At 41.2% G+C, this 104,281-nt stretch overlaps 2 protein-coding genes across 7 annotated transcripts; both read left to right on the top strand.

Moving 5' to 3' along the window:
- Positions 1-13,918: 13,918 nt before the first annotated feature.
- LOC127569530 (uncharacterized) lies at positions 13,919-44,933 on the top strand. Of its 4 annotated transcripts, XM_052014255.1 has the most exons (12): positions 13,919-14,394; positions 16,931-17,161; positions 20,508-20,579; positions 22,806-22,871; positions 26,373-26,639; positions 28,273-28,376; positions 31,617-32,598; positions 33,761-34,030; positions 38,000-38,380; positions 39,420-39,581; positions 40,783-41,030; positions 43,655-44,933. In XM_052014255.1, exons 1-12 carry the CDS (start codon positions 14,340-14,342, stop codon positions 43,715-43,717), a joined length of 2,901 nt encoding a protein of 966 aa, XP_051870215.1. In that variant the 5' UTR covers positions 13,919-14,339; the 3' UTR covers positions 43,718-44,933. The 4 variants fall into 4 exon arrangements, 2 of the variants coding, with proteins under 2 accessions (XP_051870215.1, XP_051870216.1); XM_052014256.1 differs by lacking the exon at positions 38,000-38,380; XR_007956207.1 differs by lacking the exons at positions 40,783-41,030; positions 43,655-44,933 and having other exon boundaries at positions 38,000-38,494; positions 39,420-39,556.
- Positions 44,934-50,553: 5,620 nt separating this feature from the next.
- On the top strand, positions 50,554-104,058 carry si:rp71-68n21.9 (kelch-like protein 13). 3 transcript variants are annotated; one of them, XM_052014103.1, is made up of 8 exons: positions 79,298-79,365; positions 80,631-80,713; positions 87,295-87,439; positions 89,080-89,212; positions 90,805-91,001; positions 92,228-93,023; positions 100,763-100,876; positions 101,427-104,058. In XM_052014103.1, exons 3-8 carry the CDS (start codon positions 87,350-87,352, stop codon positions 101,942-101,944), a joined length of 1,848 nt encoding a protein of 615 aa, XP_051870063.1. In that variant the 5' UTR covers positions 79,298-79,365; positions 80,631-80,713; positions 87,295-87,349; the 3' UTR covers positions 101,945-104,058. The 3 variants fall into 3 exon arrangements, with proteins under 3 accessions (XP_051870062.1, XP_051870061.1, XP_051870063.1); XM_052014102.1 differs by lacking the exons at positions 79,298-79,365; positions 80,631-80,713 and adding an exon at positions 50,554-50,723; XM_052014101.1 differs by lacking the exon at positions 80,631-80,713 and having other exon boundaries at positions 79,129-79,365.
- The last annotated feature ends 223 nt before the right edge of the window (positions 104,059-104,281 follow it).

Below are 104,281 nucleotides of genomic sequence, written 5' to 3'. Positions count from 1 at the left end.
AGTGATCAGTGATTGTGACTGGGAAAAGTGTGATCATTTCACATGTTAAGATCGCTTTCACGAGAGAAACAAAGGACTGCAGATGCTGGAATAGCTAGATGAAAAACACGATGATACTGGAGGAACTCAGCAGGCCAGGCAGCATCTGTGGAGAAAAGCAGGCGGTCAAATGTTTTGGGTCAGGACCCTTCTTCAGGACTGAAGATAGGAAAGGGGGAAGCCCAATATATAGGAGGGAAAAGCAGAGCAGTGATAGGTGGACAAAAGAGGGGCGGGGTGGGCACAAGGTGATGATAGGCAGATGCAGGTAAGAGATAGTGATAGTGTAGGAGGTGGAGTTCAGGTGAGACAGAGATTCGCCTGCACTTCCCTTAATATCATCTACCGCATTCGGTGCTCTAAGTGTGGCCTCCTCTACACTGGTGAGACCAAACACAGGCTAGGTGACCATTTTGCAGAATACCTGAGCTCTGTCCGTAACCGTGATCTGCATCTTCCTGTTGCCAGTCACTTCAACTCCCCCTAACACACTTTCGCTGATATGTCAGTCCTCGGCCTCCTCCGATGCCAGGAGAATTCCAAGCGCAAACTGGAGGAACAGCACCTCATTTTCTGTCTTGCAGCCTAATGGCATGAATATAGGATTCTCCCACTTTAGGTAATCCCCACCCCACTTCCCCCACCCCCCCCCCCCATCCCCCCACCATGCTTCTTCTCTTCTTCCCTTTCCTAGCCTCTTTCTTTCTACTTTTTTTTCCTTTCTCTCCTCACCTTTGACCCATCCCCAGTGGATCTGCTCTTCCCTCCTCCCCACACCTGCCTATCACTATCTCTTACCTGCAGCTACCTATCACCACCTTGTGCCCACCCCTCCTCGCCTCTTTTGTCCACAGAAATAGCCTGGATGTTTATAGTATGAGATACCATTTCAACACCATTGATATTTATTAAAACAGGGTTCATTAGGATTTTTCTTTGAAATTAACACTCCTCGGACAACAATCCAGTCAAGTCATCGAGTTTATTGTCATCAGCACACAAGTACGGTGAGGTACAGGTACAAGGAAAAACTTGCTTGCAGCAGCATCACAGGCACGTAGATTCAGACAATACACAGAACATAAATTATACATAAATTATGCAAAGCAGTAAAGAAAAAAAGATTGCAAAACAATAATGCCAAAAAAAACACCATTTAGTACTTCCTCCATCTATTATATCCCAGCAGCAGTCAAGTAACAAAATGTGGAAACACATGGGCCCAATCAGAGTGTTTGAATAGTATTATTAATTGTAGTTTGGATTTAATATATTTGAGTATGTATGATTTCACTCTGCAATTTTAGTTCTGCTAGTTGTTTTAAGAGAAATTATACATCAGGTTTTGTTGAGAATTTAAGTTGCATTTATGCTGCACACTTTTGCACCTGTCAAGCTGTTGCATTCTAACTGGTGACTTCAAGTACAACTTGCATTTCATTTCAGAATTTGCATGTCAAGAACTTGCAAAATCACCGGTGTGCATTAAATTGGTGGAGGGGAGGAGGAGGGAGATCTGGAGGTAGTGGGAAATGGAGTCATGGTCACAAGTGAGTAACTTGAGAAGAGATTTGAAACCTGGGGAAAAGAGTCAAAGTGGGATTGTTTGGGGAAACAGTTCCAGACTAAAGGAATATTATAACTAAACCTGAAGTCCATGATGATAGTGAGTCTGAGGTATAAGGGAGGAAAGGTTAGTGGGTGGAGAGGACATATAATACAATGCAGGGCTCGAGGAGGTACATCAGTGAGAAGGGATGGATGGATTTGAAAGTAATCTCAGGGATTTTAAGGCTCATTGGTGTAGAGCAAATAGAGCTAGTGAAGTGAGGGCACAGATGATGATTGCAGGTTTTTGTGCAGTACAGCACTCTCAGCTCAGCTAAAGGGAAGAAACCCAATGTTAGCTACTGTCAACTACAAAATGATTTGTCATTTTAGGTATCAAATAAGCTGAAAAACATTATAATTTGTAGGTGCCAATTTCAAAACATTTTATATCAGATAAAGAATTACTCTGCTATTGAAATACGATTATCAGTAGGTTTATTTCAATCATTTCTACATACATCTGAAATTCACTTAGCGCGATCTCCAAATGACGATTACTACAACTGTGGATGCTGGTCAGCTGAAATGATGCATTTGGAATGAATCTTCCTTGCTGCTGGACTTTTTCTTTCACTTTGAAGCATCGTGTTGTTGCCCAAACATGAAAAGAAGCAGTTTAATGGTATTTTTGAGAGGAAGTCCTCTGTAGATCAAGTACTGTTTCAAAAGAGTATCAGTGCCACATGCTGGCCAAAATCATTACTGCATGGTCCAATGTGCAGACCAGTGCGGCTGTTCTACTGATTTTTTTTTGCTGTTTTGATAAGCAGACAACAGATTCATGAAATTTATAATCCGACATGAACAATAGCACATTAGGATACTCCACACTGGTGGGTTAAATGTTTACTTCATCATATATGGGGAAATGCAAATTTTTAAGGAAGCAGAGTAATGCTAATGTCAAAGATAGAGGGTCAACATTGGTGCGTTTTGTTTGTTTTGGATATTTTTAGGATTTATGACCTGGATTTTGTTGCCTGCAGTAAAAAATGCTTCACCATGCTGACAACTACCCCTTGACAATTTGTGATATTTTGTCAAAACAAACACTTTCTAAGAGATCTTTTCCTCCATGGTGTCCTGTATGGGATGTATGTTTGTGTGGCTCTTCACCAATTAGATTGAAGGATCCTCATTTATTTGTGCAGGGGGAGAAGTTGCTAGCAATGACTTCCCAAAACTGAATTATCCTTCAGTGGAACTGAATTTTTGCGGCCACTACAATATCAACCATTTAACACTGATTATTGGGATTAAATTCCAAGATAACAAAGTCTAAATGAAGAAGTACAAATTAAAATAGTTTATCCATTGTGAAATCACATACAGAAGGCAGATTAAACTCAGGAATCAAAGGCTATACTGAGAGCAGAAAACGTGAAAGAAATATTAGGATACAGTAAGTCTAGCTTTTTTAATCTCCAAGATTCTGTTCTGAAGTAATGAGACTCCACATGTGAAAAAATTACATTTAGGGCAAGAGATGTTATTTGGAGGCCATCATGATGTTAAGAGTTTATTTCCATCCAAATGCACTAACCTTAACTTTTACTGCTATAGTTATTAGGGATGTTGTGTTGTACCCTCATGGCCTCACATATACATCAACACCGAGTCTATCAGTGAGGTATTGGTCTGGTATGGCCAGTGGAGGCCAGATTTAGTTTAGTGAACAGGACACGTGCTGACCTGGGAAATTGCTGCTGAATGCAGTCCTGATGCAGAGTTTTGACCTGAAACATCAACAATTCCTTTCCTCCACAGATGCTGCTTGACCCGCTGAGTTCCTCCAGCAGATTGTTAGTTGCTGCTGAATCCTATGAGTCTCATCCTTATCAAGACATATCAAGGCCACTAAATTTAATGTTACCACTTGCCATACAACAATTATAAATCATAAATTTTGACTTGGCAGTTCAACATACCTACCAAGACAATGTTACACAGTGAGTTTTACACTTCTGCACTTCTCTCGGAAGCTGTGCACGTCACCTTCCCCATCCATGTCACTACCTCCTCACATCAAAACTTACTGAAAGTGTAAGATCTCAGTGGTACAGAATGTCCCCCAAATGGCGACACAAGGATTTGAAACAGTTCAACAAAATAACCTGTTCCTGATGCCTACTGATCCCCAATATTATGGAAAAGAGATTTCCTGGAATCATACAATAATACAGTATAGTCAAAGGCCACTAGTACGTGGATTTGATACTGACATTTCCAAAACGGAGGGGAGAGTTAAGATTGGATAAAGGTAGGAAATCTCTTCAGTCGGCAGTTTGTGAATCTTTGTGAATCAGCACGCTTCTCTGTGCTGGATTCTCAGTCATTGACTATGTTGAAGATTGGGAGATAGTTGCACCCTGAGAAAATCAAGTAACATAGGGGACAGGTGAGAAAGTGGGGTTGTGATTAAGGTTTTCCCACAATCTTGCTGAATGTGGAGCAGGATTATGGACCATTCCTCCTCCAATTTCTCATGTTTCCTTCTGGAGGCTTCTGTTGAATCTGTATCCACCACCCCATCAGTCAATGCATTCCAAATCCCAGCTGCTCATTATGGTAAAAAAGACACCACTGATTCTTTTGCTAATCATATTAGGTCTGTGTCCTCTGGTTAGTGACCCTCCATTTATAGTTCTCCTTGCCTACTCTACACCCATTAGCATACTTAAACACCAATATCAAATCCATTCTTGGCCTTCTTGGCTTGAGAGAGGACAACCACAGCTTCCCCAGTCTATCCTTCATTGAATCATTCTAATAAATCTCTTCTGCACCACCGCCAGAATCTTCATGAATTTCTGAAAGTATAGTGCCAATATTGATTGCAGTGCACCATATGGAGATGAGTCAGAGTTTAATAGAGGCTTAGAATAACCTCTGGCCTTCTGTAATCCAAAGGAGAGAAATTTGTCCCCTCTTGTAGGCATGAAATATGCAATGAAATAACATATATCTGTTAATCTCCTCCTCTAAAATTCAGACTGACTTATTTCAATGGAACAGAATTACAGCAACAGAGCTCAGTCATGTCTGATACTATATCACACTTTTAAAGACCAGGATCCGACAGACCTCATTAAATGCTTTACCAGCCCATCCTGCTACTCTCAGAGATTTGTGAACAAACACCCCAATGTCCCTCTATCCTTGAACCCCATGGAATAAAGAGGTAGAGGCAGCAGGAATGAAGGACAGGAAAAGAAAGTTAGATAAATAATTATTTTTCTGTTGAGCAGTTGATGGACAATAGTGTTCCTAGGGGGTCTGTGTTGGGACCATTGCTTTTTTGACATTGGGCATTGATGTGCAGGATAAAAATTCATAATCACCAGCAGAGCCTTCCTTCCCACCTCACCCTTGCCCCACGAACACCCAAGCTACTCCCTTCGATCTTCCCCAGGATTTGTTCTTGGCACATTCTCCCGCTACTACCTGGTGACACATCCAGAAACACAGCGTCAGTTTCCATTGATGTAATGGTGAGGTAGAGCTGATGGCATCAGTGGTAGGGAATTTATAATGAAGAATGTAATAACAGAACACCTTGAAAAGAATAGTAGGATTGAGCAAAGCCGACATGAAAGAAAAATCATGTTTGCCTAATGTGCTATCCTTTGAGGATGTATCTAATAAAACAGATATAAGACGGAGCCATGTAGATGTGTATTTGGATTTTTGGAAGGTGACAGGGATCTATAGAGGAAATTGGTGAATGAGGTTAGAGCATGTGGAATTGGGAGAAATATACCAATGTGGCTTGAGAATTGGTTATTGGATAGAAAGCAAAGTCTGGGAATAAATAAACTTCTCACATTGGAAGGCTGAGAGTGGTAAAGTACTACACAGATTAGTGCTTGGGCTCCAGCTATTCACAATCCACATCAACGATTAGGGCGAGGAGACCAAATGCCATATTTCCAAATTTGCTGATCATACTAAACTAGTTGACTCTGTGAGTACTGAAGAGGATGTAAAGAGGCTTCAAGGTTTATGGACAAATTGAGTGACTGGCTGAGAACATGGCAGGCGAATCAGAATCACTGACATATGTTGTGAAATGTGTTGTTTTGCAGCAGCAGTACAGTGCAAAAACATAAAATTACTATAAATTACAAAATAAATAAATAGTGCATAAAAAAGGAATAACAAGGTAGTGTTCATGGGTTCTTGGACCGTTCAGAAATCTGATGGCGGAGCGGAAAAAGCTGTTCTTAAATCATTGAGTGTGGAACTTCATGCTCCTGTACCTCCTCCCTGATGGTAGTAACGAGAAGAGGGCATGTCCTGGATGATGAGGGTCCTTAGTGATGGATGCCACCTTTTTGAGGCAACACCTCTTGAAGATGTCCTTGATGGTGGGGAGTGTTGCGCCCATGATGGAGCTGTTATATAATTTATATATAATAATATAAGATGATATAATAATATAAGATGACATATAATTTGGGAAAATGTGAAGTCATCTACTTTGATGCACATAACTGAAAAATAGAGGTTTTGTTAAATGGTTTTGTTGATGTTCAAGTGGACCGAGGTGTCCTTGAGGAGCGTGTAGAGCCCTGTAAAGATTTTGTACATTTCGATGAGATGAGATCGATGAAGGCCAACATTCAGGTGCAGTAAGAGATTATGAGGATATGTGAGCCTTTATTGTGAGAGAATTTGAACACAGGCACAGAAAATTTCATTGCAGTTGTACTGAGTCTGGTGAGACACTTGTGTACGATTTTGGGCTTCTTACCTAAGAAAGAGTGTACTTACTATAGAGGGAGTGCAGTAAAGGTTCATTGGACATTTCCAGGGATGGCAGGTTTGCCATATGAGGGGAAATTGAGCAGACTGTATTCTTCATTTAGAAGAATGACAGTAGATCTCATCGAAATATACAAAATTCTTACAGGGCTCTACAGGCTAGGAGCAGGGCACATTTCCAGAATAAGGAGAGACCATTTAGGACTGAGTTGAGGAGAAATTTCTTCACTCAGAGGGTGAGCTCTCTACCCCAGAGGCTGCAGAGACTCAGTCAATGTGTTCATATAAAATGCAGATCGATAGATTTCCAGACATTAAGGGAATCGAGGAATATGGGAAAGTGCTGGAAAATGGTGCTGAGGTAGAAGGCCAATCTAATTCGATCTTAATGGTGGGCCACTCCTGCTCCTGTTTCTTATGTTCCTCACCACCAGCACTATTGACCCCTTCACTATTTCTAAATTGTCTGACTAGTTGTCTGATATTTACTACTGGGTGAACAGCTTGTCCAAGTAAATATCCAGAAAACCAAAGCCTTGATCCTGGTCTATACCACAACCTCCTTCCCTTAGCACCAATGCTATCTCTCTCTCTCTCTGGCAACAGTCTGTAAATGAATCAGACTGTGCACAAACTTAGTGTTGTATTTGATCCCCGCAAGCACCCCAGACTCTACCTCATTTCATCTGCAGTTAAAACCCTCATCTATGCCCTTGTTCCCTCTGGGCTCGATTATTCCAACACAATTCCATCTGCTCCTCCCCCCCCCCCCCCCCCCCCCCATTCTACCCACTGAAAACTTGTGGTCGTACAAAACTTCATCTATTTCCCAACTCACACCAAAACCCATTCCCTCATCACCCCGAGTCTGCTGATCCATATTAGCTTCCAGCTAAGCAGAAGAACTCAAAAGATTGCAGATGCTGGAAATCTGAAACAAAAAAAATACTGGAAACAGAATCAGATTCAGATTTATTATCACTGACTTAAATGAGTGACATTTGTTGTTTCGTTGTAGCAGTACAGTGCAAGTACATCTGCACAGGTCAGGGAGCACCCGTGGTAAGAGAAGGGGCTTCATTCTGGAACATTAACTCTGTTTCTCTTTCCACAGCTGCTGCCTGGCATACATTTAAACCATTTTTGTTTTGTTTGTAATCACAGTTAAACAAAGCCTGCATTTTAAAATTCTCGCCCTTGTTATCAAATCGCTCGATAATCTCATCCATCCTTGTTTCCAATCGTCTCTGAATGTGATTGGCTCACACTGGCAGCCGTGCCTTCGACCGGCGCGGTCTGACCTCCGGAATTCCCTCCTAACCCTCCCAGCCTCACTTCTTTTAGAATGACCCCTGAAACCCATTTCTTTTGACCAAGCTTTTGGGTATCTGGCCTCATACCTCCTGATGTCACTTTGTCAAATTTACAATATAATTCCCGATAATCTGATCTCAGTGTCACTGAAGACCAAAAATACATAATGAAAACAAAAAAAAAACCAAGCTGCTAGGGGAACTCAGCGGGTCAGGCAGCATCTGTGAAGGCAAAGGGATAGTTGACGTTTTGGGTTGAGAGGCTTCATCGGGACTGAGAGTGTAGAGAGGAGGCAGCCAGAACAAAGAGGTGTGTTGGCTATCCCCTCTACATCTCGGTTCTGATACAGGGTCTTGAATATCTAATATTGAAACTTCGTGATTTACTGGCACACGAAATGAAAGATTTCTTGCTGAATTCTTCCTTAATCTGGTAAAAGAGACAATGCAGTAGTCATTCTGAAACTAGTTGCTCAGCAGCAGAAAATTGCATTAGCAGAGAGGCAGATGAACGGGTAAGTGGAGAGAAGGAGCCAGGGAGGCGGGGAAGCCTTGCATTCTGACTGCCTGTGATATCCCACATTTCGCAAGCTGTGAAATTCTGCTCTTGCACATTGCACGTTAATTACCGAGGCAGCGGCGCTATTGGCTGTGAGGAACGGAAATCTTAACAAGACAGCTGGAAGATTGGTCGAATTGGGATGGGAGGGGTAGTGGGAGTTTCAGCAGGATATAGTCGGGCTGCTTGCAGTCTCTGTCGTTCCTGGTTGTAATGGGGTTTGTGTCTGTCCACCTCTCGTGATTCTCTACCCACCGACCGTGAGTACCAGCTAGAGCCGTTCAGAATTAAAAGTCCGGATACTGGAGGCAGGGTCGGTCGGGGGGAGGGGTTGACTACGGCGGAAGGTGTTCGGAGAGGTAGCGGGAGGAAAGTTGTATGGATACAAGGAATAAAGGGGGCGGGGTGTAATACAGTGGGGAGGAGTGAGAAAGACTTGCCGGGGAAGAATATTACATGTCCTTAGTAGAAACTATTCTTTCAATTAGAGTACGAACTAGAGGGCTGGGGAGATTGGCTGAGGATTCCTCCCTTCACTGAAACTGAACAGGGAAAAAAGGGATAGATTCCCGGGAATGGGTCCAGAAATACAGTGAATTCTTTGAAAGCCGGGACGGAGGGCTCACCAAACCTGGATAGATTTTGAGGATGTGGATAGAGTATTTGGATTGGTAGAAGGTCTTTGATAAAGTGCCACAGAAGACACACAAGGTAAGAACATGTGGGTCTGAGGGTAGTATACTAGTGTGGATTATGGATTGGCTAACTGACAGAAAACAGAGGGAAAACTAAGGAGGTCGTTTTCCTGTTGAGAGGCTGACCGGTGGGACCCCAGCTAAGCAGTTTTACATTAATGACTTGGGTGAATAGACCAAGTGTAATGCAGCCAAAGCTGGATGAAAGTGTAGGTTGTGAGGAGGGTGCAGAGGGACATAGATGGAGCATTGTGGATGGAATATAATGTGGCAAAATCTTGGTAGAACAATATTAGAGATTGACAAGTTGTTTTGTTCAAAGCGACCTGGGTGTCCTTGTACAGAAATCACTGAAAGTTAACAGGCAGGTACAGCAAGCAGTTAGGAAGGCAAATAGCAGGTTGGCCTTTATTGCTAGGGGATTTCAATAAAGGCATTGTACTGGATGTGGTACTGTTGATGTTGTCCATATGAACTTTAGCAAGGCTTTTGTCAAGGTCCCACTTGGTAGTCTGGTCCCAAAGGTGAGATCACATGGGATTCAGGGTGAGCTAGCCAATTGGATACATAATTGTAAGGTGGTAGTGGAGGGCTGTTTTTTCACATTGGAGGCCTGTGACCAGCAGTGTGCCACAGGGATTGGTGCTGGGTCCACTGTTTGTCACGTATATTTTAATGATTTGGCTGAGAATATAGGTGACGTAATTAGTAGGCTTGCGGTTGATACTAAAATTAGTGGTGTGGTGTACGGTGAAGAAGATTGTCTAAGGTTGCAACAGGATCTAGACAACTGAGAAAATGTGCAAAGAAATGGCAGGTGGAATTTAGGCAAATGTAAAGTGATGCATTTTGAGAAGTTAAACCAGGGCAGGATATGCATAGTAAATGACAGGGTCCTGAGGAGTATCGTAGAACAGAAAGACCTAGGGGTGCAAGTACATGATTCCCTGAAAGTGATGATACAGGTAGACAAGGTGGTGACGAAGGCGCATTGAAATGGAGCATTGAGTACAAGAGTTGGGATGCCGTGTTACAGCTGTACAAGACGTTGGTGATGCCACACCTGGAATATTGTGTGCAGTTCTGGCCACCATTCAATAGGAAGGATGTGCTTAAGCTTGAGAGGGTGCAGAAAAGCTTCACAAGCATGTTGCCAGGACTGGAGGGCTTGATTTATAAGGAGAGACTTAATAGGCTGGGATTATTTTCCCTGGAGAGTAGGAAGCTGAGGGGTGACCTTGTAGAAGTTTGTAAAAATCATGAGGGCGTAGATAAGGTGGTTGGGTACTGTCCTTTTCCTAGGGTAGGGGAGTCTAAAACTAGAAGGTGCAGGTTTAAGATGAGAGGGGAAAGGTTTAAAGGGGACCTTAGGGGCAGGTGTTTTCCATACAGAGGGTGGTGGGTGTATGGGACAAGCTACCAGAAGAAGTGGTAGGGTACAATTATAATGTTTAAAAGACATTTGGGCAGGTTTGTAAATAGGGAATGTTAAGAGGGACATGGGCTAAATGGAGGCAAATGGGACTAGTTTAGGAAGGCACCTTGGTTAGCATGGATGAGTTGGGCCGATAGGGCTGGTGAAACCACATCTAGAATAATTAGTGCAGGTTTGCACTCCCTGCCTAACAAAGGTTGAAGGGGGTGCAACGTAAGTTCTCCAGAGTGATTCATAATGTGGTGAGTTGTGAGATGTAAAGAAAATTTAAGCAGGCTGAGCCCATGCTGTCCTGAGTTTAGAAGAATGAGAGGTGATCTCATTCTTGCATACAGAATTCTCGTGTTGCTTGACAAGGTTGTGATACTTTTTAATTACAGCCCAGGAGGCCATTCAGCTCACCAAATGCATGCCAGCTCCCCAATAGAACAACCCCATCAGCCCCATTCCCCTCTCTTTATTTCCCTGTAATCCTGCAACGTATTCACTCTTGCATGCCCTTCAACTTCCCTTTCGATGAGTACGTGGTGTTGCATTTTGCAAAGTCAAACCAAGGTATACTTATGCAGTGAATGGTAGTGCCCTGGGAGGGTTGCAGAACAGAGAGACCTAGGAGGACAGGTACATAGTTTGCTGAAAGTGGCGTCACAGGTAGACAGGGTGGTGAAAAAGGCATCTGGCATACTGGCCTTCATCAGTCAGGGCACTGAATATAAGAGTTGGGACACTATGTTGCCATTGTGCAAGATGTTGGTGTGGCTGCACCTGGAGTATTGTGTATGGTTTTGGTCATCCTGTTATAGGAAGGATTTCATTAAGCTAAAAAGAATGTAAAGAAGACTTATGAGAATGTTGTTATGACTCGGGGGCCTGAGTTATCGGGAGTGGTTGGACAGACTAGGACTTTATCCCTTGGAGTGTAGGAGACTGAGGGGTGACCTTATAGAGGTGTGTACAAACATGAGGGGTGTAGATAGGGTGAATGCACACAGTCGTTATCCCAGCAAAAGGAAGCATAAAATAGAGGGTATAGGCTTAAGGTGAGAGGGGAAAGAATTGAAAGGGACCTGAGGGGCAACTTCTTCACACACAGGGTGGTCTGTATATGGAATGAGCTGCCAGGGAAAGTAGTTGAGGCAGGTACAAAAACAACATTTAAGAGACATTTGGATAAGTATGTATAGGAAAGGTTTAGAGGGATATGGAAAAATGGGACTAGCTTAGGTGGGCACTTTAGTTAGCATAGACAAGTTGAGCTGAAGGGCCTGTTTCCCTGCTGTATTACTCTATGACTATGATTTTTCTTGCCTTTTGCCTACATTAAGGGTAATTTACAATAGCCATGTAACCTTCCAGCACATTGTTGAGATGTGGGAGGAAACTGGAGTACCTGATGGAAGCCCATACAATCCTAGCACCAAAATTGGTCAGGATTGAACCCACCTCCATGGGGCTGAGAGGCAGCAGCACTAACTGCAACACCATTGTGCTGTGCCTGAGGGATTTATGATGAAGGAAATGTTTCCTCCAAATGGGGTGTCCAGGAGTCACTGTCTCAAAATAAGGTATTGGCCATTTTGAACAGAAATAAAATATTTCTTTATCCAGAGAGTGTTAAATCTTTAGAATTTCCTGCCTAGGAGAAGGACAGAGATCGATAGATTTTTGAGTTTAAGTGCATCAAAGGAGAGTGTTGCTGAAGTAAAAGATCATATTCAATGGTGGGAGCAGGAAGAAGGGCTAAATGGCCCCCTAGTGCTTCTATCTCAAGTTATTTTGTTCATGCCTTTGTTAGAAATAAGATAGAAAATGCAGGCGATACTCAACAGCTAGGCCAATAGCTATGGGGGAGAAAACTGAACATGTCAGTGTCAGTCAGTGGGGAGAGGGGAGATGGAGGAGTCAATGGGAGGAGGGAGGGAAAGAGGCGTCGGTGTGCCATGCCACAGTCTTCGTTCACCTCCCATTGTAGGCTACAGTTCCAGACCAGTTAATTAATGTAACTAATGTGGGAAGAAGTCTCCCTGTTGCCTAACTGACAAGGCACAGCTTATCCTCAGCATCAAGAACTTAGTCATTGGAGAAGGTGGCATCAACCTTTTTTCCCCATGTAAGGCAAGTGAGCCTATGCAAGGTTCTAGGAATGCCCAGGAAACTTTAGATACAGTGATAGTTAGACAGAGCCTACCAGGCTACAATGGAAGTTCTACATATCTAGTCTACAGTACTTATTACAGTGTACAGTGACAAAGGTCATGGCTGTCATGTGACGGTGACAACACTGACCCCTCTGGTCGGATGACAGCATTGCTCATCAGGTTGGAAGTGACACCACTGTCAATCAAAGGTTTGGCTCCACCCCACCCATTAAGTGCACACCTAAGGATTGGCTTTTCTAACACACCTTTGTCCTTGACACCTAACAATTGGCTCATTTAAGCACTTTTGTCCTTGCTGGCACTGAGCCATTGGACACTTTGAATTATCTGGGCTGGACCACCTCCAGCACTATAAAAAGTGCTGCATGGTCCTGGCTCTCTTTCTCAACTGCCCTAGGTATCGTGGAACAACGCTGAGGAGACCATTGGCAAGAGTGTGCACTTCCACAAGGGTTAGGAGCATCCTAGTAGATTCCAGGGAGCATTAGAGCTGGTTCTCGCCCAGAATCAGGGGGTCAGACACCATATTGTTTATTCCTTGATCATTTGTAACCAGTTTGTTGTGTGTGTGCATCTCACCCCCCTTTGTGATTTTCCCTCATGTTTGTGATCTCCTGTGTGTGTGTGCGCGTGAGTGTGTATCCGTTACCATCCATTCTGTCCCCATGTTTGTCTTTGTAAATAAATTTTCCCTTTTTAAAATACAAAGGCTTGTGTCCGGAGCCCTCTGCCTTTAAGACCCAAAAGAACCTTTCCTCACAACATACAGTCAGATATGTGATAAAGTATAGAAAGAGTTAATGTATTAAATTTCTGTAATATCTTGTGACATAATCATTTTAGTGCTAGATGTATATTTGTAAAAGAAAATCTGCAGAGAAGTAGTGTTGAGATTTCCCAAATTCAAAGATTTCCTTTTATGATATCTTGAATCCTTGTATTGAAACGAGCAGAAATGCATTGTCCATCTTGTATAGAACTTGAATCACTGATTTCTACAACTTGTGTTGCCTGTGAACCTGTGTTCTATTTTGAAAAGCACACAAAGGCATGTCTTTTGGCAATGGCAAGTTGCCCTCAGAAACCTTGTGCAAATACAAAACCTTTTATTTTTTTCTGTCTTTTTCTCATACCGTATTAGATTTTCAGTTAACTTAATAAAGCTGTGTTGTTTACACATACTATATCCATAAGCCAAAGTTATCAATTATTACTCATTTGCAAATGCAATTAAATTTATAAAGCTCCTTAACATTTATTGCTGAAAATCGAGCACTGTCGTATTTATTGTTTCCTTGTCTGATGGGGTTTTTTCATCTTATTTCTTTTCCTTTGAGGTCAATCCATCTATTTCCCAAAACAGATAATAGATCACCTCGAATTAGTGCTGCAAACCAAAATTTATTTGGAAAAAATGGATAAGCTTTTAAAAAGAGCAGGAAAAAAAATCGAGAAAATTGGAAAAGAGAACCTGAATACCCTCCTAAATGCTGATGATTGCAGCAAAATTAGCAAGAAGCTAACAGAACACTTTGAAGGTGGATTAGAAACAATTGAAAAAGAAGTGATAGAGATCTTAAATAAGGATGGCGATGTGAAGGAACTTCCAGGGAATGTTGACAATGATGCTGACGAAAGCACAGGAAGAAAACTGGAGAAACTTGGAAAGCAAAAACTGGCAACATTACTCAAAGGTTTGAAGCAGTCAGAAGAGGACCAATCTTCCTGATGGGGTGAGTGAACAGGGTGGTGACATACCAAGCAATGCTACCTGCCAGCATATGCCAAGGTGAACCTACTTCAACTGACACACCTATTGGTGAGTATCTTTTTTGCCCTCATTGTTTGCGATGTAACTTGATTTGTGCAGTTGAGAGTACCTTTGGATCAAACTGTTTCCTGACAAAAACCATGAGGAAATCATTGTAAGTATTCAAAGTAAACTCCCCGAACAGATGAACAAATCCACAATAGTAACTGAAAAAATATTTGTTTACTGATTTAGAATTATTTTCAATGAGAAACCTTAATTCATTGGAACGTATGCTGTATAAAATATTAACTGTTAAACATGGATTTTATCGAAGAAGGTTGCATAGAGCCACAAGACATGATAAATGAGTGCTTTGTGAGGATGCGGCAGAGACTGGAGTGGGGGTTTCCCAGTTTTGCCCTAGTTTGTCGTGCACAAGGCCAAAGCCATCATGGATGGTAGAATGAGCTCTCAACGTGCAAAAACCACTCAATGACCTTTTTGGGTAAATTGTGGGTCCGTGAAGGTCGTTGTGGGTGGGGGTCCAGGGTCAGGATGTTGAGAGAGATTGTGAGGGTGTGTGATCGAGTTGGAATCTGGTGGTTGGGAGAGGAGTCAGTGAGGAAGCAATTGGGTCAGGGTCCAGTGACGGAAAACAGATGGAAAAGCAAGTAGGGTCTGGTGTAGGATTGTTGTCCATCCAGGGGACCTATGATGTAAGCAGCAAGAGGTGTGGGTGCAGGCTAGTGGATGATAAATCTTCCAGAAAGCAGGACCTACATGAGAAGGTTGAAATTTTGGTCCCAACACCCTGGGCCAGATAAAGCTGCTTCTCCTTCAGTGATGCAGCAGCTGATCTCCTCGTTGGTCAAATTATTGTTGTGCTTGAGATCAAAATGTGTGTTGCTCACCAATCGACAACATTCCTGCATAAGGGACTCTGTTTTGGAAACTATGCTACACAAAACATCTTTTTGTTTTGAACTGGAAACCCACAAGAACGCTAATTGGCAACACATCATAGCAACTGAATTTAGTTCATAAAACTCTTGTTTAAGATTGAGCTTAAAATATGATGCGATTACTGGGTGTTAAGACAGATTTGTTGTAGTATTCAATGCTTTTGATTGATCCTTGATTAGGGATTCCCATGAGTTGGTGAGGATGTTCCTTTTTTTACTTCAGAGGCTTTGAGACTATCACAACCATTGAGGCTGTGATTACATATTTATCCTGTGCTCAGCACCAGGCTCCCAAAATGGCGCACTATTTCGAGCTGCATATATCAAGAGATTCACAGAAGGACAGGTGAAATACTTAAGAGATGTTATCAAAGCCTCCCTGAAATAAATGTAACATACTCACTGGCTCATGGGAATACCTGGAGCACCACCTTCAAAATAGGGAAGGAACATCTGTAAAGGCACTGAGAAACTCGACTCTTTAGGAGCATGCAGAGAAGCCCAGCAATGACAGCAGAGGAGTTCACCACCTCCTGGACTTCCCATCCACCCACCCAGTTCAGCAGCAGCTGCCCTAATTGTGGTAGAGTCCATGCACCCCACATTGCCCTTGTCAGCTGCTTCAGAACCCACAGGACTGCAGTGGAAGCAAGTCACCTCAATCCTGAGGTACTGCCTGAGAAGGAGAAAAACACTCTTACTTCTTGCAAACCTTATGAGGGCTTTGTTTGGTGTGGGTGGTTGAAATCTTTGGAAGAACTTGGTGGGGGGGGCAGGGCTGATACCCCATTTTTCCAGGATTGCCCTTATAGTCCTGACAAGACATCAGAAAACTCTCCCTTGCCCCACTCCGAGGAAGCACCAACCATGGGCAGCTGATGTGAAAACTGTTCCATGGCCAAAAGTTCAATCACTTAACAACAGGTAATGATGGATATTTGTACTTTGGCTACCCGTGATCTCAATCCTAGATGGTGCTGCTGGTAATGTAAGGGATGTAGCAGGTTAATATAGCTCTAAAAATGTGCAGGACACAAGACAAGCCATCCTGGGAACTGTAGACATTAGCTATAACAACTGATTTGAATCACTAAGGCAGCTCTGTGCACTAAATGGCCATTTTGGGTATGCATAGGGTCTAAAAGGCCAGGAGTCTTATTTCTGAGAGGGGCTGCTTAGAAACCAAAAATGGTACCATGTCGAAAAATCATTTTTGGGAATCCCAAGTGTTGACTTGGCATCTTCAGGTGAATTTCATGCATGCTACTCCATGGGTCTGGTGTGCCTCCTAGCATACCACCATTCTGCCAAGCCACTTTAAAATAAGGACAAGGGGATTTTCCTATCCAGGCAACCCTGCCATCTGGGAGGTTGTACTTCTGTGTCGATGGAGTGTTGTCCCCAAACAGGGTCCCTGGAAACTAGCATCAGAGAATGTGCCAAGTGGTGGGGCTATGAAAGGTGTGTGTCGATGGTTAAGGCTGCTTTTCTTCGAATGATGATTGCAATCTAAATATTTGCTATTTCAGGTAAGACAAAAGACATTTCTGTAAAATCACATCTTTGGAGTATTAAATCACATCAATGTTGCCTGTGGTCCTGCTATTTATTTTGCCTAACATAACATTGTACTTTGGCAGAAATTCAAAATGAAGGAATGATGGATGAACTGAAAATGAAGCTTCAAAACGTATTTCAGCAGGGGAAAGTCCCGTTTTACGTCAGGACACTGACCGTTTGTGGCTACAGGAGTGCAGGAAAAACTACTCTGCTCCGCAGGTTACTGAATGAACCCTTCCGGGAGGATGAGCCCATAACAGATGGAATACAGATTGGACAGATTGATATTAAAAACTGGGAAGAAAAGATAGGTAAATCCATTAAGAGAGGGAGTTTGTGGTAGATTTGAATTCCACACCCCCCACCCCCCCCCCAAAAAAAAAAAAAAATTGAATGGGGAGCCTCGCTGGAGGAGTGCATTGCGTGTAGTGACTAATCCAGAAACTCTGGAGCACAGATGTGGGCCACAAACGGATGTACTTATTGGGCCATTCACAGCCTATACACACGTACTGTACACTACCCATCTACACGATGCTACAAGATCCGAGAAAATAATCTCGCCAATTCCTTTCAGGTGAATGCAACTATTCCTGAAGGTCACATTAACCCTTTATTAAGAGACCTGTTATTAGCAAGGCTACCCCCTCTTGTATAAAGTGTTACAGTTACCAGGTAGCATGGGTCTAGTTCCTTCTTGGTATTCATTGCATGGAATCACAACCTGATCCATTGACTGTGCCTCCCCCACCCCCCCTTCCCAATTTTGTATATGCAGATGAAATGTTAGGCCCTGATTATCATAATCTAGTTCCATAGCTCCAAAGACAGCCTGGCATCAGTGTAATGTTTGAGACTGTAAGGGTAAATTTGTTGCTAGTTCTGACCATTCTGAATCTGAGCTGTTGGAGCTTGGAAAGTGACGAGTGGCTGGATTAATTCCAATGCATTTGAACAGCCTTGTGTTTCAAAGACTAGAACTAGGGGACATGGCATCAAGATTTGGAGGAATAGATTTAGCACAGATGAAGAACAACTGCTTTTCCCAGAGTCGTGAATCTATGGAATTTTCTGCCCATTGAAGCAGTAGAGGCTACCTCGCTAAATATATTTAAGACACAGTTAGATAGACTTTCGCATAGTAGGGGAATTAAGGGTTATGGGGAAAAGGCAGGTAGTTGGATCTGAGTCCACGGCCAGATCAGCCATGATCCTATTGACTAGTGGAGCAGACTTAATGAACCAGATGGCCTACTCCTGCTCCTATTTCTTATGTTCTGGGACATATATTGCCACCATTAAACTATAGAAGTTATGTCTAATGATGTGGTTATTAGGTTTAGAAAAGTCAGAGCACTTATTGTACATTGTTCTCCTGTAGTGACTCCATGAGGTATTCTCACTTATACTTTTATGATCTAATGAACAAGGTTTTTTCTTTGGCATCAGTACCACTGAGAACATGGAGGAAAATGACTTTGTCCACCCAGCTTTTGTAGTAAGCTTGGTAAAGCTCCTGAGACATGATAACACAAAGGGAGTGAAGCAGACCCCTGAATTATTGAGAAGAATAATGTAAACAATAACACATATTTTGAACAAGTCTTAATTTCTACACATGTTAATCAAACTTTTGCAACTGTTCAACCCAGCAAAGTCTGCAAACCAATTCCTACATGCATTGGTTTGTGGACCAGAACTACTTGATGTACAGTTTTTTTCCAAAATAAGGAACAAATATTGGTAAAAATGAAAGCACTCCAACTAGTCTTCAAACATGAAAAAATAGAAAATGCTGAAGAACAAACTTGGTCATTTGTAACAAGAACTATTCATATTTGGGTGTTGGCTCTTCCTGATGGTTTTACACATGAAACATTTCTCATCTTTTTCTATGCAGTTGCTACTTTGACCTTCCAACATTTTCTCGATGAAAAACACTATGATGCTGGAGGAACTCAGCAGGCCAGGCAGCATCCGTGGAGAAAAGCAGGCAGTCAACGTTTCGGGTCAGGACCCTTCTTCAGGACTGAAGATAGGAAAAGGGGAAGCTCATTATATAGGAGGGAAAAGCAGAGCAGTGATAGGTGGACAAAAGAAGGGAGGTGGGGTGGGCGCAGGGTGGTGATAGGTAGGTGCAGGTAAGAGATAGTGATAGGCAGGAGGAGGGGAGAGCAGATTCATCAGGGGATGGGTCAAAGGTAAGGAGAGAAAGAAAAGTAGAAAAAAAGAGAGGCTAGGAAAAGGAAGAAGAGAAGAATGGTGGTGGGGGGGGTGGCGCAGATGTGAGGAAGGGGGGGGGGTGGGATTACTTAAAGTGGGAGAAGTCAATGTTCATGCCGTTAGGCTGCAAGGTTCCAAGACAGAAAATGAGGTGCTGTTCCTCCAGTTCGTGCTTGGAATTCTCCTGCAGTGGAAGAGGCTGAGGACTGACATATCGGTGATTAGTGTGGGAGGGCGAGTTGAAGTGACTGGCAATGGGGAGATGCAGGTCGCGGTTACGGACAGAGCGCAGGTGTTCTGCGGAATGGTCACCTAGTCTGTGCCACCTAATTCTACATCCCACCTCCACCACTCCCAGCCCCCCTTATCCCTTCACCCTACCCTGTTCTCCTCCTCCTCCCCCTCTTGTTCCCTCCCCTACATCCACTTCCTAGCTTACAATCTCTCTCTTCACCCCTTTACCACTCCCAACCCCTCTCACCCCTTTCCTCTCACCAGTCCAGCAACCCCCCCCCCCCCAACCCTTCCTCTTCGAGCCCCAACTCTAACCCCGCCGAGAAACGCAGACTAGGTGACCATTCCACAGAACACCTGCGCTCTGTCCGTAACCGTGATTTGCATCTTCCTGTCACCAGTCACTTCAACTCCCCCTCCCACGCTATCACTGATATGACAGCCCTCCACCTCCTCCACTGCCAGGAGAATTCCAAGCACGACCTGGAGGAACAGCAGCTCCTTTTCCGTCTTGGAACCTTGCAGCCTAATGGCATGAACATTGAATTCTCCCACTTTAATTAACCGACCTCCCCCTTCCCTACAAACCCAAACTCCCCCACCCATGCTTCTTTTCTTCCCTTTCCTAACATCTGTTTTTCTACCTTTTTTTCTAATATCCTTATCTTTGACCCATCCCCCAGTGGATCTGCCCTCCCCACACCTGCCTATCAATATTTCTTACCTGCATCTACCTATCACCACCCTGTGCCCACCCTGCCTCCCCCTTTTGTCCACCTATCACTGCTCTGCTTTTCCCTCCTATATATTGGGCTTCCCCTTTTCCTATCTTCAGTCCTGAAGAAGGGTCCTGACCAGAAACGTTGACTGCTTGCTTTTCTCCACAGATGCTGCCTGGCCTGCTGAGTTCCTCTGGCATCGTAGTGTTTTTCATCTAGATTCCAGCATCTGCAGTCCTTTTGCTTCTCCAGTATTTTCTATTCTAATCTCAAATTTCATACAGTTTTCCTATTTTGAAAATGACTAACTTCAAGTAATTTTGATCTATTTCACCCTGCATTTCATTTTCTGGCCCTCCGTTCATGCACTGTGGCTGAACTTTGGGATGTTTTGAACACAGATCTCAGTTTGTGTCAAAGGTTCTAACAGTATGATCTTTTAAACATTCAGAATTCACCACCTTTCTTCTCTTGTCAATAGATAATCCAAGTGATGATTTAACAACTGCAATTGCAACCTGTGTTTTAAATACCGACAAACATCCTCTTGAAGGTGAGTAAGTGACTGTGGATGTTTTAAATAGGGAGTCATTCCTTAAAATTTTTAGAAACCATTTAATCCCAGATGTATTTTAAATTGTTACATATCCTGATGTCCTATTTCCTTCATGATTCACAAGGATGTTGCTGGGACTGGAGAGCTGAGGTATAAGGGGAGATTGGATAGGCAGGAACTGTTTTCTCTGGAGCAAAGGAGGCTGAGGGGTGACCTTAGAGGTTTGTAAAATTATGAGCAGCATAGATAAGGTGGATGGTCACAGTCTTTTCTCAGAGTAGGAGAGTCTAAAACTAGAGGGCATAGATTTAAGGTGAGAGGGGAAAGATTTAAAGTGGACCTGAGGGGCAAGTTTTTCACTTGGAGGGTGGTGTGTATATGGAACAAACTGCCAGAGGAAGAGGTATCAATTACAGCACTTAAAAGGCATTTGGACAAGTGCATGGATAGGAAAGATTTAGTGGGATATGGGTCAAATGGGATCAGCTCAGTAGGTGGAAGATTTGGGCTGAAGGATCCGTTTTGTCTTGTATGACTGACTCTGATGTTGAATGTTCAGATCTTCCACTTTTTTCTGTTCTCCCCAGTGTTGCTGAGCAGGTTATTAGGATAGAAGTTACATTGTGAATTTCTTTTGGAAAAATGCCCATTATCTTCAGTTCAATGCATCCAAGTAACAATAAAACACGGTGGAGCATTTCCCCTTCCAATTAATTTTTTGAGGATGGACATAAATTTGATACATTCTGATCTTATAAGAGAACATACTCTGTATAAAATGAAGTTGCAGTATTAGTTGATCCTTAAGAACATGATTCAATTGCTTCAGCTTCTAAAGTCTGAAATCTTTGAGGAAGGTTGGTCTGCAAACAATGAAAGCAGTAATGTACCAAGATATTAGAAGACTAGAGATGTTATTTGCTTGGATTCTACAAAGCTGACAAAGCAATGTTTGGTATGTGTTGTGCTGATGTTTGTTGGGCGTTGGATCCATGTGATTCTGGACCCAGAGACTCCCACTGTGTACAATATACCTGGTGTACTATCTACGACAGAAGGAGCTGTTAGGCCCATCAATTTCATTCTAGTGCTCAGTTAGCAATCCCATCATCTCATTTTCCTCCTTACTTCTCTGTAGTCTTACAATTTCCTCTCTCTTGCCTGCCCATCAACTCATTGATCATTAGGGAAATTTCCAATAACCATTCAAGCTACTGGCATGCCTTGAGGATGTGGGAGTGAACTGCATCAGCCAGTGGCAGGGAGAATATGCAACACATAAAGATGGCACTCATGGTGCATACTGAACCTGGTCTGCAGCCATATCCAATGTGTGTTTATATCTCATTAATCCCTCAGAAATAACTTTAAATTTTCCCATCGAGGCACTGGGGCACTTGCATGGTACTACAAATGTTAACTGGTTCTCAGAAAAGGTTACATTAGTATGATGGTTATTTAGAGTTGAGCTTGAATCCTACAATGACAGCTGGGAAATTGAATTTCAAGTAACAGTACATCTTAAAGATTGAAAAAACAGCAAATTTCTGTAATGGTGATTACGAAACACATCGTAAAAATGCATCTGGTTCACTAATGAATTTTGGGGAAGGAAGGCTGCTGTCCTTGGCTGCCATGGTTGCCCTGTGTGTGACTCCAGACTAACAGTAATGTGATTGCCTCCGCTAAACCGTTCCAATGTTTCAACCATTTAAGAGACAATGAGTGATGGACTATAGTTGGTCCTGCCAACAATATATGCATGTGAACAAATTGAAAGTATCTGCCACTTTAACCTTTTGGTTCTCCTCAGATACCATCTTATAAACAAAAATTGCAGGAAAATCAGTGGATATGTATTATTTTTGGGTATAAAACTAGCACAGGCAACACAGAGCTGAGTTAAAGATTGCACATTGCTGCTAAATTGAATGCCAACATTCCCTGACACCTTGAGCTGATGCAGATGTACAAGATACAGATCATGTACATGCACAAGACAACAGTCAAGACTAACAATTCATCCTTTCTGTTCAGGGATTAAATCTTGCCTGAAATTAAAACTTAAATCTGCACTTTTATTAGACCACATCCAATTTCGAAAGGAACGTAGTTCTCTTTATTCAAGTTGCACAACAGTAACCACAATGAAGTTTGTGCAATAATTGGACAGAAACTTGTTGTAAGATACCTGTGGGTCACAAACTGTTTCTTAACTTCTAGGAACACTTACAGATCAAGACCAAAGCACCACTCACTCAAATGAAGAACCAAAATGCATCACCAAAGGTACAAATTTTGGCTTCTTTCTAAAAGATTTGCCTATGGCTCCCTAAATATTAAAAGCCAACTATTTGTCTTCAGCTGGAATGGTTGCAATGAACTTTAGAAGGCTTTATTCTAGACATCAATTTTTACGATTGTTAATTGCATCACTCTTGCCTGTTTCTTTTTAAAATAAGTGGATATCTTCTCTACTGGCCTGCAGAGGAGAGTGTACATGGAGTCCCGAAGTGCACTCAGCTACATGCTCCTTTGTGGAGATATTAATGTAAAATGGGTACAAGTTGTTGAACAGTTGTATTGCCTTTAAAGTGAGGGTTCAGCTTGTACTCTTCAGCAATAGACTGAGGACAAATTGGTAAGAGCTACAGACCTGGCTTGTTCTGTTTTGCTTTTCTCTCCAATCACTTCACCACATACCTTTGCACAGTGAAACACTGACAGTGGGGTATGGTGAGAAGCAAAGAATGCAGAACTCCCTGTTTTGGACCACACAGCCATCCTGGAGGAAGTTGAACAGGAAGCTCAAACTTCTGGGTGCAGGTGCCACCGAGCTTGGAAGTGTGGTTCTTGTTCACTGCAGGAACTGGCAATGTTTGGAATCAATAACCTTGGGAGAAGTGCATATGCATTATCCTGACCCAGGAACCATTCTCCCTGAAGGGATCAGGAAGCCACGATGACAACTTTGTGTTTCAAGTGATGAAGAGGAAGATGCTCAGATTATAGTCGTGCATTAGCTGAATATTGAGAGAGTGAGATCCTTCCTCTGTGAGCAAGCTCCCTGGACCGTGGGGAGCTAGCAACCATATAAAACTATGATCTAACTCCCTACTGCTCTTCTAAGATGGCAAGCCTTCATTATGGTGCTCTAATGTTGTAAAGGTCATCACTTACCAGTCAGATAATACTTTTTTACTGCTTTCTGGCTGATGTTGCAGAGATCTCCTGAGAGCCCCTATAGTTGAGAGCAGCATTCTTCTTCATGGGGGCACTCAGAGCAATGGAGGCAGAAGAGTAAGGCATCTCCAGAGAGCCATAGACCTATACTCTTGATTCTTTGATGGGGACAGTGGTATCATTCTTCCTTGGAAGGTGTTGACTCGTATATCCTGCACTACTGCACATCCAGCTTGGTGATGGTGGTATGGATTGGACGGCCAGACCACCCACTGAGATACTCTAACCCAAGGTGAAGGAGGTCTATCAATCTTCTGAGATGCTGACCCTAACCAGAGACATTCAGAAGACTGGGTAGGACATTGAGTGGTGAAGAGGGAAAGAACCCAAAAAACACAGAAGGAAATTATTTTAAATTGGATTAAAATTGTTAATAATGGAGTAAAGAAAAGGGCAAGTTTTAACTTTCCCAAACCTTCTATGTTCCAAAGTATGTTGCATCGGATGCACTACTTTTGGAAGGGCATGCCGTGCTCTACAGAGGGAAATTCTGTGCACAGAAGCCTCCAATAAGCAGCAATATGATGAACAGATAATTTGTGTCTGAGCCATTGGTTGAGCAAGAGAGAGGAGAAGTTGGGCAACATTAATTCTCCATCCCACTCCCACGTCATGCCACTGTCTTTGAACTCTTACTCTGTTGTAACGAAGGCCAGTGTTACAACACTGCATCTCTCGACTGGCATATTACAGCCATCTGGACTGCCATGACTTCAACAATTTTGGATAATCAGGCATGCGGCTGGGTTATTTTAAGTCTCTCACTTCTCCAGCTTGCATTACCCAAGCTACACCTTTTTGTCATTCACAAGCCTTTGCTGTCTTTGTACAGTCAGTGCCACTATTGGAATCATTCAGTCTGCTGTATCACAGACCATCACTTTCATTCCCTCTTCCAGAGGAGGCAACTGGAAGTGGGTGAAATGTTTTGGAAAAAGTGCAGCATTATGCTACTGACTAGCACAAAAACTTGCAGTACTGCCTGCAGATCTAACTGAACTCTAGGGTGGAAACCTCAAATAAGTGCCGACACTAAAGATAGATTCTCCCAGTGAGGAAGCCTGAAAGAGTAACTTTCATTATAGTTTGAGCTGGACTGTTGTCAAACACTCAGCAGTTTAAATGTATGGCAGATATTACACAGATGGAAGTTGAAACACATCAACCCCCAGCCACAACCAGAACTTCAAGTTCCTGGGAGTGAACATCACCAACAGCCTGTCCTGGTCAAATCACATAGATGCCATGGCCAAGAAAGCTCACCAGCACCTCTACTTCCTCAGGAGGCTAAAGAAATTCAGTTTGTCCCCTTTGACGCTCACCAACTTTTACAGATGCACCATAGAAAGCATCCTATCTGGATGCATCACGGCTTGGTACGGCAACTGCTCTGCCCAGGATGGCAAGAAGCTGCAGAGAGTTGTAGACACAGCCCAGTGCATCACGGACACCAGCCTCCCCTCCTTGGACTCTGTCTTTACCTCTCGCTGCCTTGGTGCAGCAGCCAGCATAATCAAAGACCCCACCCACCCACCTGGGACATTCTCTCTTCTCTCCTCTTCCATCGGGTAGAAGATACAGGAGCCTGAGGGCACGTACCACCAGACTTGAGGACAGCTGCTACCCCACTGTGATAAGACTATTGAACAGTTCCCTTATACGATGAGATGGACTATGATCTCACGATCTACCTTGTTGTGACTTTGCACCTTATTGCCCTGCACTTTCTCTGTAGCTGTGACACTTTACTCTGTACTGTCATTGTTTTAACCTGTACTACATCAATGCACTCTGTACTAACCCAATGTAACTGCACTGTGTAATGAATTGACCTGTACAATCGGTATGCAAGACAAGTTTTTCACTGTACCTTGGTACAAGTGACAATAATAAACCAATATCAATACTGACTTTACCCGTGGTTCCCCTTGCTAATTGTGATACTACAGTTCCAATTGACCTTGATTCTTCACTGCTGCAGCCATCCCATGAGATGGAGTGAGTTTCTTAGGCTCTTTATACACTTCTGAAGATAATGAGCCAAAGCACATTCCATTTAATCTTTTCAGTGTTTTATTTAAGGTCAGGTACTGTGGTCGTTAAATTTATGTTGTATTTGGAATCTGGACAGAAATTCTTATTAATCCTTTACCATTTTTTATTGTTTGCACACTTACTTTCCTTCAGTTGGAGATCTGCTTGTATCCTGTTGTACCTCACAATTACTTCCAGAAAATAATCAAATGGCAGTGACCAAGCCCAATATTCAACTGAGTTTTCAACCATATCGAGAAAGGAAATGTTGATTCTTATTCAAAAACCAACTTAATCCCATTTTTTAGCTTACAATCATCTGCTATTATCTTTAATAACGACATGTATTCCAAGTCTTCTGATGTCTGATTTGGGGGGCCTTCCAGCATGTTTATTTAATTTTAGATTTCCAGCTTCTGCATGATTTTGTTTCCCATTCAGCACCCTGTATAGGAACTGCAGTGCAGGACGTGATGTGTGCACAGAATAATTACACCTTTTTTTTTGTGGTAGATGCTGTAATGAATGAACCTTTTACCAATGAGATACTGATGAAGCTGAAGGAAACCAGTGAATGTTCTGATGGGTTCTCAGTATTTAGATACTATGACTTTGGAGGCCATGTTGAATATCAACAGATGCACATGCCTTTTTTACCTCAAAATGCTGTCTACCTCTTGGTTGTTAACCTAAACCTGGCATTGAATGACAAACTACCAGCAAAGGAAAGACCATTTCGAGGACAAAAAGTAATGGACACCTGCGGATACACTGTGAAAGGTAAGTTATAGAGACATACTTCCCAAAAATCTACTATATTGCTACTTTGAATTGTAATAAACTAAATTAAAACCAGTAGTAATTAATGTCTTCAACTAGTTACATTGCAGGTTTTATTGAAATGCCATCAAAATTAAATGAATGAACAAATTCACCACACCCCTTTGAATAATTTGTTATGATTTTTAACTATGGGGGTTTTGAATTTTTGCTGTGTTTGGGGGTAGTGTGTTTGGGGGTAGTGTGTTTGATAGTGAGGGATGAGGGCTGTGGTGGGAGATGCACATCTTGTGAGTGTAAATTGTTTCTTTTGATTTGTTAAAGATGTTCTAATGTATAGTTACCATTGCCAGGGGTTCCCTTGGACTCTGTCCATTTTATACTGATAATGATAGTGACAATCCCACTGTCTGCAAACAGCATTTTTGCCAGGTTTCTAACAAAATTACCCTGTGGAACAAGAGGCTGTGAAGTCCTGCCATGTGTTCCATTAAGTAAATACTGGGCTCTGCTTTGGATATTCAAATGATGAGAAACCTCAACATCTTTGCTGTAGCTGTAAATACATGATATTGTCAAAAACCCTTCCATTTTTCTTCTATTTCCCTGCATAAGATTGTTAGTACTTGTAAGGAATGGTATCAATGCAGAATTCAAGAAACCTCCATTCTGTAACATCAGAACGTGAAAGCAAAGCCTTTTCATCCTGCAGAAGTATTGTTGCTGTTATCACTTGGTCTATTTCAAGAGAAACAACTTGAGTGATAAACCTCTTCCTGCAGCCAGCTCTTAATGAGGTGGCAGGAGATAAATAGATTGATTTTATTTTATATATACATCTTTACTTGTGCCTAATTTTGTTTCTAGCAGATTTTATTATAAATATTATGTTTCTGAGATATGAAGCAAGCCCAGAATTCTCCAGATATTTAATTGAATATTGTACCTCAGTAACTTACAGGGAGCAGCAGCTATTGGTTGCATTACTTGCCAATTATCCAGGGGTTAAGCATACAGATCTGAGCTAAGAATTCAAATCTTGCCTTAAATTCAATTAATGAAGTAAAAAAAATACCTGGAACTAAAGATACATTGAGTGGTGACCATGAAACTATCAGTGTTGCAAAAAAAAAGTTAACTAGTGTCCTTTATCAGTTTGGCCTGTGTATGACACCAAAGCCACAACAATATGATTTGACACATGGCTGTTCTCTTAAATGGTCTTGGCTCAAGGACAGAGATGGGCTATGCAAGCAGGCCTCACCAATGATGTCTACATCTTGTGAATAAGGAAAATGCCATCTCAGTCTCCAAGCTCAGAACATTCTTCACAAGTTGAAAAAAATGATGGTTTTGTCTCCAAGCCTAAACCTAAATACAGTCTGTACATAAAGAAGGCAGCAAAACTCACTATCAACTAAGGCCATCTCATGGTATGTTCCAAAAATGCTGTTGGAATATCCAGACATCTACTGTTTGTCTAAAAACCTTTACAGACCATTTAAAAAAAAAAGTAGCATATCCTGAAGTCACAGGACAGCTCCACTGGAGTTATTTTTCTGTGGTAGTGATGTTCTCCATTGTATTAATAAAGGTTTTTATTAATTCAAATGTACAATATCCCTAATTTTAGATTATCTGGATTACTGGATCAGGTGCATTTCCTCACTCTGTAGAGACCATAAGACTACATACCATGTCATTCTGGTTGGGACTTTTGCCAAAAGCTGCAGCAATGTAAGTACTGTTTCTTAAACTTCATTTTTCACTTAAATTCCTCATCCCTTCAACTTGTTGTATGCTTTCTTAAAAACTGGAGGAGGGAGAAGGACAAAGAATTGTTTCCCAAAAGAAGTATCACTCAGTACATCTGTGCAATATAAACATGCGAGGACTTGAGTCAAAATTTATTAAGGGGGATTATGAACATTCTGATTTCACTGCCTTATTGTGGTGAAATCTTGTGAGAAGAAAATCAAGGAAAATTGGCCAGATAAACCACCACTTAGAGTAGATCTGCTTACAGGCTGCTGAAGAACTATTGCCCCTTGTACTTTGTGAAAGAGGAAAGAAAGTCTGGAAAGGGCCATGGAGATTTTCTGGCCCAGAGATTCCTTCAGACAATTTCCCTCCCTTCCACCACCAACCCCCCCCCCCCCCCACCCATCCCCCACCCCCAAAAAAACTAAATATGTGGGGGTTATTGCAGAATGCTGCTGTTATTTCTGCCACACCTCTGTTTATATCACACTGCTGCATTAGGAAGATCAGCTAGGCTTTGATCTGTGAGAGAAAACTTTCCTTCAGCCCTCCAGAACAGGTCTGAGCAGGCCTGGCAAGTTACTATTATTTGCAGGCTTCCCTGAGGTGCAAGCATTCATAGACGAACAATACACTAGTATAGCATTACTTAGAAAAGACTGTAAGCCCTGGACGATCTCTGTGGCCCTCCTGTACAAAAAAAAGCCTGGCTATTGCAGATACTATTCTTTTCAGCTGCCTGGCCACCAGATCCATCCAACCCCCGGAGCAATTACCAATGCAGCAGCCATTCATCAAGTAGAAATGCATTACTACAATTTGAAGAGCACTCTGTGTGTTGTGGTGTCTCTAAGAGCTGGCTGCAGAGATTACACCTGCAAGGTTATATTCTGGCCATTGCAAGAATTCAGTAGAATATGCTGTTATGACACTGACACAGTGCACTGTTAGACAGGGAAATCCAAAATGCTATTCTGTGAACCTTGCAGTTATCTTTATAGTTCCCCTACAGTTTAAGATGACCTGATATTGTTCCTTATCACCATTTTTAAAAAGTAATAAGGCAGTTGCTAGGTCTCTAGCCATAACAGAAAGGTATAGAAACTTAATTTAAAAATTCTGCACAAGGGTTTCTTAGCAAGATGAACACCTAATGAAGTTAGCTTCACCTGTCGAACCTCCCCTCCCCTCATTCCACTGTAATGACTACCAGCACCCACCCCCAGCAGACCCCCTCCCTACACCCCACACCTGATCTCCAGACTGCCTATCCTACTCAATTAGGGCCTCTGCTGACTACATTATTACTTGTCTTTGTCCATCTGCTATCTCTTTATCCACCATTGCATCCCATATCTGTCTGTCTAACCAACCACCAATTTCATTGAAACATATAGAAGTCTGAGGGGGATTGTAGGTGTCTAAACTGAGAGAAAAATAGTCTCAAGATGAAGGTGCAGCCACTGAACATTCACACTGTTACGGACTCTGAAAGTCCCTTTAAGATAGAGTGAGTGTGTGTGGGGCATGCTTTTGTCAATAGAAGATAAAGGACGTAATGACGTTGTTGAAGTTAGGAGAGAGAGAAGGGAGAGAGACACCAGCCTGCTTGTTTTCTCTATCGATGGATGAGAAACAGTAACTGTGTTTGCCACTGAAATCCATGTATGGAAGTTGGAAGTAATCCGGTGGAGTTCACTTTGTTGCTGACCTGTAGAAGGAAACAGGTATTTGTGTGTGGACGACCACGATTCGGATGCTTTTCGGGGTGAGGAAGTCACTACCGAGTAAACACTGAAGTGTCGTTTGGGTTCCATCGGGGAACATTTGGATTTCGTAATTACTCTCCCTATGTTCTCTACATCTACGTCTTATCTTCAGACAACGGTGGTTGTTGAAGAAGCCCTTGCTCATGTTTCACCTTATGGCTTGCGGAACTGAACCTTAAGAACCATTCTGGAACTGGGAGTTTGGGACTTTGTCACACACACAAAGAGTTTAGTTTTGGGGTTAACGTTCGAAGTTTAACATTTTTGAATTCTAACATACTAACATTTTTACTTCTATTTTTCATATTATCATAAGTAGTGATTAATAAAATAGTTTTTAACACTGAATCACACTCAGTGTGTTTTTTTGTTGCTGGTTCATGACAAAATGGATGAGCCCCCAATTTTGTCACGAACCAGCAACAAAAGAAACACACTGAGCGTGATTCAGTGTTAAAAACTATTTTATTAATCACTACTTATACGTAAAATAAAAGTAAAAATGTTAGAATTCAAAAATGTTAAACCTCGAACGTTAACCCCAAAACTAAACTCTTCGTGTGTGTGTGTGACAAAGTCCCAAACTCCCAGTTCCGGAATGGTTCTTAAGGTTCAGTTCCGCAAGCCATAAGGTGAAACATGAGCAAGGGCTTCAACAACCACCGTTGTCTGAAGATAAGACGTAGATGTAGAGAACATAGGGAGAGTAATTACGAAATCCAAATGTTCCCCGATGGAACCCCAGCGACACTTCAGTGTTTACTCGGTAGTGACTTCCTCACCCCGAAAAGCATCCGAATCGTGGTCGTCCACACACAAATACCTGTTTCCTTCTACAGGTCAGCAACAAAGTGAACTCCACCGGATTACTTCCAACTTCCATACATGGATTTCAGTGGCAAACACAGTTACTGTTTCTCATCCATCGATAGAGAAAACAAGCAGGCTGGTCCCTCCCCCTCCCCCTCCTTCAACAACGTCATTACATCCTTTATCTTCTATTGACGTAAGCACGCCACAAACACACACACTCTCTATCTTAAAGGGACTTTCACTGAGTCCGTAACAACCCGAGAAGGAAGAGTGCTCTAGATGCTTAGTAATATATTGAAGGATGCAAGATCTTTAGAGGAGTTGGGGGTTATGGAGATCAGGCAGAGAAATGGAATTGGGGCCAAAATTACATCAGCTACTGTCACATTGAATGCTAAAGTTGGCTAAAGAAGCTGTCTGACCTATTCCTGCTTTTGCTTTCTTATTCAATCCTACATAAATCTTGTCTTTTTATAAACAAAAATACTTCAGAACATTGAACAATACAGCACAATACAGGCCCTTCAGCCCACAATATTGTGCTGACATTGCAATTAATACAACACTCTGATTTGGTGTCATTCTTATTTTATGCAGTTTCAATGTTCTTGTTTTTCCAATCTTTTCTTCATAGGCTGAAGAGGCCTTGGGCATTATTTACAGTTATCTTCAAAAATACATCCCAGCTGCTACACTTTATGCTGAGAAATTTGCTGTTGACAACTCTGTCGACGGTGATCAGGGAGCAGGATACACAGAGCTACGTTCAGCCATTGACAGACTGTCCAGGCAAGTCTCATTTGAGGACGACATTGTTCTGAGTCATGCAAAACTGTATTATCACATCCTGCACTGTACTGAGAAATACCTGCTGTGTTCAGACAAGTACCTCTCATGGTACGAGACTATGGGCAGCCCCCAAGGTACAGAGTTGAGCACTGCTGACAAGAAGCTTCAAGTGCAGGCAGCACTGCAAGTTTTGAACTGTATGAAGTTTGCTTACTTTTCTGACCCAGTCTTGGTCTTGGATCCTCAGTGGCTTATTGACCTCATGGCTGCTTTGATTCCAATCAACTGTGCACCACCACTAAAGGTACAGACTGCACCATTTTCAATCCAACGTCAATGGATGAAACTTGTCAACACTGGAAAATTTTCAGAAAGCCTCTTGGAATATATTTGGCCGACTGAAACATTAAAGCTTAAGGATGAGTTGCTTGACATCTTGAAAAGCCTAAATTTAGTTGTGTTGGCAGATCCAGCATCCAAGTGTTACCATCTATGGTTCAAACGTAAACAAAGGGAGGTCTTTCTGTGTCTTTATGTGAACCAAGTTATGTCTGTCTTCCAGGAAGATATTTTTAATGAACTGATACCAATGTTTCAAAAGGAATGGCCCTATATTGGATCCCTGGATGCTACTTTTGTTCTACTTGAAAAGAAAAGGAATGCTGATTACAAAATACAACTGGAATTAAAAAATGATCGAGTGCTCCTTGTGAATAAAAATGAGTTTGAACATGATGATTTTGTATACAAAGTTGGTTCTATTGTGGAAAGTATGCAGAAGAAGTACCCTGCCCTGTGTCTGTTTGTGGATGGCAAACCCTACAAAGGTGAGAATGACTTGGGGAAAAGTAACATGATTACATTCAAATTATGCATTGCACATTTCTGTATTCTTAAACAAATACATGAGGCAAATTAGCATTTGAATGCCATGTTTTTCTTTTATTAATTCACAGGATGTGGGTGCTCTTGCAGTTTTCTCTGAACTCGGTGGCTTCCTGGGCCATGTCCTGAGTTGACCACTTTGCTGTGGGCCTGGAGTCACATAGGCCAGAGCAGATATGGACAACGCAACTCCTTCCTTCAGAGACACAAGTGAATCAGAGGTTTTAATGACAATCCAGTAGCTCTCCATTCCATATCATTGGTTTATTCAAGATTCAATCTAGATCATTAGCAGGCTGACTGCCCACTAGGCAGTGTACCCACTCAGCTGGGTACAAAGCAAAATGCATCATCAATCTATCTAACCAGAAAAGTGTGAATGGAGTTATTTCACATCTCATTTCTTTATAGTTGGAGGCTGTTTTTGACAAGATGTAGGAAGTGAGCACCGAAGAATGGAAAAATCTTTCTAACTTGGAGACATGAGAGACTGTAGATGCTAGAATCTGAAGCAACAAACAATCTGCTGAAGGAACTCAGCAGGTCAAGCAGCATCTGTTGGGAGGGGTTGGAGGAAATCTAATGTTTAAACTTTATTCATTGCCCTATTTAAATTAGTCTGTCATTTGTCTAGAGAATTGCAGGATATAATGATTTTATAAAAGCATTGGATTGTAAAAACCTGGTTCACCAATTTCATTTGAGGAAGGAAATGTGCCACTATTACTCAATCTGACCGACATGTTGCTCCAACCCATAGCAATGTGGTTAATTCTTGCCTGCTTCCTTGAAATGCTCGGGAAGCTACTTGGTTCATGAGCAGTTGCTAATGGGTAATAAATGTCCTTGTCAGAAGCATACATTGTGATATCAACAAATCTAAAACCTGTTAGTACCCCTGTCTACACTGGAGCAGTTATAAATGGGCAGGACTTTGGACAAATACATAAATAATGTAGAATAAATATATTCTGTTGCAAACTTCCTTTTTAAAGAAAGGAGATGGGGTGAGAGGAGCAACCTACAATTTGGCTTATGTGCTCCATGAATATTCAGTGATTTTTTTTCTGGTTTTTTTTTCTGGTCACTTATTTCCACTTGTAGCGGTTGAACTGTTCCTTCGAGTCAGAAAGAGCATAAAGCAAAACACAGAGGTGGTGAACATAGTCAGGATCTTTATGGAGGACCAGCCTGAAAAACAAAAGGACATCATCTTCAGAGACCAATCAATTGACACCAGATTTGATACAACCACAGAAGAGATGGTGCAAATGATTGAGGAAAGAATGCTGATAAAAACTCTGGCAGAACTCAACTGGTTCCACGAGCCCAATGCAGAGGAAATCTGTAGGAAAAAGCTTGAACTTCTACCTGGTAAACATTTTATTTATTTTTTTTTAATTTACATTTTCTAAGAGTATAGCTGCACCACCAAACCCCACTCCAGATGTGCAGCATTACTTGCTACAGGGAGATAGGGAGAGATTAAAGGAATCTTGGACTGGAATGATAGCTTGGACCTTTTTAGAATGAGTTGAAATCATCAAAACCCATATTCATGGACAGATCCTGTCTGTTTCTCCTTTTACTGAGGTCCATATTCTCCCACAGTGAAGTGTAAAACTACCATCCTGGTTCTCTGGCCTGGAGGGGGAAATCTTACAATGATATGGAAAGCAGCAAATGGTTTGGAGTGAGGTAATTCAGAATGCCATCTTAAATTGTGGGAGGAAAAATAAGGAGATCTGGGTTCAAATATAGCTGGGTAACTTCAGTGCTGAAAGGGTGTTGTTCCTCATCATCCTGAGAGATCAACACTTTCAGTAGACCTCCAGGTAGAATGGTGGAGGTAAAAATCCCTGGAATTATTTGAAGAGGTAATTATTAAATGCAGTATCATTGGGAGTGAGAAAATCCTGAGAAAGTATTACAAAGGGCCAGGTGGCTGTATTGAAGTGTGCCAGATGGTCTTCCTTATCTGTGAGGATCTGCATGTTTTAGATTCTAATTGGTTTATTATTGTCACATATACAGAGGTACAGTGGGAAAGCTTTGTTTTGCATGCCATCCATACAGATCATTTCATCACATCAGTACATTGAGGTAGTACAAGGGAAAAGCAGTAACAGAATCCAGAATATAGTGTTACAGAGAAAATGCAGTGCTGGCAGACAATAAGGGTCAATGGGGATATGCAGAGTTTCCTTAGCTTCCTGAGGCTGTGGGGGCAGGTGGTGTTATTCTAATCCCCCTTCTGTTCAAAATGTGTATAGAATGTGTTAAGCTCATCGGAGAGGGATGCACTGTTGTCAGCGATACTGCTTGACTTAATTTTGTAGCCCATTATAGCTTGCAAGCCCTGCCACAACTGATGGCTGGTCTGGAACTCAATTTTGGACTGGTGTTATCTCTCGGCATCCCTAATAGCTTTACGTAACCCGTACCTTGATTTCTTGTATAGGTCAGGGACACCTAATTTGAACACCGCAGACCTGGACTTCAGTAGGGAGTGGATCTCACGGTTCATCCATGGTTTCCAGTTTGGGAAACACACTTGCTAATAAAGTCCACGACAGTGGTGACATACTCATTTAGATGAGCTGCTGAGTCTTTGAATGTGGACCAGTTCACCAACTTGAAGCGGTTGTGTAGAAGCTCATCTGTTTCCTCAGACCAGCACTGCACAACTTTCTGTACTGGATCCTCCTGTTTCAGTTTCTGTTTGTATGCACTGAGAAGGAGCACAGCCTGGTGGTCTGTGGGTAGGGGATGAAACAGTAGGCATCTTTTAATGGTTGTGTAGCACTGGTCAAGGGTGTTTGGGCCCCTAGTGGGACAGGAGACATGCTGGTAGTATTTTGGTAACACTCTTGAAGTTGGCCTGGTTGAAATCACTAGCTATGATGAAGAGGGCCTCAGGATATTCTGTTTCAAGGCTGTTGCTTGCAGAGTATAATTCATTTGAGTGGAGGCTTTACTCCACCTGGGGTTGGATGTAAACTACCATCAGGATAGCTGATGCAAACTCTTGTGACAGGTAATACCGATGACAATTCACCGTCAGATATTCCAAATCTGGTGAGCAGGAACTTGCTAGAACTGTCCACATCTGAGCACCACGAGGAGTTGATTAGCAAGTAGATTTTGCCCAAGGATGCTGAACAGTCTACCTGGTGCATTGAGAAACCCTTGGGTTGTCTAGTGCAGTCAGGTGTAAGCCATGTTTTGGTGAGACAGAGCACACAGCAGTCCCTCAGTTCCCTTTTGATAGGCAAGTCTTGCTTTTAGTTCATCAACTTTATTTTCAATGGGTAAAGAAAATTTACAGTAAATAACATTAAAAATTCAAACCTAAAACTGTCAATTTTAAACATCCATTAAAAGATTTAGTAACTTTTTGTGATTTATCTTAAAACTTGTATGGTAGTTGCACTTCTAAAATGTGTGTTATCCAATTTTTAGTGAGCTAAATTAGTGGTCCTGCCAAACTAAGCCATTTTTAAAATAAGTTGCAAAATTGAACACAATCTAGTTTGAAATGGTGTGAGGCTGGTTTATACTAAGATGAGTACTAAAACAGGACTAGTGTAATATTAAGTGGATTTCGCCCTACTTTATTCATCTGAGACGTTTTGGATGGAATCTAGAGAAAAATGGCAGCCCTTAAAGGCATATCCTCCATGGCAGCCACAAAGCAATAACACACTTATTATATATGAATGTGTGCAATTAACAGCAATGAAAAATGAGTCTGGCATGGGGCACATCAGTGTCACACAGGGAACCCTTTAAATCATATCTCTTTGCCAATCAGCTGCAGGATTTGCTCCTTGTTTTCTTGAGCTTAATTATCAAAGGTAATTATTACACCTTGTGCACCAGTTTTGTTCAGTAATCACAGAACTGGTTGTTACATGTGTTATGACTGTAATAGTCAGACCACTACAGAAAGGAAATGGGCCCTTTAGCCCACCAAGTGCTCTATCAATCAACCACCCATTTAGGCTTTAATTCAATTTTGTTTTATATTCTCCCAACATTCTCATTAATGCCACTCATTCAACCACTCATCTATACATTAGGGGCAATTTTCAGTAGTCAATTAAATTATTAACCTGCATGTCTTTGGGTTGGGGGGAAAACCAGAGTACTAGAGGAAACCCATGTGGTCACAGGGAGAACATGCAAACTTTACACCAGTGCCAAGAAAACATCAGCAACGGCCGGGAGGATGTTCACGCACAGGTCGGATTCCTGATGGGCACTAATTCTCCTGGAAATGATTTTCAGGGCAATCTAACCCATGAGGAACCACCATGTGCAAGTTGCATATGAAAATAATGTGTAAATGTGCCCAATTTCCAGGCATGAATCAAACATTCAACTAGTTTGTTCAAAATCGAATTTATGGAGTAGGTCACTCGGCCCCTTGTATCCCTCCTGGCTGAAAGTCTACTCAGCCTGTTTTACCATGTAGTTTGAAGTTTATAAGACACTGGGAGAACGTACAAACTCCTTACAGACAGTAGCAGGAATTGAACCCAGGTCACTAGTTCTGTAATAGCATTATGCTAACCACTACACCACCGTGTGCTTTTTTCTCTCTCTCTCTCTCTCTTTCACGTACATCAAAACACAGTGAAATGCATTTTTTGTGTTACTGAGAATGTGCTGGGGGCAGCCCGCAAGTATTGCCACTCTTGCGCCAACATAGCATGCCCACAGCTCCTAACCCATGCATCTTTGGAATGTGGGAGGAAACCCACGCAGACACTGGGAGACCGTACAAACTCCTTACAGACAGTGGCAGGAATTGAACCCAGGTCGCTAGTTCTGTAATAGCATTACACTAACCGCGATTTTTGACCAACTCCAGCTGATGGACCAAGGTAAGGAAAAGGAGTTCAGGAGAGGGAGATGGCAGATGGGAGGAACAAAGGAAAAGATGGGGTAAGTCAAGATGGAGAGTAGAGCAAAGAGGGAGGCTGGGGGAAAAGGGAGCAACAAAGGGCCAATGGCAATGCATAGCACAGGACCAAGGGCCAGTTCTCCACATGGAGGGAAGGAATGGAGAAGCGGAGGCAAGGAGGATGGTAGCAATGCCAATTGTAACAGGACCATCTGTAAAAATAGCTTCTGATAATTGTGTACATTTTCTTTTAGCCTGACTAGGGATTTTCTTGGAAATCTGAAAATCAAACACAAAATTCCAGAAGAACTTAGCAGGTCAGGCAGCCCCTGTGGGGGTGGTGGTGGGGGTTGGGGGGGGTAGAAAAGTGTTTCAGGTCAGAGACACTTAATTCGAGTTGTTCTTTGTCAGAACTTCTCTCTCTTCTGTTCTAGTGGCTCACTGCTTTCCTAAAGGAACACAGCTGGTAAACAACCTGTGTGAACTGCTAAGAAAATTACACAGCAATTGCACTGATGCCAGGAGAAGCATCTGTGACGATGTCAGAGAAATCCTTCAGTGCTGTGTCATCCAGTGCATGTTGGACACGGCAAATCAACCTGTGGACCACAGTGAAATCCTGTCTCTGGACACTTATGAACTGTTCGAGAAAGCTCAGCCTGGAATTCCAGAAAGTGCCATAAGGGACATTCAGCATCTTCAAAATTTATCAATGTCAGATGAATGCACCATGTCTGAGGATTTTGTAGAGAAACTCACAATAAGTATACACAGTCTATTCTGGATCACGAAGCTGACCTTCGTCAAGTGTACCAGTGGGTCTTCTAATTGAAGCAATTCCAGTGTGTATGTGCAAGAGGTTAGCTCGGTGCAGAGTTGACAGAAGAAATGGGAATCCTATGTAGCCCTTGCACGAGGATCTAAATCATGTAGGGAGACAAAGTGATTATATGAGTGTGTTTCATCTTACTTCCATTAGTGTGCTTTGAGCCAGGAACATGCCAAATATTCGTTAAAGTGGCACTTTACTCAGTCTTGTAGTAAAGATCCAATTGGAGCTTAAGCAAGTTCAGTAAGTGGATCTAATTGGAGGAAGTGATGGGAGAGGGGGAGCTGATTATAAATGGGGGAGATGGAAGCGGGAGGAAGGGAGAAATGGAAGGAGTGGTGGTTAAAAGAGGAGAGTAGGAAGGTGGGATAAAGGACAAAGAACTATAGGAAATTCCTCAATATCATAGAGGCAAATCTGAACTAGTGGGGGGGGGGGGTTTATGGAAAAGCAGAAACAGGAAGAATAGTAAAGATGGGGTGAGGGGGGGAGGTAAAGTGGACTGGCAGAAAAAGTAATGAGCAAGCAGTTGAATGGAATGATGTAGAGCAGGGAGGTGAAGGAGATAGAAGATTGAATGAGAAAGGGTCAAAACTGGAGCAGTGCAGTTTTCTGCTGTGGAAGAAAGAACTGTTTTGGGGCAGGCTTTAACTGTACTTCCCTTAGGGGAATAGACAGCCTTTTTCTTTCTACCCCGGTCATCGGACTATTCCTAGCCCTCAGAAATGTGATGGAACATGTTGTCAATAGTGCTTTTAAGCAGGGCAGGGACAGAAGGCAAATGGGATCACTGCCACTGCAAATGGAAGTATGTCACCATAACTTTATCTTCACTGGGTCTAAACCCTAGAAGATCCTATCCAACAGCCCTAGTGATATTCGATCTAATATCAGGTCCCTAGGAATATTTACACTTGCTTAGTTCATCAATTTTACATAATCAGTTTAAGCTACAGCCTTCTAATTATATTAAATATTTGAAAAATCTTCATTGTCGCGTGCATTGTATTTTTTTTGTTTCACAGATGAAAAAAGCTCTCGAGAAAAATTCTTGGAGGAGAAAATTAGTAACCTGTACTTTAAAACTTATCAACAGTTGGTTGAACATGAAAAAGAGCTTGATGTGCTGAGAAACAAACTACACAACTTGACAACAAAATCAACCCCTAAAAACACATCCTGTAGAGGTAAGAAGCAGCCCACTGCTGTAACTCTCATTTGATGGCTTGATGTTTGGTAATTTGAGTGAAGTGTTTGGGAAGATATTGAGTGAATTGAGCCTTTCATTCTCCCTAGTAATAAAGCTTCATTGTGACAAAAATGAAGCATTGTTTTCTAGCTTTAGTTCTGTGAGTCAGCCACAAACACAGGAAACACTTTGGCCTGTCATGCCAGTGAGCTGTGGTATGGCAGCCCTGCTCTTGGTGTAAATATTCGCTGTATGCTCAGTGGAACTGTCAAGTCTATAGTCACTTCCATTTTCCAGGTGCCCCCAGTTGTGCTGAGATGTCTGTCTAGAGGGCTTATGGCTGAGATTGGTTGCTTTAGTCCTGGGACTCTGTGCAGTGTGGCACAGTTAGTGGGGCTCTGTGTTTAACTTGAATACTTTGGACAATTGGATCTATGCCTATGGAGTTAATCACACAGTATATCCCTTGGCAGCACTGCATGCCAGGAATCAATAGACATTTCATAGACAGATTCTACAGAACGTCAAGCCAAGATGTGATGGGTGCCTTCAAAACAAAAATGGAGCAGTTTAGTAAAAAAAAAATATGGAGCTGAAAATAAACTTTGACGTTTGTCAAACGTTGATCTTCTAGCATAACTCAGAATAAATCAGTAGATTGCTGTTTCATAACTATGGAGGTGATTGTGCTGAAGTGAGAAAAGTGTCACTATATCCATTATTCTACACGAGTGCTGACTCTTGTGTATATTTCTTTAGCCATGTAGTTAGTTTTTGTTTTAATGCATATCTATCTTAAAATCTGTGACTGAGTTGCAAGATAGAATCAAACAATGTCAATTGGAGGTCAACCGACTCTATTTTGGATTAAATTCACTCTATTATCTCACTCTATTATCTCACCCTATCTCTTTGTACAGTCTAAAGCTGTCCTCTGCCTTGTCATCCACTGTTTTGTTTACACATCATCTGCAAACTTCTTTATGATGCTCCCTACAATTAAGTCTAATAGAAAGGATGGGAGGGATCAGAGTGGGTATGGGTGTTAGAAAGGGGTGATCAGAAGGGCGGGGTGTTAAATGAGATGGCTCGGAAGCTGAAAAGGATCAAATTCTATAATTACTGACCCATAACCAATGAAGGAATGTTACTTACCTGCTCGATCCACCATTTAATTTGTCATGTTTGTTTCTTGTCAGAATGGTTACACAAAAATTTCAGTAAATTTGTTCAAACCATGGGGGAAGGCGTTCACAACCCTGTGGTGGATAAGCTTTATGAGAAACATCTGAATGAAGAAGAAGTAAATAACATATCATCCAAAAAAACTAGCCAAGAGAAGAACCGGGAATTGCTGAGGGTGATGCTCGACAAAGGTGAAGAGGCCTGCAAAATGTTCCTTTGCACCTTCTGCTCTAAGGATCCTTTTAATGAAATAACTGAAAAGGTGAGTGAAGAAACAGGCTAACTTTTATCTTAAATACAACTATCTTAGGTCTATCTTAAATACAACTATCAAACAAGTTATGATTGTTAATGTGACCCATAACTTTTGGACAATATAGTAAGTGCACTTAATTGTTCCAAGAGCAGATGAAGTAAATTTGAGACTCTTCACAGCCAACTCTAACAGACCTTGGATCAAAGAATAAAGTGCAGTGGTCAATATGGCTAAGCTGCAGTTAAGATTCACTTCCAGTGATTCCAATGAATTTCTAATTCTGAACTCGCACAAACAGAGTTAAATGATAAGGAATGATGGTTCATAAAAGCAGCAATGATTACTTCAATCTCTGTAGATGAAGATTTTGGGTCAAGGGACTCTTCCTCAGAGCCAACCCCTAAACAAATTGTTAACTGGTTTCTCTTTCCACTGATGCTGCTTGACTGGTTGAGTTCTTCCAGGATTTTCTGTTTCTGTTTGAGAATAACTAGACCTCCAGCCACACTAGCACAAAATTTCAATACTGTGGCCCATCATCTGCAGAGACTGAAGTAATCATTGCTGCTTTTATGAACCATCATTCCTTATCATTTAGCTCTGTTTGTGCGAGTCCAGAATTAGAATTTTTTGGTTTTGATTCCAGTTTCTACAGTTTTTATTTATTTTTCATCTAGCTATTCTGTTCTGGTTAGTCATAGGAGTTGTCCAACACAGAAATGGGTTCTTCGGCCCAACTCATCCATGCTGACCAAGTTGAGCCAGTCTCATTTCCCCATGTTTAGCCCATATCCTGCTAAACCTTTCCTATCCATGTATCTGTCTAAATGTCTTTTAAACATAATAATTGCACCAGCCTCTTCCACTTTCTCTGGCAACTTGTTCCATATACCCACCACCCTCTGTGTGGGGGGGAGAAAAGCTGTCCCTCAGATCCCTTCTAAATCTTACCCCTCTCACCTTGACCCGATACCCTCTGACTTTGGACTGCACTAGCCTGGGAAATAGATAAGGTGAATGGTCAGTATGTCCGTCATGATTTTATAAGCCTCTGAGGTCACCCCTCAGCCTCCTGTGTGCCAGGGAAAAAGGTCCCGGCCTATCCAGTCTCTCTTTAGCTCTGGCCCTCCAGTTCTGGTCACATCCTCCTGAACCTTTCTCTGTACCCTTTCCAGCTAAATGACATCCTTGTACTCAGGCAACCAGAACAGCAAAATGCAGTCTCAAGAACATCATGTAACAGAATTTTGACATTAATCATTTTTAAGATTCCATTCCCCTAGTAAGGCATAGTTATCCATCAGTTATTAAGACTTTTCTTCTATGAAGTAAAATAACAAAATAAACCGAGGCAATTCCCTCAGTTCCCTATTCACAATAACTAAACTGCCCATCTATTTCCACAGTTGCTGTGAAAATATTAATGTACACATCCAGCTACTCAAGGCAACAGACTCATCACATGTGGCACTGAAAAGCTCTTTAACATAACTGCCACAAACAATTGGAGTCAAAAAGAATAACCAAAACATTCTTGCCTAGACACTAGACCAATTTCTACACATCCTCTTCGCATGCAAAGCCCGAATAAAAATAATTTTCCATGGATTAGATCATGTAGCAAACATTTTTTAGGTCAATTAGCACCAATTGGGAAATTGGCCCTGCTGCCTCTAGCATGACAGTTGTCATGTGCCCAATGTCTGTCATGAAACTAATGTCATCAGTAGTCATTGCCAGGTATAAAGATTCTTTTAACATCTCCTGTCTTCTTCACACTCCCCTTCCCCCACCTTGCTCCATCTGTTATGTTTCCTTTTTCCTTTCTCTGCCTCGCCTATCATTTCACCTGCCACTGTCTTCCAACTCCACCCCTCACTCGCCTCCCCTACCTGCCCGTCATCTTACACCCCTCCGCAGTTCACCAATCACCTCTGAATCCCTTCTCGCCACTCCTCTTCTCTCTGTGTTGGCCTTCCTGCCTTGCCTCTCCAATCTGTCCTGATTGCATGGTTTTGACCCAAAAAGGTCGACAATTTCTTTCCTCCCACAGATGCTGCTCGGCCTCTGAGTTCCTCCTGCAGTTTGTTTGTTGTTTTAATGTATAACTGTCAGTTACCTCTTCCCAACAATCAATGTAACAATGATGTGATGACTACAAGCTATGCATAAAGATCCTGATGGAAACACACACATTCCATCTTAGAGTATGAACTGATATAGACAGAGTGCCATAGCACTCCTATTTGCATTTTTACCAAATCTTGTGAATCTTTTCATGAGGTTGGACTGGCATTAGGACCCACTTAACATGTCATAAGAGGGGGAACCCCCATTTTCTAGACATCTGTGAATGAATGGAAATTAGCAGTACTTTTTTTCAAAAAAATTTATAACTACATATCTATAATTACCTTCAGTGGGTAACAAAAATCAATAATACATGACTAGTTGCAAGGATATTGCTGGCAATGGGCTTAAAATCAAATCATTCAGTTAAAATGCACTGTGAAAGTGTCAAATCCGTGCTACATCTCCTCCAGTGTAAAACTCTTGATGCTTCTACTGTTCATTACAGACACTAATGCATGTGAACTAACAGGCTGTCAAATCTTTATTTTCTACCACAGATCCAAACTGAAGTGAATCTTGGGCTTCCTGTGGAAGAAGTGGATTATACTTCAAGTCTGTAGCATTTGGAACACAGACTTGGTAGTCTAGTTTTTATTAAGGACTTGATATAACCAATGAGTTAAATGTCAAATAGGAGCTAAACAGAATTCTGAAAACATTTCATACAATTACATTCATCTATGCATAAATGTTTATTTTAGACAAAATGGAAAAGAAATTATTTTTCTTACACTAAATAATACTTTGTTTTGTAATTTTTTATTGTACAAGTCTTTGTAAAGGCCAGGATGCATAATCTTATTGCATCAAATTTGTAGCAGTTGATGTGAGCTTGCACAATCTCTAAAATCAGTCTCGGGTATGTGGTCAAAATCCTGTATAGTTTTAATATTTTATTTCCAGAATTGTAATTAATTTTTTGCAATAGAAATTTCTCAATTTTAAAGACTTGCATTTCTATGGTGCTATTCACTAACTCCAGACATGCTGGTGTGATTTACAGCCAATGAAGTAATATCTTGCTAATACTCATTACTCAAAAGAGTGACTTACTAGAAACTCATTTCCTGGTACTAAATAGTTGCAAAATGAAGTGACATTTAGTTTAAATTAGATTTGGAAAAGCACTACAAATAGTATTATTGTAAAACAGATAATAGGACTGGATACTGTAATGAGTTCATACATTGCCTTTAATTTCTGATGGACAGCAGCCCCACACAACCAGAGGTCAACATAAATTGGATGTTTTGGGCAGTATGACAAAGGCATGATGAACCCAGAAGGCAAATTGACCAATCAATCAAAGTTGAATTCTATTCCTTTTAATGTTTGAAAGCATCCCATAATGCTGGATGAAAAATTCCCCCTCCTGCTTTTGGAAAACTATGAATTCAACTGCATTTTTTAAATTGCATAATATTTGTGCCTAAAAAAATTCTTAATGTCACCAAGTTCTAAAATGGAATATTCAGTAGTGTCCTTTGAAATCTATTTCTCACTACACTAAAACTCCATTAATCCAGCACTTTGGTGACACCAGACTCAGATTTTCTTAACTCTTCAATGTTATTTTCTACTTTTAAAAAAAAATAAAAGCAAATTAAAAGTGTGTTGGTTTAAGATGTTACCAGCAGTATAATAATGTTTTTTTCTCAGTGATGCTGATAAGTTTAAAGGGAATGTGGAAATGGGGCTCCTGTGTGTCAAAAGGAGTGCAGAATAAGGCCCTGGTGAGTTTAAGTGTAACAGGGGCACCAGCGCTGGTTGAGCCAGATGCCAAACCATTGGAACCCAAGTATCCAAGTAGATAATTGGAATTTTACTGGATTTTGCTTGCAGATTGTTGAGTCAGTAAATAACCTTTTGACTTTTTTTTTTTGAGTACTGTTTTCCTATAAATTCATTGCTGAGGCAGATACCAAAGTCCTGATTTGCTAGCGTTTGTCTGGCAGCACAGCCTTTGCTAGTGTTGAGTACGTATTAGAGAGTCAGGCACCCAGCTTCACATATCTCATTGCAGGCTGCCCAGATTTCCAATCAGCAGTGCAGGGCTATTGGCAAACTACAAGTCAAAGATATCATAGACATGTTCATCACAGAAACAGGCTCTTTCAGCCCACCTCATCCATGCCAGCTGTGATGCTAATCTACACTAATCCCACATTAGGCCTGTATCCTTCTGTGCTTTTGGTCAATCAAATCAATGCCCTATTGACCCTCACCAATTTTTAAAGATGCACCATAGAAAGCATTCTAGCTTGAGGCATTACAGCTTGGTATGGTATCTGCTCTGTCTAAGACAACAAGCAACTGCAGAGACTTGTGGGCACAGCTAAGTCCATCACAAAATATAGCCTTGCATCCATGGACTCTGTCTACACTTCTCACTGCCACGTAAAGCAGTCAGCATAATCAAAACCCCCCCTCCCATCCTAGACATTCTCTCTTCTCCCCCCTCATCAGACAGAAGATACAAAAGCCTAAAAGACATACCACCAGGCTCAAGGGCAGCTTTTATCCTGCTGTTACAAGACTATTGAATGGACCCTTGTATGTTAAGCTGGGCTCTTGACCTCACAATCTACCTCATCATGGTCTTGCACCTTATCATATGCCTGCACTGCACTTTCTCTGTAACCTATATTCTGCATTGTTATTGCTTTTCCCTTGTACTACCTCAACGTACTGACGTGACGAAATGATCTGTATGGTACATTTACCAATTTAACCAAGATTCTGTCCAAAAACCTTTAAATGCTGTAATTGTATCAGCCTCCATCAACTCCTCTGGCAGATTATTCCAGATAACCAGCACTAGCCTATCATTTTCAAGAGTTCATTTGTTCCCAGTTTTATACTTTGTCTCACTTCCCAGTTTAGTGTCTATTTTCTGCAGTCAGTCAAGTTTTGCAAAATTTCTCAAAACAAATTGCTTAAGTTTCATTTGATTGCTGCTATTTCATTTTGGCTAATGAAGATATTTCTTTATTTACACTGAATATTTTGCATACTTTTATCTCTGCATGTTTTTAGACTTTGAGTTTTGGTCGACTTTGCCGTATTATGTTGCCACTAACCCAAGTTTTGATGATGGGAATCCATCTGATTATTTCAATTGGAAAGCAACTAATGAACAGGGTGGGGATGATTACTCAAATGGGAGGGGAGAGTGGATTATCCACAAAGGATGGGCATTTACTAACTGTGACACTTAAACATAACAGTACAGCACAGAATAGGCCCTTTGGCCCACAATGTTGTGCCGACATAGCTAATCCCTCCTACCTACAGAATGCCCATATCCTTCTATTTGCCTCTCATTCATGTGCCCCTCCATGCCCCTCTTAAAAGCCCCCAATGAATTTGCCTCCACCACCCTATCAGGCAACGTATTCCAGGCATCCACCACTTGGAGTAAAAAAACATACCCCTCACATCTGTTCTGAAACTACCCCCTCTCACCTTGAATGCATGCCCTCTGGTATTGGATTGCTCAATAATGAGGAAACTGGATAATAGACTGGAAATTGATCTCTGAAGCAGTGATTGACCAACATTGCCTGTCGCAGCTGAATTTACTGATAACTTCATGGACTGGAATGGTTCTTGCATCAGCACTGAGGCATTAAACATCCGTACATCAAGAATCAGAAGGGATCTGATGGATAAACCAGTCTGTTTGAGTTAGTTCAGTCCTGCCTAAGTAACATCCAGGATTGCCAAGGGAAAGATGCCACCACATTCCAATCAAAAAGAACAACTCTCTGAAGCAGGCACTTGAGAGGGTTAAAAAGATAGCACAGGAAGATCAAACTGGGGTGGTAATGCATGATTAACCTGCTGCTGTTTGATCCATTTCAGGAGGCTGGCAAACTACAAGCTACTCACTCACTAACACGATTACTGCACCCAGCCAGAGCTGACCAGCCTTTCAATTGATTAGTGCAACAGCACCACTGGCAGTGAAGGTGTGAGTGGGTAGAATCAATTGAAGAGTATGGATGTAACCTTACATTTCCCCCAGTCTTCTGCCACCACTCCCGCATTCAAGAAGGATTGAAATATTCTGATCAGACAGTTTCTGCCCAGGTGTCCACTTTTGGTTTGACCTATCCGGGCTGAGGACTTGGCAACTTTGAGTGACACCAAACTATTGAGCACCTTGTTACTAATTTTTTTTCTTACCCAATATCTCTGTCACCCATTGCCAGGGGAGCTGGTGAACGCAGATACAGTAGTAACCTTTAAGAGGCATTTGAACAGGCCCATGAACAGATAGGGGATGGAGGGAGATTGACCATGTGGAAGCAGGTGGGATTCATTTCAATTGACATAATTGTCAGCACAGATGTTGTGGGCCATAGGGCCTGTTCCTGTGCTGCGCTGATCTATGTTCTATGTCCTCCTCCTTTTCTATGACATTAACATCCTCCACTGTAGACAGCTAGAAAGTAATCATTCAACACCACGGCAATGTCTTCTGCCTCCTTTGTATTTTTATACATAAATAAAGAATTTCGAGTTCAGTTTTATGTTACAATGACTACCGACCAGTGGCTCTGACATCCACCATCATGAAGTGCTTTGAGAGGTTGGTCATGGCACGCATCAACTCCAGCCTCCCAGACAATCTTGACCCATTGCAATTCGCCTATCACCGAAAAAGGTCTACAGCAGATGTCATCTCCCTGGCCCTACACTCAGCTCTGGAGCATCTGGACAGTAAAGACACCTACGTTAGACTATTGTTTATCGACTACAGCTCTGCCTTCAATACAATCCCAAGCAAACTTGTCACCAAACTCCGAGACCTAGGACTCAACACCTCCCTCTGTAACTGGATCCTTGACTTTCTAACCAACAAACCGCAATCAGTGAGGATAGGCAGCAATACCTCCAGCACGATTATTCTCAACATTGGTGCCCGACAAGACTGTGTCCTCAGCCCTCTTACTCTACTCTCTATACACTCATGACTGTGTGGACAGATTCTGCTCTAACTCCATCTACAAGTTTGCAGATGATACCACCATTGTAGGCCGGATCTCAAACAGTGATGAGTTGGAGTACAGGAAGGAGACAGAGAGCTTAGTGGAATGGTGTCATGACAACAACCTTTCCCTCAATGTCAACAAAACAAAAGAGCTAGTCATTGACTTCAGGAAAGGGGGTGGTGTACATGCACCTGTCTACATCAACGGTGCTGAGGTCGAGAGGGTTGAGAGCTTCAAGTTCCTGAGAGTGAACATCACCAACAGCCTGTCCTGGTCAAATCATGTAGATGCCATGGCCAAGAAAGCTCATCAGCACCTCTACTTCCTCAGGAGGCTAAAGAAATTCAGTTTGCCCCTTTGACTCTCACCAACTTTTACCGATGCACCATAGAAAGCATCTTATCTGGATATATCACGGCTTGGTACGGCAACTGCTCTGCCCAGGACCACAAGAAACTGCAGAGAGTTGTGGACACAGCCCAGTGCATCACGGACACCAGCCTGCCCTCCTTGGACTCTGTCTTTACCTCTCGCTGCCTTGGCAAAGCAGCTAGCATAATCAAAGACACCACCCACCTGGGTCATTCTCTCTTCTCTCCTCTTCCATCGGGTAGAAGATACAGGAGCCTGAAGGCATGTACCACCAGACTTAAGGACAGCTTCTACCCCACTGTGATAAGACTGTTGAACGGTTCCCTTATATGATGAGATGGACTATGACCTCACGATCTACCTTGTTGTGACTTTGCACCTTATTGCCCTGCACTTTCTCTGTAGCTGTGGCACTTTACTCTACTGTTATTGTTTTTACCTGTACTACATCAGTGCACTCTGGGCTAACCCAATGTAACTGCACTGTGTAATGAATTGACCTGTATGATCGGTATGCAAGACAGGTTTTTCACTGTACCTCGGTACAAGTGACAATAATAAACCAATACCACATTACTCTTTTCTCATTTGCTCTCTTTGCTCTTCATTGTCCCCAGACTCTCTGGATCCTTTACAGTATTGCTTTTATTCATTAGATGACATTTATCGTCTATGTGGTCTGCCAGACAGGTCCTAAAACTTTATCATTAACAACGCATTACACAAGGAGCTTAATGTGCTGGTAAATGCCCCCATTAAGCTATTTTGACTTGCCCTATCACAGACATTCAATTTGTTCTACACATCCCTTCCCCACCTTTTCTCCCACTGAAAACTTAATCCCTTCTGCCTGTATTATTTTAGTCTCGACAGAATGAACAGAGCTTCAGTGAGACTACAGTTGATGACCCCGAGTTGCAAATCCCACATTCGCCACTGATCTGTGAGGTGCGTCTATTGTCCAATCACGAAATGATTGCTGAGGTTCCCTTTCCCCTCGGGCAGCTCATGTTGATCGCTGCTCTCCAATCCATCGAAAATACTTGAACTTGTCTTCATCTATTGCAATGCTGCACAATTCATCTAGCAAAAAGTAGCAAGAAGCCAGAAAACAAGAATGCTGGAACAGGGCAGCATTGAGGATGCTGTGGAAAATCAAGAACTATCTGGACTGCACGCCTCCTGTCCACAAGAAGATTTGTTTCTTTCCCTAAATAATTCCCACACCTCATTGCCACAAGACCACATAAGACACACTCTTTACTCGGGCTCTATTTTTGTTTGCAACACATTCCAGAACTTATTACTTTTTCCCTAATCCGAATCAACCAACAATGCTCATGTTAAGGAGAAATAAATGATCAATATTTAGTTTGCGATTCAACAGCATTATTTTAAGGTGTATTCATAAACTGATCCAAAATGTATGTTATCCTATTTCCTGCTTTATCTTAAATTCTTGTCATGTTAATTTCATTTTCAATAAACCTTCTGCAAAGTTTTCTGTTTTTTTAAGAGAAATGGTTTCCTGCTTTAATTTTTACTACTTGATGTTTTTCTTCCCTTTTCATATAATGTCATAAGTTCATTTTTAATATAATCTTCTCCTCCTCTCTACAAAACAGGAACAACTTCTAAGAGGGCAGAACCTGTATTTTTTTGCTGACCACTCCACTGCTTTGGCCATGGCAACTGCTTAAGAATCCTGACTGAAACTGGCCTGACTGAGTCGAATGTTGCCCAGGGGGCCTAAGACGGGACATTGGACCCTTTGCATTTATAAGGGTTTAATGCCCATTTTAGATAGCTGCCAGAAACACCTGAAAAATGACCCAATGCAATATTGAGTCAGAGAACTTCCTGGCTTATTTTTAGGCACAGGATATTGTTCCCTTGTTGCGCCTACAGAACAGGTGCAACAAGGTCCAATTTCTACTCTGCAGCATCTACTGAGAGTTTGTGGCTTTTCCAAAGACTGTAAAAGCATGCTCTTTGCAGACGTCACAAGCCACAGCTTTGCAGCGGAACTTGGACTGTGCTGAAAAGTGCAGTACTCGGTAGATGCGCCTTTACTTCTCTGTACCTTTCGTTGCATGGATTTAATTGTGGAAGGAAAGTGTCCTATTAAATAAACCTGAAGATTTTTACCCTGCAAATCAACAAGAGTTTTTTCAAGCTTCCTTATTGTGCATCTCTGGTAAGTAATTCTCTGAATTTGTTATTGTCTGGAATACTATACATAAAATTTGAACATGAACGTTGCTCAATGTTGTTAGCCACTCTTGAAATATTTTTGACATATGGTTGATCTTGCATTAGACTAAATATTTTTTATGTAAATCAGAACTAAATGGTACTGTATTATTTATGCAAAAGATTTTTGAAGTATAAATACTTCCTTGGCCTTCAAGAATTGAAGATTTTTCAGTCTCTTCAAAACAAGGCAAAAACTAATACTAAACTTAAATGAGTCATTTAGAGAAACAAAGGACTGCAGATGCTGGAATCTAGATGAAAAACACGATGATGCTGGAGGAACTCAACAGGCCAGGCAGCATCCGTGAAGAAAAGCAGGCGGTCAAGAGTCCTGACCCAAAACGTTGACCGCCAGCTTTTCTCCATTGATGCTGCCCGGCCTGCTAAATGAGTCGTTTGTTTGACTCGATTCTGAACAGTTTTAGAAGCTTTACTTAAGGAAAACGTTGGGATATGCAGAAGATGTGAAAGAAGTCCACCAAGACGAGACCATAAGATTTATTTGTTTGGTGTGGAGGGCCTTAGTTATGAGATTAAAAACAAAGATTTTACTTCTAGAAGAGGGGAAACACAGAGAAGATATAACAAAGTTATTTACAAAATACGAACAACTTTGATCAAGCAAACACACAGAAAATAAATGTATACTGTTTGATCAGTTGATAACTCGAAGGATACTTCCATGATCTGTTGGCAAAAGAATGAAAGGAAAGGACAGTGGAAAAAGGTGTACAGAATGGAGTTTATAGCATTGAAAAATTATAGTATTGTCACTATAGGCTCCACATGCACTGCTGCCTCAGGTTCAGTCCTGACCTCATACTCTCTGTGTGGAGTTTGAACATTATTTCCATAACCACATGGGTTTCCTCCTACATCCCAAGGATGTGCTGGTAAGGTCAATAGACTACAGTAGATTATCCCTTGGTAGGAAAGTAGGAAAAGGATCAAAGTTGAGTTGATAAGCATGTGAGAGAGAATCAGTTTCAAGGCTACAGGAAAATAAGGGGTATAGGGCTGATGGGATTACTCCTTTGGGAGCTGGCATGAACTTGGTGGGCTGAATGGTCTCCTGTGTTGTATTCGGTAAGTAAAAATACACAATGGCATTTAAAGGAAATTGAATAAATGTTTGAAAGGGAATAAAGTATGAAAAAAGGGCAGAGAAATGGAACTAAATGAAGAGCTGTTTCAGAGAGCTGACTTGTAATTGTCGAATGGCACCTTGCTTGTGCTGTGGAAATCTAGGATTCTGTTCCAGCATCCTATGGCTTCTTTGTGAGTTGTCTTTTGTATTTCCAGTTCTAATGTGATTGGCGTTCTAATAACATAACACTCCCAAAGATTTGCCAATTTATGCCTTGAATTGGACCCCCTTCTAAATCATAACAGACAATGCAAATGCATATGGAGCACAATATTGAACTTAGTGACAATGGTGTACCCAACTACTTCTAGCACACTCCATTCACTTCAGTCAAGTTGCAAGGGCATGCATTCTCGAAGGTGCATCGGTCCAGTTGCCAAAAGTCCAATGGGAATGATTTTGTGATAACAATTCATCATCCCAACCTCTGATTCCAGTATTTTGACTGTAACTAATAAATTGTGTTTTTTTATCTCAATGTATCGTGGAATTGATTACGAAAAATGAAACATGCATATAAAATTACAGAGGACGTTTCCCCGAAGATCAACAGCATATATGTGACTGTTCCATTTTAAGTTGTTTTCTATAGTTTTAATTTTTGGATATTACTTTAACTGTCTTCTTTGAAACTTTTTAGAATTACAAATTCAAGGAAATGTTATGAAACTCAATCTTAGTCCCACCACTGGAATGTTATTTAAATGATTCTGAGATTATGAAGAAAAATGAGACATAAAACATTCACTGGGTGATCAGATCCATGCATCAAGGAAGCTATTGTTCACTTTTGTCTATTGTGCACAGACATGCACACAGCACGCTAATTCTCTCACTGTCTTCAGCTGCTGTGAAAGAAGCTTTCAGTATACAAAACTACAGGTACAAATGCTGGTTGGATTCTTCAGTGCACATTTTTGTTTTCACTTGATGTTTTGGAAATGAAATTTGTTTTCAATCATGGCCAAAGGGAAAAAAAAATTAATGACTGTTAGAAGGGCTGCCAACTCTATACTATTTATTACAACCATCCAAGACCAAATACTTTCCAACTAACTGCAGGGATAGAAATTGATCCTTTTGATGTACTGACGGAATATCCATCCATTTCCCTGCGGCTGTTGATTGACTAGACCAGAATGATTCCTGGGTCACAAACAATGTCACTAATTCTGACAGTATAAAGTTTTATACACTTCTTGCAATTCATTTACATATAATGTGCGAGTAGATGTGCACATGTACTGTAAGCTCGGAGTACAGAAACAGGCCCTTCACCCCACCGCACTGACCAACCACCCAGTTACACTAACTCCACATTAATCCCATTTTTTTATTCTCCCCACGTTCTCTCAACTCCCAACAGTTTCTACCACACACCTACTCTGGGGGCCAATTAACCTACCAACCCTCACACCTCTGGGATGTGGGAAGAAACCAGAGCACCTAGAAGTCCACACAGTCAGAGGGGGAACGTGCAAACTCCACACAGACAGCACCCGAGGTTGGGATTGAACCTGGGTCTCTGGCGCTGTGAGGCAGCAGCTCCACTAGCTACATCAGTGTCGCACACAGGCCCTTTAATGTTGCAGCTTTCTCACAGTGAACCACAGTGTCTGGTACAACAATGTAACAAATGTCACAAAGTTCTGATGAAGGGTCTCAGCCCAAAATGTCGACTGTTTATTTCCCTCCATGGATGCTGCCTGGCCTGCTGAGCTCCTCCAGCACTTTTTGTGTATTGCTCCAAATACATTCAGCATCTGCAGAATTTTGTGTGTCTCGGGACATTACGTAACACCGGTTGAATGGTGCCTCTTGTCCTGTGAGGATGGGTTGAGTGAGCTAGGGTTTTTCTCTTTGGAGCAAAGGAGGATAAGAGGTGATTTGATAGAGGTGTACAAGATGATAAGAGGCATAGATCGAATGGACAGTCAGAGACATTTTCCCCAGGGTGAAAATGGCTCGCACAATTTTAAGGTGATTGGAGGAAGATATAAGGGGGATGTCAGAGGCAAGTTTTTTTTTGTACACAGAGAGTGGTGGGTGTGTGGAACGCACTGCCGGCAGAGGTGGTGGAGGCAGATACATTAGGGACATTTAAGAGACTCTTAGATAGACACATGAATGATAGAGAAATGGAGGGCTATGTGGGAGGGAAGGGTTAGATAGATCTTCGAGCAGGATAAAATGTCAGCACAACATAGTGGGCCGAAGGGCCTGTACTGTGCTGTAGTGTTCTATGTTCAACAACATGATAAACTCTGTAGACCGTACTATAACTTGCTTCTTTAAAAAAAAGGCACATACCAATGCACCCCAGTGTAAAATGAGATTGTTTTGGATTGATACAAGAGACGGCAGATACTGGGATCTGGAGCAACAAACAATCTGCTGAAGGAACTCAACACGTCAGGCAGCATTTGTGGGGGGAAAGGAGTTGTTGGCGTTTTGAAATGTTGAAACATTGCTGCTCGACCCGCTGAGTTCCTCCAGCGGATTGTTTGTTGCTTTGGACTGAATTGGGTTTTGTAGCATCCAAGTTTTGGCTGAAACCTCCTCATGTTCTTCAAAGAATTTGTGATGCAGACCGATGTTTCAGATGGGTAAATAGGCATTTGCTGTTTTTGTGAAAATGATTGCACATGGGCATTTAATGACTACCAGCAATATGCAGAGCTAGTTTCATATTTTCCCATGGCATGGACAGAGCCTATTCTGCCCATTGAGTCTACGTTGACTCTCAGAGCAATTTCATTCCCCCCCACTTATTTAGCTGTAACCTTTTCTCTCTCACATGTCCATTAACTCCATCACACCACCTCCTGCACTAACCTCATATGGAACTTGCCGAAATTTGGTTCCCTTCATATCTAAAAATGTATTGATACCAGCCTTGAATATACTCAGCGAGAGAATCTCCACAGTCTTGGCTGGCGAATTCCAAACATTCACATGGTCGAAACTGTTTCTTTTCATCTTTGTCTTAAACAACTGATCCCCAATTTTGACACTATGACTCCCCCTGCCCTCCCACCCTACTAGTTCCAAACATCCCATTCAAGGGAAACATCAACTCCATATCTGCCATGTCAAGCTTCATAAGAATTCTATACGTTTCAATTAAATTGCCTCTTATTCTTCAAAGCTCATGAAAATATAGGCATAATTTGCTCAATCTGTCCTCCTGTGAAAATTCCCCCTCCTATCTTGGGAATCAATCTGGTGAACATTCACCACACTTCCTGAATTTCTGTATTCCATCTTCCCATGGCTCCCAATCTTAGTCCAACTCTGAAATCAGCACACTGTCAACAAAACAATAACTCACTGCATTGGAAATAACTGATCTGGAGAACACCGTGTCTTTGAGGCAGTCCCACATCCAGCTGAAATGCCGCTCTCATAATCAGAGAGGACAGAATACTCATTCATCCAGTCAACACCTAAACACAGGTAACATTCCTTTGTTGACTTTGTCCTCGTGTTAATTCCTATTTTCTCATAGAGTCATAGAGCAATACAGCACAGATACAGGCCCTTCGGCCCAACAAGTCCATGCTATGTTGTCCACCCAGCTCGTCCCAATTTCCTGCGTTCAGTCCATATCCATCCAAGCACCGCCCCTCCGTGTACCTATCCAAGTGCATCTTAAATGATACTATTGTACCTGCCTCAACCACTTCCTCTGGCAGCTCATTCCATATACTCACCACCTTCTGCATGAAAAAGTTGCCCCTTAGTTCCATTTTAAATCTTTCCCCTCTCACCTGAAACTTATGCCCCCTAGTTCTGGACTCCCCTACCCTGGGAAAAAGATTGTTACCATCCACCTTATCTATGCCTCTCATAATTTTAAACGCCTCTTGTAATTGTAAACACTTCTATAAGGTCATCCCTCATTCTCATACAGTCCAAGGAATAAAGACCTAGCCTGGCCAACCTCTCCCTAGAGCTCAGGCCCTCCAGTCCTGGCCACATCCTCTTAAATCTTTTCTGCACACTTTCCAGTTTAATCACATCTTTCCTACAACAGGGTGACCAAAACTGTACACAGTACTCCAAGTGCGACCTCACCAATGACTTATACAACTGCAGCATAATGTCCCAACTCCTATACTCAATGCCCTAACTGAAGGCCAGCATGCTAAATGCCTTTTTCACCACCCTGTCTACCAGTGATGCTGCTTTCAACGAACAATGCACTTGTACTCCTAGGTCCCTCTGTTCCATTATACTCCCTAGTGCCCTACCATTCATAGTATAAATCCTATGCTGGTCTGACTTTCCAGAATGCATCATCTCACACTTATCTGTATTGAGATCCATTTGCCACTCCTCGGCCTAATTTCATGTCATCCGCAAACTTACCTAACAAGCCTTGTGCATTCTCATCCAAATAATTTATGTAAATAACGAATAACAAAGGTCCCAACACCGACCCGTGGCACACCACTAGTTACCGACCTCCATTCCGAGAACCAACCTTCAACCACCACCCTCTGCTTCCTACCTCAGAGCCAACTTTGAATCCACCTAATTAGCTCTCTCTGGGTTCCATGGGGCCTTCCAGAGCAGCCTGTCATGTGGGACCTTGTCAAAGGCCTTGCTAAAGTCCAAATAGACAACATCCGTTCTCATGTTGAGAGGTCCAGCAAGTATGTGTGTTTTTTTTTGCTAAACTTGGCCTGAAATTAAGCCATGCTACACAGTCACAGCTATTTACCCAACAACCTTGTGCTTTAGCTCAGCCAACAGTGTCTCAGCTTCTATCCCTATTAGACTATTGAACGATTCCCTAGTATGATAAGATGGACGCTCGATCTCACAATCTACCTCATTATGACCTTGCAACTTAGTCTACCTGCACTGCACTTTCTCTGTAGCTGTTAACACTTCGTTCTGCATTCTGTTATTGTTTTTACCTTGTACTGCCTCAATGAACTGTATAATGAATTGATCTGTATGAACGGTATGCAAGACAAATTTTTCACTGCACCTCAGTACATGTGACAATAAACCAATTCCAATATTAACAGGAAAGGTGACACAGCATCAAACATATTTCTGCATTACAGATGGGAAAGATCCAATACAGTGATGGCAACTGATCTCACATCAGCTGTGTGTAAATTGCAGTAGCAATTGCCTACAAAACAATAGTGAACACCCTTCACAAGTAATTATTTGGTACTAAAGTGCTTTAGAACATGATTTTTAGAACAGCCAGTATTTATTATCCATCCTTGCTGGCATTTGAACCAAATGGCTTGCTCGGCCATTTGTGAGCAAACCACACTGCCGTGGGTCTGGAATCACATATGTGAGTAGGCAAGGCCAGCAGACTTACTTCTCTCATAATCAAGTAGCTTCAGCACTGTTGCTGATACCAGCTTTTTACTTGAGATCCATTTACTCCAATAAATACGGATTCCTTAGCAGTTGTGGTGGGATTTGAACTCATCTCAGTATTACTAATTTTGTGCTCAGGACCACTGGTCCAGTAACATATTCACTGTGCTACCTATAACGCCATTTTTTTTTAATATAACCTTAACTCATTGCATTTATTACATGTATATAATGATCCAATTATCTGGGTAAAAAAAATTATTTAACTTTGGCACATTTCTAAAAAACAATAAGCCCAATTAAAATTTTCTCCTACCCTGGATTCTTAGATTTACTAAGCCATTAATAACTTGTGTGCTTTATCTTGAAAGCTACAGGTGGGCTGGTAACATGATTGCTAGAGTCTTCGAGTCATATAGCATGGAAATAGGCCCTTCAGCCCACCAAGTCCATGTCGACCTATTTACAATAAGCCCACATTATCCTGTATTTTTAAAAATTCTCCCCACATTCCTACCATTTCCCTCAGATTCTACCACTCACCCAAATACACTAACCAATTAACCTACCAACTTGTATGAATTTGGTATGTGGGAGAAAACTGGGACACCCAGAGGAAATCCACAAGAGTTGCAGGGACAGATGGTGCCCAAGGTCAGAATTGAGCTGGCTCTCTGGCACTGGGAGGCAGCAACTCTGGTAGCTGCGCCACTGTTATGTTCAAAGAAGACAGTAAGGAACGATTATTAAAAATTTACTCGACATGCAAACACATGATAAAGATGAGAATGACCACAAAATGATAATGACAAAAAAAATTAGTGGAAACTTTGGAGGGAACTACAGAAACAAAATCAGGATATTCAAAAATCCTGAGCATATAGCATCTTGTGCGATACTTTTTCAAAAAATAAAACAATTTTTACAAATTACTTTATAGAAAACAAATTCTTGTTGTTGACTGCTGTGCAGTAGACTATAGCTAGAGTATTATGTGAAGCTGGAAAAGTTAGCTGAGAACACAGTGGACAAACTGAACCACATCCTCTTGTTTGTGCTTGATACTTACTGAAAGTAGCTCACTGCGGCCAGAAGATACTTATTTTGACAAATTAACTCTTTCGGCATCATTTCCATCAAGCACATGGTGTCATAATCAGCAACAAATACAGTCAAGGGATTTTAGGCCCTGCAGGTTCTAACGCTGCAGTCATGATTACAGTGATACTAATTCTATAGTGTTATTGGAACCTCCTTAAGTGGTTGTTTGGAGACTTACAAAAATGGTATGAACATTCTAAACTCAAAAAATGTGTGTAAATTCACATTTCAAATTCAAATCCATTGAAGAACCCAAAATGGATGATGCATTGTGAGTGTGTAATGTCAACAGGAGGCCTGAGGTACAGATTTGAACCTAGGGCTTAATAGGCGAGGGGTGAGCTTCCAGAGCCTGTCATGGTTCCATTGGTAGTTCACCCCATGACTGACAGGGTTTAGGGTTGCTGTTTCATCTCCAATGCCCCTTGGGCGAATCCCAGGAAGGTAAGCAGGAAACGGGTTTTGAGTGATGGAGAGGTGGAGTGCAAGAAGGCAGAAACCCATGGAGCTGGAAAGAGCTACCACCACAGGTTGGAAAGCGAAAAAGCAAACAATCTACAACTTTTTTTAGGTAGACTCCAGCAACCACTTTAAAAGACCCCATATGTGTTGTTGTAGAATTAGAAAATATAATCAGAGCTTGTGTGGTACCTCATTTCACCTAATTTTCTTTAAACATTGGCCTATGTGTAGTCTTGAACTACACATAGGCTACTTCTTTGCATATTTAGGTCAATCTAAATTGCTTTCAGGCTGCTGCCAGGACTGCCTGAAGACAATGATATACAAGATATCTTTTTATTAGTCATGTGTACATCGAAACACACAGTGAAATGCATCTTTGTGTAGAGTGTTCTGGGGGGCAGCCTGCAAGTGTTGCCACGCTTCCGGCACCAACATAGCATGCCCACAACTTCCTAACCCGTACATCTTTGGAATGTGGGAGGAAACCGGGGCACCCAGAGGAAACCCATGCAGATATTTAAGGGAAACTTTTTTTTTTAAAAACAGTGTGGTTGACATCTGGAAGTTGCTGTCAACGGAGGTGGTGGGGTCAGATAACAGTCATTAGGTTTAAAGGTCATGGAGACAGGCATTTAAAAGGGCAAGACAGAGAAAGATGCAGACCCAGTGCGTGCAAATGGGATTAGTGTAGATGGGCAAAAAAGTTGGTCTGGACACAGCGGGCTGAATGGCCTGTTCCTGTGCTGTACAACACCATGATTCTATTTCCCTGTAATGTTGGGTGTTGACCAGATAACTTACCTGTCCTCCTTCAAATGAGTGCCTTGGGATCTTTCATGTATCCGTGAGAGAGTAAAATTACACCTACGTCAGTGCCATGCACCCTCGGAACTGGACTGGAGTATCAACTCAGGTTTTTGTGCTTGACCCCATCACACTTAATTCAGCCATGTGTGAGAGCAAAACTATTACTGAAATGTGGCATATTGGTTCAACCCTTTAAAGTATTTACCATCTGGGGCTGCAGCCTGCAAATGGGTAGATCACAGGTAGACTTAGTTTTGCCAAATACAGATGTCAAAGCTGTTTGGTAAAGAGGGAATCAAACAAAGGATTCACTGACATCATGGTCACTACTAGACCAGTGATCCAGAGGATTGGGTTAATGATCCTCCAATACCCACCACTCAATGTCAGTTAATAAAATGAAAGTCTAGTTACAGTAACATTCACCATTGAAAATTCATCTGGTTGACTATTATCCTGAGGGAAGTAAACCTCCTGTCCTTACCTGGTCTCTACTGTATTTGAATCCAAACACGTAGCACATTTTGTTCACTGAATTTTATAGTCTCTTAACTGCCATTTAAAGTGGCCTCGAGGCTACCTAGTTTATAGGCAATTTGGGATGGGTAATAAATCCTGGCTTTGCCAGTGGAAATCACATTTGTTCAATAAGTAAAAGAAAGCATTAGGCTGCTTATTTACTAATGCATTCGGCATGTTGTCTGAAGCATGGGCCATTAACAAATCAGTGGTTGGAATATTCTTGCATTGGATGACACTCATGAGCGACTGCTGTGTTGCTCATTTTATCCTTGCAGAAGAGTTTTAGTTTCACTGAATTCCTAGACTCACGTGTCTACTCTCTGAGGATGTCTGAGGCAGGAGCTGATTGAACATTAGCCTAGATATAGCTTATAGCCTGGGGCTCTTCAGCTATCAATGTCATTTCCACTCTGTGTATTACAGTTCAAATTTTCCACTGAGATAGCTTCACCCCTGTAATGACCACAGTAGTCATTCTATTAGCAAAATATTCTGAAAAGATATCAATAGAAGTATCGACTGAGAGAGATAGGAAGAAGAAACAAATCTGTCACAATAACAATAGCAACTTGCATTCATAAAGCACCTTAATGTAGAAAGAAATATCCTGAAGCATTTTGCAGAAGTGTAATCGGTGAAGATGGATGCTGCAGCAACAAGGAAATATTAGGAGGGGTGACTGAAAGGCTTTAAGAAGGGGAAGAGCTGAAGCGATGGATGGGGTTCGAGGAATAAATTTCAAGGTGCAATCTCCTAGTGAGGAGGCTTGTTAGTGCCGTTAAGGAATGTTTAAACTGAGTTGGTAGGGGAAAGGGGCTCAGATTAAATGTTCAGATGGGGAGGTACAACCACCTAGAGGAGAAAAGGTTAGCAAGCACATTAGGTAGAGAGGCAGGTAAATGGGCACGAGGGGAATACAGAGCTAAATTGTATCTATTTTAATGCAACGAGTCTAACTGGTAAGGCAGATGAACTCGAAGCTTTAATTAACAGATAGGACTACAATTTTGTTGCCATCACTGAGACATGGTTGAAAGATGAGCAAGACTGGCAACTCAGATCCCAGGATACAGAATTTTCATATGAGACGGAAGGGCAGGGGGGAGGGGGGGGGCGCCACGGAGTGGGGGGGGGGGGTGGAGTCAAGGAAGGAGGGTGTAAGGGAGGCAGTGGCATTGCACTGTTAGTCAAGGAATGCATTACTTCAGTCTTAAGGGAGGATACTCTAGAAGGCTCTTCAAAAAAACGGCCCTATGGATGGAGATGAGGAACAAAATGGATGTAATTACTTTGCTATGGGTGCATTACAGACCTCCAGGTAGGCATGGTAGTGTAGCAGTTAGCGTAATGCTTTATAGCGCCAGCGACCCGGGTTCAAATCCGGCCACTGTCTGTAAGGAGTTTGTATGTTCTCCCCGTGTCTGCGTGGGTTTCCTCTGGGTGCTCCAGTTTCCTCCCACATTCCAAAGATGTACAGGTTAGGAAGTTGTGGGCATGCTATGTTGGCGCCAGAAGCGTGGTGAACTTGCGGGCTGCCCCAGAACACACTACGCAAAATATTTATTTCACTGTGTGTTTCGATGTACATATGACTAATAAAGGTATCTTATCCTAAAAGTCAACAGGAGATAGAAGAAAGCAGACAAACAGCAGAGAGATATAATAAAAAATTTTGAGGTGTATCCTACATGTTGTATGAACATGTAGTCGACTGAATTCATGATTGCAACAAAGGCATTGGGGATGCACAAGAGGTCAGAGTTGAAGGAATGCAGAGTTTCAGTAACTTAAAATCATAACTCTTTATGAATGATTTTATAGAAAATGCAATAATATTTATGATTTCTTATTGTGGTTCTAGCTGCCTTCTGCTTTCACCTCATTTTGCTGTAACACCTCATATTAGCAATAAAGGTTTTGAAAAGGCTGATATTCCTTGAATGGAAGGGAAGTGAGGCAGGAGCCTGATCATTAAATTTGCACAATTATGAGAGAGCGTTCTGTTAAAACAGTCAGAACTGGAGGTAGCAAGATTTTATTCCTTGAATGTTAAGCCATTAAAAAAAACAGAACCACTGTTATTAAATGACTTGCACTAAATATACAGCTGCTGGAAAATTAACTACACCTTGTTACTACAGCAACTATTTGTTTGAGTTCTTTTAACTTAGCCCATAAAAGCTGACTATAAGCATTTATTACCATAGTTGCTTTCTTCACAGAAAGAGAAACCCAAGCAAAATGCTTTAAACAAACTTATCAGAATTTGTAGCTCAGTCTTACAGCTCATTCTCCCTATAAACCTGCAGCCTCAGCTCTTGTTCTCTCCAAATCCAGTGTCTGAAACGTCCCATGGAACTTGGATTTCTTCCCACTCTGCTGTCATTACTTTATCTAAAGTACAGTGGAAACCTATTTTACCTGTGACTGTGCAGATTTAAAGCCCATTTTCTTTTCCCGAAAAATTATCTTTATTCATCAAATACAAGTATGAAAAAATAGTCCATGGTTCTGTTTACATTCATAGTGTTTTCAGTCTGTACAATCACAGTGTTCACGGTTCTATACATTGGTAGTGTTAGCACATTTGTGCACAGAGCACTATTACCACTCATGTAGCCTCCTGGGATGATACAGACTTCAAGTGTTTGAGGGGCTTCTACGCTGGACTTAGCCCTCCAATGTCTACTGGCAGAAGGACTCTAGATTGCAGTCCTTCCCCACAAAACCTTCATGTTGGCTGCACCAGGCGTCAGTGCATCCCTAAGGCTCTACTCCTGCAGCCTGGAATGTGTCTGTCAGCAACATTCCTTTACGGACCTCATTGTACTGGAAGACCAACAAGCTTCAGGCAGACCAAAGTGCGTCTTTCACCATCAGGAGCCTTCTTCAGGACTGCTGCAGCTAACATTTTGGGTCAGTACCCTTCTCCATGGCACCGAATGTACATGGCAAATCGAAACGTTGCCATGTACATTCAGTGCCACGACCCGAAACGTTAACCACCTGCTCTTCTCCATGGATGCTGCCTGGCCTGCTGAGTTCCTCCATCATCATCCAGTTTCTAACAGGGAGGGCTCCTCTCACCACCAGCCAAGGGGAGTCTTGGTGCTTTTAAGTCAGCTAAAAATACAGTGGGGAAACTACCGCTCTCTTCCCTGCCATCTCCACCCCTATCTCACCACAGGAACTAACTCATGGTAGGGTTGTGGTAGCTCCTGTTGAGGTAATGTGTTATCACCAGCCTAGAAGTGTGCTTATTGTGGGGCTTGCCGAGGAAGAGGTGATAAAAGGTAACTGACTAGGAGTTTGTAAATCAGCAAGCATAGCAAGTTGTGAAGATCAATAGATCTAAACTTTAAACTTTATTTATACAGCATGGTAACAAGCCCTTCTGGCCCAACAAGCCCACGCCACCCAATTACACCCATGTTAACCTACTAACCCGTATGTCTTTGTAATGTGGGAGGACTAAGACAATTCCAGTGTTTGGGCATGAGATAATTAATGCTCAACCACCAGGACTGGAGCTGAGAATGAATAGACATTCTCGTCAGAGCAGAGCATAGGAGCAGGACTAGGTGCAGACTATACATGCAAATGATTTGGATATGAACGGACATGGCACGATTAGCAAGTTTGCTGACAATACTAAATTGGAGGGGCTTGTTGATAGTGAAGCAGGTTACAATGAATTGCAAAGAGGTCTTGATCAGTTAGGGAGATGGGCCGAGGAATGGCAAATGGATTTCAACTTCGGCAATGTGAGGCGATGCATTTTGGACATTCAAACCAGGGTAGGACTTACACAGTGAATGGCAGGGCACTGACAAGTGTTGTGGAACAGAGGGACCTGGGAGTACAAGTACACAGTTCGCTGAAAGCGGCCGTGCAAGTAGACAGGGTGGTGAAGGAGGAGTTCAGCATGCTGGCCTTCATCTGTCAGGGCATCAAGTTTAGGAGCAGGGATATTATGTTGCAATCATACAAGTCATTGGTGAGACCGCACTTGGAGTATTATGCACAGTTTTGGTCATCCTGTTATACGAAAGACATTGTCAAACTGGAGAGGGTACAGACGAGAATTACAAGGATGCTGCCTGGACTAGAGGGCCTGTGTTATAGGGATCTTTATTCCTTGGAGTGTAGGACAATGAGAGGTGACCTCATAGAAGTTTATAAAATTATGAGGGGTATAGAGATAAGGTGGACGGTCATAGTCTTTTCCCCAGGGTTGGGGAGTCCAAAACTAGAGAGCACAGATCCAAGATGAGAGGGGTGAGATTTAAAAGAGACCTGAGAGGTAACTTCTTTACAGAGGGTAGTGAGTACCTGGAATGAGCTACCAGAGGAAGTGGTCCAGGTAGGTACAATTGCAACATTTAAGAGGCATTTGAATTGGTACATAGAGGGGGAGGGGCTTGGAAGGTTATGAGCTGAACATGGGCAACTGGGACTAGCAGGGAAGATGCTGTGGTTGGCATAGACCAGTTGGGCCGAAGGGCCTGTTTCCATGCTGTATTACTCTATGACTAAGTGTAGAGCAAGACCACAAGGGGATTGGAAAGTGCACAGAGGCTTCATAAGGTGAAGTTTGAATATCAACCCTCTGAATTATATCTCAAGTTTTCTGGAATTCTACATGACAAGATATTTTGCCTTGTCCTGAACATCAGTACCAGAGGACACAATTTGCACTTAGCAAATTCAAAAGTAATCCATGGAAACAGGAGCTGCAGTAATAAGTCAAAAGTGAAGTTTGGGATCGAAGGGACTGGGAGTGGGATGAGGGCTATGATTAAGATGCCACCATTATTTTCCCTTAAAGGACTAACTGTGAGTTTGAGGGCCATGCAGGTCACCATGGTTATGATTGGCAAATTCAGCCCAAATTTCAAAAAATATGCACCCATGAACCTGGTTTATTTCCTGTATACCAGTGCAATGGAATTCATTATTAAGGTGCAGACAATTATTACTTTATTAAATGATGTTTCTCATGCATTACATAAGCTACTCAAAACATACACAATTAATACAGGACAGATTTATAGCATAATAAATATGATGATATGTTTGCTTTACTCAGGTCACATCTCTGTAATGATTACATGTTTTGGCATGTGTACCAAACAACAATGTATTTTGAAAATGCAAGAACTTGTTTGTCTTTCAAATACGCTGGATCATGCAAGAGGAAGTTTTACAAGTTTGCACATTGGCAGGCTTGTTTGCAACAGAAGCAGTTGTCAAGATCCTGGCGCAGAGTTCAGCACATTACTTTATAGACATAAAGCTGCATGGTCACTCAGCAGCCCTCTGACCTCTAAGCTACCTCCCCGACACATTATAAAAACAGAAAAATGCCAGACACGTTCAGCTGCTCAGACTTCATTTGTCGAAAGAGGAAGAATTAATATTTCAGGTCAAAACCACTTCATCAGAACTGGGAAGGATTCAAAAGGAGCTTGTTAATCTGCAAAGGGCGGGGGTCGGGTGGAGATGATGTCTCTGTCAGGGTAATCAGAGGTGACTATGGGAATCAAGGGTGACCATGGGGATAAACTTGTAAATTAGATTAGCGAATAAGATTAGTCAATGAGTGAATGGAAGGAATTAGAGTGAGAAACGATAAAAGAATGTAGAAGTGTGAAATGCAGAGCAGGATGGTCACACCGGTTTTACCCTACCAGAGATATCTGGATAGGAAAGGTTGAGGGACGTGGGCCAAATGCAGGCAAATAGGATTAGCTGAGATAGGCTAATCCTATGGACAAGTTGGGCCAAAGGGCCTTTTTCTGTGCCGTATGACTCTGAATCTATGAATCCATATGTTGCTGAAAGGGAGGGGAGTGTAGAAGAGGTGTCAGTGAGAGGTCAAATAGGCTGAAGGTCTTTAGTTTTCTCACCTGAGATTCAGTAAAGATTAATGCACGAGACGAGTTCACTTCACAAAAGACACTGTGGCAGAAATCTGTCATGACAGTGATTTAACTTTTATGCATTTTAAAAATTCACTTATGGGATGTAGGCATCATTGGCAAGGCCTACATTTCTTGCCCATCCCTAATGGTTCTTAAGGTGGCAATGATGAGCCACCTTCTTGAACTGGTACAGTCGAAGGTACTCCCACGCTGTTGTTCAGAACAGAGTTCCAGGATTTAAAGCTGGGATGAAGAGGGAACAGCAATAATTTTCCAAGTGAGGAAGGTGTGCAAGTTGAGTGGAACCTACAGGTGGTATTTTCTGATGTACCTGTTTACCTTGTCTTTCTGGATGGTAGAAGTAACAAGTTTGGAAGGGGTTGTCAGAATAGCTTGGACAGTGCATTTGGTGGATATTACACACATGGAGTGCAGGTGGTCAGGAGAAGAAATGTTGTGGATGAGTGCCAATCCAGTAGGCTGCTTATTTCTAGGTAGTCATTGAGCAATACAGCACAGATACAGGCCCTTTGGCCCAACCAGTCCATGCTAACCATGGTGTCCACCCAGCTCGTCACGATTTCCTGCGTTCGGCCCATATTCCTGCACGTACCTATCAAGTGTTTCTTAAATGATACTATGGTACCTGCCTGAAACACTTCCTCTGACAGCTCGTTCCATATACTCACCACCCTGTGTGTGAAAAAGTTGCCCCTCAAGTCCCTTTTAAATCTTTCTCCTCTCACCCTAAATCTATACCCCTTAGTTTTGGACTCCCCTACCCTGGAGAAAAGACCATTACCGTCCACCTTATCTATGCCTCTCATAATTTTAAATACTTCTGTAAGGTCGCCCCTCATTCTCCTATGTTCCAAGGAATAAAGACCTAGTCTGGCCAACCTCTCCCTTTAACTCAGGCCTTCTAGTCCTGGCAACATCCTTGTAAATCTCCTCTGCACTTTCCAGTTTAACCAGGTCTTTTCTATAATAGGGCACCCAAAACCGCACACAGTAGTCCAAGTGTGGCATCATTGACTTATACAACTGCAACATAATGAGCAAACCTTTACACTTGTTGAACTTCTTGAGAGTTGTCGGAGATTTACTCATCCAGACAAGTGGAGAATATTCTAATACTCCCGACAGGTACTTTGTAGATGGTGGAAAGGCTATGGGGCGTTCGGAGTTGTATTTTACCAAACTACCAGCCAGCACCAGTAGCAATTGCATTTCTGTGACTATGTACGCCCATTTGTCAATAATGACCCAGAATGTTGCTGGTGGGAATTAGTAATGGGAATTCCATTGAATGTTAATGCATGGCAAAGACATTTAGACAGGCACACGGATAGGAACGGTTTACAGCGATATGGGCCAAACACAGGCAAAAAGGACTAGCTCAGGTAGGGACCTTGGCTGGCATGGATGAGTTGGGCCAAAGGGCCCATCTCTGTGCTGTATAACTCTATGACTCTACAGTTCCTACTGGGCTGCTGCTGGAGATGGAAGCAATCTCAAGCTGTTTGAATCACATTGCTGCAAAAGGTAGGTCACCAAGTCCCTCAACACAGAGAGGGACACCTTCACGTCATTCTCTCCTGCCAGAGAAGAACAATAGGGAGACAGAAAGGAAGAAACTATATGCTAGTCAGTCTAAAATCTGACGTTAGGAAAATGTTGGAATCCATTGTTATGGAAGTAATAGCAGAATATCTAAAATAAAACAAGACCATTAACTAGGGAGAGCCTCTATTATTTATAATCTACATTGAAAAACATGGATGGAGGGGCTGAGTGCACTGTGGCCACTTTTGCTGATGATACAAAGGTAAATGGCAAATTATGAAAGGGACACAAAGAACCTGAAAAGGAATAAGTAAATGGACAAAAAATTAGCAGATGGAGGATAATGTGGGAAATGGTTCAGTTATCCATTGTGGAAGGAAGAATAAAAGAGCAAATTATTATAAAATATTGGGGTACAAAGGGAGCTGGGGGTCTCAGTAACAGAAAAACAAAAAACTAGCATGCAGGTCTTTCAAATAATTAGGAACATGATGGTCGGCACAGACTCAGTGGGCCGAAGGGCCTGTTTCTGTGCTGCAGCTCTCTGTGACTGTGACTAATGAAATATTGGTCTTTATTGCAAGGGGTATAGAGTAAAAAATGTAAGTACAGGGTGCTGCTGGTTCTACACTGGGAGTATTGCTTATAGTTTGGGTCTTCAAAATGATGTACTTGCATTGGAGGCAGTGCAGAGAAGGTTCACTCGATTGAATACAGGGATGGCGGTTGATGTTTGAAGTAATATTGAGCTGGATCTTACTGAAACAAGTAAGATTCTGAAGAGAATTGATAGGGTGGATGCTAAGAGGATGCCCCCTCCTTCAACCTTGTAGGGATATTTCAAACTATTGGGCATACTTTCAGAATGAAGGTCATCCTTTTAAGATGGAGATGAGATGTTTTCCTTTCAGAAGGTCATGAATGCTTCAAATTGCTAACCCCACTGCTGTGGAGACAGAATTATTGAATATATTCACGTTTAAGCCACAAAGGGGTCAAGAAGTGTGGGCAGCGAGCAGGAACATGGTGTTGAGGCCAAGATCAGAGCAACAACAAGTTTGTTAAATGGTGGAACAGGCAAGGGGCAGACTGGTTCTTATATAGGCAGGAGGACGGGGGAACTTACTCATATTGCAAGCTTCTCTATGGTACAGTATACGATTGATTCCATGCATATTACTTCATGTGAAGTGTGTGTAAACACTGGCATTTTTCCTAAATTAAAAGAGACACTAATCCCTCATTGTGCAGCTCAGAATCAGACTTATTATCACTGACATATGACGTGAAATGTGTTGTTTTGCAGCAGCAGTACACTGCAAAGACATAAAAACCTATAAATTACTAAACTAAATAGTGCAAAGATAAGGAATAATGAGGTAGTGTTCATGTGTATTGGAGGCTCCATACCACAGACAGCGTAAATGTTCATCATTTTTCTCATAGAAATCTTCTGTGGCAACTGTATCTGACCCACTGTAGCACCACCCTGGGGCTTGGCACCTCATATTATTTTGATAAATGGCACCATCACTTTACCATTAAACTGTATTTATCCTGTGGATAAGGAGCCTTTATCCTCCTCTATAGAGAACTCTTGCTTGGTAAAAAACATCAGGATGTCCGTTACCAACCATGACTTCTAGACGTTGCAAAGTCATGTCAAGACTTCCAACACTGGTTCCAGCCAAGAGCTCATTTCCTTTCAGAGGTGCAGCATGGCTTCAGTCAGCATCAGATAGTTTGAACCAACACCGGCCTCTCATAAACCTGGGTCCCTTGTGACATACATAACACCGGCTAGATGCTGAAATCATGATTACGAACTGGCAGTGCAACTTCTGTGTAGGGCGTGTGAATGGCAATATGGTGATGGGTTAATCACCCATTGTAATCCCAAGTGTCCCAGCAATCAATTAACTAACACGCTCACCTCTGCATCATGCCTCAGGTCCTAAACTGTCACATCATCCTATTGACATAGCTTTGAAACCATGGGATACTAGAATGTGAATACATGTGCTTATCTGGATACACCCTCTACTTTGTTTTCTTCTTTCTATATATAATATAGGAACAATAATTTGGAATTTATGTTGCCATGTTGTTTGGAAATCTGACTACTGACGTACTAAAATGTAGATTAATACCCCATGAAGAAGAATGAAGGGTGACCTTATTGAGACCAATAAGATCCTAAGGGGCATGACAGGTTAGATGTGGAGATGTTTTCACAAGTGGGAGTGTTTTGAACAAGGAGACGGTTACAACAGGAGCTGGTCATTTAAAACAAAGGTACACAGACATTCTTCTCGCAGTGGTGGTGAAACTCAATTTCTCTACCCCAGAAGATCGTGGAGGCTTGATCATCGTAAGTATTTCAAAGATCAAAGAATTGAGGGCTATGGGAACCAGCACACGAGGCCAGTGCAGAGCAGGTATGATCATATTGAATGATAGGGTAGGTGTGAGGGGCCTGGTGATCTACTCCTACTCTTATTTTCTTGTGGTCTTGCATCACCAGCAGAATTTTTTTTTGAAAAAACCTGATAAAAGAAGTGCACGAGCAGCAACTTTTGCCCAAAGCTCATCTGGTGAGAGTTTGCCATTGATTCGGAGGGTGAGGTGAACACAGTTCTAAGAACCAGATAACCTGCTTCCTCTTGCAGCAGGTTAGTGCAGGAAACAGAAGTTGCCTGGTGGTTTTTTTTAAAAGAACAAAAGGCAGCCTCTTATTCTAGATCTTATCTGCAGAAATATATCAAATAGCCATTGAAGGCAGTACTGTGTGGGAAGCCAAAACCAGCAGAAGCAACTTAACTCTAAAGTTAGTCAATTTTATTCCTACACATTTTAGTGGGCTGTTCTAGATTTAGTGAACAATCTCTGGGATTGCATCTGACAGCTGCATTAACCCACAAAAAAGCAGCACTTTAGGTTCTTCCACACAATTCCCTTGACATCAAGGCAGCATTTGACTGAATGCAGCGTCAAGGAGGCCTGATAGCACTGGAGTCATTGGGAACAAAAAAAAATCAGCGGACGAAAAAAAGTGTTCCCTTTTGTAGGTTTATGCAGCTGGCAGAGGGAATCCCAGAGCAAGCCATGGATGCTCACTAAATTTATATTAAAAAAACTATTCCTGATATCAATGGCACTGTCAGAGTTCCCCACCACCAGCACCCTGGTGGAGGGGGTCACCATTGATCGCAAAAATCAGCTGGACCAGCCAGATAAATACCTTGGCAACAATAGCAGGACAGAGACTGGGTATCTTGTGAGAAGTAACTCGCCTCTTGATTCCCCAAATCCTTTCATCATCTTCAGGGCACAAGGCAAAAGCAAAATGGATAACCCTTCAGTTGCCTGGATGAGTAGAACTCCCAACAACTCTCATTTGCACGCCTTCCAACACCCTAAACACCTATTCTCTCCACCACCAGCATGCAATTCTTCCATCTTCTAAACACACTGCAGTTATTTGCCTAGGCTACTCTGGTAGTGCCTCCTACATCTACAAACTCTACTAGAAGGACAAGAGCAACAGATACGGGAGAACATCACTGTTGGCTCTCCAAGTCACATGCTTCACATGGAAGTACATCACCCTCCCTTTCCCGACCTCGAACTTTCCACCCAACCGCACCATGGGAGTACTTTCACCGGTGATACCTCACCACCACATCCTCAAGGGCATTTGGGGGATGAGCAATAAACACTTGCTTTGTCAGCAACATTCCCACAAATAAATATGAAATAACACATACCCACCCCTCACTGCTTTACCTCAAGTCTTGCTGGAGCTGTGAATGGTGTCCACAGACAAAGGAGATGAAGCTGGTGACATGGCCTCGCCATCACCCGTGGGAGGTCACACGATGGGCACACTCTCGAATTTCTCAGTCATCAATTTTGAGTTCCATATATGCATGGCTTCCTGACTGTTCACACTCCTTGTTATTTGCTTTGGTTGAACCAGGTTCTAAAAAGGTTTTGAAAGCATGATTAACCCAGAGCAAGCTACAAACTTGGTATTGGTATATTATTGTTACATCTACTGAGATACAGAGAAAAGCTCTCATTTGCGTACCATCCAGACAGATCATGCCATACACAAGTACTTCAAGGTAGTAAAAATAAAACAGAATGTAGAATATAGCGTTGCAGATGCAGAATACTGTAATGTGACACTGAGACTGCTTCCTTTCTCCAACCATCACTGCTCCATCTCAATCTACACTTTCATTAACTGCGTCATGGTGAGTGAAATTTGTCTGGGTCAGTATTAATGTTTGAAAGATTTTGCTGCCACTAACTCTGCCCAACATTCTTCTCCATTGAAGTCAGAGGGAAAAATTTCAAGGAGTATGATGAGAGGGGACACCATATCTTTAGTATCAAATTGGAATAATTTTTATAAATTGCTCAACTGGGTGGTCTGAACAGAACAGGCCCTTCGGCCCGCAATGTTGTGCCAACATAGCTATTCCCTCCTACCTACAGAATGCCCATATCCCTCTATATTCCTCTCATTCATGTGCTTATCCAAGCCCCTCTTAAAAGCCCCCAATGAATTTGCCTCCACCACCCTATCAGTAAATAAATGTACCCCTCACGTCTGTTCTGAACTTACTAATCAAGACCATCGATCACTGCCCTAAATACACCCAATGACTTGGCCTCCACAGCACTCTGCGGCAACAAATGCACTACCCTCTGGCTGAAGAAATTCCTCCTCATCTCAGTTTTAGAGAGAGAGAGAGAGAGAGAGAGAGAGAGAGAGAGAGGAGCAGGGAGCAGACACATAGTGAGAAAGTTTGTCAATAGGAGTTTAAGTAAATGAGCATTGTATAATCTTCATTTCTGAAAATATCCCTTGCCTCAATGAGAACCCCCACACCTCTTGAGCTGTTCACTACCCTGTTGAACAGACCCCTACTCTGGCCTCTGCAGTGTCACGGGTGCTGTGCAGCCAACCACCTATCCTAACGACTCGCTGCATCTGCTGGTCCCGCGGCCTTGCCTCCTGTTGTGTGTGTGGCCCCAACACAAACATCTTGGTGTCAGGAGATAAGTCCTGAAACTTCAGAGTTGTTGTGCAAAAAGGAGAAATTGGATGACATCACAGGGAAAAACGCGGAGAGGGATGTACTGGGAGAGAGAGAGAGAACAAGCAAACGAGAAACAGAGAGGACTGACCTTGTCACAAAAAATCTTGTGACTCTAATCGACAACGCTGGAAATCGCCCTTGAACAGACTTTTCTATCACCCATCTCTCCTGCAGGTGATGTGATCCACAAACCCCCCCTCCCCCAGGACCTTCTTAATAAACCTCGGGGATCACTAATGCGTCACTCTGCAAATAAACAGCCCGCTCCACTGTGTGTGTTGTCTGTGTGGGAGACACATTGCCTGCAGCTGTGAGAAATTCAATTAGCTCTGTGCAGTAATAATCGCTGTTTCTGAAAGAGCCCGGCGTTATATAAAGGAGCCCAACAAACTGCTTTTAAGCGGTGTCGTAGATTATTGTGAATTTTATTCCTTTTTAAAACAGTGCTGGGGGAAATGTGTCAAAGCTGGAAAAAAGTGCTGAGGAATTTCTAGTTTACAAAGTAAATTTGTCATAATGTGCTAAGTCAAGTTGTTTCAAGCCTCAATACCCCCGGACAATGTGATCTGTAGGAAATACTAGTAGATGACCTCGATAGCATGAAATACAAATATGATTTCCTTCAGCCTAGAATTTGTGTTCGAGATATTTTTATGTTTAATTTATGGTTCTCTTTCTCTCCCCCTGTCTTTCTCCGGTGTTCATTTCCCTTTCTTTGCCTGGGCTGACATGGAATTGTTCCGCTTTAACTTTTCCAGACCTTGTGTTTCACAGTCCGTCAATCAGATCCCAGATGTTCTGTAGAGATCCTCAAAATATTTCCATCTTGCACTACCAGCAATTTGTTGTGCAACACATCAGCGATATCACGAGACAAGGGCAAGTGTAACTAGCCCAAGTACCGTTCATTCTCCTGCCACACTAAATTTAATATTAAAATCTCACTGTTTTAAAAAAAATGGTTTTAAACGTGAACTCATCTGCTGACGAAAAAAAACAAAAATAGAAATATCCCAAGTGAAGGTTAATTTTGGAGAATAATCTTCATTCAGCACCTTAAATCGACAGACTGGTTAAACATAAGATTCTATATTATCAAGAGCATATTCCCTTATATTTATTGATACATTCTTTTTATTTATGGTGGTCATACTAAAAATCTTCCAGCTCCACTCATTTTCTATCTACACCATTTGACCTTCTGTTGTCAGGATTTTTAAATCTCATTTTATTCTAACCATTTTCCTGTTATAACATTTCCTTCTGCTCAAGGTGAACTCATCATTCTATAAATACACAATCTGGTCACTGGGTGGCACTCTGTCTCGAGCATGGCGTTGTTCCCTTCACGAAACATTTCAGATCTTTAGATTTTGTCAACAAAATATTGGCATTTTCCTCAAATTTTAAAAGTGTTGAGGCTTTTCATTTTGTGGAAACAACGTGGGGAATAACTAGTATCACTGATCCTAGAAATATACAGAACCGAAACCGGCCCTTCAGCACAAGGTGTGGATGCTGACCATCAAGTACTTGTTTATATTAATCTCATAGCACTTGGTCTTTAGCCTTCTATGCCTTGGCAATTCAAGGGCTCATTTAGATATTTCTTAAATATGTTTCAATATATCAGCAGTACCTGCTTCAACCATCTTCACAAGCAGTGCATTCTGGATTCCAGCTACCATCTGGTGCCCCCCTAGATCCTCTCTAAACCTCTCACACCTTAGCCTAAATCATGGTCTCTAACTTTAGAGGGAGATAAGTTTCCTGCTAGCTCACAAACTATGCCCCTAATTTTGTAGGCATCTATCAAGCCTCCTCTGATTTTAGGAAAACAGACCCAGCCTTTCCAGTGTCTCCACATAACAGAGGCATGGTAGCATAGTGGTTAGCACCATGCTTTACAGCGCCAATGACCCGGGTTCAAATCCAGCCACTGTCTGTAAGGAGTTTGTACGTCCTCCCCGTGTCTGTGTGGGTTTCCTCTGGGTGCTCCGGTTCCCTCCCACATTCCAAAGACGTACAGGTTAGGAAGTTATGGGCATGCTATGTTGGCACCGGAAGCATGACGACATTTGTGGGCTGTCCCCCAAAATCACTACGCAAAAGATGTATTTCACTGTGTGTTTTGATGTACATGTGACTAATAAAGATCTTATCTTAGTGAGGCCAGTGGTATAAATTCCAGGCACCTTCCTCTGATGGCCTGTGTAGCTGCCTAAGTGAAGTGGTCAGCCTTTGTACTGAGTAAGGCAAGGCCTCAGGACCCGACCTTTGGACATAACGGAGTGGGGTCTCTGTGCTATTTGGACTGGCAGTGAGTTGAACAACAGCCTGGAGGGCAAGCTCTGATCATTTCACAAAGACAACTCAGATTAATTGCCAGAATGAATCCACAAGCCTCCCTCCACCTAAGTGCCACCCCCAATCCGACAATATCCAAATATTGCTGTACCACCACCATTGGCATTATGCCAACACTTCCCGCACATTATCAATAAAAACATTCACAATAAGGGGTCAAGGCTGCTTCATTAAGTGGCAGACAAGCTGCAAATCCTGCTCCCTCGAGTCGACAGATTAATGTTGACAGCTTGCCACTCAAAATTAAATGAGACCCAATCACAGAAGTTGATGGTGCTTCTTATAGACTGCTTAAAAAAGTCGCATCCTAATTTCTGGTCTAGTAACTAAAGCAGAAGGGGTGCACCAGACTTGCATTGAGGTTAGGCTTTTTGTGCAATCGATATATAATGCTTTACACCAGTACGTCCAAAAGACATACGAGTAGGTTAATTTGGGCTTAAAATAGGCGGCGCGGACTCGTTGGGCCAGAAGGGCCTGTTACCACGCTGTAAATAAAAAAAAATTAGGTATGGATTAGGTAAAAATTAGGTAAAATTACTTCTAATTTTACTTTTGGTTAGATTGTGTCTGATTGGATGTCTTTAATTTCTCTTCATATCCTCAGTGAGCAATAATGCATTTTCTAAAATGCCAGTCCAGGATCATAAATCGGGTTTCATTTCCAAGATTTGTCAAGAAAACTGTGATGGCCACCCGAGGGAAAAGATATATGGTCAGTCATTCTGACAGCTGTCCTCATTGATAGAATGATAGACGGCAGCTGTTCCCTGGGCCCAGGCTACACTAATCATAGCATCAGGTCAGGTGCTCAATTACAGCAAATTCAGAACTGAAGATGATTAAAGTCATTCATTCGTATAGGAGAAGGAATATTTGTGGGTGGGTGTGTAGGGGAGTGGTGGTTGTAACAGGTCAGTATTGATGACAGTTCAAAATAATCCATAAGCCATATCCACACTGCATATGGTGTTCACAGCCAAAATATTACAATAAACTCTAAATCCATTTGGTTCCTAATGTTTACACTTATGCAAATTGCAAACCAAAGCATCAGAAGATTTGGCATTTATAAAATGAACTTGGAATATAATATTTGATATGAAAATATTAACATTGGGAAATATCCACGTCTGACGCTGCCTAAAATCATCATCATTGTGTCAAACAATGTTGCAATGCCTGCCTTCGTTGACTTGCTTTTGTATTTGCTTTGAGCTGGGAGAGAGTGCAGAGAATCATGTGGTCTGATAAAGAGATATATTATCATATCATTTCTCAGAACAAATTGTTTTTTAAATGAATACATTGCCCTTTAAATTTCATTTCTAATTGTCCCAAATGAAACATGAAATTGAAGTTTGAAAACTTCTGCTCTCCTTTTTAATTTTATTATAAAGCAAGCTTTTAATTCCATGAAATGAATGATGACAGTTACTCAAAATAATAAATGGCTTTTGCTGAAAATTGAATTATTAATGTGTTAAAGTTGTAGTCAGATTATAGTCAGATTGCTCTTGAGCCAAACTATAAACTATTTTTGAACATATGCTTTATAAACTTCACCTCCAGTGATAATTGAATCCGGGACTAGAGATCTTTATTTTGACCTTAAAGTCCAGCCATGATGATTAATTTGAAAACAGATTAGGATTGTTTGGTTTATGATGCCGTTTATCCAGAATAACTTCCTTTTGTTGGTGAAATTCCTGTAATTTCATTTTTTATTTTAAATCTATAACCAACGGCACCTTACTAGATGGCTAATCCATCCTTAATTATTTAGAAATATATTGATTGAATATTTTTGATCCATCACTCCAACGAGTCAAAACAGAATTTCATCAAACATCATTTTTCAGAGTTCAATCTCTGCTGACATGATCATTTCTATTCTTACTGTCTCCCTCTCAGCTTCTAAGCAGTGCCAGGGGTTGCTAGGCTGTGTGGCAGCCAGGAGGTTGGAATCATCTGGGATAAAGGCTTCTCAGAGAATGACATGTCTGAGTAGCACTGCTCTGGGATTGAATCCCGGGGCTCTTTAGAATGAAACAACAATTGAGCTGATATGTTAGGTTTCTTGATCCTTTCAATTTAAAACATAAATACAATATAAACTAAAATAGAGCTGAAACTCTGGTGATCTATCACTGAATTTGAAAGAGAAGAAAGTTAATGTCTTGGCTGTAACCTTTCAATATATTTGCACTTATGTGGTGCCATTTCAGGCTGTAAAATCTGAAAGTGCTTAGATGAATTATGATGAATGTAGTCATTATTAAAAATATATATATTCTGGTAAAGAGCCACATATCCAAAATGCAACCGTTGTTTTCTTTTAGATGATCTAGTTGTGCTTTTCAACTGTTTTTATGTCAGATTTTCCACAACTGCACTTTTAAAATAAAATCTCTCCCAGTTGTTACTTCTTAAAAAAAAATTGCTTTGGATCAGCTTCTTCAATGAAAACTCACAGTGGCTGTCCCATTGTGTGAATGTTGGTGTGAGAGGGAGGTGAGGAGTGGCATTGCCTGCATATTCGAAAACCCTCCAAAACATTTTGCAAACAGTCCTGTCACTGTCGCATATAAGTAGCCAATCGAAGCAAAGCCTACAAATATTTAATAAACATTTAGCCATTTGTGCTTGGTGTTGGTCAAGAAATCAGAAGGATATCTTCATTGTCAATTGGAACCAAAGGCTTTGTTCAAAGAAAGGGGCTAACGTCACATAGCATCTCCTCGGTACTAAGCAATTTGCCTCAATTTCAAAATGTTTACTTGGTTGCTTCCATTAAACATGCAATATAGTAGTGGCCACATGTTGTACACAGTGTATAAAACTTGATTCTGCTGAAGTTACCGGGATCTTAAAAGCAGAATACAACAGATATCCACCTCTAATGGATCAATTTCTGTTCCAAATACTCTGCTGATTCAAAAAAAGTGCAGTTGAACGAAGTTGATGCTTGAGCTTATTGTGGACGATATCTCCCTTTATAATAATTATTTTCAAGTCCCTTTTCTCTAATTATGTTACCTGTAAGTTTTCTTGTGTGATACAGATTTGGTGGTCTAGTCACTGTCTCATTGTATCTAAATTCTTTCCACAAATGCAGATACCTTCAGGGAAAATGATGTGATCAGTATCCAAGATGGTCAATTATTGTTATTTCTATTACACTGTGAAATGCTAGAGCTTTTGAACATTTTTATAAGGTTTGCTTCCAGCAGCAACTGCAGAGATTACAACCTGTTGCAGGCAATGTGGATTTGCAATTAGAATATAAAGATTTTGTCTTGTGCCAGTTAAATGAACAAACTGAGAATCACATGTATTTATAAGCAGCACTCCAGGAAAAAGAGTCAAAGGTTTCCCTAAAGCTTATCAAAAACTCTGAGCCCTATTAGTTTAATCAGGAATGCACACAGCAGCAGCTGTTGGATATTTGTCTTTGCACAGCTTCCTCCAATGAAAAGGAAAAACTGGCCAAGTATATAACAGTGCATTCAATGCTTTGATATGTGTCATTAGGAAATCCTTCATTGACCTCCATGTATTTATTTAGTTAAGAAGCAAATTTGATACCACAATGACCACTAGTGGCATTTTTCCATTTTGAAAAATACAATAGATAATTAGCAATTAAAAATATAATGGTTGTTGACAGAAGTCCTTCAAAATTTTCTTAAGCATAAATATTTGACAATGAAATTCCTGTAGCTGTATCAAATATTCTCTTTAATTCATATGTGCACTGCTTCCTAACATTGTGCAACCTACACACTCTTTTTCCATTGCCTCTGATCTGGTTTTGATGAAACAACAATCAGATGTCCACTTACGTAGAATCTACAGAAAACTGTTTGTCAATACCCAGATAGGGAAGTAAAGAGAGAGGGAGCCAGTGAGAAGCTTCTGTCTAAAGCAGGCTTATGTTCCTCAATCTGCCAGGTTTAGAAGCTGACAGCATTAACTGGATCATGTCCTGCTATTTTTGGAATATGTCTCCAAAATTAAGTTACCTACGGTGGAGAAGCAGTAATCTGAATGAGTGAGAGAACAGACTCTGTTATCAACATAAATGCATACCAGAGCTTGTTGTTTTATCTAAACCACCATGCCGTTGAAATGGAAACTCTGTAATAGCCCCATTGAAAGAAGATTCATGGTTTCTGTTCTCAAGGTTTCTAGGGCAGCGACAGTCTCTCCAACGTACATGTAAGTGGCATTTTATTTTCTTTCAGCCAGCATGCCTCTGTGATCAGATAACCAGAACGTGACAGTAGGGGTAATAGGAATTGATTAGAACTCTGTACACTCAGAACATATATTATTAAGAACAAAATGAGAATTATCTGGGAAAGGAAAATTTGTAAGAATCATCATCAATAACTAGGCTCCCTTGTACAGTCTTCTCACTGAATTGTGGTACAAACGAGAGAGCATGTTCTAAGAAGCTGTCAAGATTCTGATTAATGTTGATCAGAAGATTTCATGCTGTTTCCTTGAGTAATGAAACTGCAATTGTCCTGTGATGATATTTTCATGGATCTCAGCCAATGTGGTTTGTATTTATGAATGTAGTTCTTAAGATTTAAGTACTTTTAAATCTGAATTCAAATCATTTTTGAATGGATTCCCTAACTCTTTGAGAACAAACTTTTTTTGCCCACTCATGACCATAGACTTTATTTTGGAAAAAAAATTATAGTGGATGTCTTTAAATAGTGACATTTTGGCAATGAATGAACATATTGTATCAATCTATAGGCTATGTAGGAAGAAATAAAAAGAGAAAATGCTCAGCAAGTCAGGCAGCATTTGTGGAGGGAGAAACACTTAACCTTTCAGATCAATAATCCTTCATCTGAATGTAGGAGGAATCATTTACTCAAACCAACATACCCACCTATCGGTTATGTATTAACAGGTGAGGAAGGCTTGCATTGAGTGACAGTATCAAATTGCGTATTTGTCATCCTGCTTCTCCAATCAATTGTCTTTAAATTGGCATCAAGGTCAGCACAGACATTGTAGGCTGAAGGGCCTGTTTCTGTGCTGTACTGTTCTATGTATCATAGTGCAGAAGCAGTTGTATGTTACTGAGCACAAGCAATTTGATGAAAATGCCTGAATCTACATGAGCTTTATTTTTCTTTCCCCACTTTTCCTTCTTCCAATGCCCACCACGTGTCAGTGCAGGCACTTGATCCCAACCAATGGTTCAGCAGATAAATATCCTACTCAGTGAGCTCTACCATTCTGATTAAGAAGGCTGCAGGCACAATTCTTGGCCTCTGTCAGATTGGCTGGGGACCTAGTGGAGATGCACTGGTAAACCAATTTCCCAGGGTTAGAGGGTATGAATCAGCCAGAGTTTCAGCCCCTAATGAGTGTCCAATTAATCCTGTTGTATTGTGCATAAATCGGTGTGATGTAAAGAGAATATTAGGGTTAACTCTGATTCCCTCATCATAATACAGGCTGTAAGCAGTCACTATCTGAATTACTTGACCCAACATACCATGGCATCCATGAAATAATATCCAGCACCTGAAGAGCAGAGGTGAGAAAATTCTCCACCACTCAGTGTTACAGTATTTTTGCAGCAGGTTCCTTTGTCTGAAACTAGATATTATGACTGGTTTATATAGGGATAATCTGACAAGTGCTCTACATTTGCCTCTTTCCATCCATCTATGTAACTCTATCCTTGATTTGTTCATCCAGCCTCCTCCTAACAGTTGAGACCCCATCTATTATTTATGGTGTTCCTTTAAACTGTCCTTTGGTTACCAGGTAAGTAAGAAGCAGCAGGAGAGAGGTCTCCCTGGTCTCAGTTTACCTTTCCATTGACTCCTCATCTGATGGGAACTGCAAATGTCAATCCCACAAATTTGTAGATCATAATTGACTAAAACATGAACTGATTGATTTTGCATGAAGCCAGACTGCAGGTTGTGTTGTGTTCCATTGTATAATACCTAAACAAAGAAATAGAATATTATGTTAATCTGAAGTATAACCATAGAGTCGGTTATGGGCTGCTCAACAAAACTATTGCTTGCACTGAATGTGCTTCAGCTACAGTGCCATTATTATAATCAAAATAAAATTTTAATGTTAGTGTATCAGAGAGCACATTCATATCCTGCCTAGTTGAAACTGCAGCAGAAAATGTGCTCCAGGTCAGTTTAATTTTTTTTCTCATTATTACCAATAAGCTATTAAAATGTAACTGGAAAACCGTGTCTGTAAACCAAGGGTAGATTTTAGACAAATAATGAAACACAGCAAGGTTTGCATTTGAACTAGCCAGGAACCCAAAATCCTACAATAGAGAAAATGGTGAAATATTTTGCAGCTGTGGACAGTTAATGTTTCAAGTCAATGACCTTTCATTAGAACTGCTGACAGATCATCAACTTGAAATGATAAACCTGTTACTCTCTCCACAGATGTTCCTGACATGCTGAGTATTTTTGGTGTTTTCTGTTGTATTTCAGAAATCCAGCACTATAATATTTCACCTTTGGTTCCAAAGGCCTAATATATTTTTGAACATATGCTTAAATTAATTTTTTACTGCCTAATCGTTCTTAATTAGCCAATGTTCTCCATTCAGGATAACACCCTGTTATTTTGTGCTACAGCAAGTTACCATTTTAAAACACCCTCTGCACTAATAACCTGTCAAGTCTGTGGGAGTCCCAGATGTGTAACCAGTTTTGACGGGCAGCATGGATTGGCACAGACAGACAGGGCTGAAGTTTATCAACAATAAACTGAACTTACTGTCACCACAAACATTTAGTTGCAGTTTGCTTGATATCTGGAACTTGTCGCCAGAGGAGGTGGTGGAGTCAGATACAGTCACTACATTTAAGAGGCATTTAAATAGGCAAGTCATAGAAGGATATGGACCTAGTGTGGACAACTGGGATCAGCGTAAATAGGTAAAAAAGGTCAGCATGGATGAGTTGGGCCAAAGGGCCTGTTTCTGTGTTGTATGACTCTTTGTCACCAAGCTTTTTGTTCAATTCATCAAACAAGAATGTGTGGAGGCTGTTTTTCAGTGAGTGCAACAACTGCTTGCTGTTTGTGGACGGTGGTGATATTTAAGCAACTTCTAAAATTAATCAGCTGAAACAAATTAATAACATTAATAAATTTAACATTCTAGGTGAATAAGTATTTTAGCGATCAATTTAAAGGCCACATAATGATATTTGTGAAGCGAAGATGTTAGATGCTGGAAATGACTACCTTGATAGACCAGGGAAGAAATAACCATTCTTGGATGGGTAGCATTAAACATGCGATACAGTAGCACCTGCATCAAACACAATTTATCCGAAATTTGATACCACACATATAAATGAGTTGCAAATGCAAATGCCACAATACGTAGATGCTTTCAAGTCGCTTCCTAAATTGAACAGCAGGTACATCCATCCACTGGAGTATCCTAATGAATACTGTGGGAATGCAAATGCCTGTAATTATATTCCACATAAGTGATAATATAATAACTGAAAAAGGATCATTTTCCATTTTCACACAATAAATGCACTCCAATTTAAGTAATGTGTTTTTGCTCAAATTACATAGTTATTAAGTCTGCAAGCCACACACATTTATCATGTACACACATTTTCCCTGTAATAGATTGCATGCTTTTTCTATTTCAATTATCTGTAAAGTACTGCAGATTTGAAATATTAACCCCGTACCACACTTTAGAACACACTTCTAAGTCTTTTTAAAAAATTGTGAGCATTGTTACTGATACTTCAGAAAAAGTTGGTTTTGTCCTGTATAGCATTACATCCTATATATTAAACAGCACTCATTTATCTACCAATCTAATGACAGTATTCACCAATTTGCTTCAATGCTTGAAATGAGTTAACTTATAATGAAAACATTATAAGAATTTATCAGTATGTTAATAATCTTTCACAACCCAATTTAAATTTAAAAACTGCTGATCAGGCGTGTTCTGGCATTTTGAAATCACAGGTGCCAGTAGGTTGAAAGGGGTTGTATAGATCAGAGCCTCAGCACAGACTGCATGGAGCTGCAAGGTGCACATTTCTAGGCTGAATCAGCAATCTCAGCTATGCTATTATGTGACAGGTTGAAGCCAGATGCTTTTCAAAGAAGACGCAGAGAAAAATTGGAAACACAATTATCTTGCACGAGGTCATTTTGGCAGAAGCTCATTGTTTGCCCTTCTTCTTGGGCAGGAGAGCATCTAACATGCTGAGATCCAAGGAAACAAATGTTGCAACTTGCCATTTTTGTAAAACAAAATATTCTAAAGGTGGTTGTTTCACTGACTAAGGGAAAGGGTATAATTGTAAAACCAGTATACTGTAAGCGGTATAATTGTAAAACCACTTATGAAGGTCAGATTTCAGTTTTGTTATACTGAATGCACAAAGCAAAACACTTCTCTAAAACACCACTTTATATCCATCTGAGGGATTCTGTTTCTGAAGGAGGTACCACAGGTGTATTTCCTCATGACTTTGAAGAAGATCATTGACCTCTCACAACAACCCTCGAAATCCTTCTCCACTTATTTCCTTGTAGCCTATTTTCACCCACATACCCATTAATACTCCCTAATTCTCCCACTAGCTACTTACACTAGAGTGAATTTACAGTAGCCAATGAAGCTAATAACCAGCACATACTTGGTATGCGGGAGGAAACCCAAGCACCCAGAGGAAACCCACACAGTCGCAAAAAGAACATGAAAACTTCACACAAACAGCACCCATGGTCAGTATTGAACCAGGTTTGCTGGAGCTGTGAGACGGCTGTACTATCTACAATATCACTGTGTCAATGCATCTGTTCACTTAGCAGGAGCTAGATGACCTGTAAATTGGAAACTGGCTGGTAAGATAGTGGTCTGAGCAGCCATACAGTGCTACAGACAAACCATCCCCTTCAGTTTCAGCTGAGTGCTGTTTCACACAGAAGTACTTATTACACTACACCTTGTTAACTTTTTGGGAAACACTCTGTTTTTCTTTTCTAGCTAAATCAATCTCATTATTTTGATTCAGTGGCTTAAACTTTATGATTTAAAGACATGAGGTGTACTGTTTTTATGGACCAAACTAATTGCTGCCAAAAGGTCACATTAACATATGCATAGTACAATATCCTTGAACAGAGATTAATATTTTGATATTGATAACAAAACAACTATCACATTTTGTCTCTATTATTTTAAAATGTCTACATTGTATTGAATTACTTTTGCATCTTTCTTCTTTCCAATAATCCATCTGTGGGGAGACCACTGCAAATGACATGCTGAATCATTCTGATTTTGGCTGTCCTGCCCAAAATCCATTCTGCCAGGGCACTTTCCCGTAGCAGTGCTGCTGATGTTCACAGCTGCACAGCCCATGAACTCTACTCACCTGGTAAGAGAGGAACCTCAGCAGACAAACTGCACACAGCGAGCTTCCTGAGCAATGTGATGAGTAGTCAGCTAATCAGATTCATTTGCTCGAAGGACAGCATACGAGGAAAATCTGCTCTTCTTTGAAAAAGCCAGGAGAGCTTTTACATCCACCTGTCATGGCAGGTGGGGCATTGGTCTAATATCTCTTCCAAATGATGGTGCCTTTGACAATGCAGCAATGAACTAACAGTCTGCCACATATTCACAAGCCCTCAGAGTGAGGTTTGAATCCACTGCTTTCTGATTCAACAATTAAAGGCAATTAAAGATTTTATCTCTAATTCTACTATTTTGTGTTAACTTCTTGTTAGTTTTTATTTGACCGAGTTTTTTTCACCTTTTCCTCAGGGAACGTCAGTTCCCCCTGTTCATGGATCAGGAAAATGTGGGCAAGGACTAGCTTGTGGTCATCTGGGTTCATTGCTTATCCTAGGATTTCCAGTGTTTTCCAGAGTGCTGGAGCAGGACCTGCACTTCATGAAGCTGGTGCTTGTCTCTCCTGGCTTGAGTGTAGACAAAAGTTCTGCACTCTTCTTGGTATATGTTATAATAAACCAATTACCAGCCAAAAAAAATTATTAAGATGCAGCAACCAACTATTAAGTATTTAAATCAGCAATCTGTCTATAAGATTTTAATCAGTGTATTGAACTTTACAATGTCACTGTCCACCCCCAACGATTTCCTCAAATTCCCAGTTTTGTGCAGGGTTACCTCTGAAGGAAGGTGCTTCCAATAAGATATTGTAGATTGGGAAAATCAAGACACAAATAATCCTGCTCCCTCTCGTGGTCACATCATGAGCGGGGAAGTTAAAGGGTGGTGGGGAGCAACTCGTCCAAAACACCGTGAGAAGGAAATCATTTACAAAGTGACTGAATATGGTGACAGCATAAGAACCAGGCAGAGTGGAGTGATTGGGTAATTTTCCTGTCAGTCAAACTTGGAGACAGCACTATTGTGAGTGGCTGAGATTGATTTTAACTGATGATTTATATGTGTCTCTCCTCCACTTATCGCATCTTATCGGAGAAATTATCTGTCCTTATTGGGAGAACTTGATGCAATTTCTATTCCCTCCTTTCTATTTGTGGAGCAAATTGATTTTACTTGGTGGGTAATAAGTTGTTCACTGTGAGTGGTATGTACCATCCCTTCTCCAGATCATTGCACTTTTAACAATAGGTACTCAGCTACCAAAACAAGCTAAGCTTTTTTTATACATAGTTTGTAATCAGTACTTGAAGGAAAATAACTTGGAGCACTAAGGAAAACAGAAGGGGAGCAAGAGCACGTGGATTACTTGTGTGGAGACTTGGAACAGTCTCGAAGAGCAGACAGCTTCTTTCTGTACCACTACCATCCTACCCCTGCAGAGCTGGGTTTGAAGTTTTGTCGCCAGCTGGAAAACTGATGGCAGGAGACTGGCCATTCATTATACCCAACAACTGACTTTTGTTTCCAATGAAAACTCAGCAGGCTCTGTAACAACCTTATGAAATGCTACTGCCAGTTTTCCACCAGCATTTGAAGGTAAAAACCACTCCAAAGCAAAATACTGCAGATGCTGGATACCTGAAATGAAACAGAAATTGCTGGAAGTGTTCAGCACCCGCTGTGTATTTCCAGCATTTTTTTGTTTTATTTTAACATCCATCCATTGTTCCTGTGCCAGCAGAACTACAGCACGCAGTTTATCTTTCCAGGCTGGCAGGAGAACAATAATGATTTTTGCAAGGCTCTTTAAGGGTGCTTATCTTAGTATCTTCTCTGTTAATTAATTACTTTCAAATACAACAAAACTTGAAAGATGATAATAACAGATTAATGCTTCTGGTAGAATGTAAACTTTGATGAATCTATTCTACTTTCCATGATGGTAAAATTATCAGAAAAGTTTTCATAGTGGACTGTCTCCCCAAGTTAATAGCATAATTAGTCAGCTATGTCGTATTTTGTACCCGCCAGCTTACTCTCACGTTTCTATTCTATGTACATTTTCCTTCACAATATGTTGTACAAACAAAATCAGTTTTTATCTAATTCATTCCTGCATCTGCAAAATGAAGTTCCTAATCACCAGCATAAAAAAATTGCAACTCACCTCAGCCATTATCTGAGATAACGATCCTTGTTCCTTAACCAGAGATTTTTTTTTCCAGCTTTCCTGGGATTTTAGGCCCCGTCTCTTTGTTTGGAGTATTAGCCTGGTTGAGAAACTTCCTGCAGCCACACCAATAGCTCAGAGAGCATTGAGAAATGGTTGAAATGGAACTAAGCCACAGCAATCAGAAAGGATCCAGATCTGATGCTTGGATGTGCAGATTAGGTTGGGTAATGGTTCCATTGTTTTGGATGGCTGGTAGTGGGGAATTTAGTCAGTGTTTACTATATCCTGTGCAGCAATGTTTCTGGAGTTTAGATGGGAAAGGATTAAATTGAGCAATGGTATGTGAATAAATGTTGATACTCCATGTACAGATTCTGTCATGAATAATGATAGTCCTGTTGGCATGGGATATAGCAATGTGGTTACGTAGGGACAAAACATCAGGCATAATATTTTCCTATAGGCAATGTTGGCAGGTTAGTCATGTGTGACAGAATAATGCCAATCTCCTGTTATCTAACTGAACATCTGTCTATGTTATTCAATTCAGCTCACTGGTAGAAGAGGGGACTTTTCCTCTGAAAGCGCCTTTGTCCTCCAGCAGGATGGAAGACACAAAAAGCTGCCAATCTCCGATTTCTCTTGGGGGTCCTCAGATGTTCAACAGTGAGACTCACAGCTTAGCTGTGCTGCAGGTAAATACAAAAATTTCTTTTTACTATTGTCACGTATTAGATAGATAAAGGCAGAGGAGTAGAGATTCTCTATTGTGGACTTTAGTAAGGCATTTGACAAGGTCCTTCATGGTAGCCTAGTCCAGAAGGATAAGGTACATGGGAACAGAGTTGAGCTGGCTAATTGCATCCAAAATTGGTTTGGTGATAGGAGGCAGAAAGTGGTGGAAGGATGCTTTCCTGCTTGGAAGTCCATGACCTGTGGCGTCCCGCAGGGATCAGTGCTGGGACCATTGTTGTTTTCGACATATATTAATGGCGTGGATGTGAATGTAGGAGGTATGATAAGTAAGTCTGCAGATGACACAGGTGTTGGTGATGTTATGGATAGCGAGGAAAGTTGTCCAAGGCTACAGCAGAATATAGATCCAATGGGAAAAAGGGCAGAGTGTAGGTGGATGGAATTTATTCCCGATGAATGTGAGGTGATGCATTTTGGGAAGTCAAATAGGGGTAGCAAATATACAGTAAATAGGGTGCCAGGGAATGCTGATGAACAGAGGGACATTATAGTTGAAGTCCATAGTTCCCTGAATGTGGCAACACAGGTAGATAGAGTGGTGAAGAAGGCACATGGCATGCTTGCCTTCATAGGTTGGGGCATAGAATATAAAATTTTGGGATGTAAAGTTGCAACTGGTTAGACAGCACTTGGAGACTTAGAGTTCTGTATGAAGGATGTGGTTGCAATGGAGAGAATGTAGATGAGAGTCACCAGGATGTTTCCTGGATTGCACGATTTTAGTTATGGGGAGAGATTGGATAGGCTGGGCTTGTTTTCCCTGGAGTATAAGGGGTGATGATAGAGGTATATAAAATTATACGAGGCATAGATAGGGTAGATATTCTAAATCGTATCATGGTAGAGGTATCAAAAGCAAGAGGCCATAGGTTTAAGGTGAAAGGAAGGAGATTGAAAGGGAATTTGAGGTGAAAAGTTTATTTTTACAGAGTGTGGTTGCTATCAGGAGCTGACTGCCAGAGGAGGTGGTGGAATCAATTACAATCAGTACGTTTAGAGACAGTTAAACAGGCACTTAACTACGCAAAGCATAGAAGGATATGGACTCAATGCGGGCAAATGGGCTTGGTGCAGCTGGGCAAGAAGGTCAGCATGCACTTGGTGGGCTGAAAGGGCCCATTTCTGTGCTGTTCAACTCTATGATTCTATTGCTCTAAAACAGTCACTCTCTCAGCAAAATGAGCCATTTTTAGGTAGAGTGATAACCAGCAGAGTTTGAGGTTAATTTTCTTTTGTTTATCAAAGTTTCTTTACAGCTGAGCAGAATGACTTCAGAAAGTAAGCTATTATCCATTCAATCTCTGTTGTATCCACCTCTCTCTGTACTCAGTCTTAAATTGAGAAAGGATTATAATATCATTATTTCGCCATGTTTTGCCCTGCTTTTTTCCTCAAGAGTTATTCTAACTCTCCAATCTATTGGCCCATCCTATCATGGTGACAAGTGATGTGTTAAAATTGTTATCTCAGTAGCATGTTAATTGTTGGGCACAGTTTTGGTCTCCTTTTATTTATATCTGTTGGAGGTTCATGCTATAAATCCTAAACCTTGTGTTCCAATTTTCCCTTTTTTTTCCAGGGATTTAACAGCCTGAGGAATGATGGTTTACTCTGTGATGTCACGTTGGTGCCCGGGGACAGTGATGAAAGGTTTCCTGTGCACAGAGCCATGATGGCATCAGCAAGTGACTATTTTAAGGCTATGTTCACGGGTAATTAGCGTTTTTACTAACTTTGCTTTTATTATTTAACTGTAAGGCTAACTCAGCAAGAACAGAAACATGAATTGACAGCATGATCCATGATACAATGTCCGTAGGGTTCCTCCTGATGTCCTTGCTGTTTATGTCATTTGTACAAAGACCTTATTGGTAATCCACCAAGGTTATCTCAGCAAAGTAACAGCAGCATAGTGAAAATCTGTGCTATGTTATAAGAATGTATTTCAGCAGCTTTCCTCCCTGTTCCATCCCTGACATTCCCACCCCAACACTCCCCCAGGTCCCTCTCCCTGCAACTCCAACCCCCAAGACCAACACCTTCTGCATCCCAGTTTTCTGCTATTCCAAAGTGAACAAAGGAAGGCCATTGAATGCGTTAAATGTCGAGATCTGTTTCCTAACAAACAATGCCTTTAGAATAGTACAGCAATAGGTCCTTGACCAAAGCAATGCCTCCCTACCCTATGCTACACATAGGACATAGAACATTACAGCACAGTACAGGCCCTTCGGCCCACAATGTTATGTTGACATTTTATCCTGCTCTAAGATCTATCTAACCCTTCCCTCCCACATAGCTCCCCATTTCTCTATCATTCATGTGTCTAAGAGTCTCTTAAATGTCCCTAATGTATCTGCCCCTACATCCTCTGCTGGCAATGCGTTCCAAGCACCCACTACTCTCTATGTAAAAAACTTACCCCTGACGTCCCCCTTATACTTTCCTCCAATCACGTTAAAATTATGTCCCCTCGTGTTAGCCATTGTCACCCTGGGAAAAAGTCTCTGACTGTCCACTATGCCTCTTATCATTTTGTACACCTCTATCAAGTCACCTCTCATATCCTCCTTCTCTCCAAAGAGAAAAGCCCTAGCTCACTCAACCTATCCTCATAGGACATGCTCTCCAATCCAGGCAACATCCTGGTAAATCTCCTCTGCACCTTCTGTAAAGCTTCCACATCCTTCCTATAATGAGGCGACCAGAACTGAAACCAATATTCCAAGTGTGGTCTGAACAGAGTTCTATAGAGCTGCAACATCACCTCGTGGCTCTTGAACTCAATACCCCGACTAATGAAGGTCAACACTCCATACACCTTCTTAACAATCCCTTTTAATTCCCCTTCAATTTAACTTGATTCCCCTTTAATTTAACACATTTAATTCCCCTTTCCAGACTCTTAATGCCTTGCTTTTTCCTTTCCTCCTTGCTTTGATCCATTTCCTTCTTTTTAGTCTTAAGGAAAGTTCTTTATTTTAAAGCATTAATCCATATCATTCCAGCAGTTTTATTTCGGCCTTTGCAAGTCTTTCTTCTACCTCTTTAATCATTTGAGTAATTTAAGTTTGTGATTTTTGAAGACTGTTCTAGGTCTGGCCTCACAGCCAGAATGTGAGGAAAATTAGCATATGTATAGTAATTTTATGTCTTTATGTCTTTGCACTGTACTGCTGCCACAAAACAACAAACTTCACATCACATATCAGTGATAATAAATCTGATTCTGACAAATGTGCAATAAGCATGATCTATCATTCAAAGCCACTGTATATCTAAACTTGAATTCATTTGGTATCAGGTGGCATGAAGGAACAGGAGCTGAATTCTATCAAACTGCATGGAGTAAGCAAGATAGGACTGAAAAATATCGTAGAATTCATCTATACGTCAAAGTTAGCTCTCAATGTGGACAACCTCCAGGACATACTAGAAGCAGCCAGCTTCCTCCAGATATTGCCTATCCTTGAGTTTTGTAAGGAGCTTCTAATTTCTCAGGTTTGTCTCGTTATCACTGGCACAGTTTCCGATTTTATCGTGTAGCATTTGACTGGAGAAACCAGATGCAGACTGGGTGACCCCTTTGCAGAACACCCGTTCATTCCACAAGGGTGACACTGAGCTTCCAGTCGCTGGTCACTTTAATTCTCTGTGCCGCCCCCACCTCTCTGTCTTTGGCCTCATACATTGCTGCAAAAATGCCCAATGTAAGGTCTAGGAAGAGTGCTTCATTTTTCATCTATATATCTTACAGCCCTCAGAACTTTAACATTTTCAGTAACCGCTCCCTTTTTTCCCCTCTCCCTTCACAGATGTGGCTGTATCTTTCTGTTTCAATTGGTTTCTTTTTTTTCTATTTTGTCTCCAACTGATTTTATACTTTGACAGCTTTATTCAGTACTGCATCACAGATACTCCTTCTATTCTCTCCACACTTCCCTCTCACTGAAGTGTAAAGCACACCTGTTTCCACACTTTTCCAGATCTGATGAAGGGACCTTGACCTGAAATGTTTACTCTAATTCTCTCCGCTATGGATGCTGCTTGACCTAATGAGTGTTTCCAGCATTGTTGTTTTTTCAAATTTCAAATTTCTTGTTTTTTTTTGCTTTCGGCAATCTCCTTCAAATGGTGTTTAATCATGCCAAGGATGTTTCAGAGGCTGGAATTATAGATTGCAGCCCTCTGAAATGAAATCCGTTGTTGAATGATTTCTAACTCTTAAACTCACAAAATATTCCGATTAAAAATTTTGGAATACAAAGATGAATTCATTGAAGAACTGGCCACAAAATTTATCTCTGAATCCTGAGATTTCTACTGCAACATATTTTATGAAGTTTTGAGACTGAATTTCTCTTCTAAGCAATCGAGAAAGTTGTCATTTTAGAAATAGCACCTTATTCTGTAGAATTAATGCACAGAGCTCCTAAGAGGCCTTGTGTATACATTGTCCCTTAATAAATTATATAAGCAATAAATTATATTGGTTCATAATATTATATTATGAACCAATAGAATAGACCAAGTCCTATACTAATGTAACCAGTATAAAAGCATATCAATAAGTGAGTAGAAAAGTGGAATCTGCAGCTATTCCTGAATACTGTACTGCAAAGATCTTTGACCTAATGGAATCTGCTATTGAAATAAGATGCTTCGTGGCATTGATGATAATTTGTTCATATTATATGATCTTTTTTGAATTCTTCTACATTTACCAGGTCTCGGTTGAAAACTGTGTAGAATTTGGACGTATTGCCAACACGTTCCACTTGACCAAATTGCATAATTTTATCAAAGACTATATTGTAAAGAACTTCTCAACATTGTTAAACAATGGAGAATTCCTTAAGCTTTCCTACGACCAGCTTGTCTTTGTGCTTGGCAGTGACAGCCTGAAACACTGCTCTGAACTTCAGCTGTTTAAAGCCACCTGTCAGTGGCTAAATCATGAGGAATGTCGAATGCAGTTTGCTGCAAAATTGATGAAGAATATTCGCTTCCCACTGATGACACCACAGGAGCTCCTTGAACATGTTCAGAAGGTGGAGTTCATGCGAACTGATACAAGCTGTGTTAATCTTCTACTTGAAGCTAGTAACTACCAGATGTTGCCGCACATGCAGCCAATCATGCAGTCGGAAAGGACAAGGATTCGTTCCAATTCAACCCACCTGGTAACTCTGGGTGGCGTGCTCCGCCAGCAGCTTCTGGTGAGCAAAGAGCTGCGCTTGTTTGATGAGAATACCCAAAAATGGAGGCCTTTGGCTGCAATGGATGTGCCACGTTACCAGCATGGCGTAGCTGTGATTGGAAACTTCCTCTTTGTAGTTGGTGGGCAGAGCAACTATGACACAAAAGGAAAAACTGCTGTTGATACAACGTACAGATACGACCCCCGTTACAACAAGTGGAAACAGATGGGTTCTCTCAATGAAAAGAGAACCTTCTTCCATTTAAGTGCTCTTAAAGGAAATCTGTACGCAGTGGGAGGCCGGAATGCAGCTGGAGAATTAGGTAAATTTCAATCTATTTGCAATCATTTGTTGCTCATCCAGTGCCGTTAACAATGGTTTGGACTTTAGAACAGATTGGTAATACAAATTCCATTTCAGGACTACAAACTTTAACTGGTTGCAAAGAAGCACTATGCAATATCAAAGATGCCTTTCATTACATTAGATTGATCTTAGCTTACTTCTCCAAAAAAGTGCTATTAGTATTTTTGTTGCTTATCTGAGCCATCACTCCACACAGTGGGGAGAAAGAAGCTATTCCATTCTTTTTAAAAGAACAGTCATAATGACGTCATTTTATTACATCAGTTTATTTGCAACATACCAGGTGTACCTTTGTCCTCGCACCTTTTAAGTGTTTATTAATTATGTTTGCTGTATTCATCAATACATTTCAGTGACACCTTATGTACTTTAAGAAACCCTGTCTTTTAAATCACAGAAAATAATAGAGATAACATATACCACCCCTTTACAACTGAGTGGTATTGTTGTAAATGCAATGGGACTTTCCCCTACCCTAAATTTTCACTACCAAGGCTGAAATGCATGTCTACAAAATGAATTGTAGTTACTTTTTTGACAACACTTCACAAGCTCATGATCTCTTAATGCCTAGAAAGACGAGGGCATCAGATTCATGGGACCACCATCACTTGTAAGTTCTCTTCCAAGTCAAAACATCACCTTGACTTGGAAATAAATTGTCATAACTTTATTGGTATTGGGTCAGATTCCTGGAACAAAACGTGCAATTGCACCATGGAGTACCTTCAAGCACACAGAGAACAACAAAGTTCAGGAAAACAAGTCACCACCACCTTGATAAGGGCAAATAAGTATGGCCTGGTCAGCAACATCAGCATCCCATAAATTAATAAAAAGACTTTCAAGCAGAATCTGATAATCAGAGTTGACTACAAAATTAGAGTTAGAACATAAAAAGATAGGAATAGGAGTAGGCCACTCAGCCCATCAAGCCTGTCTCACCATTCAAATTGATCATGGCTATCTACACTGGCCCCATCTCCACGTCTATGCCAGTTCCCCACGGCCCTCACTTCCCTGATCTTTTAAAAACGTATCTACTTCCTCTTAAAATACCTGCAATGATCTAGCCTCCACAACCCTCCAAAAGGGAGAATTCCAGAAGTTCACCACCCAGAAGGAGTTTCTATGTACCGTAGTTTTAAATGGCTTCCCCCTAATCTTGTAACTATATCCCCCTCATTCAAGATACTCCCACAAGCAGAAATATTTTGACATCCACCCTACTATGCCTCATAAGGATCTCATATGATTCAGTAAGATCACCCCTCATTATTTTTTTTCCTATGTTCATCCTGATGTTAAGAAAGCATTCTTTTAGGTTCAACCTTAATTACATTGCTCAAGATTCCAGGAGTTTTTATGGATTACTTAAGTGTATTTTCTGCAAAATTTGTGTAACCATAGCTGCTGCCAAGGTTTGAGGAATCTTAAGTGCAAATTATATTTAGTGTATATCAGTTTTCATTATATTTTGTGCTAGTTTTGAAACATAGTGCTAGAACCAAGCCCTGCCTATAAAATGGGGCACAACCTCAAATGAATTAATCGCCATGGGAGCTTCTACTGATTGGCCTTGCTTATGGGCCTTTGTAGAGGCTTAAAAATTTTACTTGGATAAATTTTTGATGCTAGAACACAAAGAGGCACATCCCAAAAATGTTTATTTTTCCTTTAATTTAAAAAAGCTGTACCTCCAATATAGCTAGGAAATGTTCAGTACTGCTGTTAAAAGTGATTTTAGGTGATTACTCCCAGGTGTCATATTGGCACTGTGATTTAATATGCATATTTTATGTGATGGAACCTATTTTTAGTTCTGTTAATGAGATTGCACCAAGTTATTGCCCTTAAATATATCATTTTTTTTAGTAATTATGTTTGCTTTAATTTACTACCTAATTATGTTAAAGAATTAATACACCACTTACAAAAAATAGGCATGAACATCGACTTCTCTAACCATTCCCCTCCCACCCTTTTTCTCCCCTTATCCCACCAGCCCCCATCCTCCATCTCTTTCCCCTCCCGTGCCCTCTCGATCTGCCCATCACCCACATATTCCTCCCTCCAGTTCCCTTCCTCACCTCCTTCCCTTTATTCCATCATATTCCTTCTTTTTCAGCCCTTTGTCACTTCCATCTATCGCCTTCCAGCTTTTTACACCATTCTCCCTCTCTCCCTCCCCCACCTGCCTAACATCACCCCCCCCCCCCCCCCCCACCTGGATCCACCTATCACCCGCCAGCTCTTGTTCCACCTCTTCCTTCCACCTTTTTATACTGGGTACCTCCCCTCTTCCTTTCCAGTCCTGATGAAAGGTCTCAACCCGAAACGTCAACTGTCCATTTCCCTCCACAGATGCTGTCTGACCTGCTGAGTTCCTCCAGCATTTTGTGTTTGTTGCTCCTATAGATACTAGATTTGTCTCCACCAAATGGAAACTCTACTATCTTAGAAAAGAGGGAAAGAAAAAACAGGGCAGTTAGTCTGACATCAGTATTCGGGAAAATGTTGGAATCTATTGTCAAGGAGTTGGTGGCATTCAGTAGAACTGGACTGGGCAGCACAGTAGGACTGGCAGCATCAAGGTGAATTTCTGTCAGGGAAATCATGTCTGACAATTCCTTTAGTTTTTTGAGGTTGTATGCAGAGCAGGCACGAAGGACTAAATGGCCTTCTCTTCCCTCTGTTTATATGTTCTTAGCTTCTGCTAGATTTTGGGTTTGGTGATATGTAGTTGGGCTTTAGCAGAAATGCAAAAAAAATCTTAAAACAAGCAATTTGTAGCCATTTCAATGACTGTGTCCAAAGCCAGCCGACGTGTCAGCTCCCTGATGACTTTAAGATAAGAAACGATAAGATATTTATTTATGACTCACACGTACATTGAAACACACAGTGAAATGCATCTTTCTGCATTACTGAGGATGTGCTGGGGGCAGCCCGCAAGTGTCGCCATTCTTCCAGTGCCAACATAGCATGCCCACAACTCCTAACCTTTGGAATGTGGGAGGAAAACAGAGCACCACGCAGACACAGGGAGAACGTACAAACTCCTTACAGACAGCGGCGGGAATTGAACCCGGGTTGCTGGCGCTGTAATAGCGTTATGCTAACCGCTACACTACAATGCACAAGCTGACACTTAATTGGAAACCCTCTCTACATGATTAGTTTATAGCCGTTAGAAATTTACATTCTTGTGCATCCTAAAAGTGTGAGTTCGGACATTATGGGGAAATAGTGACTAAACTCCTAACATGTACCTGTAAGCATCAGCAACCTCAGGATTTCAGAAGCACAGCAGTTCCGAAACTGATGACAGGTGTTCTCAGCTGTTTGGTGGTCTGTGCTTGGTTGCTGGAGGTTGGTGTGGGAACTGGGTGTAGAGAATCCCACCACTTACAGCAGGGAACAGCTGTGTCTGGGAATATAGATTATTTTAAAATAGTGGTTTTTAAGTTATTTAACTTTTTGAAGTACTTTAGGATTTTTGACTTGTTTTAAGGTTTATGAAATGTTTTAATAGTTTATTGTTGTTTTGAAAGTTTTTGTATGTCTGAAACATACAGACTTTGACATTTGCTTTCATGTCACAGGTGCACGGCTTAGCCAGCAGTCAATTTTTCCTCATGTTTTCTGGTCAGGGTTTCTTTCTGCCCCAGTCACCCCACTCACCCCGACACAGCCCAGAAGGTCTTTTTATTGCATGGGTCCTCACTGGGAGGGATAAATCTGGCTCCCCCACTCCCCCCAAAATTCCCAATAGGAAGATCACCTGCAGTAAGTTTGGATTGAACTTTGAAAGGCAGCAGTGAGTACAAGCAGCAAGCTGGGGAGGAGAGATTCTTTCCACTAATTAAACCAATTCATTTTGCTGAATAAAGCATCAGCTGACCTGGCTATCTGTCTCCCAATCAATACTGAATAAAACTGTGGGGTTTAAAATGGGACAAAGTGAACTGTGGATGCTGGTTCCAAAGAGAAATACCAACATTCAGCTGCTTCAAGTAAAATAAATTGTGCATTTAAGAGAGACAAGCTTAGTGATAGATGCTGATGCCCTAAACCCGCCGACCTATCCCATCACTAACTCTTCAAGGGGGTGAGACAGTAAAACCCAAGTATGCTGGGAATCCTGGGCATTAAGTGGGGAATCTGCCTCTGCAGTCCTGCAGCAGACAAGACCAGGCTTCAGGTCAGAGTCACATTCATTACTCTGGAGATTTCTGACTTGGAGATTACAGGACAAAACATAGGTTACTTTGAAGTAATTATTTTTTTACATATTTTAATTTAATGCTTTAAATTATTTCTTAATGTTTCAATCAAATTTACTTATTTAAATATTTATGTATTTTCATTTTTTTAGATTTAAAGTTTAATAGTTTTCAATATTATCTGAGGCAGTTAACGGTAGTGTAGTGGTTAGCATAACGCTATTACAGTGCCAGCAACCCAGGTTCAACTCCTGTCACTGTCTGTAAGGAGTTTGTACGTTCTCCCCGTGTCTGTGTGGGTTTCCTCCGGGTGCTCTGGTTTCCTCCCGCATTCCAAAAGATGTACAGGTTAGGAGTTGTGGGCATGCTATGTTGGCGCCGGAAGCGTGACGACACTTGCGGGCTGCCCCCAGCACATTCTCAGTAATGCAAAAAGATGCATTTCACTGTGTGTTTCAATGTACATGTGACTAATAAATAAATATCATATATATCATATATCATAAAAGCTGTTACAAAGCCAACTGTGGGGGGAGGCAAAGCTTTGGCCCCCAGCCTTCAGTCAAAGGTTGGCATTGTGTGTTTGCTGGGTTGAGGGGTGGAGGGCAAAGAAGGCTTCAGCAGTACATCACCTCATGCCTTGGTACCCCTTTCTGGATATCTCCTCGGTGTGAGGGACAAACCATCTGGCTCTCAACATGCAGACCAGGTTGGTGAGGGGAGTGGAGACTGGATCTGGCTCATCATGGGCAAAGGTTACCTTAGCAGTGGGTGGCCAATTTACATCCAGTGGCATTAGTGCAGAACAGTGGGATGTTTCTCATTCAAGTAAGTTTTAACGTTGTAGTCAGATAGTTATTACTTACTGCAGGATCCAACTGTTGACCTGACTTAAATACATTTTGAGCTGATCTTAAACTCTCTGGCCTAGTTAGGATGTTAGTGTTCAAGCTCTTCAGGCTTTAACTACCTTGGTGTGTTGAGATCTAGGAAAGGTTCCAGCTGTGCTATAGCTATTCCAGATGCCCTGTCCTTTCCAGAAAGCAGTGCAAAAGCCAGAAACATACAAATGGCGTACAAATAATTTTGGCCAAAATACATTCTCGGAGGAAAGACAAAATGTTCTTGTCCATCATAAAGCTCCCACCTTGCCTGAATATTTTTACTTCGAAATTCAAGCAGATGACTCAGCTCACTAGCATCTCCAGCACTGAAAATATCTTTGTTTATCTTGAAAATCCCAGTAAATGGATGCACCTGCTATAGGCAGCTGGAACTGAATCAAGTATTTCACTTCATTCACACAACTTTAACTGCCCACTCTCCCTTTGTCCATATTCTTTGGTAGAACTTTAGTTTTTCGGTGTTTTGTCTCATATGGCACTTCATCTGCTTCTTTTTTCTTAAAGCTTTTTTAAACTGCACACCTTTTATCCATGGATCTTAATTTCTCAACTAGATAAAATAAGTATCTCACGAGGCTTCCCCATTCTATTTAAGACTTGAGGTTGAGGCATGCAATGCAGATACTCCAACAGCTCCTGATCCAATAGCTCAGCCTCAAGACACCGACCGTCACTTTACTGTACTAATCTGTAATGCTCTTTTTTTTAATCAACATTTCCTGCAGTCTACCCTTTCTATACGCCTCCTAATTATATACACTTCAATCATGACTTCTCTTAACTGCTTCCTCTCTAGGGAAAACAGACCCAGCTTCTCCAGTTTCCCTTCATAACTGAAATACTCCAACAGCTTTCAATCAAATGCTGTGCTGTTTGATGATGCCACATTCATGCAGAGGGGGACCAGGATTTTCATTTTCTAAATTATTGCTCTGAAGTGGCAGTGCCCAAATCTCAGTCTGTACAACTCAGCCCTTGTTTCTCCATCAGGCTGTAGCCCGTGTGGGGATGGGGAAGGAATGGTGTAAGAAATGGTCCAAGTTTCTCTAGCAGTTGCGCTGCTACCTTACTGCTTATCAGTCTGTTCACTATTCCTAGTTTCTTCAAGCAGCTGATGAAATGGCTGTGCAAATCTTTTGCAACTTTTAAGCCTTTCAGGCCTCTTCCTGCTCAGATCTTTGGTTAATAGTTGACGGAATAAATGATTTTCACCATCTCCTTTCTTCGTTGCCGATAGTAATGTGAACATTGGTTGGTTTGATGCCTAAGGGCACAGATAGTACATATATACACACACATGTAGGCTAAGTAATCTTTTCATGAGCTTTAGTGCACTGTTAAGTGAGGTATCAAGTCTTTTAGTATGGTAACTTCTTGCTCAGCACAACATTATGTTGGTGCATGGTTGTTATGAGCACTTTAAAGTCAGCACCTTGTGTCAAGTTGGCTGGATGTCTTTGGCAGTCACCCACGCAGAGACTTTAAGGCTAATGTTCTGAAACAATGTTGAAAGGTGAGGGATGGGTCTATTTAAAACTTCCAAGTCGGCTGTGGTACGCTCATGTTTTCATGGCCTCTATGCTATAATGAGGGCAGAGTTGCATTCAATCTGTCTTTGGCATGAAGATTTTTACAGAGAAAGAATATTAATACTGATTTAGCCATAAAGTGAAGTCTAAAGAGTCTTATCTAGGGCAAATAGACTGATGATTTCCCAGTATTGATTTGTAATATTGTGCACAGTTTTGTATGCCCATTTTCAAAATAACATTTGTGGAGAGATGAGGTGAGCTCCAGGCACAATTCTGGACTTGACCTCTATTTTATAAGAAGGAAATTTCTGTGTATTATCTGATTTGGAGAAGATAAGTTTGTTGATAAAGAAATTGTTAAATAAATGACACAGATCGAATTAGATTGTCAAATATGAAACCAGCCAGCACAAGATCAAAATAACTAACCTTATATAAAATGAGCACACAGGAGAATTCTCCCCAAGTCATGGATACAAAGTTATTAGTGTGTTGATTAACTCTTACAAGAAAATGAACTGTAATATTATCTAGTTTGTAATTGGAATAGTATATCTTAGAAGCCAAAAGGACCCCAGGTATTCTGGAATTTCATTTTTCTTTAAGCATTGTGCTTATTTACGCAGAAATCTTATGGCAATATCAATAATATAATAGATTATTCATGGTCTGTGGGCAATCTTAAAGAACAAATGGCTTTTACTCAAGCCAGACATTGTTATATTAAGGCAAGCAATAATGGCCAGCGGTCAATAAGGAAGTGGGTCCAGCAAGAATAGAGAGATATGCAATGAAAGAATTTATATAATTAGCTCAGAGGTAATTAAAAAAATCAAATGTTGGTGCATATTGCTCTAAATTAATGATTCTAAGGGACGGTGTCTGTATATTGCAACCAATGCTTCCTAGTCCGTTGTAAATTATTACAATTTAATACTGCAACTCTTACAATGAAATTAGCATTTTATGTTCATCAATTAGGATGAAACCAAATTTAAAACCAAATGTTCTTTATTTTTCTGGTAATATCAGCCACAGTTGAACGCTACAACACAGCAACAAATGAATGGACTTATGTCACTAAATTGAATGAGCCTCATTATGGACATGCTGGCACTGTTCACAGGGGATACATGTACATATCAGGTACAGAAAGATTATGATCATCTTTGACGGTACTATGACATAATTAGAGTAAAATTATTTTTCTCATGAGGATATATTGTGTTCTTATTTCAAAATATCAAAGTGTTTAAGGGTCTACCATTGTTTTCATATTTGTGTAAGCATCCAAGTTGTCGCTATGCCTTAGTTGTTATGTAAACTAGATTGACATCAAGCAATTAAATACGTACACTTTTAAATATAATTTATTATTCCAGTGCTATTTTCATGACTATCCCATACTTACAAGGCATGAGTTGTATATTGTATATTTTGAAGTATTGTAAATAATTCTTAAGTGTATGGTGGATGTACTTGAACTTGTAGTAAAATAAGTCCAATGGTACCTTTTCCTATTGTTTTCTGAAGTCAGTGATAATCCAAATCATTCAACTAATAAGCAAATTATGTGAAACTAAAGTCATCTGAAAGAATCAAATTTTGAAGGAGGACAAAATAAGCTACCTAATGTCATTTGGCTAACAATTTGCTTCTTTATTGTGACACTAATGATCTGTGGTTTAAATTATAGGTGGAATTACACATGATACATTTCAGAAAGAACTACAGTGTTACAATCCAGAAAATAACACCTGGTCCCGGAAGAGAGATATGTCCACTGTGCGTGGGCTACACTGTATGTGTTCCATTGAAGATCGCCTTTATGTTATTGGAGGGAACCATTTTCGTGGGACAAGCGATTACGATGATGTGCTGTGTTGTGAGTACTATTGCCCCATTAGCGATCAGTGGACTGAGATTGCTCCAATGCTACGTGGACAGAGTGATGTTGGTGTTGCAGTTTTCAACAAGAACATATATGTCATTGGGGGCTACTCATGGAACAATCGTTGTATGGTTGAAATTGTCCAGAAGTATGATCCAGAAAAAAATGAATGGCAAAAGGTCTTTGATGTCCCCGAATCACTTGGTGGCATACGGGCATGCACCCTGACAGTTCATGTACCAGAGGATGAAATAGAATCACCATCTCAAGAATCTCCATTTTTGGGAGTAAGTGGAATGGCTTGTTTTAATATTAAATGCTGACTGCTATGGACTTCTCCTTACAATGCTGTTTATTGTCTCCTTTCAAAATGCTGAATGCATTTCCAAGCCAAGTAGTTTACAACAGCTTGGTTTGAAAAGGACATTGATGCCTTGTGACCTCTAGATTTTATGATTGATATTGGTTTCAGATTGACTATATATTGCAAACACATCAAAATAATTCAAACCATAGCACTATTCACTTAATGGATAAATTAAAATTTTAAGTGGACTCTGCCTGATATATCTGTACTAGGTTAAGTTACAGACATAGTTATTCCTTTGTGTAACATATGTGGGTTTTTTCTATATTGCTGTTTAGTAAGGTGAGCAAGAAGGACAGAACTTCAAAATGCATTAAATGTCATACCACTGGTAAACATGGTTTTGAGTTGTACTTCAACACTCCATAAATACTACACTACTTTCCCCTTTAAAAAATTAATAAACCCATGCTAATGATATTATCATCAATCTACATCATTATCATAAATTAACTATTTACATACATATAGTTATAAATCAGTCGGACATTTATATAAAAATACCCAGTCAAAAGCTAGAATACTACAGGTTTTCTGTACCTCTGATCTTCTCAACTGCAGGAGTGTTTTTGGTTACTCCCAATGTCCACACTGGGAATCCTTGATTCTGGTGAATTACCTCCACTTGTGGGCTGTGTGTAATAGTTCTTGGGTTCTTGATGTCCCTTGACCTACCTCCCACCCAGCAGTAGCTGCATTATTGAACCAATCCTCTATCCAACTTGGGCTCACCTGCACCTAATCTTCTCTATCATTGTCCTCCTGTTTTCCATGCACACATCAGCTGACTGATGTGTACCATTCAGTGTCTGTTATTTGTTCACCACATAGTGCCTGACTCCCAGCACTTCTGCAATCTGCGTGTCCCCAGCATGACAATCCTCCACGCACTGATGATCTGATTATCCTCACCTGAAACCTCTGACTGTGACTTGTGCCACCCTTTCTGACTCCTCATTTCCTCCACACCATTTTCCAAGTTGGACTGTTCAAACAGCCATGTCTGCAACCTGCAAGCCATCAGCACATCAGCTGAGGAATATTCTGTGCTGGAGTGGAGGTGGTACTCAGGAACAACACCAGCCGATGCCTCATGGGTCACGTGGATCCTTCCTCTCGTAACCTACCACTCCTTGACTGTGCAGACAGATCATTCAGCCTATCCATTGAACACTGGTGACGTTAAGATGTGTTGGTTTCTGTTAGAGCAGAAGAACATGACAAGTTGTCCTGACCTAAACTGTGGATAATAAACCAGTTCTTCTGGGAGGGCATGTTTTACAAAAGCCAACCTCAGATCTCCAATGGTCTATGTCGAAGTTCATGATCCAAATGTCACTACTTTCTATCACCTTGGGTGACTGTTAACCGATTCACATTTTGTCACCAGGACTTGCTTATAGTATCACCACCTGCTTTTTGTGTGTTTCTGCAAAGCTCTGTTCTACATCATCACCCGACAATGATATTATTTGCTCCCAGGAACGTCTCCACCTGTTCCGTGTACAGAGCAAACTTCTGATATTTTTCCAGCTTACCAACATATCCGCCACATCCACGACTCATCATTATTGTTCTGTCAAGTGAACTCCAGTCTCTTTTACCTCACATTCATCTACTGCCTTGCTCGTTCTTCCAGAAGCATCATCCCGTCCTTTACTGTAGCATCAGTAGGTTCTTCTCTGTTGCGCCGTTCAGTGAGACAAGATAGAGCTTCCTATCAAATGTCCTTTATTAAAGGCTAACAACACCTAACAAATTGCATTGGCCAAGTTAACATTGTATTGAAATTCATACCACACAGTACATATGGTTCTTAAAAAAATACACATTGAGTATGTACTGCATTTTGTTGCCATAGAAACTACTCTCAAACATCTGTTCATACAAGTGTGTAATCTCTGCCAATTCTTGCCCCAGGTGGGTGCCCATTGACTATAATGACTGACTAGTCTTCAGCATATAAACCCTAAATATCAATGTGTAATTATTCATCACTGTACCATAAGTACTTAAAAAGACTGTAGCCCAACGATTTTATTTTTGGCAACAGGTTATATCTGATTTTTTTTAAAGTGATCATATTTTAAGGAGCAGGCAAAAATAAAAGTATTGATGTTATTAAACTTTTTGGAATATTTTCTTTTCTCAGTAGGTTGTCTGTGAAAAGAAGTCTGATTGGTGTCCATATATTTAAATCCAGGGTCAAAATAACACTTAAAAATGGTAGAAATCCAAACAAAAATATAATATCTTGCACACCTACAGCGTGGCAGTCAGTCAAAGGAAAGAA

Source organism: Pristis pectinata, chromosome 4 (genome assembly GCF_009764475.1).
Source record: "Pristis pectinata isolate sPriPec2 chromosome 4, sPriPec2.1.pri, whole genome shotgun sequence".
NCBI lineage: Eukaryota > Metazoa > Chordata > Chondrichthyes > Rhinopristiformes > Pristidae > Pristis > Pristis pectinata.
The sequence above is the reverse complement of the archived record's forward strand: the minus strand, read 5'-3'. Positions and strand labels throughout refer to the sequence as shown.

Coding starts and splice junctions, on each gene's coding strand:
- LOC127569530 (XM_052014255.1), top strand. CDS start 14,340: ATGCTACCTGCCAGCATATGCCAAGGTGAACCTACTTCAACTGACACA. Junction 28,377..31,616: donor TTGCCAAAAGCTGCAGCAAT/GTAAGTACTGTT, acceptor TTTTCTTCATAG/GCTGAAGAGGCCTTGGGCAT. Junction 34,031..37,999: donor AAAGCTTGAACTTCTACCTG/GTAAACATTTTA, acceptor CTTCTGTTCTAG/TGGCTCACTGCTTTCCTAAA.
- si:rp71-68n21.9 (XM_052014101.1), top strand. CDS start 79,265: ATGCCGTTGAAATGGAAACTCTGTAATAGCCCCATTGAAAGAAGATTC. Junction 87,440..89,079: donor ACAGCTTAGCTGTGCTGCAG/GTAAATACAAAA, acceptor TTTTTTTTCCAG/GGATTTAACAGCCTGAGGAA. Junction 93,024..100,762: donor GAATGCAGCTGGAGAATTAG/GTAAATTTCAAT, acceptor TGGTAATATCAG/CCACAGTTGAACGCTACAAC.